The 119,063-nt window shown below is 45.1% G+C and overlaps 3 protein-coding genes across 3 annotated transcripts; 1 reads left to right on the forward strand and 2 right to left on the reverse strand.

The window, feature by feature from the left end:
- Nucleotides 1-5,326: 5,326 nt before the first annotated feature.
- ak2 (adenylate kinase 2) lies at nucleotides 5,327-22,664 on the reverse strand. The gene is made up of 7 exons (XM_083646556.1): nucleotides 22,479-22,664; nucleotides 19,913-20,038; nucleotides 18,812-18,922; nucleotides 17,218-17,312; nucleotides 15,434-15,506; nucleotides 13,123-13,336; nucleotides 5,327-5,835 (listed from the first exon to the last, which is right to left on the reverse strand). The coding sequence occupies exons 1-7, from the start codon at nucleotides 22,575-22,577 to the stop codon at nucleotides 5,828-5,830; spliced, it is 726 nt and encodes a 241-aa protein (XP_083502682.1). The 5' UTR covers nucleotides 22,578-22,664; the 3' UTR covers nucleotides 5,327-5,827.
- Nucleotides 22,665-30,889: 8,225 nt separating this feature from the next.
- Nucleotides 30,890-39,800, forward strand: illr4 (immune-related, lectin-like receptor 4; the record flags this gene model as incomplete). Its single annotated transcript, XM_083646051.1, has 8 exons — nucleotides 30,890-30,956; nucleotides 32,177-32,263; nucleotides 35,313-35,444; nucleotides 36,796-36,873; nucleotides 37,962-38,054; nucleotides 38,928-39,079; nucleotides 39,229-39,359; nucleotides 39,458-39,800. 8 exons carry the CDS (start codon nucleotides 30,890-30,892, stop codon nucleotides 39,678-39,680), a joined length of 963 nt encoding a protein of 320 aa, XP_083502177.1. The 3' UTR covers nucleotides 39,681-39,800.
- A 1,486-nt stretch (nucleotides 39,801-41,286) lies between these two features.
- Nucleotides 41,287-118,330, reverse strand: LOC310785572 (zinc finger MYM-type protein 4-like). The gene is made up of 26 exons (XM_083646692.1): nucleotides 118,070-118,330; nucleotides 111,767-112,928; nucleotides 109,841-109,966; nucleotides 108,709-108,782; nucleotides 108,195-108,365; nucleotides 106,904-107,157; nucleotides 105,481-105,661; nucleotides 104,441-104,644; nucleotides 96,964-97,114; nucleotides 96,499-96,614; nucleotides 95,688-95,864; nucleotides 95,078-95,228; nucleotides 94,657-94,829; nucleotides 53,913-54,060; nucleotides 53,103-53,222; nucleotides 52,453-52,490; nucleotides 50,635-50,758; nucleotides 49,322-49,401; nucleotides 48,980-49,193; nucleotides 47,539-47,651; nucleotides 47,168-47,342; nucleotides 45,949-46,100; nucleotides 45,084-45,198; nucleotides 44,339-44,602; nucleotides 43,389-43,518; nucleotides 41,287-42,468 (listed from the first exon to the last, which is right to left on the reverse strand). Exons 1-26 carry the CDS (start codon nucleotides 118,100-118,102, stop codon nucleotides 42,237-42,239), a joined length of 4,878 nt encoding a protein of 1,625 aa, XP_083502818.1. The 5' UTR covers nucleotides 118,103-118,330; the 3' UTR covers nucleotides 41,287-42,236.
- Nucleotides 118,331-119,063: the final 733 nt, after the last annotated feature.

Below are 119,063 nucleotides of genomic sequence, written 5' to 3' on the forward strand. Positions count from 1 at the left end.
GGGGTCTATGTTAGCATTATTAAAGCAGAAAGACATAGGAACTGTATAGCTAATATGCATACTTTAATATTTGTTTATTTATCACAAGTCGTATCGTCATCGCTATATTGAACAATGTTAGCGCACATCGCAGATTTTCCTCATATCGTGCAGGCCTAGTCTCCACTATGGTAAGCGAGTGCTCACTACTCAGACGCCCAGATATAGCATTTATTTTCTATCTCTCTATTTCCCACTGACTCTCATTAACACACTCTCGTGTACAGACACATGCGCACACGAACACACAGTCAAAGGTGGAGTTAAAGAGAATCAGGCTGAGAGCTGCCTTCTATAATTAGAGGTGCGTTCAGGACTGCTGAGTTGTTAAATGTTTAATGTGAGCCTGCAGTCTCAAAGAGCAAACCTCTAAGCCCCTTACACCTCGGGGTGGGCGATATGGCAAAAATATCATATGATTATTTTTTTTCAGGCAGGATCACGATCCATGATCTTATCACAAGACTTTTCCATGTTTTTTTTTTTAAATAAATAATCATCAGTAATGTGGATATAATAACTCGGTAAGGCAAATAAAGAGAACAACTAGAACAGTCTGGTCAGTTAAGAAAACTACATCACTTTACTATAATGCAGCCTTTAAAACGAGGAAAAGACAAGACTTATACCATATCACGATATCCAAACTCTAAGACAATATCTAGTCTCATATCACAATATCGATAATATATTGATATATTGCCCAGCCCTACCTACACCACCACCACACGACACACACACTGATCGGACAATACGATATATTAAAAAATGACTAACGTCGGCCGATAATACCGATATGACTGCGATATATCTACTACTACTACCACCGATATATCGTACATCCCTACATACACAGAGACCCACCCCTCCAACACACACACACACACACACACACACACACACACACACACACACACACACACACACACACACACACACACACACACACACACGAGCAGCAGTAACAGTAATCTGCATGTGTGGACTCAGGTTTCTGGAGAGGAAGGCGCAGCACAAAGCGCGCTCACAGCTGAGCGGGTCATGCTATTGTCTGCAAGCAGAGAACTTTAATGACCTGGGAAGCCAAGCTGCCTCTGGATGAGGTAATGCAGCGCACACATGAAGCAGGAAGCACTCTCTCACTCACACACAGAAACTCTGACACGCTGCCTGCCTGGCGTTCACCTGGAAAACATGTGTCACTCTTTTAACACATCTGTAATCCAGATTTGTTGCTGTGCAACTCTTACCGCTCAAGGCTATAACGGAAGATTCTCCAGAAAGTCTGAGAGCGATTTGAAACACGTTGTACTTTTAAAACCCATGTTTCTAAAACACTGCTTTTAAGTAGGATTTATTTTCTTTCTTTGTTCTGTGTTCATAGTTTAAAACTTTTTTTATCCATGATGTTATTTATTTTGTGTTATAATCTGCTGCAATTTCATTTTACTTATTTGAACTTATGTATCTATTTGGATCTTATTATGTTGGTTTTATTTTGTGTAGTAATGCACCTAATTTTTCTGTTTTTTTTTTTTGCCGACATGTGAAGCATCTGTGTATGAAATGGGTTACAACGTGATACAAATAAATGATCGACTGATTCAACAAAATGTGTGCTAATAACAACACGTGATGTATTAGTATGTTTTGCTGTCATCATATGAAGGATTTAGCTTCCAAAACACTGCATACAGTCAGTGTCAATTTGGAGAAAAGAAAATATCATGACTTGATGTTTATCAATCAATAACTCCAAAGCGCAGCCAGTGACCGTGTTATTTTGCCAACTGTGTGGATCATTATTTTGTGCTACGATTCATTTAGTAGAAGTAGACGTCGCTTTCTTTAAATAGTATTGTGATGATATCATATTTTGAAGCAAATCCCTCAGCTGCTCCCGCACTATGTTCATGTTACATTCCCTCAGATTATGGTTTTATTTATCTCTGGCAGGACAGGTTTGGCCACCCCGTCCCGCAGAGCTGCACCCCCCCTGTCCCGCAAAGCTGCACCCCGCCTGAAACAATCTCACTTTCACTGGAAAGAGACTGCGTCCTGCGGTGCCCACATGCTGTTTCACAGGCTGCCGTACCCAGTCAGCAAACATTTCATATGGAAACGCTGCCGTGCATTAAGCTATTCAGGACTCGGAAATATCCTCAAACCAGACCCGAGTCCAACGGTATTAACACATTTACTCCAATTAGCCCAGTTGGGGAGCGTCACATGGGTTTACTGCATCAGGATAATCCAGACAGTATCAGGTGAGGCGATCAGTATTTCAATTCATTTTCAAATAGTCAAAAAACTTCCTGGCACTCACTGTTTGGCTCAGTGTGATCGGTCCCACCCACTTGGTACACCAAGCACAACAAAACAAATGCCAACAATTATTCACAATTACTGTTTTGGCCCAGGTCTGCGATCTGAGGGGGGCCGGAGGAGGCCTGAATCCCCGTTGTTAGGAAAGATTATTATTGGCTGTGTCCCGTTTGTTAAGCCTAGAATTAAGTCAAAATGTGCAGACAAAAAACAACAACGTACTTGCACGCCTGCCATTATCTGCCCCCAGATCTGAACAAATCTCCCATCTCAGACTTTCTGAGGTCACGACTTCAGTAGCCAACATTCACTGAACCTTACATGGAAATGATGGAGACATTCAGTAATCCTTTACTTAAGCAAATATGTATACTGCAGTATGAGTGTAGTAGTAGTAACACAGTAGTAATGTCATATACAGTCATAAAGTCCTGTATAAATAACCAGATAAAATCACAACAACTGATGCAATGTCCAAATTACTTCACTGCAAGTCATGTTATTATGACCATTTAATGACTCAATAACATAATACTCTCTAATAGCTGATGGCTACAGCAGTAGCTCTGATTGTAGTGCCAGTTACTTATAGGCTACAGCAGTGGCTCCCCAATGGGGGGTCCGGTGACCCCCAGGGATCCTTGAGGGGGTTCCAAGGTGTCCCCAGCCAAAAGGAGGGTTCACAAGTAACACAATTACTATTTTGGTCATGGGTTTTATATACTTTCTGTAATAAAACATCTAACAGCATCAATCTTATTATGATAGGGGGGGACCGTGGGACAAAATCCTATCAAATGGGGGTCCGTGGTCTAATCTTTGTCAGTTTAGGGGTCCCTCACAGTAAGACAGGCCTACTTTCACTTGAACAGTCAAAGCTGTGCTTCCATTTTGTATGTGTTCAAGATTTTACACGATTTGGAGAATAATCGCATTATGATTCTTCTGACAATGTTCAAAAATGCTTTGTTGATATAAAGCAAATCCACTGGAATATACAGTGGCACAAAAGGGCCACTGCAGTTTTTTTTAATAGATTTTTTTAATCAAAGGCAGTTGGAAGGCCTTTTCCTCCTTTAAATATGGACATGATGATACTTTGACCTCAACCCACAAGATCGCTAGAATAGGCTAAATTCCTGTGAGACCTGTTAGTGTTTAGTCAATAGTAAGTGGTCACTCAGTGGTAGTCAATAGTGTGGCCTTATCGCAGTAATCGCACCCCCTCCTTGTAACCTTTTCAAATATTTATACTCTAGGCAGCTGTTCCTCATAAGGAAACACACAATGTCCTCCTCAGACCAAACTAAACAGCACCAGGAGCAGTCCCAGGGGAGTGGCAGCCTGGGCAGACAGGAGCGCAGAGCTTCAAGGCAAAAGGAAAGGGGATGAGGTAACTTCTTCTGCATCCTGCATGGCCACAGACAGGCCGTCCAGAGGCATGCAGACACGCTTGAGTTTATTATTATACCGACAATAGTCGAAGCATGTGTATATTTATGTCCACTCCAGAGAGGTCCAGACCATCGACATATATATCTCAATGGTCCAGACATGCAGCACTCTGACTGGAAATGACAGTTTAAGACATGTTGTATTGGACTCTTCCTCTGTGGGGATAATTCGGGTGTTTGCTCTGTTGAGCCTTCGGCATGAGGAGAAATTGAAAATCTCTCTAGTTGGAAACCTCAGCGAAGATGAACGACTGTTCTGGGTATGCAGAAGATATATGTGACTGTCATGCCATGCCAGTGATTCATCCTATAGAAAACAGTGCTATGTATGGGGTTCACAACTGTTACACCCCCTCTGAGACAGACGGCCCCCCTTTTTCCATGTAGCCCATTGACATGTCATGGCTTTAATGGTCTCGTCTCCATGACATGTCAATCTGGTGAAATGATCGAAACCTAACCGTACCAAGGCTTCATTGCAGCAGGTCTTACCTGCCTGTCGGTGGGTGTGAGACGGCTTTTCAGGAGCGGATTTCTTCGTTGATAGGAGCGGCTGTGGAGAGCGATGCGCAGCGGCCGCTTTGGGGGGGGGGTTGTGTCGGGTCTCTCTGTAGTCTTGCTCCGTGCCAAGAGGCTGTAAAACACGTTAAAACCCCTCCGGTGGTGGACACTCCTGTTGCCGCGTCGGCGTCTCGGCTCTCCTCTTTGCGGGCCTCCAGGTGGCTCACAGCGGCCTCAAATGTTCCCTGCGCTCGGGGAGCGCAGTCTGTAATCTCCGACCGCAGCTCGCTCTCTCTCTCCCCCCAGTTGTCAGATCTCGCGAGATAAACCCGTTTTTGCTTGCTTGTTTCTCGCGAGATCTGGCGATGTCGTGGAGGAAAGCCCCGCGTGGTGACGTCACGCCAGCGATAAACTCGGAAACTCCACCCCGTGACGTCACCGCCTCGGTTTTACTGTAAAAGCCAAGCCGTGTGTACATAATGAAAGCAAAGGGAACGTTGTAGTTTTTGCGGTAAGGAAACACATACCACTACCTATGCCCAGTTCCAAAGTTCAGCAGAGTGATAGCCTATCAGTTCAAACTAACACATGAAAGGCCTAAATAGTTGTAATCACATGTCTGATCCAAGATCTGTGTTGACAAATGTGCAAACAGTTCAAACCTTCAACTACCAAGAGCAATTGTGTGGAGTGTTTTCATCCATGAGCTTGATTACCTTGATACAAGGACTCCAAAATATAAGAATGATTACTGAAATAAAATGAAAATCCATAATAAATATATATGGACTGGATATAATTTTGAATGTGAGGTGGGAGACTGCTACTGTAAATGTATGTCAGAATTTCAAACAAAATCACTATATTGGAAACCAAGACATCAACAGGAACCAATTATGTGCTTACTTTTGAACCCAAATGATATATATTCATTTATTGTGTCAGTAATGGGTTTCATTTCGGGAATAAAACTTCAAGTGCAAAGTCAGAGAGCCTGGTGGAGAAAGAAAACATGCAATTTGTCTAATTTACAGTAAAGGGCATACTGCATCATCAGCAGTCGCCATTATTAGCCACATACTGTAAATCTCATAATCAGTTAAATTAACCAGTACCGCAGTAACCGCTAATGTTTAATAAACCCATCTAAAATTGTGGACATTAGGGAGTAAAGCTTCTCCTAGTGAGAGAGCCTGAAGAGCAAAACAAACACTGTACAAAATGTGGTGATTGTAGAAAAGCATCTAGAGTTTTTATTAGAAGGGGAAACATCATTAGAATAAGATGGCTTGGCTCGTTCCTATCAGAATGCAGCGGAGACAGTAATGCACCGACAACACAGTCCAGCAGCACCGCAGAATTAAACCTCAAGTTCTATGGTGTCGGGTCAGGACTCCCTCTAGTTTGTATTCCCTCCCTCCAAACATCCAAACATCCCCTCCCGTCTGTTCCCCCTCCCACTTTTTCCTAAAATCCTCCGCCGTGATGGGAATGGAGCGCCACAGCAGTCAACCAGCTGAAAAACAAAGGGAGAGAGAGGGGAAGACGTCTTGTGTGAATTAAAGACATCAGACAAACATTGAAATGTTGGAATTATGAAGAGGAATGAACATTAATTAATGAAGTGTTACAATGTCTTCTCAGACATGTAGGAACACATTGAGTGCAATTAGGGTTCCAGCATTCATACGTTTTAAAGTAGCACATTCAAAACTAACAGTCATCTACAGTTCATAAAAAAGGCTTCAACGTAAACTTTATACATTCACAGCTTTCAAAAATGAATAAAAAAAAGGGAACAAAGGCATCACTGAAGTAGAGCTGCAATGATTGGTCGATTAATCAATTGACAGAAAAATTAATCGCCAACAATTTTTTTTTAATAATCAACCAAATATTTAAGAAAATAAAAATCTCTCATTCCAGCTTGTTAAATGTGAATATTTTCTGGTGTCTTTAGTTTTCTATGTCAGTAAACTGGTTATCTTCGGGAGTGTTAACTGTTGGTCAGGACAAAAGATGATATTTGAGGATGTCAACTTGGGCATCGGGGGAAAAAGCGATTTTTACATTTTACATTTTCACCATTTTGTGACATTTTACAGACCCGACGCCTAATCGATTAGTCGAGAAAATAATCGACAGACTGATCGATAATGAAAATATTTTAGTTAGTTGCTGCACTACACTGAAGCACTGAACACTGTTTTGGGGGGGTAGTAAATTCAGCATTATGTTGTCTAGTTGAGCTAAATACATGACAGAAAACGGCCTTGTGGGACTGCTAAACATCTGCTATTGTTTTTCCTCACAACAACCCCCAGAGAACAGAGACGCGTCAGTGTTCGGGGGGTAACTGAAGGTGACAGTCTGTCTGCAAGATTGTGTTTCCACTAAACACAAACACCAGGTGAGTGAGCGCAGAGCTGCACCAAACCTACAGGTTCAGAGAGGAGAGCCACCCTGAGGCCAGCTGACACCCAGCCACCATCTTTAATAAGAGTACCGTAGCAAATCGCCACCATGTTGGTTCGTATGGGGAAAAGGGTATGGGATTTTAGAATGGCGATTTCAGTCAAATGCATGAAATAGTCCGGTAACAAAAGTGTATGGGAGTGGAATCTCAGTTCAAGTGAGATTCACCTTTGATTGACCTGGGTGCGGTTATTTCCTAAACAAGGATCTTCGCAACAAAACACGAGACTATTTTGATGTTAAATAAACACTTTTTGGCAAATAAGCCCTTTGTTCAACTTTCCTGTTTGTCTGGCAGCATGCAGCAGATCAAGACATCTGGTATTTATTTATATAGTTCGCTAACAGTGCATGATGGTCATTTAGCCAAGTGCCAAGTGTATGTTTAGTGAAGGTCAGTACAAAGTAGCTGAGGGTTTCAAAAGCACTAGCCTGCACTGTAGCGCACTCAACACTGGGGTCAGAGGTCACTCACTGCATATGGGGCCATGTTCACATTACAGGCAATCTGATTGGCTGATAAAAGTAATCAATCATCATTATCTTGATTGGTTTCCCAAATCTGATTTGGGAGTGTGTCCGCACTGCCACACAAATCTGATTCTCAAGTCGGATCTGTGTGTCCAGACCTAAACAGTCTATCTTCATGGGTTGCTATGGTAACGGCATGGGGGTCAGTAAATACGTACGTTGGTGACGTGGTTTTCCCGCGCAGAAGCATTTGATGACGAGTTGCGAGTGACGTTCAAATCAGATTTGGTGGATCTGCGCGGCCATCCGCACTGAAGTCACATCATTCGAAAGCAGATTGGAAACTACTTCCATATGTGGTTTGGGACAAGTGACACAAATCAGACTTGGAGCATCCACACTCATGAAACCAATCTGGGTAAAGTCATTAATAGGTCACTAAAGTTCACAAATCAGATTTGGCCTCCTAGTCTGAACATGGCCATTTGACCAGAAAGCACATTTGCCAAAACGCTGCTTCTATTTATATCTACTACTGTGTGAAACCTAGGCCATGTTCACATTACAGGCAAGTCTGATTTGCTGATAAAGTCATTAATCATCATTATCTTGATTGGTTTCCCAAATCTGATTTGGGAGTGTGTCCGCACTGCCACAAATCTGATTCTCAAGTCAGATCTGTGTGTCCAGACCTAAACAGCCTATCTGCATGGGTTGCTATGGTAACGACGTAGGCGTCAGTAAATACGTACGTTGGTGACGTGGTTTTCCCGCGCAGAAGCATTCGATGACGAGTTGCGAGTGACGTTCAAATCAGATTTGGTGGATCTGCGCGTCCGCACTGAAGTCGCATCAGTCGAAAGCAGATTGGAAACTACCTCCATATGTGGTTTGGGACAAGTGACACAAATCAGACTTGGAGCGTCCAGACTCATAAAACCAATCTGGATAACGTCATTAATAGGTCACTAAAGTTCACAAATCAGATTTGGCCTCTAGTCTGAACATGGCCCTAGCTGTGTTGTATTCCCTACAGTTTGGTCTCTGTCATCCGTATCCAGGGACAAGACACCAGAGCAAGCAGCAGGGATAACACTGTTATCCGTATCCAGGGACAAGACACCAGAGCAAGCAGCAGGGATAACACTGTTATCCATATCCAGGGACAGGACACCAGAGCAAGCAGCAGGGATAACACTGTTATCCATATCCAGGGACAGGACACCAGAGCAAGCCTGCAGGGATAACACTCTGGACACTTTCAACGCCTCATAAAACATCAATTAACATGAACAATTAAGGGCAGACTCGGGGGGGAACATGCAGCAGGTCCCGTAAGGATAAAAGCGTTGTGCCTGTCTGATGCAAATATTTCACAACAGTTTTCCTGTTGAGTCACAGTGGCGTTCACACGGTCATGTGACCCTGGATGAAATACTGTCTGCGAGCAATTAGTTTTGTGTTCGTTTTGACCCGCTTGACTGCAGTTTAATTTCCGCTGCCGGGATAATTCACTTCCCGACAGGCATCGATAGTGTTTCACTTTATTACATGACTGTGTTATGTCAGGTCATTTGTAGTCTAGACTCGATGGAAGCAGGCTACGGGTAGAACCTCTGCCATTGGTTCTGACCATTCCAGTCAGAGCGAAGGGAAATCCATTTCCGCTCGCTGTGTGTCGCTCTCAAAGGCCTCAGCCGCTGTGAAACAACAACACTAGCAAGCAAGCTAGCAAGCTACACGCTGAAAATGGCAAGTTCTGACGAAGATTTGGATTGTGCCATAAAGCAGGCCTGCTTGGTCCTTTTGGTGGATGGTTGTAATTGATATTTGATAACTGAGCATTTCTCTCTCTCTCGCTAGACCAGAGTGACAGTAAGAGGAGCCAGACTCTCTCCTGAAAGTGTGGAGAGTCTGGCAAGCGAGACTAGGTAATTTGTCAACGGCAGAAAGGTTTACTCAGCTGACTTCCAAATATATTCTTGGCTGAGTTTGTCCAAATTGAAGGCTTACATCTTTGAAGGCTTACCTCCAGGCACTCCTGCACAGAAAAGGAGGGTAAGGTAAAAAAACATCATGTAGGGCAATAAAAAACACGTGTGCAGGGTCTTCCACAGGGTGTGGCTGGTCCTCTCAGGGTCTTCCTCAGGGTGTGGCTGGTCCTCTCAGGGTCTTCCTCAGGGTGTGGCTGGTCCTCTCAGGGTCTTCCACAGGGTGTGGCTGGTCCTCTCAGGGTCTTCCTCAGGGTGTGGCTGGTCCTCTCAGGGTCTTCCTCAGGGTGTGGCTGGTCCTCTCAGGGTCTTCCTCAGGGTGTGGCTGGTCCTCTCAGGGTCTTCCACAGGGTGTGGCTGGTCCTCTCAGGGTCTTCCTCAGGGTGTGGCTGGTCCTCTCAGGGTCTTCCACAGGGTGCGGCTGGTTCTCTCCCAAACCACTCACATGTTTTATTGCCCTGGTGTGTTTTTTATTGCCCTACGTTTGCCCTCATTTGAAATAAAGGCTTTTTTAACGTCACCCTCCCCTCTCAGCACAACAGTATCTGAAACAAGTCTTGTACGGCTCTCTTCCAATTTCAACAATTTCAGAATTTTCTATGTGCACCTTTTAGTTGATCGAGTTTGTGAGTTTGTTTTGGAGCACTTCGGGAGCTTCCGTTTATATTCCTGTGATTGCTTAAAACTTTTTTTACCACACATATAACATTTAGCACATACCGTATTTGGACAAGGTCTGACCACAAATCAACACCTGCGATTGTCAGATTGTGACACAGATCAGACTGATGTCAGACGTCTGCTGTGGTGTAATTAGAGAAAGGGAAAGCGGCTGGAAAACACATGTATGGCCGGGAGGAAAGCGACAACATGCTGCTACCAAAGCTCAGTGTGTAAACGCGGTCCAGACGGGGACCGCTGTGCGCTGATGTCACCCCACACTGACTATCACTTTAAAGGCAGAGTTTGGATCTTTTGATGTGGGGTTGTGTATGAGGTACTTGCCGACAGTCAGTGGACTACATGCAGTAGAACGCAGCCGGCGCGGTCCCAGTTTGGAGAAATGCAGACCGGCCGCATCAGGCAAGTAGAGCTGTCTGCTGAGTGTGAACTCAGCAAAAAGCACAAGCAAAAACGTATATGGATAAAATGCTTCCATACTGCTCACCAGGCGTAATCCAAGTCTCCACAAGCCCTGAGATGCCAAGTTGACTTGAAAAGGCAATTTACACTAGGGGTGGGAATCACCAGATGCCCACGATACGATACTAAAACCATACTTGAGTCACGATACGATAGTATTGCGATATTTTATTGCGATATTTCGATATATTGTCCAACTCCTTTTCCTACCTTTTCCTTGACCTCACCGGAAGTAAAACATGGTGTTTTTTTGTTTTGTTTTTGCCCCACATGTAGGCTACATTATTAAGCTTCTCTGGACTCAATACGCCACTGCAGGCGCGGACTGCAACATCAGGCGCTTCGGGCAGATGCCCGGTGGCCTGGCATTAACTGCATTTTTTTTTTATATATATCAATACTTGGCGATATATATATATAATGTATCGGTGTATCGATTTTTCCCCCCACCGCTAATATACACCCTGTTTTTAGCTGAAATCTGCATTGCTCGAGCTAAGAAAAAGTGAGGTTCCAGCTGCACATGGCTATACTTCAGCTACAAACAGGGTGTACATGACGTCTTTTCATGTCAACTTGGCATCTCAGGGCTTGTGGATACTTGGATTACACCAGGTGAGCAGTATGCAAGCATTTTGCATTATGTCCCCCCCCCCGTTTTGGTATGCTTTTACTCCTACAGCTCTACTTGCCTGACGAAGCCGGTCTCCATTTCTCCAAACTGGGACCGCGCCGGCTGCATTCTACTGCATGTAGTGCACTGACTGTATGCAAGTACCTCATACAACCCCACATCTAAATTAATCTGAACTATCCCTTTAAGGGCTAGAATATATTTTCTACAGTACAAGTACGGTAAAGTCTATTTCACAGTAAAAAGGCACACTGCATTATCAATTGCCATCAATCACATTTTCTCTCTAATGTCCAAAAGTTAATCCACAGAGTCCAAGATACTGAGAGCAGCCAGGAGTCAAGTGGAGAGGAGGAGGAAGAGGAGGAGTACTTGGGCCAGGAGCCACGAAGAAGAGTAGACAGTAGATTACACTGATGAAGAAGAGTAGACAGTAGATTACACTGATGGACGAAGAGCGGGAAGGAGAAAATGGAAGAAAAAAAGGGGAGAACATGAGCGTGTCATTTCCTTTAGAGTGACAGCTAAGATGTTCTTTGTTCTACAGTCTGCTTCTGTTAGACCACACAGAGGCCATGGTTTTTTTTCATATTCTTCAATAAATGTATGTTGCTAGCAAAGTTAGCCACTTAGTTTGGGGGGTTTCCTCTTTGTTCTGGCTTCCTGGCTGTAGCTTACTTCCCAGCAATAACAGCCCGATTAGAAAGTTGCATCATGTCGTGTTGCCTCAAAACGGATCAATAGTTACAGCGACACCTCATGATCAATAGTTACAGCGACACCTCATGATCAATAGTTACAGCGGCACCTCGTGCAAAACGCCTGCTTTGGGGGTAGTGGCGTCCAACTGCATTTTTGAGAAACTACAATGTCTGCCGAGGTGCGTCTGATGTCTCCAATGCTTTTCTGCCTTCAGGGACGTATAGAAAGAGAAAGTTAAGCAGGTAGAACAGCTTGGAGCGCCAAGTGGACGAGAAGCAGAGAGACTGAGCAAGAGGAAAGGCAGAGGAACAGATTATACAAGAGCAAAGCAAACCTGTCCAGTGAAGGCAAACTATGCACACATTTCAGAGAAACCCCACCTTCACTGGAGACTTACGTTTCATTCTGCTATGTCATGCCAATTGTTAGGTCTTATTTCTACATTTGTGAAAGGCAGAGGTAACGGCAAGAACATCCTGTGTGTACGGCTTCATTTTGTGTTGCGATTGATTATTGATTAGTTGGATCTACACTCACCGAGCACTTGATTATTAGGAACACCACCATACTAATACTTGGTAGGCATCAGCTTTCAGCGCATGTGTTGCATTCTGACTTTTTTTTTTTTTCCCCCCCGATTTCTTATCCCATTTTTATCCCCCATTAGTGCTAATTTAATTTATTTATCCTGGTTGCTGCTCCACCCTCTGCCGATCTGGGGAGAGCCGAAACTGGCTCCATGCTTCCTCCGAGACATGGGCAGTTAGCCAGCCGCTTCTTTTCACCTGACAGGGAAGGCTTCACCGGTAGGACATAGCACGTGGGAGGATCACGCTATTCCAACCAGTTCCCCTCCCTCCGAATAGGCGCCCTTAACGACCAGAGGAAGAACCACATTAGCAACCAGGCTATTGCATGTTTTGGTGAAGGGGGTTCCTATATGAAGAAAACCCCCGGGAGGCACGGGGAGAACATGCAAACTCCACACAGAAAGGCCCTTTTGACGACCCCACCCGGGCGGTGGGCACTCGAGGACATGTGGACGGGCACGCATTCCTTCAGCGTTCACAACGTCCCAGGTGGGAATCGAACCCAGGACCTTCGAGCTGTGAGGCGACAGACATTCTGACATTCTGACTCAAAACTAGTCCCATGCTTTTTGGTTCTGGCCATGTTGAGGATGTCTCCATCGTCCATGTTTACATCTGGGTAACGGCGTGCACCGTCGCTACATTTTCTCGTCACTGTGACACATGCTTGACTCTTGCATAAGCTCCACCCCCAAAAGAAAGAAAGAGAGAGGCGTGTGCAGCTTGGAGAGAGTGGACACGAGGAGGAAGAGGAGAGTTTTTTGTTTGTTTTTAAAGGAAGAACACTTGGTCTTTACAGGCTCGGGCGGCGGTTTCCGTGGCGGCAGAGAAGGCGGCTACGATGGAGGCGAAGACGACGTTGGGCGCCTGGGCGGCGTCGACGGCCGTGTGCAGCCCCCGGGCGCTGTAGTAGTGCACCAGAGGGAGCGTCTGCCGGTGGTAGGCGTCCAGGCGGGAGCGCAGTGTGGACGCGTTGTCGTCGCTGCGCCGCATCAGGGGCTCGCCCGTCACCTGGGAGGGAGAAAACGGAGAGAGAGAGAAAGGCGAAAAGAGAGGGGAGTTGTGAATAGGGATGCACTGATATAATACTATACGAATATTTTGGCTGATACCGATATTTATCGATGTAAATATGATCTGTATAAAACGGCTTTCTATGATAATCAAATTTTGTACACATGTAAACACTGGATAAGAAAAAGTAATGTCTATTTTCAAAACATTTGAAAAAGCCCACCAATCATAGATTTACCACATTGTTTCCTCTCAATATGAAAATTTTAGCCGATAGGATAATCAATATAAAGACATGACTAACATCGGCCGATAGCGATATGACTGCTGTTATATTGTGGATCCCTAGTTCTGAAGGAGGTGAGAACGTTGATGAGGAAGAGGAGTCATGCAGGAGCGAGAAGGGGAAGAGAGGACACAGCAGGATGAAATAAAACATTTGAATGGAGGGAAAAGTGGAAAAACAAGATGAAGGAAATGGATGAGAGAGAAAGAAGAGATATGAAGATGGATAAAAGAGGAAATGAAGACAGATGAAAAGAGAAAAACAGCTGGTATGATTGAGATTGTAAAAGCCTGTATAATAGCATTATAGCACACACTGTTTCAATCCTCGTCTTAAAAAATAGGTCAGTGCTCTTTTAGTTTCTCCCAAGCGGCAACCTTCAGTCTGGATGAAGCCAACGCAGAACTGCCAAAAACTGTAGTTCCTCGAATGGCCACTCTAGGCGGGCTCCAAAAGGGAGTCATCATTCCCCCTCCACCCCCCACATGGGGCGGTCCATTCTGAGTTTATGGTTTCTCAATCGCTAGTCTCAAGTATTTTTCAATGCAGGAGGGTGTTCATCTCACTAAGGCGGAGGGGTTCCGCGCTGAGCAAGTGCTCAACTGCGCATGCTCAGCACGGCCTGCAAAGTGCGGCGCTAGAAATGAGCATGCAAAGCGCACAATATTTTATGTGCGCTTTTCTATTATGATTTAGAATAAAATAGATGATAAAGCAGACTATGTTTTGATGTGTGAGTGACAGGTTTCATTGGGTGATGTCACGGTGGGTATATGCAGGAATGAAGTTAAATTCAATTTTAACATCGTGAAGAGCGATTTTTCTGAAATGAGTGTTAAAATGAGCCAATGACACATCCTTTGCATAGGGCTGGGTACATTAAACTGAGACCACTGATGCTTTTAAAGCAACCGACAGTAGCAGGCTGGTAGCAGGGCACTGCTGCCAAGGTGGCTGTAGGGATTTCAGGGCATCACGGCCAGAGGGAGGGGCCTCCATGTAATTCCCACCAATGCCATCGAGACAAATTCCTGTATACTTACTGCACTTGAGACACACTGAACTCTCATTCTGTCTAGCATCAGGCAATGCAATGGCAATCAGATTTGAGTAGCGACTTGCACAGACTTATTTTACTGTCTCAAATCCCACTGTTTGAAAACCATAAATAACATCTTTGAGGCTAGACACCGTTTCCCACATAGCTTTAATGAAAAACAGAAAAGGTCATCTGTCAGCAGCACCTTGTAAAAGCTAGGGGCATTTTCCTGCTATGTGAAGTGCAGCAGCCAGCAACCTTTTGAAAAGTTACAAATCCTTACTGGTCTGCTTCTCTTTATCTCTGCATCTCCTTTCTGATTGGTATTCACCTTATGTAGCCCCGCCCACTTGACCCGTTTGTGTTATGACTTCCTGTTCAAAACGCCGTCTGTTTTATCTGCTCAAGCCAGAGATCGTCTCTCTGGTCAAAGCTAGAGACTCACTGGAAGCAGGCCGCGGGGATCAGCTCTGCCACAGGAAGTGTAAACACAAATCGGTTTACACTTCCTGCTAGTCTCTCAAGCCAGACTCTCTCTTCTACATAAGGTGAATAGATTTAATCAGCAAAGTAAACAAGGGACAATGGCTTTAACTTAACATTCACAGTGTACTTCCTGAAAAGAGTTGCGTTTGCGTTTGTACATTCAGAGCAAGTCACACAACGCTGATCTTTAAACGCTCTCCGCTCGGCCAGTTTGAAGTCTGGCTGTCATTTGTAGGTAGGAGGCAGTCTGGCCAGACGTGGGCAGATGGTGAAGAGGACTTACGTCATCCTTCATGTGCTCTTTGGGGGGGTTGAACTCCTCGTGGTAGGAGCGGCCACTTGGCTGATGAATGAGTCTGGGAGAGACGAGGTCGAGGAGGAGGAGGTGGAGGACGGGACGAGGTCGGGGGGGAGGAGGACAGGGAGCAGAAGGGGAGAAGAGAGAGAGAGAGAGAGAGAGAAAGAGAGGACAGATGAGGAGTCAGACATCCACACTGACTCACCGGTGGTTTAACAGTCCTGTTACACCCCACACACACTGCCCTTGTCCTACTTATAAGGTTTCAAAAGACTAGACACTTCCTCACAAATGACCCCCCGTGGACAGAGATGGCGCTCTGCAGACCCGACCATAAGTGCTCTCCATTCAGCTTGATGCACAGAACAGGGCGCTTATTGTGAATTAAAGGGGACAAAAAAGGTGTGGTAATGGAAAACACACGGCAACAAAAGCTGTTTGCGGTTTCTAAACCACTGGTGGCATGGTGGCAGACAGAGAGGTCTCTGAAAACACTGCCCGTCACCTGTTTTCTCAAAAGAGTCAGTTTTCAAGTAGGAATCCGCTTATAGTGATCACGGTTATAGTGATCAACCACTTATATTGATCACGGTTATAGTGATCAACCACTTATAAGCGATCACGGTTATAGTGATCAACCGGTTATAAGTGATCACGGTTATAGTGATCAACCACTTATATTGATCACGGTTATAGTGATCAACCGCTTCTAAGCGATCACGGTTATAGTGATCAACCGGTTATAAGTGATCACGGTTATAGTGATCAACCGCTTATATTGATCAAAAAGCTTGGTCCCGAATCATTCCTATACTATACACATTCTGTCTAAATAATTTGCTTATGGTGATCAGCCTTGTTCCACTTGACAACAATGGAAAAAAGGTTTAAAACTACAGTACTTTTTTTTTTTTTTACTTCCAAACTGCCAAAAATGAACCAATGAGAAACAACAGCGATACGCGGTGCATGTCTGTCTGTATATGGAGAGATCACAACATCTGTCTGTGGAGAGATGGCAGCGTCTCTGTCTATGCGAGACCGCTGTGTTTGAAACAGCTGGAGACCTAACTTATTGTATGAATTTCAATAGTCAGTCAATAACATTGCTTTACACGTACTGTATTCATGTAATACATATATACAAATGTCAATTAGATGGTAATCTGCATGAGAAATAAAGAAAAAGGAAAAATTTAAATTTGCCCCGTCGCAAGATGATCACTATAAGAGGAGTGCACTGTACAGTGAATTATGTTAAAGCGTTTTTAACCTCTTTTCTAACACAAACTTTAGACGTGGTTGTACAAAATCAGGTGACAGACAGCTGTTAAGAATTTGCAAAGCATTCAAAGGCCGTAGTAAACACTTTGACATTTGGATTTTCGCCCCTTCACTTATCCACAAAACACCAGCAGGCGTCTCACCGCAGGAGCGAAGAGAAAGGTGGGAGGACGCGCAGGCGACACGCTGACTTCTGGAAGGATCGAACGTGCGACCTTCCAGTGCCGGGACGCGCTCCCTCTCAAAAGCCCCAGGCAGCCTTAATCGCATGCGTTCACGCTTCACTTCCCTCAGACATTATCTCACTGTCCCAGACTCTTCTTCTTTTCACATGAGTCAATGGAGCTACTGGGCGGACGGACAGAATGGGGAAGCTTCTCGGCCCCCGAGGGGGAGCAGCGCCAAAGATGGCAAATAACCCGGGAAATCAATCAAATGGCGTTCTTGCTCTCGTCTTGAATAATTAATTTCCCGCTCGTACCTACCTGCCACAGATCCTGCGGACCAGCAGGGAGTCGTCGACTGCAAACTCGATCACAGAGTCCAGGCTCTCGTGTCTCTTGTCCAACAAGCCGTCCAGCTGGAAGACAGAAACAGAGGGAGGTCAACATAAAATATGGCCGATATTGACTCCGTTAATCGTGGTTGGCAAAAAACAAATAAAAAACCCCAAAAACAAAGAAGAAGACTGACTCGGGTCACTCTGGATAAGAGTTTCAGCTAAATGCTTATTGCCTAACATGTAAGAATGCATAAGAACATATTGCTGTCATCAAGTGAAAATCTTGTTTCCCCCTATCGAGAAGAAAGAAAAACTATCTTGTTTTCAGCTTGATCTAATAGACCCTTTTCACGGGGGGCATTTTGTGTCGAAAAGGCAGCGTAAATACAGGTGCAAGCAAAACACTAATGAGGGTTTCCAACTTCCATGGGGGGGCGGTCCGAGGGGGCAGTCAGTAGTGGACTTATTAACAATCACATAACTGCAATTGCTTCAACTTCAACCATTTACCCATTATTAAGACAAGCAAACCTGAATTTGATCTGTTTTTTATCAGTACATTTTTTGCATTTTTGCACGTAGCCTATTCCTAGATTATCATTCAAGAATTTTATTTGGGCGTTGCCAAACAGAAGTTTCTCATTCTTAATAGGCTAAAACAGCTGTATTTTAAGAAAAAACAATAAACAGTAGTGCAAACGGTATTTTGATATGGCCTACCGGTAACGCTACTTCACATCTACTCATTACATTTTCTTTTAACAGTGCAAACAGCAACCTACATATTCTTTTGAATAGAACAAACCTGGTATTATGAAAGTTTAAATCATTAGTGCAAAAACATTTTAGATTTCAGATTAAATCTTCTGAACACAACAAAATGGCATGTTACTATGTGAGTTTAGTTGAATCTAGCAACGCTGACAGCACTTCTCTCATTGGTCGTGACTCACAACAATCAGAGAAGCGCATTCTTGGGTAGTTGGACGTAACATGACACCACACAGGCTGAGGGGCAGAGCAGCTGCAGCGGCTACGGAGTTTCTCACTCAATACAAGTAGCCTGTCACTCTTTGCACTGCATTGTTTCTCCAATACGGGACAAAGCGCGTCCCGTATCAGTTCAATACGGAACACGTCTTTTTGTTTACAAATACGGGACAATTCCGTATTTTAAGGGACAGTTGGCAACCCTACTCATTAGTGTCTCCAATACCAGAATTGTTTTCGGGGGATGGGAGGGGGAGAGCACCGTTTTCAAACAGCGAGGGAGGAGACAAGCTAGCTTAAAAAGAAGCTAACGCTACTGAATGGGTCGGGAGAAGCTACGACTCGGCCCAAATGGTGAAAACAACAACACAGCTGTGTGTGGCTATTTGTCTCTACTGTACGTAGCACACAGGCTGAAATCGCTTGTGGCAGGTTTAAAGCGAATCGGACTGACAAGCTTGAATTCCCATTTTGACCTGTTTTTGTGCTGTTTAGGTCACTTTAGGTGGGGAAACTGCACTCTAGGAAGGTTTGTTTCACATTGTGAGACAGCAGTATGGAAAAGTGACGTAGAATCAAATCCTAACCATCTCTGCTTGTTTGACTGTGCGGGGGAATCCGTCCAATAGGAAGCCGTTGCTGCAGGGCGGCGTGTCCAGGTTCTTCTCTATGAGCTCCACCACCATCTCGTCGCTGACCTGCGGGTAAAAGAGGAAGACCGTCTCAGAACACTCACATCCATATTGGCTGCGTCCAGCATAGCAGCAGCTCTGTCCAAGAGCCACACGAGCTGAGACAGAGTCAACGTGTTGTGTTTTGTGTGTGTGTTTGATGAGCGCCATTTCCTGTCCTGGCGTTCCCTCACAACAATAAACTGACCCATATTGTATAAACACAGAAAAGAGACTTGCGGTGTGGATGTAGACACAGACAGGTTCTGAGAAATCACCATGTGCCAACAGTCACATGCCGAGACAGTGAAAAGGTCAGAGACAAAGAGTTCTGCAACAGGTGTATAGAAACAGATCATTACTGATCTGGGATGCTGTCAGGAACGCAAAGAGAATGGAAAGGACAAGCGGAGGGGGAAAAAGTCCCCGTTAGAAATTAATGAGGTAACGTTATAGGACGGAACAAAATCTGAGATCCTCACACGTGTCACGTGATAGATCTGAGGTTTCTAATCAAGCTTATCTTGAACGCTGACAACACTAAATGCATGTTGTTCTCAAGGTCTCCTGACTGATCGCTGTGTAGGTATTCATACTCTTAATGGTGAGCAAATTGAAATTGTTAATCCTTATAAATCTGTGGGCATTTGGCTAGTAGATACTAAGCTCTCGTTTCAGATCCATCCAGCCCTCCGTGAAAAATAACGATGAGAAGCCTGAATTGTGTTTAGACCGGACTGTGTGCCCTCTGAGTAAAAAGTGAGCAGACGTTGTTCTTGCTTTGTTCATCCCTGCAAATCAGCGCATTTCTCGTGTGTGTTTTTGTGACAAAACGTGGTTTTGGAGACCACACAGACTTGTCGGGGACTCCTCCTCCTGGTGAAATATCTTGTAATGTTGTGATCCCCTGTCACAGCTCAGTCATATAGTGTGAAAGACAGACAGATGTATGGTGTGAAAGGAACAGAGACTGACGACCCGACGAGGATCTTGTAGTCTGTACGAGGAGCCCATTACCAGTTTTCCAGCGTCCATGGTCTCCTTCAGCCTCTTGCCGAGCGGGGAGCCTGAGGCCACCATGGCCCTCAGCATGTCTCCGGTGGCCAGGTGGCAAACACAGTACTGCTCTGCTAGCCGAGGGGCCTGCAGGGACGGAGGCATCAAGTTACCACTGATTATTATTATTATTACAGTTGGAAAGTTGTTAGGTGAACAGTTGTTAGGTGAACTATTCTTATGGCTAAGCTGGGAAATAAGACCACCATGATTTGGCTTAAGTATTCTGAGATGGGCTGTGGCTGTGATGCACTGCAGTTTTCAGTAGTGGTTTATTTGGTTACAACTATAAGCAATCTCAAAAAGGTTGAGCTGGCCAAGTCACCCTACATTTCTACTAGCATAATTATCACAGGCATTATATAACTTATGTATTATATAATATATATTAGGGCTGCACAATATATCGTTTCAGCATCGTCATCGCAATGTGCGCATGCGCAATAGTCACATCGCAGAGTGTGCAATGTCAAGTAAGGCAAATTAACTCATAACATACAGTAATGCATGCCCTCTCTGTGACGTTCTAAGCTCTTTTCCTACTAACTATAGTACCTTTACTCACTTAGGATCCTGCAACTCACCCTGTCTTAGGGATGGGGCCGATCCGATCCAATATCGGTATCGGGTGCCGATATGGCACTAATTCACGGATCGGATCGGAAATTAAAAAAAAAAAAAAATTGCAATTCCAGCACACAGCTGGCCGTAATTTGTGTAATAATGTATAATAGTATCCTTCTTTGCCTTGTATATTTTCTTAATTTTGTCTGCTTTTTGCAAGGTATATTTAAAAAAAAAAACTTTAATTGGCCAAATCTTTGCCTATACTGTAGCCTATATTCAAGAAAAATATTGGTATCGGCATAATATCGGTATCGGCAGATATCCAAATTCAGGTATCGGAATCGGATCGGAAGTGAAAAAAGTGGATCGGTGCATCCCTACCCTGTCTGTGGCTAAAAACACACTCACTTCCTACTACGTCAACCGCGCACGTTACCCACTAGGCCACCTTCTTAAGTGAGCAAGGCTTGATAGACCTATTCAAGACTTTTGGTGAAAATTCCTGTTTTTTTCATATCGCAATATATATCGCAGAATAAAAAAATATTGCAATGTCAGTTTTTTCCAATATCGTGCAGCCCTATATAATATATTATATAACTTATAACTTTTGTATATAACTTATACAAAATATTAGGAACACCTACTCTTCTTCACATGAAGCGGACTGTCATTGATTTTGTCTTGTAAAGTCAATGCAGTCACATGAGGGAGACGAAGATAAAGAGTCTTTGAATGAGATAGAGGTTGTGCAAACGAACGAAGATGCAACTCCGCATCAAGTAAAGTAAGAAAGCTCTCCCTAATATTTTGGGAACAACGTGTCAGAGAGATGACTGAAAGTCGCGCTGAATATTAACCCTCAGACCACAGATTCACAGTCATCTACATACCAGAAATACAACATAACATACTACCTTGTTTACACAGAGCCCTTGTCACAAAGTGCTTACAAAGAATAAAAAACAGATGACAAGGATAACAGAATTGAACTGAAATTGACTGAAATGAAAATCAGGAGGACAGCGCGACATGATTATACACAATTAATTGTGCAGCTTTACTACAATGTGCAGATGAGGGCGCTAAGACTTTCGAATGCGAGGGAGTATTGTTCGGCGTCTTTGGGTCATTGTTGTTGAGTGTAACACAACACGACACTCTCTTCAGTCAGACGTACAGGTTTCAAGCGTTCATGTCATAGCGTCTTCTTGGCCACACACAAAAAAGTAGGTCAGAGGTCTATGTTTGAGTGAGGCAATTTATGATTTCAACCATGTCTAGCAGCTGGAAGTCCCAAAGGTTTGTACTATTATTTCGAGACTGGTTGAAATTCTTGAAACACTGGTTTGGCCAGAATGGGTAGTGACCTTGGCCTAGCTGATGGACAGCCACTTAAATTATGCTAGGTTGTCTGAAAGCCTCTGCCCTGCAACTCTGATGCCACATTGTATACACAGATGTACATTATCTTGTCATGACAGTACATGATGTAGCTTTTAGAAGTGGTGGTGGTGTGTGTGTGTGTGTGTGTGTGTGTGTGTGTGTGTGTGTGTGTGTGTTCAGTCTCAGTGATAAGCTGGCTTCAGTGGCGCAATTCTCGGCGGGGGTGCAAAACTCTGCATGACACCGGTATCTTATCAGCTGCTAGACAAGCCCGGGCTGTACCTCATCCTCTCATAGTTCACAATGAGTTTAACGCTAATTAACTTAATAGGAAGTTGATGCAACTTCACCTTGAAGCTAAGAAACACACGAGTGAATGAGTGACATTCATGGTGCAATTCAAGCTAGTTATGCTGACGTCAGAAATATGCAGTGAAGAAGGCTATTATTCAGAAAGCTGCAGGTAGACTGGAGCAGGTTGAAACGGGTAGCTTAGCATTAGCATTTACTACTGTCTGTCGGCCATGCGCCGCCGGGTCCGCAGCTAAGGCTAACGTTAGCTAGCTTAGCTCACCTGGGTTCCCTTCCCGGCCCCGGGCGGTCCGAGCAGGATGGCTCGGATCCCCTCCTGCACCTCGGCCACTGCCTCTTTGAGCTGCGCGGCGGGGGCCATGTCAGCAACGGGACACCGGGGGGCACAGACTTTACCAGCCTGTCCTGTACAAAGTCTGCTGCGAGTGCTGCCAACTCGGCCAGGAAAGGAAGCGCGCCCGCCTCCTTTTCACGAGCAGCGAATAACCCGCCACGTGGTGGAGAATACGACCGTTTTATTGGTTGCCAGACAGTTCGGTCAGCAGTTCTCTACGCTAATTGGCTAAAATGAGAGCAACGCCTCTCCCTTTGACCAGACATCCGAGAGAAAAGAGCCAGGAAATGTCTCTAAACTCCACTTGTTTCCAATGCTAATTTGTTTCAGGTGTTTTCTAGAAATGTGTAAGGATAAGGCAGATCACTGCTAACAGGATTATTATTATTATTATTATTATTATTATTATTATTATTATTATTATTATTATTATTATTATTATTACTAACAGCAAGCAAGTGCCATACAGAATTATATTTCCTTTGGCTCCAATCCCAGTGAAATGACATGTGTGACAAGTGTGCTCCCCCCCCCCCCCCCCTTTGTGTGTGTGTGCGTGTGGGGGGGGGGGGGGGGGGGCTTTCAATTAATCTGAAAGTCCCTTACCTCCATTTTATTTAGCACATAGCCTACCACTATACAGTTTGGACCAAATAGGCTACTTTGGTAGGCTACTGACCTTTTCAGTAGGCTACTGACCTTTATTGCTTTTTATGTAGGCTACAGGTCAGGATCTTTATTAGAACAAACTCCACTTCGGTAACACTTTATAATAATTTTAATCTATAACCAATTTACAGCAGCTAATTAATGATTAATGAAACATTATGTATAATCCTACTTTCTTATAGGTGTTAGGATCTGATTAACCCATCATTAGTAGGCTACTCATGTTCAATATTTATAATATCTGAATTATAAGCAAGGAATACAAATATACGTCATTTTTAGGGTTGCTAGCCCACCATTTGTTTTGGAGTTGACTTGTTAGTCCCCTCTCCCAGCCTATTGTCTTCCAGGTAATGGATTACAGTCTCATACCACATGAGACCAGACAGGCTAGGATCAGGTAAAGCTGTCTCGGCACGTCAAGCCCAGCCAACTCCTGCTACTGTGTATGAAAGCTGCACCCGGTACATGTAGTGTGTACCTAGTGCAAGCATTTCATACCAGCAGCGCGAGACAGTAAGTTTTTTTGTGTTTTTTATTTGTTTTTGTGGTAAAAAAAAAACATTTTATTGAAGGGAATATAGAAAGGAATAAGAAGGCATGGGTAAGAAAGGCATAAGATTGATACATTAGGCTACATGGTAGCCTATAACAATAATAATACATTGAATAATACATTATGTGACATAGCCTACATTTGAACTTCTAGGCTATGGGAAAGTAAAAAAACAACAACAATGTAACAACAACTATATACAGTCAATGGTAGTAATGTTTTTTTAAACAATGGCATAACGGTTTGGTCTGAGGTGGTGGAGCTCGTCTTCGGACGGTGACGTCTCCACACTGTCCTTCCTGCGCCTCTGCCTCTTCAGTCCATAGGGGGTGGAGGATGGCTCTCGAGCAGGTGGCTTTCTGCCACCATGGCTGTGGCTCCAGCATCCTCCACCAGGAGCGCGAGATCGTGACCTGGACCTGTAGGTTCCTCCTCCTCCTCCTCTTTCCCCTCCCTCCCAGCCTCCTCCTCGATATGGGGGAGGAGAATGCGGTGAGCGTGAGCGACGATACCTTGTTGTAGACCTTGTTGAAGAAGGAGACCGCCGTGCAGGCCTACGTGAGCATCCATTACTGCGGCCGTTGCGTCGAGAGAAGGGGGAGTGTGCCGGGTACCTGCCACCGGAGCGTGAACGGGATCGACTGCTGCGTCTGGATCGACTGGAGGACCTAGACCGTCTTCGTCTCTTTGGTGAGGGGGGCAGCGGGCCAAGAGGGGACTGGGCACCAGGGGGAACCCAGGGAGGGTTTACCCCTGGTGGTCCAGGGCTGAAGAAGACAGACTGGGGCTGGTAAGTAACTGGAGGTGGAGGGACATGAGAGAAGTAGGCAGCGAAGTAGGGAAGCGCATACTGTGGTGGAGGTAGTGGGTAGTAGACTGCAGGGGCAGGAGGACCTGGAGGTGCATATGTCTGGTGCATATGTCTGGAGGAGAGGGGGTCCGCAGGCTGCGTAAGCAGAACCTGTGCTGGAGGCATAGTGGTGGGGGTGGGTACGCTGGCAGCAGGTGGGTGCGCGATGTTGTCCATTATTAGCGGGTCCTGCTGTCTGGAGGGCCGAGTCCTGAGTGGGCGGGGTGGGGGTGGGGCCGCTTGGCACAGCTCCTTGCGCCCATGATGTTTGACCACATAACCTGTCTCTTTCTTAAAGCTGTCGACAGCGTGCCGAAGTGCATTGTTGGCAATAAGGTTATCGGGTGAAGAAACATGCTGTTTGCAGCTGAAGCAGGTGTGCTCCTCCGAGTTCAGCCAGGTGATCCTGATGCAGTCGTCGCAGTAACTTGTCCCACAGCAGGCTATGATCACTGCATCGGTCATCAGGTGGTCGCAGATTGGGCAGAGTAGCAGTTCATCGGGGAGTGGGTCATCCTCAGAGGAGGATTGGTTATCCTGAGCAATGAACGCCTCCGCATCAAGTGACTGCTGGTTGGACAGAGAGATGAGTTGGGCGGCTTCGGCCAGTGACAGTGGGCATGAATCAGTTGGCCTCGACGCTCTGACCAGAGCTGTGAGAGAACGACCAACGATAAATGTTTTCCCTGTAGCTGCAACGCCACCAACCGGTGTGCGGCGGACGATCACCGACGAGTATGCAGGGATCTGGGCTTCATCGATATACTCGAGTCTAGTCTGTGCATCCGTGATCTGCAAGTCACATCTTTTGGCATTGAGACGCTCCTTAACCATAATCTGCCGTTTGAGTGTGTTGGCTGTGATGTGGAGCCCGTCAAAATTAACTGTGTTATGGCACAGTTTGGAAGAAAATTTATAATGAACGCACGACATTTTAGCGCACACAGTACTCTCTAGCGGCGGCAGTTTGAAATGTGATGGCCGTGTCTTGAACTTGGACGATAACTGGCTCTGCAACGTCTCTCTCTGTAGCGTCTCTCTCTGTCGTGTCTCTCTCGGTGGAATTGTCGACTTATCACTAGCTTTCATTTCACCCAACTGCTAAAAATGTTTGGCGCTGCTAACTTTTATAGGCTTGATGTGTCTGGATCCACTCCTGTGATAGGCCCTTTTGGGTCATGTGACCATGCGTAGCAGGTGAAGATGACGTCACGATGACGTACGCTGTTCTTGAACGCAACCTGCTGCATCAATTTACAGTACAAGAAACAACACATGGTACCATGAGTACATGGACTCGCCAATTGTGAAACTTGGAGCGGCAGACATGTTAGCACCTGAAGCTAACGTTAGCTACCACCGCTAGCCACCGGTAGGTACGTTAGCAGCTGAGCCAGCCAGCTAGCTAGCTAGCCAGAAAGCTACAACATTGTATGGCTAACACTACTGTACATCAAAGCTCACTTGGTAGGCTAAGCTGCTGTGCATTGAGGACTGTAGTGTAGATCAAGTGTATTCACACTGCTGCTGAAAATGCATTAGATAATAGCAGATTTATTATTTTTAATATTATTATTATTAGTAGTAGTAGTGGTATTAGTATTATATTATTAGTATTGTTTTAATGATGTATTTCTGCCTAGAGAACAGAATGCGCTCTGGCCAGCAGCAGGGCTTAAAGCAAACAACTAGCCTATTTTGTGAACCACATTCTGTGTTTCTGTCTTTAATAACATACCTTATTGTGTGTTTTTATTTTGTGTGGGAAGGTCAGGCTCCATCTGCTGGATAAGATAAGTGCTGCTGCGTCTATGTGCCGACAGGCCGCAGTGCCGACAGGTCGCAATGCCGATAGCCCACAAGCAGAACCAGCTGAGCGAGGCGGCGTGCAGCGTGTCGGTGGAGCTAACCTCTTGCAGCCCCCACGCCAAACCTAACCTCCCCCCATGCCTAAACCTAACCTCCCCCAGACCCTAACCCAAAACCTAACCTCTCCCAGCCCCCACGCCACACCTAACCTCCCCCCATGCCATGCCTAAACCTAACCTCCCCCAGACCCTAACCCAAAACCTACTCCCACCCCCACGCCTAAACCTAAGGTCGGCATTGCGGGTGGTCGGCATAGCGGGTGGACCCCAGATAAGTAGCCAGGCTAGCCATTGTTAGCAATAACAGTTGATAACAACACACATTATTTTGTGCATATAAACACTGTAGCAACATGCCCACAGATAGTTAGAAGTTAGACAGTGTGTGAACTGATTTACTGAGACACAAATAAGGTAGGCTGTTGCCTCAAAAAGCACAAGTCACTGGTGTGGACTCCTGGTTTGGGACAGGGTTCAAATCCCTGTGGTGACATTGCTTATTTTTGTGGCAACTACCGATCAAAATCCCATATTCTTTTCTCTCAACAGTGCACCAACTTCCATAACACTGGCTGTGCTTTCGGCATTTTAAATATTTACTTTCATATAATAGCGCACACTGAATGTCGAATAAGACTTTTCTCTTTTTGCCAAATGCTTGCTCATGTGGAGAGAGACACCAGGAGAGAGACTGAGTCACACCGTGAGCGAGAGACACACACCAGGAGACAGAGACACACACCTGGAGAGAGAAAGACACACCAGGTGAGTGAGTGAGTGAGTGAGTGGGCAGTGCACTGCACTAGTTTATTTCATTCATTTGACAGGGACAATAGACAGTCAGAAACTGTCCCAGAATTAGCTAGGAAGCTAAATTTCATCTGCAAAAAAACACATTAAAACAGTTACAGTTAGTTATTACAGTGCAAATCTGGTTCATATACAATTCTTGTACATGAAGACAAAATACAACACACACAATTAAGATAAAAAGGTGTACTTCTTGGTATCGGGGGTTAATTGATTTCAGCATTGTTGGGATTTCAGCTACGGTTTCAATTGTAATTTAAAATGGGTTAAATGAGGGCTTTGTCTGATACTACTGGGAATAGAGTTCCAGATGTTAGATCTAATGGAAAAAGCTGATCAGCCAAATTCTCACATAAGTTGTACTACACAAAGCCTCTGGCGGAGTCTCTTGTTTGATGTTGTCCGAACACGATGATGTCATCAGTGATAATTGCGATGTCATCAGTGATATCACACCATAAAGTGTGATGACACGCGTGAACACAGTGAGATCATTACATGATATTACGTCATTTGGCAGACACTTTTATCCAAAGCGACTTACAATATCACATTTTCTAAACAGTAGAGAAACTATGCAAAACAATCTATGACAGCTACAACTTTTTGAAGGAATAGAGTCGCACTTGTAGAAAGTAGTTTGAGAAGGAATGATGATGATTTTTTAGAAAGAGAGAGATGTTAGTTCAAGATGGGCCAAGGTGGAGCCTGAAAAGGTGTGTTCTTAGTCTTCGCTGAAAGATGGGCAGTGATTCGGCCAACTTGACGGAAGGGAGGAGCTCCTTCTACCCAGGGTTCGAATTGGACCATGGGTCCTGGGGGAGCCCAATTTTTTGAGGGGTTGGACGGGGGGGGAAATTTTCACTTTGAAGCAAATTAATTGATGCAATTTGGCAACATAACGGGTCTCAATATAAATAAACAAATGTATCATTTGCTCCTCTTTTAGAACGGTGCTTGCTGGGTTAAAGACCCTGTGAAAAACATTCTACTAGCCCTTTGGATGATCGAACTCATTTATTAATCAGAGTAAAGAAAAGCAGCAAGGGGACACACAGGCAACGTTTTTTCTGCTCAAAACACCCCTTCAAGAATCCTGTATAACCTATACAATCAATATGCTGTAAAATTAAATATTAATTAACAAAAAATATTTCTAGAATAATGTTTCTAAAATAAATACCTGTCTGTGGTGGGGGCGGGGTCCGCGGGGCCGTCTGGTGCTGCAGCAGGAGCGGCTACTGAAGCTTCGCTCTCTTCATCCAAGCTGTCATTATTATTGTCAACCGACGGCTCAGCACCTGAACTCTCCTCCGAGCTGTCATTGTGAACGTCCCATAGAGCCTCGCTCTCTTCTCCTGAGTCCGAGCTGATGTTTACATCAACCACCAGCGGCTCTCGTACCGGCTGCCTGTTCGGCAAACTCGCTGTAGACGTCCCTGGTGCGTTGCTGTGTGCTGCGGTTGACACAGCTGATCTCTCCCCCTCTGAGCTGACGCGAAGCACGGGTGCAGAATGTTCAACATTAGTTGTCGTTTTAGGTTTCTTGGCAAACCCAAATTGTGCGAGGCTAGGTTGATTTCGTTTAGACATTTTCGCCAATCGCCCAGGATGCCATCACGGTTTGTTTTTATTTTTTAAAGTTTCAAATACAGCCGGCAAGTAAAGACAAGTCAAACGTGCAAACTAGGTGAGGGATTTGACTGCAGCGCCGCCACGCATGGATGGCCCCAGCAGGAATAGAAATAATAAACATCGAAGTGTGAACGTTAATAAGCGATTTAGAGCAAAATAAAGACACAACTTTGACGTATTTGTAGTATTATTTATTTCAGTACAGAAAATCGAACTCTATAACCTGTCTGAAAAAGAAACAGCCAATATTTTAGAGCTCCCCCTACATTTCACAAAGCAGTCTTTCAGGGGAGCCAATGTCCTTCTTAGGGGAGCTCAGCTCCCCTTAGCTCCCCCCCAATTCGACCACTGCTTCTACCACTGTGGTGCCAGCCAGGGACAAGAAGAGTTGCGATCGAGATGAGCGACTTTTGAGCCCACGTAGCGGAGCAAGGCGACCTGCACTGGTGGAGGAGCGGAGGGAACGGTGAGAGGTTTGGAGCCTGACCATAGATTGTAGATACAGAGGAGCTGTCTGGTGTACCGCCCTGTAGGCCAGTACCAGTGTCTTGAATTTGATGCGCGCCGAGATGGGAAGCCAGTGAAGGTCCCGGAAGAGGGGAGTGACGTGAGAGAATTTACGTTTGTTGGACACCAGACGGACTGCAGCGTTCTGAATGAGCTGGAGCGGCCGGATGTCAGAGGCAGCCAGGTAGGCCGGCCAGAAGAACGTTGCAGTAGTCCAGGCGGGAGATGACAAGTGTCTGGACCAGGAGTTGTGTCGCTTCTCTCGTGAGAAACGGACGGATTTTGCGGATGTCGTACAGGGAGAACCTACAGGAGTGGGCTGTCGCTGCGATGTAGGCCGAGCTGGACAGCTGGTTGTCTAGGATCACCCCAAGGTTCTTAGCTGTTTGAGAGGGTAACACAGTAGTGTTGTCAATGGAGATGGAGAGGGCAGTATTTCCCTGGGAGGAAGAGTAGCTCTGTCTTACAATTTAAACACGATTTCAGACGGCAGCCCGTCTTTATTGTCACATGAACACACTACAACACATGCATGCGGCCACTACACACACTCATGCTGACGGTGGCCGGTGAAATATGTCCTCTGCATTTGACCCATCCAGGCTTGTCCTTTCCTCCAGGGGGCAGGCCAGGAGTAAACTTGCTTGCAAGATGGATAACCTCGCGAGATCAAAAGAGATAGGCCAGGAGCAGGAGGGATGAAGGGACCTTCATTGGACCATCATTGGACCAACTTCAGATGTTGTCGTCACTGGTCGGATGACGATCTTCTGCATGTTTTTAGTGGGGGGTTATGTACGGAGGAACCCCCTGGGGGGTACGGGGAGAACATGCAAACTCCACACAGAAAGGCCCTTTCGACGAGATAGCCCACCTGGGCAGTAGGCACTGAAGATATGGGGGGGTCACAACTCCAGCGCCCACAGCGTCCCAGGTGGGAATCGAACCCAGACCCAGCTTGAGGTGGTGAGCAGACGCTCAATCTATCTAGTATAGAATTGCCATCAGTGATGTCATGAATCCTATCGCTGCTGATTATACATTACATGCTGATTAGAGTCTAGTGCAGTGCCTGTTCCCCTCCCTCCCCTTCTCCCCACCTGTATTGGTACACCACAGGGTTGTGCTGTCAACCTTACTATATATCTTATACACAGATTGTTGTCGTAGCAGATACTCTGGACATGACATAATTGCATTGTGGATGATAGCGCCGTGGTCAGCCTATTTTGGCACTTTTTCCACTAAAATTTACCTTTCTTCCTCCTTATGATGATAAATAATAACATTATTTCTGAGGTCACGCATGCAATTTAAACATCTAAAAAAAATGGGGAAGAAGACTTTCTTAAGCCGCCTCCTCTTCCTTGTGTTGAGCAAGGAAGTTGATTCTGGTGGACTGTCACTGTCTTAACATCTTTGATGCTCTCACAGCTGTGTGATCATGTCTGATGTGGTGTACTCTGATGTGAAGTTCAAGAGCCCCAAAAGGGCACAGGGCAAATCTGGGGGTGAGTCTCAACTCTGATACAGGACATTTTTGTTTACCATGTTTCTTAACAATTTATTCCTATAAGGCTGGTTGATTTTTAGTCTGTCTTTCTGTCTGTCTGTCTGTCTGTCTGTCTGTCTGTCTGTCTGTCTGTCTGACTGACTGACTGTCTGTCTGTCTGTCTGTCTGTCTGTCTGTCTGTCTGTCTGTCTGTCTGTCTGTCGGACACATTCAAAGACCTGTAAAACTGTAAAACTCTTCATATGTTTATGTATATCAAAACTGACCAGTTCACACTCCTAACATTATAAAATAACATTTTGAATCTATAGGTCTACTTCATGGGAATATTAACGTACTGTATTTACATGAATCCAATATTGACCTAGAATATTAGCCTAAGTAGGATATGAATAGGATAGCTACTAAAAATGATATGATCATGCTGCCATGCTAGTGTTACCTACATCAGCATGTATTTTCAGTTGAGCTAATCTCTGGTAGAATCCTCCTCACCACAAGGCATGTTCACAACTTCTGTGTGTGTGTGTGTGTGTGTGTGTGTGTGTGTGTGTGTGTGTGTGTGTGTGTGTGTGTGTGTGTGTGTGTGTGTGTGTGTGTGTGAAAAATGCATGAAGTGTGAACCCAACCCAGTAATGAGTAAATGAAATGCTGAGTGGAAAATAGGGGGGTATGTGTGAAAAACACGCAGAGGTCGTACGACGAGAGCGCTCAGGGCGATCCAACTTTTGGGGGATGCAGCCCTGGCCTACGTCACGCTCTGCTGGCCAATCTAGATGTCACACACACACACACACACACGCACGCACGCACGCACGCACGCACACACACACACACACACACACACACACACACACACACACACACACACACACACACACACACACACACACACACACAGCTCTGCTCTGTTTCACTCTTCTCTTATCTTCTCTTCTCTTCTCTTCTCTTCTCTTCTCTTCTCTTCTCTTCTCTCTCAAAAAATCATGGCTGTATATCTGTTCTCTTCTCAATAAAAACCCTCCGGTTAGTTTGTCAACGAAATCGGACTCGTCTTTTCCTGGTTCGTCTTTTCCTGGTTTCACCATTTTGTGATTTTTTTTTTTTTTTTTTTCTGGACTAATAGACCAGAAAATAATCAACAGGTTAATAGATAATGAAAATAATTGTTAGTTGCAGGCAGCCCTAGTCAGTATTGGTTTGGTGCTTTGTGTGCAGGGAACGTTTCCTCAGTGAACGAAGCCACGTATTCTGAAGTCCGGATCTGCAAAGCTCAGCGTGACGGCCCGTCCACCGCCCCGCTCGGTACGTACTGGCCTATACAATGTTGTGCTACCTAAATGAACAAGGTGGGTGAACTTTGACCTCCAACCAGTGATCACCAAGAGGAAAACAACCACCAATACATAAATTATACTTCCAGAAAACAATTAATTTCTGTGTCCCCCCCCTTACAACAACAAAAATCTTCATATAACCTTTAAGTCTGAATCTACATACATTTATGTATATTCTGAATTTCCATTCTAAATATATAAATCCGCCTTAAAAGGAAGGTGAACTTGTTTGGGTGGGTTTTCACCTCCACTACATCGTAACAACCAAGTATCGACCAAAACGCTCTGAGAAGGAAAGGATACAAAGTGTTTTAGTGCATTAGTGGGGTTGATGTTAGCGGTTAGGGAGTGTTCTTGTTGGATCTGAAAGTCCCCATAAGAATAGAAAACACCGAAGTTAGGCAACCATTTCCTGTAAGATTAGGCAACACAAATTAAGTTATTAACATGCATATTCTAGTGTATTATAGCACATTATTTGCACTATTGTACTCAAGTAAACAAGTCATAATCAAGTATACAGAAGTAAGGCCCATATACAGTATGGGCTTTCCCCTCAAGCCTCATTTATGGGGATGTGGTTCGGCATGTGGTTCGGTGTTTCAAGTGAGTTGCTTAGGCAGTGAATATTAGAGAGAAGTGGTCAGAAGGCAAGTCAAGCTGGGGTGGAAAGAATGAAGAAGTGTCCTTGAGTGTCCTTGTCGCACTTAAGTCTCACTCACAGTGTCTTGAGACTTGACTTGAGACTCGTCCTCAAAGACTTGAGACTTGACTTGGACTTGAGGTTTGGGACTTGTGAACAATCTTTATTTTTTTATTAATTTTTTTTGGTGCATTAACATTAAGGAACTCTATAGTGATGTCATCCAATCAATGCTGACACTGTATGCTAATAGATAAAGGAGTGAGGATAGTGCAGTACATGCTTTGAATTCCTTAGTTTTAGCTCTGTAGTGTTCTAAGCAGACTGGATGGCATGCAGCAGATGATAGCACGCTCATCCATAAGAGACTTGAGACTTGACTTGGACTTGTGACCAAAGACTTGAGACTTGACTTGGACTTGAGCTCAAAGACTTGAGACTTGACTTGGACTTGAGCTCAAAGACTTGAGACTTGACTTGGACTTGAGCTCAAAGACTTGAGACTTGACTTGGACTTGAGCTCAAAGACTTGAGACTTGACTTGGACTTGAGCTCAAAGACTTGAGACTTGACTTGGACTTGAGCTCAAAGACTTGAGACTTGACTTGGACTTGAGCTCAAAGACTTGAGACTTGTGGGAAAAAAAAGAAAAATTGACTTGTGAGCATCTCTGCCTTGAAGTCGACAAAAAAAAAAAAAAACTTTTTGCCTTTTTAGCTCATTCTTACTATTGTATCAGTACACCTACAGTATTTGACAATTTATGTCAAAATAAAAAGAACAAGAAAATATTTTCTTGTATTTTTCTATCAAAATCTCATACTTTGACTTTCCAGAAAACAGAAAATCGTGTACCAGGAGGTAAAATCCCAACCAACAAAACCGTGACTTGACCTGACTTTATTCATTCATGCTTGCAGGAGAGTATAGTGAATTGAACATCAGTTACATTAGGATAAAAACATGAGACATAAAAAGGACACTTTTGTAGCCCACACATGACTAGAGCAGACCTGGGCATGGCCTGGGACTTGAGGACAAAGACAAACCACACAATTTTACTTATGAAGTAAAAAAATATATATATATAATAATAATAATAATAACAACAACAACAATAATAACACTAATGATGATAATAATTGAAAATAAATAAATGATGAATGAGATTACCTAAATTGGCTGTTTGGAGTGATTTTCAATCTAATGTTGAAGAATAAGTGCACAGTATGTTTTCTATATAAATCTAGTGATAAAATTAGACTAATTTTATAACCTCTAATTATTAGAGGTTATGGCATGACAATATTTTTTGGGCCCCGCTAACAATCTGGGTATCTCATGTGGACCCCCAGGAAAAATAATTGCTCACCCACCCCTGCTCTGGAGAGCTATTCCAGATGATAAAGAGAACAAAAACATACTATTAAGTACAATTTTAAAGGTTACTTCCTGCACAGTTGATCAAAGAAGAGGCAAGGATACACATACAAACGTCTCATCACCTGCCTCAGCGAAAGAGTTGACAAGCTCTTTTAACATGCTTGATTAAATAGGCTAACGGCGACATGCACAGTTTAGTTTTTCAGTCGGTTTGTTTTGGCCTTAAACTCTGACAGTTTGCTTTGCTTGAATGTTCTGGCAGTGTAGCTGCCTTGCGTTGGTGGCAGCAGATCATGATCAGGAGATGTGGTTTTTCTGCATGTCCCTTATCAAGTTCACAGCAGCCTCCTCCCTCCTGTTTGGAAGTGAAGGTGTCTGTGAGGTGATGTCAGCTCTTCTTCGAATAACTTTACAGGCACATGTTTGAACTCGCTTAAACTCAGCTTGTTGTATCTTTGTGCCCCCCAACCAAGAGCACTGTACCTCAAGACATGGTTTTTATCATTGTTCTGAAGTTCCCGTCTTTCACCAGCAGGTGGTATCATTGAGTAAGGTACACTCTGGAACAAATTTTGTTCAGGCAGTGAGTAAGACGACTAATTAGTGGAGGGAGGCCATCTCTGGCCAAGACTGTGAGGAAATGTAGCCACTTGGATGCATTTGCGATATCTCTTTTGTAATATTCCTGTTCCTACTCCTGTAACATCCTGTTTCAACAGGAAATACATCACATTACCGACACAAGATGCTCCCCGAAATAGTTTCATTGTGACTTAAAACAGCGGTGGAAAAAGTGCAGTGTTTTGACTCCTGTCCAGTTTAGCCTACTAAAGAGGAAACACTGCTTCAAACTTCCTGTTTTCTGTTGACCAACAAAGAAGAAAAAACAAAAAAATACAAGATGCACAGTACCCACTCACTATAGAAAACGACAAAACAATTCCCACTTCCACTAACTCCAGTCACTTATCCTGTTCTAACTGTTCAACAGATTCTTCCCAGCAAGCAGCGGGTTCCACTCCAGGGTCAAAGGTGACGGCCAGCGGCTGTAAGGCAGAGCGAGTGGCCTTGGTGCTGCTCTGCGTCCTCTTGGCAGCGGCTGTCGTCACTCTTGGACTTCTCTGTGAGTCTACTTCCTGTGGAAAGTGCTTCTCATAATACATTCTGCTGAGATGGCGGTTTTGACATACGTCAGCGTGAAGAAATGTTTTGCGCTGAGAAAACAATGTTGAGACACTTTTTAGAGTCGGTCTATGGCACATCACGCAATCAAAAGAGAAAATAATGTTGAGACTCACTTCATTTGAGGTTCTTCTATTATGATTTCTTTAACACTGCCAAGGCAAAATATCTGTTATGGAATCTGTTATCAGAATTCACACATGTCACACATTTGTTCACATCTCTATTTGATTTATTTAGCATAGGCCAGTGATTCTCAACCTTTTTCATATCAAAGACCCCTAATTTAGTCCATCTAAGGGCCACGGACCCCCATTTGATGAGATTCTATCTCTCGGACCCAAATATGAGAATATTTTGTATTGTTATTACCTCTGCCAAGGAGGTTATGTTTTCGGTGCCATTTGTAAGTCTGTCTGTCTGTTTGTCTCAGGATTTTGGAAAAACTACTGGGCCGATTTTCATGAAACTTGCGGGAGGGTATAGCATGGGCCAAGAAAGAACCCATAAAATGTTGGTGCAGATCCGATCCGGGTCATGGAAGGGGCGGCAGCGATAGGGAAAAGGGACCATAGCTATAGCCTGGGTAAACCCATCCCCCACGTGACCTGCTCTCAGACCTGTTCTCAGTCACGTGGTGGCTGGGTTTACCTAGGCTACCATAGCTAGGGTTAGTAAGGTCGTAGAGAGCGGTGGATAGGGGGAGTCGCTGGGGAGATGTGGGTGGGTGGAGGGGGCGTGGTCAGGAAAGCAGGTGGCACTAGGGAAAAGGGTAGGTATACGTAGCTAGTAGGAATAGACAGGTTGTAGATGTGGGTGGGTCAGAGTTCCGATCGGACTCACACAATTTGCATATCATCGCAGACTGCAGTATTGGCCTTGGCGGAAGTCTGCGTTCTCTGAGTGCACTTCTACTTAGATATGATTTTGTCCAGAATTCCATTGCTATTGTAGTTAGAGAGAGAACAGAGGAACTACAATCAAAATAGTCTCTACATTCTTCTACATTCTCCAATTGTGTTACCTTCTTGTAAATTAAATAATGGTGACATTTAGCAATTCAACAATTTGCTGGGGACCCCCTGGAACCCCCTCAAAGACCACTGGTGGTCCCTGGACCCACGTTGTGAACCAGTGACAGGCTGTTAACACAAACGTAATCACTCTGATAATCTGGGAGGGAGGTTCTTTTGCCAGTCCCTCTCACAGTCACTGACTGACTTGCCAGATGAATGTAAAAACACCAGAGGAATTGAATTCTCCTGATTGACTGCTTTGTGTTTAAAAAACAGATAATGACAACATGGATACCAAGAAGAGCCTAAAAGCAGAACAAGCACTGACAGCTGATCAGAGAAAGAATCTCACTGGTAAGTTGTAAGAGCTTGAAACTCTATAAATCAGGGGTTCCCAACCTTTTTTGGCTCGTGACTCGATTTTGACATCACAAAAATCTATGGACCCGAGACATTCAAATTCCGGTACACCGTCGATAATATCATCAATGACATCGTCAGTGATGTCACATGTATGCTTCTTTTTCCCCTCAGAATTCTGACTTTAATCTCAAAATTCTGACTTTATTTTCAGAATTCCGCGGCTCCGCCTTTATTCTCAGAATCCTGATTTAAAGTTATAATCTCAAACATTTGCATAAAAAAAGTCATCATCTGATAGTGAGCCCAGTGACAGTTTGGATCTCACCTGCAATTGCCATTCATCACCATAGATGTCACCTAAGAGAACAAAACTGAAATCTTAGAGATAATCACTTTCACTTTAAACTCTGAACTAAAACAAAACGCAAGTGACCCTAATCATCTTCGCTAGATTTAAATTGTGTGTGTGTTTTTTTGTTTTTTTAAGTTTCAGGCGACCCTATTTGAATTTCAGGGACCCCACTTAGGGTCGCGACCGTAAGGTTGGGAACCACTGTAAAAGGTTCAGTCCACCACCACACACCGCTGTACGATCCATTTAAAAATCTGTCACGTTCTGGATAGAAAACACCCACTTTGTTTGCATCCCTCCTTAAATGAATATTAACAGAAAAATGATCTCTGATTGGTTGATGTATTTTGGAGTGATCTTGCTGCATTGTTTCTGCAAAACCTGCTGTTACTTTCTGACTAAACAGAATTAATAAAAGAGCCGTAAATGTTTGACAGTAATTGAGCGTTGATTTGAGTTAAGTTGTGGAGCAGTGATGTCATTTGTGCATGAATGAAATCACTGGTCCTCAACTCAACTCAACTCAACTCAACTCAACTCAACTCAACTCAACTCAACTCAACTCAACTCAACTCAACTCAACTCAAAATCACCTATGTTTTTTGGTGAAGTTCTCCTTTAAGAAGAATCTAAGATCACAGCCAGTTAGCACATCTGTGAAACGTGTTACTTTTCTGTATTAGTGATATGTAAGAAAAGACTGATAAACTGAGTAACTTTCTGTCAGATCGTGCAGCAAGGTGCAGGTCTTCTTGCAGCAAGGTACAGACCACACCGTCCACACCGTCCACACCGTCCTCCTGCAAAACACCTTTTAAAGGTAAAGGACACATTTTGCTCTTCACACATTTATATCTTTGTGCTTTTAACTTTTATTCTCATTCCATGTTCTATTGTTAGGCCTATTTGTTTTATTCCTGTAAAGGGCTTTGTGACTTGTGTTAGGAAAAGTGTTCTATAAGTAACAGTACTGGACTGACAGATAACACAGACAATAATGCATTCCTTTTGCAATGACTTACTATACCATAAAGTTGTTTTGTGTGTGTGTGTGTGTGTGTGTGTGTGTGTGTGTGTGTGTGTGTTTAGCTCATTTCATTTGAACTTATCTTGTTAGCTTATTTATGTTTAATGTTTTATTTATTGTAATCGACTTTTAGAGTGGTCGTCTTCTTCTTCTGTGGTGTTTTATGGCAGTTGGCATCCCTTATGTTGCATTACCACCTCCTTCTGGATTCATCCATCCACCATTTCCCTACATTCTGTCTTCTTCTTCTTCTCTTTGTTTTACAATGGTTGGCATCCAGCTTATTGGTGCATTACTGCCACTTTCTGCTCCCAGTGTGGATCAGACAATCGACTTAGTCTAAATCCCTTAAAACACAAACACACACACACACACACACACACACACACCTAAACTACTTCATACCCTACTAAAAAAAACTTGTATCCCTTACAAAAGCTAACAGAGCCCCCTTTAATGGGATTTCCTGCACCCTTCACTTCCTCCGATTCTCCTTCATCACCTCTCTCTGCGCCCCATACTCTCTACCTTATCGTACAATGCACTTTGCAATGTACTTTAAGTGACTTCTGTCTGTCTTGTTGCAGCCCACACTGGTGCGTATTAACCATGTGACATTCCAATGTGTTGTCATTGGCGAATAAAGTTTGATTCCGATTCTGAAAGGTGGGGCATGTTCAAAATGTGAAGACGGCTGGAAGTCTCATGGAGGAAAGTGTTACCTTTTCTGCAACAATACGTTAACCTGGAATGCGAGCAGGGCAAACTGCAAACGTCTCGGAGGAGACCTCGTCACGATAGACGGCAATGACGAACAGGTGGGACTGAAGTATTGTGTTATGTGATAGACTGGCTTTGTTGCCCTGCATTTCAATACATTGTTACAGCTTCAAATGTGTTTCATCTGCACTCAAACTTACTGTAATATTTAAACGTATCCTCATTTCCATCAACTCTTCTTGTCCAGGAATTCTTGGAGTTGACACTCAGAGAGAAAATGGAAGGTCCTGAAGACAAGTTCTGGATTGGACTGACGGATTCACAGCAAGAGGATCAATGGTTGTGGGTGGATGGCACAGCTTTGAACATGAACAAAAGGTTTGGTTGTTTTTATAAACAAACATTTCAGCAGAGACATTTTTTGGGCCTCTTCATTTATCAAGTTTACATTTTTATTTTATTTCTCTTGGTTCTAGTTTTTGGAGTGCAGCAGAGCCTGATAACTGGAAAGGCAAGAATCCTGAAGGAGAAGACTGTGTGAGGATGGGAGAGAAAGGAGGTGCTGAAAACCTGAAGTGTTGGTTTGATAAATCCTGCAAAGCGCCTCACAAAAGTATATGTGAGAAACCAGCACAAAATGGAACATCTTTGACTATATGTAATGTGACTGAATCCAGTTCATTTCGAGAGCCTATTTGAACAAATTGGAAATAATGCCCAAAACCTAGATACAAAACAAAGAATTGATAGTTTTCTGACAGAAGGAGCAGTAACGCTTTAACTGGTTACTAACACTTCAGGAAGAGATTAGAACTAAGTGTTACTTACAATGTAACACTTCATGTGCAGCAGGAACATGTGGAGGGGGGGGGCGGGGGGGATGCTTTTTGTTTTTTACAATGCCAGCAGAGAAATGAAATCTCATGCGCTGGATTTCTTGATGGGTTGAAGTGCTCAGCTTAGAAGGGGGGCGGAATGAATGAAAAGGGGCCTCGAGTTGGAAAAACACATGGCTAGATAGATAGAGGGAACCAACAGTTACTAGAGCATGTGTGTTTAAATGTGCACCTTCATTTTAAAACGGCATTCAAACGATCTCCCCACTGATCTCCTTTATTCTGAGCCATATCGGACGGACAACCTGAGGGAAAGAAAATAAATGGGTTAGGGTTAGGGTTAGGGTTACACAGAACTCAAGTGTCTTTACAATGGCATGATTGCTCAAGTGCAGACATTTATGAGGCATGCTTCTTAACCAGTAGGCTACCAAGGCACTCTGTACTGTATTACTTGCATTTGGTTTGGTTTATTTTGGATTTTTGGCATTGATCATCATTTGTGGTCGGCATGGCCTGACTTTTGTTTTTATTTGATATAAATATATATTTTCATTCTATGTTAATCACTTGTTTTCTGTTGTGTATTTTTGTTCTCAATAAGAATTTGGTCGCAGGAGGTCATTTTATAAACACCTGTTCACCTGCATGGTTGGTAGCCGCTGTGTTTTTGTTGTTGACCGGTGTGTTTTTTGTCTCTGATCGCTGTGATTATTCTCCTCTATTTTCTGCACATTGTACAATGTTAATTATTTTTTCTCTAATAAAAGTTTATAAAACATAATATTTTGATCCCAGCAAATCATTTTAGTAACGCGTCATCAAACAAGGGCCTACCTGAGCGACTTTTTAATTTGTCTGCAGTAGTTGCTACACCAACATACACATCTAAATCTTTGGGGATGGGATTTTGCCTTTATTTGATAGGACAGTATGTCCTGGACAGCGACAGGAAGGCAGGGAGGGAGTTGTCGCACTGATGTCATCAGTGATGTCATAAATCACTGAAGATGTCATAAGTGATGTCACTTGAGAAACTGTCACAGATACTGATTGACTTATGTCAAAAGTAGAAGGTTAAACCTAAAATGTGATGCTCAGCCATCACAGGGTAATGTGTGGAAAAAAAACTTCTTATTTTCAAAGTGTTTTGTCTCACCTTGGGTCATCAGCACTCTAAAATAAGTAGGCTACAAGCAGACTGACTCGGGATCAATTATCACCAGGCAAGAGGAAGCAAATCAAAAATGTCTTCCTCTGAAAATGACTTCAACCCTCTGAAAAGAATGATGTTAAATTGAATGTCACATTTATATTTAGTCATTATGCTGCTGAATTAAAATATACTTTTTTTATAGTCAGACGGCTACTGTTCTTCTCCTGATCTGAAACTTCGCTAAATGTTTCAGAGAGAAAAATTCTGTTTCACATTTCATCGCTATGAAGACATCCACAATAATGCCATAAAACGTTTTATTCAACAAGTAGAAAAATAATCTGAGAACATTTCCAGGGAGTCTCTGAAGACTCAAAGTAAAGGTATACAGCCAGTATGTACATTGATATAACAGTAGGGGGAGCATTTCGACTTATTTATTTATTTTATCTCGTTTTCAAATCAAGATTCAAGACTTGGGTTCAAATTGAGTAAATATCAATGAGGGGTCGATTTGTCAAATTAGTGTTTGAAGTGAAAGGTTCAGCTCACTCTCTACCGCAATGAGTCTTATACACCCCATTCAGAGGCATTACATTCTGGATTGAAATCAAACTAACCAATCATATTCATTCTCCCGTTAATATGCAACTGATCAACAATCTTGGTCTGTTTCTCATTTTGAATAATGAGGCAAAAGGGACATGAAGAGAAAAACAAAGTCAAATCTGCAGTCATTAAACATTCAAGTGAGAAGAACTTTCAACAGAAAAGGGAAAAAAAGACTTGATACATAATACAAATTAGTTTTGTGTGTAAACTAGTCCAACCCTCAGAATATTTTTTCTGTGGCAAAAGTGGAAAGGCCTCTGAAACAAGAGTGAAACATGACAAAAGCCTCCACTGAAACCTAGAAGTCAAATTATTTGTGAGGTAGCGTAACAGGGAGATCCACCCTGACAGGCTGGTACAGTCTTAACATGTCAGTCCTCAAGAACAACAACAAACACGTGTCTTCAAATCCTGCTAAACACGTAGGAAATTAGGTTGGATCAGAACTTCTTTGCATTTCAGCACATTGTAGGTGTCAATATGAGCGAGATTGAGTCTGAATTTTGTTCATTTTTAACGTGTTTAAATGTGCATTCATTAGTCAATTTCCATACATTTTTCACCAAAAGCTGATGCCTGAATTCAAATGCAATGTTTCCAAAAACAAGCATTCTTCTCATCAATGTGAATCCTCAGGTAATATAGCGTGGGTCATTTGGCGTCTGCTGCTTTGCCCCTCACCCTCTCTACTTCCCTCCCCCCTCTCCCGCCCTCTTTCCCCGTCCTGACATGCCTCTTTCGGACGGTGAGGATGCGGATGAGCATGGCCTCCATGGTGCTGTCGTCCAGTGGGGTGGAGGAGAACCACGTGGGGCTGTTTTGAACGCAGCAACGCTCTGGGTGAAGGTAGAACAGGTTGGTGCACTGCTTCACCGTCTCTGAGCTGGAGGGAGAGAGAGAGAGAAAAGAGGGAAGAGAAAGATGTTAGCATCAACGAGGAAGCCGAGTGACCAGCCTGTAATAGTGAGGTTCAATGAGGGAAATTTGGTTTAGCACACATGGTTTACAATAGAAACCAGAATAAACCAATCAGTCCATCATTAGTCTATTAAGTACTAGGCATCAATTCCTAGGCTCGCCCACTTCGCAGGCTCGGCCTCGCCCGTCTTGCAGCTCGCATTCGCAGCTGGGCCGCCGCACGGCCTTGTTCGCAGCTCGGCTGCTGTGTGGCCTTGCCTGCCCTATTGGTGCACGCACAATGTCTCCCTCTCTCTCTCCCCATCAGTCTCTCTCCCTCTCCCTCAGTCTCTCTTGTGAGCCTCAGACTGATGACACCATCACTGATGTCATCAGTCATCAGTGATGGTGTCATCAGTGATTATGACATCAGTTTCGTATCCCATGCTGGCCAAAATGCTGTCAGAAAATAAAAAAAAACAAGCTTCTTGGATATTTAGAGACCGATTTTAATTACGACAAAGTAAAGTACATGTCTACTGCAATAGTTAAAACAACAATGTACATCTTCAAGAATAGACCGGGGGACAAAACGCAACGCGTTTCAACCTCTGGTCTTCATCAGGCTGCCTAAATGCTGTTCCAGAGGCTTTTCCACCCCACGAGAAAAAATTAACACTGAATACTTTTGCGTCGTTAAAAAAGAAAGAAAAAGTATAAAAATGACACAATTTCAAGATATTGAATATCAACCAAATCTGATTTAATCTAACAACATCCATCCATCAATAATACAATTCTAATTTAAACTTCTAAAGGAGGAGTAAAAGCACAAAGCTGAAAACGTGGACAGGCCACACAGAGAGAGAGAAGGGGGGAGCTGAGCTGGGTTTCTGATGCACTCACCACTTGGAGAGGTAAAACTTGTAGAGTGTGACCGGACAGCGGAGAGGGTTCTCACTGTCCTCCATCATCTCCAGGACTTCCTCTTTACTCTTCTCCACCTTACGCTTCTTGGCCGGGACACCATCTGCATCTGAAGAGCATAATACAAGCACACAATTAGCACATACCGCTAAATATAAATATATATAATAACAATAATAATATAAAGTATAATAACACAAGCATGTGTGTGATGCAGATAGTAATGCATTTCTGCTTTATTGGGTAGCTATAGTGCAGTGATACTAAACTTGCGGCCCCTGGGCCCGTGTGGCCCGCGATGGAATTGCAAAAATAAATAAATGACAGTGCACCTGAAGGCAACATGCAAGATACCCTCTGAATAAGTGTCCAAATGTTCATGTCATTCTGGCCAATACTCCACTTCTGTTATAGCATTTCAGTCTGGAATATGGAATATCTTTCAATAATCTATGATGATTTAGCTGCTAAATTGTCAAATACCGCCGTCTGCTCGCTACCCAGGCACTTATGTATGTACTTAACCTAACTACCGTAACTATCCGGTGTGCACAACATTGTCAGACTAAACTCCGGCTGACAACCCAAAAACCTACAATCCGCTACAGAAAAATGTATATTGTTTGTTTATTAACTGGCCCCTGGCCTTCTATCATTTCATGAAAGTGGCCCCCGGGCAAAGCAAGTTGAGTATCCCTGCTATAGTGGAAAGAGCCAGGAGAGATTTTTTTTGTGGGGGGGGGGGTAAATGAAGAGAAACTCAAAGGGAAGATGACGAGAGAAAGTTCATCGGACAAAATCCCACGATCACAAGGATGTGTCTTAGCTTGCCCTGGTTGTCAAGTGAAGCAGTGAAAACTGATTTTTTTTTTAATCAAACATTTTAGGTTATGTTTCTTTGACACCCGCAGCCATAAGTCACACAGTACCTGTCTGCGGCTGCTCCTCCTGCTGCTGGCTCACGGCTAAGGGAGGGTAGAAGCGCAGGACGGTGGTCTTGGTGTTGCTGGCGGTGGTCTTGGTGCAGTGCATGATGTGGGCGAAGGACAGCTGGCGGTGCTGCTCCACCGTTCTGAAGCCAAAGTACTTGCAGCAGAAGAAGAGCAGGGTGTTGAGGAGGACGATGGGGGAGTAGGCCCCCAGCTGTTTGCAGTCCCACAGGTACTCTTCCTCCACACGGGAATGGACGTAACCTGCGGAGGGAGGGACAGGGGGGGGGGGACAGGGAGAGGGAAAAGAGAGGGGGGAGAGGTTGTGTTGAAAATACCTGTGGGTGCATTTGGGGTAGCGGGCCTCCCCAGGTGGGCTCCAAACAGTTTCAGGGAAGGCTTAGTGAATGGAAGTGTAGTTATCAAAAGGAGATCATATAGAATAGGCTAAATGTGTGTGACTCCCAGAGTCGCAAACAAATAAATGCCTTCAGACAGACCTTTTAGTGTAGACTGAAGTCAAACAACAATATCAGGCTATATTTGCTCAATTATTGAGTGTCTATGTGATCAAATAACATGATCCCGTAGGCATCTAGGAATTGAACAAAAGTAAGCAAGTAAACGGGGCGGGGGTCTAGGCTTTGCCCAAGGGCTGAGGGGGGGCCACAGTGTCAGACTTTGAAAACCCCTGAGTTAAAAGTATTGATGGAAAGACAAAAAACAGATGTGGACGCTCTCTTACCACCGGCTGTGATTTTAGGTTTGAAATGTTTCAGTATCTTGGTGAACTTCATTGAGAACTTGCTGTAGACCTGATCAGTGAATATGTTCTCCGCACGGCCGTTCTCAAACAGGTACTACGAAGAGGAGAAAGGTTACAGTCAGACAGATAGTAATAATAAATACAACCCCAGCATTCTGTCTATTGGGATGGCTACCAGAGAACACCAGAGTGACTAATCGTATGAGATTATGGCTACAACTGGCTGTAGAGTCACTCTGAGACACTGGAAGTCCTCAGCGCCCTCTACTTGTAAAGAATGGATGGAAACAATGTGTCAAAAGGCATCATATGAACGAGTCACATATAGAGTGGTGGGTAGAGAGGACATATTTGAAGAGGTTTGGGGCTTGTTCCTCACTTAACCCATTGATACCTGATGCAGCATTTGCGTGTATATCCCTCATTTGTGTGCGTTTCCCTTTAACGCGGTCCGCGGTCTTAAAGGGATACACACACAAATGCTGCATCAGGTATCAATGGGTTAAATCAAAGGATGTAATGCTGGACTCTATTGTATGTTTGAATGTGGACACATTGGCTAGAGATGCTTTGTCTTTTTGTATTCCATCTGTTAAACCAGAATGGGATTTGGTTTGGTTGTGTGCATGTCTGCATGTTGCTAATGTTGTGTATTTGTATTTGGGGAGGGGTGGGGGGGGGACAGTTCTATTGTGGAACCGATGTCATGTCGCCAGTGAAGCACATATAACTGGTTTTAGTACATAACTGTCAATATATATATATATGAAAGAAAACTCTGAAAAGCAAACAAACAAAATAGCATGCATCATATGGATGTTCATGCATGCGTGCACAGTCTTGCCTTTTGTATGCCGAGACAGAGGTAGAACAAGCTGTCAGGTGAGTACGGCTCTCCGTTGGGTCGTTTCACCTCGGTGATGAAGCGACAGAGGCCGTAGCTCAGCTCTGCTGTGGTGCAGCGGAGAACATCCTCCTTCAACTCCATGGTACAAGCTAAGACAAAAGATAAAAGGTTATGTGATGCCTGGTGTTTCGAATGATCTTGCTAATCCGCGTGCCAACTTCCATGAACACAGGTATGAGTAGAGAGCATAGTAGAGACTGGAGTCACAAACTGATCAGTGATCACCAATCAATCACCAAGCATTTAACTGGCAGGCAAGACATCGCCAAAGATAAATAAGTACAAGTAGACGATTTAAAATTGCACCTATAGCCCATAATGCATGAATGTGTTTTGTTTGTGATTTCCCCCCATTTTCTCCCCAAATGTACTCGGCCAATTTCCCCCTGCTGCCCCGGTCGCTGCTCCACCCTCTGCTGATCTGGGGAGAGCCGTAGACTAGCACCATTCTTCCTCTGACACATGCATAGTTGCCAGCCGCTTCTTTGCACCCGACAGCGGGGAGCTTCACCGGAGCTTCGAAGTAGCACGTGGGAGGATCACGCTACTCCCACCAGTTCCCTTCCGCCCCGAACTGGTGCCCCGACCGACCAGAGGAGGCGCTAGTGCAGCGACCAGGACACATACCCCCAATCCGGCTTCCCATCCGCAGACACCAGCCAATCGTGCCTGTATGGACACCCGACCAAGCCGGAGGTAACACGGGGGCGCGAACCTGCAACCCTCGTGTTGGTAGGCAGGGAATCTACCGCTACACTACCCGGACACCCATGCATCAAATGTGGTTACATGTTTAGGTATTTAACACTTTTCATACAGCTCAAATACTTTTTTCCCCAGTCTCAGAGCCAAGGAGAATCCAGGAGCAAGTCAAAGTTAAATATGAAACTATTCTTCAAACTGATAAAATGTAAATAATCCCTTTGACAAAACCTGTACCTTTCAAACATCAAAAGAGTTTGTCTAATTCTATTAGCGCCTTGATGTACTGTCATATCTCTCCGGAAAGGTGCTTAAAAAAGCCAGGCCATGATCCAGCTAACTCTAAACCTGCGTTTTTGCATGTTGTTCTGGCGACAAGTTAGACTAAATCTTAAGAACACAGGTCCCAGGCTCATGTCAAAGTGTCAAACAGCTAACTCAGTTATTCATGTACCACCAACGGGCTCCAGGTTGGGTTGGGTTTCCCTCCACCTGATCCAGCTCTTCCAGGCAACAATTCCGTACTGACGCTTCAGTGTGGCGCCCTCCCTCCACACAGCTTTGTTGCGACAGCCTCGTTGAGACGTCACCACTTCAGCTGTCTTAGCCGACAGTTTCGACTTATGACCCTAAGATAGAGAGGAGAGAGGGTAGGAGGAGGTTACACATTACACCACAGATAAGATCAGGCCAAGATGAACATTGAGATTGTGCAAATGCAATCTAATCTTACTTTGGGCACGTTAGGCCAACCGATGTAGAGTAACTAATGTGAGCACGTGAGGAGGAGCATCTCAACTCCTTCCCAACAAGGAGGATCGTTACCTTCTTCTCATCCCTCGTTTTCCTGTGAGCTTGTCTTTGATGTGAAGCAGCAGGCGGAGAGCTGTGGGAGCGCTGGGGCTGGTCTCTCAGCTGGGCCTTCACCTCCAGAGTTTCTGCCAATGACACCAGATCAAATATCACACACAGATTCAATAACTTGGAAAAAGAATAATAATCCAAGGTATCCAAGGTAGTAGAGGACAGCAAAAACAAGTGCTCTATGGTTAGGTTTTGCTACCTTTATTAATTTTCATTATGTGAAAGCCCCAATGTTTTTTTTTTACCTTAACACGTTCACTGCCACTGACGTATTAATACGTCAAAAAAAATCCAGCGGTTCACTGCCATTGACATCGATTTTTTTTTTTTGACGGTGGGATGTGCATCTAACCCTTTTACATCTCTTATATAAGTATTGGACGTGTACAACGTGTACAACCCATTCCACCGACCCACTAAGTGGCGACAAGGAAGGAGGAAGGCAAGCAAAAAGCAGTGTGACGAAGCCATTCTCATGAAAATGGATTGGCGAAAACGCTTTCGTTTTCGCGCTGATTGCTGGCAGTGCGGGATTGCAAATTTGCATAATAGATCACGGATGGAACACACTTTGAAACACGCAGCATAAATATGACCAGAATCGCAAAAGCTTGATCAAAGCTCTCAACCAAAACTCCAAGAAGCGAGCGAGTCCAACCAGACTTCCTCAAAGAGCGGCCGCTCAGACAGGCACAGCCGCACAGCAGCTGCAAAGCAGTGAGACTGGTGACAAGCTTGTGACACGGCCGCTGGCTGCAGCCAAGAGGAACGCCCACGGAGGGAGGAGTTGGAAGCAGAGGGGAGTTTCCTGCTGTTATGGAGGAAATTACTGTTCAAAACTATTGTTTAGGTCTTACTGATGCCAAAAATGAATGGTTAAAGTGACTGTTCTATCGAATTTCACAAAAAGCCGTTTATCTCGGAATAATTTTTCTCACGCTGAAACCATGCTGTATTCAACTGCTAATGCTTACATAACTACTACGGTAACTCTACAAACTAACTCTTTTAGACAGAGAAAGCACACATTCTATTAGTTGTTTTGAGATATTGTGTGTTCACAAAATCTTAGCAGAAAAGAATCCTCGGCTCTTGTAAAATGAGCCAGAATCCTCAAAAAAAAACCTGGCAGAACCTACCTACAGCATTGAAAAAAGGGCTGGCAGTCAATGTGTTAACATAACTAATATGGCTTTTAATTTATTTTGATGTTATACTAACTTCTAATATGGAGAATGGCGCCTCCATCATTCCCACTCTCCTCATCTACTGTATGCGTGTTTTTATATGCTTGCAGCTTTATATATGAAAAGGGTAGATTGGCCCTGACAGCCTGTTGTCATGTAGTCCACAGTCATGTAACAACATCATCAATTCAGCTGTTAAAATTTAAAGTTCTTACCATCCAGGGCGTGAGCTTCTGGCCTGCCTCTCTCTTTCTCCACCACTCCATCTTTCTTCTCATCCATCTCCTCCTGCTCAGCCACCAGCTCAGTCTTGAGGATGAGCTCTGCCTCGACGGGGTCAGCGGGGTCAGAGGGCATCTTCTCACTCATCTCCTGGACAGTTTCCATGATGCGCTCCAGCATCGCAGGAATGAACATGGGCACCGGCAGCTGGGAGAGACATTTGGGGGGGGGGATGTTTTTTCTTCAATATTCTAGTATCAGATCTCCCCCTAGTAACTCGCTTGGCTAAATCAAGGTCCAAAGAACATCAGGGGTGTCCGAGATGCTGCACGTACCGGTATGGGCAAGCCGAGGAGTCTGCTCATAGGCACCGGAACAAACACTGGCACAGGCAGGATGCTGGGGAAGAAGTCATCTTTAGAGGACAAACAGAAAGAGACACAATCAGAGCACTGAAACCAGGAGTGTGTGTTACAGTATATATATATATATATATATATATATATATATATGTATATATTCGGTCACAAGCTCGCTTCTCTAACCTTTAGGCCACCGCTGCCATATTTGCGAGTAAATTTGAAGTAAACATTTGACCGCAGGCAAAGATACTAAACTCAGTGAAGAAGATAGGAAAGCAAGTGTTTAATCTGCATGTATGTGTTCATGTTGAATGCACGTGTTCTTATCAAATGTAAAAGGTACGAGCACAGTTTGAGCCATCAGTGGTCATGGTGAGGGATGCAGGGCAGGCTCATATATGCGGGCACCAATGCAAGGCGCCACCCAGCTCGTCGAGAGCAGTTAGGGGTTCAGTCGTCTCTCCCCAGACTCAAATATTGCGTTGAATCGCTGCGCTCCGCATAATACATAAATGAGTCTGTGCCACTTCACAGACACTGCTGGTTTTTCGGCGGGTTGAAATTGAATGCGTGACAGGTCGTAGCACCGATGAGAGAGCGGTTTGAAAAATGGGCTGTAAAGCGTGCCCAGACTACGGGCACGGGCGAGGTTACGTTAGCTAGAGACGGATTTAAAAAAAAAGCTTCTGTATTGGCTTAAAATATGTGATATTGTGAATCCGCGATGTTTCTACAAGAACTTGTTCAAAAACTTTGGTCAGTACGTCCATCTTTTGTTTTGTTGTTTGATTTTCTTATTCTGTTTCCGCTGCTTGTTTCCTGTCTAGGGCGGGGTCTAGGCCAGAAACAGGCCCGAGTGACAAAATCCCTTGTAAACGGAGACCAGGCTCTTTTCTCCCCGAGAAGAGCCTGGTGACGCGAGGTTATGCCTCCCGTGCCGTCTGATCGCAAAGTCGTTACTGATTGGGGAGGACTGAATCCATCACTTGCATATGACTGGCCAAGTGAACGGTTCCCTCCCATAACCAGCCGGCTGAGGGAAAGTGTCTCAGACCCAGAGAGAGATCTGCAGCATGCAGTAACGTAGTGTATCAGCGTTAAGAACTCTCATGGGCATTGAGACTAGGGGTTCAGGTGTCTTTCTCAAGGACACTTCAATACGCTGCCAGGAGGAGCTAGCCTCGAACCGGGAACCTTCCGATTCCCCGACGACAGCTCTACCTCCTGAGAAGCGTCAAAGTAGTAAGAAGTGTGTGTGTGTGTGTGTGTGTGTGTGTGTGTGTTACCCGTCTGTACTTCAGTGTCGACTGTCTCTGTTGTACAGGAAACCGCCTTGTTCTCCACCAATGGCCTACAGAGCAGAGCCTTGTTCTTCAGGACTTTGTCAGGAGCATCTGTCTGAGTACTGGCCTGAGGGACACACAGATATTAACGGCAATAACCACAATAATGTAGAGGAAATCTGAGGAACGAGATAGTTGGTAGTTCAATAGATTATTCATGCTGCAGATTGGAAGCCAAGACAAACTAGTGTTTAATATTCAATGTTTTATGAAAATACATGTAATTCAGCATTGTTTCAAGGTTACTTCTTCATTATGCCAACCAGTAATACCGTAATTGTTGAACCTACTATTGCATTCAGACTCATTATTCTCCAAGGAAATAACCTGACCTCCAAGTTTCTAAAACCCCTTTCAGACTGGCCAAAAATCCCACTAATATCCACAAACTAGTGGCATTTTCTTCAGTCTAAAAGTTTCCAAGCCGCGCCGTTTACCCGGTAGAGCGACCCTGCAAGTGAGGTGGGTTTTTACGCGGCGGCTCTGCTCCGGCTGGCGATATAAATATTTGGCGGGGGTCCAACCCGTGATTTCCCCCCTGGTGTCGTTCTTCTACTCTCGATTGAATGTATTTGGCATCCCTTTTCCGGCACAACGCTATGACTCGCGGTGACGCATAAATACCCTGCCAGGAACTGTCATTCTAACCCTATTCTGAATTGTTCGCAACGTGAGACTGCACCGTGCAAGTCGACGCAAGTCGTGTTTTATCGTTTTATCCCTGCCACGGAGTTCTGAGTAAGTTCAATTCTACACTGTTCTTTTAACGCTATATTGTACAAATATAACATTTGTCTGTGAATTGTGTTTAGCGAAGTGAGCTAAAGGCAGAAACTATTTTAACAAAATTAGCTACCAAACAGTACACACCTTCACATTCTATAATTCTAGTGAAAATAAATGATTAAACTACCCTCCTCCTATAGGTTGAGGCCACGTCTCGTCATAGACGCTGGTTTAGCTGGCTCAGCCTGGCTGGGGGCGTGGTCAGGGTGGGGTAAAAATCTATCCATTCAGCAAAGTTAGAATTTAGCAGATAGCTCAGCCCAGGCAGACACGATTGGGGATTTAACCACCGCAGTAAACGCACATCTGAGCAGACGTCTTGTGTTCTGCTCTAGAACCCCCAAACCTGTAGTTTAGAGCCGCAGCACCGTCTTTTGGTGAGTCAGCCCATGAGATATATGGGCGGTTTTACCCCACTCGCGCGCCAGCCGTTTAACATTTTGTGGGCGTTCCCAGACATGCGGACTGTCTCTATGTTCTCTCTCTCTCTCCACCATGTAGCTGCTCCAAGTGTGAGCTGCCTGCATGTGTTTTTATCCCCGCTGCCAAAGTTCTGTGAGTACGTTCAACCAACGTGAGTCGGGAAGGGAAGGGAGGGGGAAGAGACAGCCTGCAGCAGAGTGAGACAAACGCGGGTCGAGAGTGTGATATAAAAGTTTAAAAGGCGATGCTGCTGCTGCCCCCTGCTGCTTTCCTGGGTAACAAAAACATGTGTACTAGTGGGACCTTTGATGTAAAAAAGGTATTAGAGATAGGGGCACCTGCACACTCTGCAGTCAGAGTGGCGGGTCAGCTATGGTAAGCTAACCATGGTAAGCTAACCATGGTAAGCTAGGCTAACAGTGGCCTTGAGTGGGATTCTAAAGAGGGAGTGCTTTAAGAGGGAGGCACTTTAAAAATCAGGTCAAAAGTCCTCCTTTGTGGGTTAAAGGGACTGAGCTTCAAAATAAACACATTTGCATTCCTTCAACTTACGTTTCCAACGATCTTTGTTTCAACTTTAATGACTTTGTCTGTGGAGACAATGACAGAGTATGAGTCAGCAAAAAAGAGCAAACCTGTACAACAAATTGGGAATTAGGACAGTGACTGATCTAGATTAGATGAGTCATCTCTCTCTCTTTTATATATATATATATATATATATATATATATATATATATATATATATATATATATATATATATATATATATATATATGTATATATATATATATATATATATATGCATATATATATATGCATATGTATGTATGTATGAAGAGTTCATTTGCAAAAACAGGTATCTCCGTTTGGATTTTTCATGATTTTATTTTATATATTGATGTACTACTGATACTGTAATTTATTTATTTTTGGGAAATTTTTATTATCAATCATAACTAAAACATATTAATCTGATAATTTTCACATAAATCACCTCAATAATGTTTTCTATGTGCACTCCAGGGAGTATCAAACAGATGTTTGTTCATTTTAAGAATGCCGTTTACCTGTTTTTGCAAATTGACTCTTCATATATATACAATATATATATATATATATATATATATATATATATATATATATATATTTATATATATATATAGTGTGTGTGTGTGTGTGTGTGTGTAATGTGTTCATACCCTGCTGGCCAGTGCTGGCAGAGACACTGGGCTGCCCTTTCAGGGCGTTCAGAGCACTAGCAAGCGAGACGACGTTAGCAATGACAGGAGTGGCCTCCAGAGTACCTGCAGATCCACGAGCTGAAGAGAGGAGGCAGCAGAGAGGGACAGAGAGACCAACAACATTTTAAAATTGGTGGTGGTGGTGGGGGGGTCAGACCCATCAGTGTTTCCCCTATATGCATGCAGCAGCGTTGCACCACCAAATATGATATAATAAGATATAGATTTTTTCTTTAGAAACTAACGTTATATTACAGACGCTTCATATCCAGTCAATTCACACACCTGTGAGTAAAGCATATACCGCTAAACAAGAGACTTTGTGCTTCATCGCTTACCTGATCATGTCAGCACAACGCACAGGTGTAGGAAGCATGGGGGACAGGGGGATATTAAACGGTGGTTAAAATGCCCCCCTCAAAAAAATAAAACACTAAATTCTGTTATTTACATCCACGTTGAAAAACCAACCACTGGACTGTTATTTTGAAAAGGTTGTTTTTTTTGGATGGGCCATTTCATACCATTATATCCCTATTGCCTAATACAATTCTATTGGCTGGCTGTCCTACTAGACAGGACGAGAATAAGCACTAGGCAGGGAGCGCTTTGCAAGCGAAATAAATAAAATTTGTGGGTCACCACCACTGCTACAACTCCATTGTAGGGGAAACACTGCCATGAAATATATATATATAAAAAAAAAGTCAGACAGGAATTCAAACAGGTTTAAAAGGAATAAAACGCGTACCTTTGTGCAAGACGTACCTTTGGTGACTACCTTGTTGTGTGTGAACGTCCCGCTGCTGCAGTAGTGCAGGAGACAATTCAGGTCACAGAAGAGTTTGACTTCCCCCAGCATGGGAAGAGTCTCCGTCAGTTTCCTCTTGCAACCGCAGGTGTCACACTGGGCAATCTGAGAGGAAGTGATCATAGTTCTATCAAACGATGAGAGAAATGTCACTGCATATACACGAGTTCTTCAGGTCCACTTTCAACTCCCCGGGCTGGTCACCGCCTCAGCCAGCATATCAGAACACTGGCAGCAGCCTTGGGGTGAGGAATTGGAAAGCCATCCCCGACACACAATCTGTACATCTAAGAGACGACTAAGAGATTGGTTACTTTCTAGTCTTTACACCTTTTTCACTCAGGCCACAGAAAAACCAATGCATCTTTTTTTTTCCCCTGATTTTTTATCCCATTTTTTTTTATCCCCCATTAGTGCTAATTTTAATTTATTTATCCTGGTTGCTGCTCCACCCTCTGCCGATCTGGGGAGAGCCGAAAACTGGCTCCATGCTTCCTCCGAGACATGGGCAGTTAGCCAGCCGCTTCTTTTCACCTGACAGGGGAAGCTTCACCGGTAGGACATAGCACGTGGGAGGTTCACGCTATTCCAACCAGTTCCCCTCCCTCTGAACAGGCGCCCTTAACGACCAGCGGAGGAACCACATTAGCAACCAGGATATTGCATGTTTTGGTGAAGGGGGGTTCCTATATGAAGAAAACCCCCGGGAGGCACGGGGAGAACATGCAAACTCCACACAGAAAGGCCCTTTTGACGACCCCACCCGGGCGGTGGGCACTCGAGGACATGCGGACAGGCACATTCCTTCAGCGTTCACAGCGTTGCAAACCATTGCATCTTAATGTCAGCTGGAGTAGGGCTCTCTCGAATTCATCTAATACAATCAATTGGGTTACAGTGTGGAACAATATAATTGTATCTTCCAGGAACCCCAATCACCAATTCATTCACTACAACTACGCCTATAGACTATATTGTACCCCCCCCCTTAAACTATTTCAGATGAAGATGTCTCCTACTCCTAACTGTACATCATGCCCCCTGTCAACCCCTGGTACCCTTGTACATAATGGTCTGGGAATGCTGGGCTGTTTTTCTTTATTTTGGGGAGAAGTTGCCAGGAAGATGTCATGCTGCTTACATGACAGAAGAGCATGGTGTATTTGGACCTGCAGTCTTCCGAGCAGAACTCCTCGGCCGTTCCTCCGTACTGTCCCGTCACCAGCACCTTGGAGATGGAGTAGCAGTAGGCACAGCAGCGGCAGTATTTGCCCCAGTTCTTGGCCAGGTCGTGTTCATACAGCAGCTTACAGCCTGGGAAGGGAGACAGGAGAGGCTCAGGGTTCCTACTTCCTACACACTTAAATACATGTTGGAAATGAAGTTATCCACGGATAGCCGCTGAGAAGCCTTCTATTTTCTAACATGTTTACTGTTATCATATAGATGACTCTGTATAGGTAACTGTTCATTAATGTGTACTGTCCTGACCAGATAAACAAATAAAGTAAAGTATTTGGCAACCCACGCCTTAAAAAAAGTGACATGTACTCCTCTATGGTATATTAATGTTCCTCACGGTACAACTTGAGTTGTTTATGGAAAAATAAGCAAAAGCGGATAACTGTGTTCACTTACCTACAGGTAAGAACGGAACGGAACAGAACAGAACTACCGTAAATTCCGGACTATAAGGCGCACCGGTGTATAAGCCGCACCTTCAAAGTTGACTATTTTTTTCTTATATAAGCCGCACCGGACTATAAGCCGCGGGTGTTTTGACGTTTAATTACCATATGTAAGGGTTCGTGCACAGAGGGGATTGTCGGAAAGAGATGGCTGTTTGGGGAAGCTCCCATTTATTAACATTTCAACAAAACAAGTTGCATATTTGCATAACGTATTCAAGTGTTACCATTTAGTGCAATAGTAGCTACAGAACAGGTACTGTGCTGTGTAGCTGGAAAAAGGTTGAAAACCACTGATCTACATTATAGCCTACAGTAGTACCATAACAAAAAACAAAGCCTACAGCGCTTGACGAGGCAATATCAATGGCTAAATTAAATGTGTTTTTTTTAAAGTGCAAAATAAAGTGCCTGTAACACGACAGTAAGCGCGTAAGCCTAAAGTTGCAGTAACACGGCTGCTTAAAATATACGGTAATCAGCCTACCAGAAAAGTCATTAATCCTCGTCTTCATCTTTTAGGCTAAGGTGCAGTACACGGCTGTAACCAGAAAAGTCAAGTCATTAATCCTCATCTTCGTCTTCTTCCTGCGTACTAAAACCACCAAAGTCCTCATCTTCAGTGTCGGAAACGAACAGGCTCAGGGTGGCTTCGTCAGCCACTCTCCTCTCTCCTTCGTTGTCGCTCTCAAAACCAACGAACTCCTCTTCGTCACTGTCGGAATCGAACAGCCTCTGAAGGCCCTCAGCTGTGGCGGCGTCCTCCTCTTCATCACGCAGCAGTCCAGCCTTTCGGAACCGTTGGTGATCGTGGATGTTTTGACACTCCTCCACGCTGTCAGGATCCACTGGCAAACTTGAGCCTTCAGTCGGATCTGAACGGCACCTCGGCCGTCTGCTCTCTGTGTCAACACCCTGATGCCAAGGTTACGTGCGGCTGCTCGATTTCCTTCTTTCCTTCTTCTTCTCGCCGCCATCGTCGTAACAGAGCCAGTTCTCCATCTTTTGAAGCATGATGTTAGATTACAACGAGCTAGTTGTGTGGCTTAGCCTTCCAAAATGTTGCCGTTAGTTTTTTAGAATGTAATACATAGAATTGGGAATGTTACATTCAATTTCATTCAGACTGTCTTTCAGGCTCAATCGCTGCCATATTCCCCCCGGAGCGAGGGAGGAGGGAGGGTGTTTTACCGTAGTGGCTGAGAGAGAGTAGTGGCACAGTGCTCCAATCAGGTCGCGAGGCACATTTTTTGCAACATCATCCAATCAGGGTCTCGCTCTCGTAATGTCTGTCTTGCTCTCGTTCTGCCTCATACCAACATCCATAGATTTTGGAGGTTCCCGAGTGACCGTTTGCTGAAAAAATCCATAGATAAGCCGCACCGTTATATAAGCCGCAGGGGCCAAAAAAGGCCAAAAAACGGGAAAAAAGCCGCGGCTTATAGTCCGGAATTTACGGTAAATGGAACATAACAGAACAGAACAGAACAGAAGGGAACAGAACAGAACAGAAGAGAGCGGGCAGACCGCAGACGGAGCAATAATGGCGCTGGTGGTGTAGCAGCTTAAACTGCTGTGCTGCAGCAAGAAGCTCCTGGTTCAGATAGGAAAATGGAAAGTGCAGCAGCCCTGCGTCTTCTCACCATGACTGCAGAAGTGACAGTCTTTGTTGTTGATCCTCTTGACTTCTTTGATGTCCTTTTCCGTCTTACAGTATTCACACCAGCCCGTCACACACTTGGCCTTCTTATACTCTCGACAACAGGCCAAGCTGCACAAGAAAACCAGCTTGTCCTGTGCACGCATGCATGCAGACACACACACACACACACACACACACACACACACACACACACACACAGACACACACGCACACGCACAAACACACAAACACACAAACAGAGTTTGCTTGAACTTAGTCAAGTGTAACACATTACCAACTGTCACAATTTCTCCACTCTCAAGACAGGAGGCTAATATGCCAAAAAACAATGATAATGCTACTATTATTACTAATAGGTCAATGTGGGAACGCAGAGCCTATTTCAAATCTTCCTCCCGGGCCTTCCACTTCTGCGCAGCGGTGCCTTTTAAAAACATGCTTTTATTTTGAAGGCTAAATGTACAACTAGCGTTCGGGACCGGAAGTCTTATATTCGCCAGTACAACAACAGAGCAGCACTGCGTGGAGGCGGAAGTCCCGGGTGGAAGATTCAGGTTGTACAGGAAGCCTAAAAAAAAGCCTAAAATAAACAGTCCGGCTGACCCAGAGTCTATTTCCGTGCTGAAATAGTCTCTGGGTTCCGAGATTGCTAATAGGTTACCTTGATCTGGATGAGTTGAGGTTTAGTGGTTATGAGTTGGGAGCACTGGGAGCACTGCAGATCTGCTGGAGCTTTGGGAACGTCAGGCTGGGCTTCGTTTGGGGTGTGGGCCGGGATCTGAGACACGGCTACTGACGTTTTTGACGACTTCTGTGGCACAGAAAAGCACAACATGAAGTGTAATGGTTGAGAACTTCAGCGAAAAAAGCTACAGTATCAAGCAGAGATGAAAAGTAAAGAAATGATTACTGTGAAGGGAACACAATGATAATCAAGATTATAGCTGCAAGCAAAACATTTTTATTTTTTTGTATTCATTCAGAATTCTTTGTAAGTCTATATAAAATCTAAAACGACGGCGAAACAGTTTAGTCAGGAAAAACAGTAAGAGAATGATTTAGTGCATATTAAAGATTTTTAAAAATTCCCATGCATACTTTATCATTTTGAAAATATTTCGACTTAATCGTTTTGAATGTGGTTCCTGTAAATGTTTTTTCAAGTATGCCGCCACCCGCATACACGGCCAATTGTGCCTGTATGGACGCCCAACCAAGCCGGAGGTAAAACGGGGCCTCGAACCTGCGACCCCTCATGTTGATAGGCAGGGGAAAATTATACATGCAAATTATACATGTCATTTCATTTAATTAGTTTGAAGTTGTGTGTGTGTGTGTGTGTGTGTGTGTGTGTGTGTGTGTGTGTGTGTGTGTGTGTGTGTATGGGGGAAGATCTGAATGACAAACTTCATAATGAAGCACTAGGTTGCAGCATATGGAAGGTTTTTCTCAATTGGCCCTACATTTTGGTCAAAGTTGCAAAGCCATAGCACATATAGCTGATTTTTAATAACTTTTCAAATTTCTGAACTTTAAACAGTTGCTCTAGCGCCACCATGAGGGGAATTGGCACCTCATTTGAGAATAGAGGGAATGCACGTGACGTCACGGACGCGACAGTCAGTGCGGGTACGCCCACTCAGCTGCAGTGAGTGTCAAAACGTCTAAACAAGCCAGGTGGCGCCGCCGGGTCACGGTGTTTAGCGTTCAGCTTCCGCGAGAAAACAACGAAAATGGTAAAGTGCTGTTGTGCCATTGACTGTAAAAATAGATTCAACAAGGCGTCGGAGGTATCTTTTTACAGGCTGCCGAAAGCTAATGAAACGGTCCCGGTCTTCTCTGCAGCTATCCAGGGTTTCAATGAGGGCTCATTCATTCTCTGGCTGTGTTCTAACTGCACAGATATAACGTTACATGAGTGATAGTGTTCACTCTGAACAAAGCTAGGGACAGCGTATGCTATATTTTTCTTAATAAAAGTTGTAATAAAATAAATATGTACCTCTCCACATACAACCAGAATATCCATTGCTGTCCTCGTTACTTTAATGTCGCCAACAAATCCAGCCTTGAAGTACGACCACGCTACGTCCAGGCTCTTGTATGCTTTCATGCTTTGGTTTGTGTATTTCCCCGGCGTCGATATTAAGTACATATAAATGTCAGGAAACCCTATTCCTGGCCACATGTCTACGTCCATGGACCACTGGTTCTTTGGCAAGCTGTAAGGGTCACATTCGAGTCCAACTGCCTTTATTTTAAGCAGATAATCGTTTATATTAGCCGTGGTTTCGCTACTACCCCTGGCAGAAGCCACGTTTGTTTTGGAAATTTGACACTCAGTGCTGCTCAGTCCGGCTGAGGGGGCGTGTTCGGGAGGGGGCGTGGCGTCGGTGCATTCCCTCTATACCACCAGGCCCTACGTTTCTGGTCTCCTAAAAAGATGTATTAGATACTGGCTCACAATGTAGTTCAATGGATAATTCTGATTGTTTTCAACTTGGACCTTATTTCCATAGTTTTTGCCATCATGACGTCGACTGCTCAAAATGTCATCCCTAGTGAGAAAAGACTACACAGAGTCGTATAGTCTGTCGGCTGCATTACCTGGAAAGCTGTGACACATGGTAGAGAGCAGAAGTTCTTGATGGAGGTATCTGACATGGCTACGTGGTAGGCTGGTACTGTGGTCTCACCACAGCTGTCACAAGACAACAGATCACCTATGGAGAAGGAAGGGGCGGGGCTTAATCCCAGACTGGACCAAGATGGCAGAAGAAGCATTGATTGCAGTACCGGATTCACGGAAAGTCAGGGTTTTGTAAAGCATATGACAAAGAGGGTGAGAGAAAGAGAGGTAGGTGGAGGGAGAAGGACAGAACACAAAGAAGAGAGACACTCTCTTGGCTAAATGAACATCCAGTACCTGATGTGCGGACATTCTGGATCTTATAGGCCATTACACAGCTGCTGGTACAGAAGAGATCCACCACATCCTCACTGTTTTTGTTTTCGACCATGGACACCATCAGCATGGCAGTATGGCACACGGTACATGGCTGGGGTGTCTTGATTTTCTGCCAAGTAATACAGAGGAGAGATTGATTGATTGAAAAGTTTATTTCTATAGGGACAGACACATAAACATAGAGCATTCACAGGAAACAGTCTTTGTTATATATCCTAACATTTATAGCCTAAGCTAGTTTGCAATGTTTGTCCCTAGATGTTATAAGGCAAATATAAAAACAGGGTACAGAATACAGACTATAGAATACAGCTGTTAGGTTACACAAAATATAAAACAAATATACATCTGTTATGTACAGTATACAAGATATGTAGTAAAAATACATTAGTGTGTTTAATGTAATACATTAATGACATCAAGGATAACAACATAAGATTAGCAACTTAAAATGGGGAGTTTTATCCACACTCACACCCATCCACTCTCACACTTACTAGAACATGGCACATGACATAATACAGAGGAGAGAACTGTCCAAGGACAGTAATTAATTGAATGAAGTGATTTTTGATTTCCGTACCTCTTTGAACTTGGCCAGACATTTTGCATTGCAGAGGTTTGTGTTGCCGTCCTCCATCTTCAGCATGAGTGGTTTATTGGGGCAACGGGAGCCACAGTTGCCACATATAGCCATGGACACCTTGTTGATGTCGTAGAAGCGGTCAAAGCAGACGCTGCTGCAAAGTGTGTGGACGCCATCTTTCAGGATCATCTCATGCTTGCTCTGCAGGCGGGATGACAAAGGAGCAGTGTGCATGTTCATTCATAATTAAATCATTTCAATTAATGTAAACAATTATATATAACAGAGATAATGTTTGAACAGGTGGCCGTTACTCCACAGTATGTTATTCTGAAACATATGATTTGAATTTATATATTATAAAACTTTAGCATCGAAAAAATACACTGGTATTTGTTTTATTGCCTCTGACAAACTTTTTTATTTTGAAAAGTGCTCTTCAAATAAATCTTGACTAAGTTGATCATTACTGTGGGTACTACTGATTAACCTGACGCTGCCAGATGGTTTGTTTTCATAACTGGGAACAAGTCGCTCGCGACAGCGTTTCAAAGGGCAGGCTCTTTCAAAGAATACCTGGCAGGTGATTGGATGAACCATCTGTCCATCACGTCTATCACGGGCTCGCTCTCGCTGGCGTCACACTAAAGCCCGCCCATAGCTGCCTCACAGGACGCTGATTGGTGCGAACCACTGCTGATTCAAACCAATAGATTGGAGCGTGACAAGATGGCTTTGTCATGTGATCGCGATCTCACGATCTTGCGCGAATCCAGCTGCCTCGCAAGGTCAGGTACGGATGTCATAAACAAAAATATATATAATTTTCACCCCCCCCGCCCCCTTTTTTTCCTTACAATGCAGTATCTGGAGCACATGCTGCAGAATGACTGTGGGCCTTTCGGCTGGAGGTGTATTTTGGTGGCGATGATTTTCTTGTAGTGGAAGGAAGATAGGCAGGTTTGGCTGCAGAACTCCTTCTTTGTGTCATGAACATCCACCGGAGCCAGGATGATGTTCTCAGGCTGCACTATCACCCTGAGAGAATGGGGAGGGAGGAGCAAAGATACATGGTCAGGAAAACTTGAGTTGGCTATATGAATTTTATACAGTGACAATGTTTACATGCACCAGAACCAGAGGGAAAAGCTGTCGGGCAAGATTCGGGCAGGCTGCCTTTTAAACATCTGGCCAGATGTAGCAGATGAAAACTAGCCTTCCAGTTTAACTCTGGCTCATTTACAGTTTGACTGTTGTCTGCTGTGCATTCATCTCTGTCTCTGAAAAAAAAAACGATAAAAGAAAAGGAAATGCAGGCTGATTATCTATTATTAATAGAACAAAACTTTGATCCAGCTGAAAGACCTGGGTTACTGTTTCAGTATCTGTGCAATAGGAGTCTTTTAGGATGAGCTCTGTAAAATGGACGATCACATAACTCAGGTTTGCCTTTTCTCTAACATAAAAATTTGGGATTTATCTAACCATCTAAATCTTTCTTTCTTACTAAAAACAGTATATTCCATTAAAGCTGTGGGGGGAAAATGCAGGCGATGTTTATTATTATTATTGTTTTAATCAGACTCACTCAAGGCAGTAGTGACAGGTGATCCGTGTCGCGGAGAGACAGGAAGTGGAGCAGAAGACCTCTCGGGAGTAATGCGTCTGTCCTGTCATCAGGTTCTCCTTGCAGTGGGAGCAGACCACGTTCTGGTCTGGGGAGACGAGCGGGGTCGCAATCTGCATCTCGGCAGCTGGAGATGATGGGTTTTCCGTCACAGCGAAGACCCAACCGTCCTGTCGATAAAAGAATGAAGAAACAGAGCCAAGGGTCAAATCCAGACCTTCTCATACTGTGTTGCAATTACTGAGCAGAGTGGACTGCCCACTCACCAAAGCAGGAAAGTAACACGAACAAGTTTGGACTTTGTTCATCTTGAGCCGCAATCCCATTCAAATCAACATTATTATTATTATTATTATTATTTTTAATCGAGCTTGAATGCTGCTCTGATGATATTATCATTATAATTAAAATATATGATGACAAAGGATATGACCAACATAGACAAGTAACTCAGATCTCTGCCTTGTTTGACATTATCCTTGGACACATATTTTATGCTTACTTGCAGAAGATTGCATTTTTCCACCTTGTGAAAAGAGATGTGGGCCGTACCTTTGCAGTACTAGGCTCAGCCTGGTCGTACTCCTCATCCTTTGCAGTACTAGGCTCAGCCTGGTCGTACTCCTCATCCTTTGCAGTACTAGGCTCAGCCTGGTCGTACTCCTCATCCTTTGCAGTACTAGGCTCAGCCTGGTCGTACTCTTCATCCTTGACTTCTTCCTTCACCTTCACCGGGGATGGAGAGGGGTATGCCTCCATTGTGCTACATGTAGATGAAGTCTCTGACGTCTGGGTTGGAGGCTGCAAACTCTCCTAGGACAGAGGAAGTCAGTCTGGTTAGAATATTGTGATGCTTGTCATTGACCATTGTCTTGTGGCAGTGGGGTGTGGCTGGCTGGAGCGTGGGCTGGGTGAGTCGGTAACCTGTTGATGCCCGCTTTTGCAGCGAGATAGGGCCTGACAGCCGATATCTTAAAAGACATATCCGAGACTTCTTCTGTTTATTGTGATTATATTAGGGGTGGGAGAATACATCAAAATTCAATATATCGCAATACCAATATGTGTCAATAAATAAGACAGAAAAATTATTGCAATAGGAACTACATTTTATTCTACTGTAGTAATGACAAATGAGGACCCCTCAGGGTTCCATACCTCTTTGAACTTGGCCGGACATTTTTCAGTGCAGAGGGTTTCGTTGCCATGCTCCGTCAGCAATGGGCTGTTGATGGTGCCGAAGCGGACAAAGCAGGCGCTGCTGCAGATCCTGTGGACGGCACCGTTCAGCGTCACCTCGCATTTGACCTGCAGGAGGGATGACAAAGGAGCAGTATGCTACTTCAGGATAACATCATTTTAATTCCTGTAAATATACTGTAGATAATAGGCGTAGTGAATGGATACCCTTTACATTTTTATCATCACAATATTTTTTCCAGCTTTAGATGTATATTATATGTTAGAATTAAAACTTAATTCCAATGTCATATCATATCAACAGATGGCCTTCACCCCAGAATAAGCCATAAAGTTCTATTGAAATTAATACATCATGACAATATTGACTATTGACTGTCAAACAAGCAAATTGGCTTTTGTTTGTGGTTTTTTCTGTATCACACTGTTTTGCAAAGTACTCAACAAATACCTTAATGATCAAATGTCATATTGTCGTGCAAAACAAAACAAAACAAATAAAGCGTCTGTTCCCTTTCCCCTTACAATGCAGTATTGGTTGCACATGCTGCAGAGTGACTTGGACTTGATGGTGGAAAGGCAGATCTGGCTGCACAACTCCTTCATAGTGCCGGTAGCATCCACCGGAGCCATGACGACGTCCTGAGGCCGCGCTATCACCCTGAGAGAACAAGGAGGGAGGAGATCAAGCAAACATCATGGAAAACTAGTCAGCTCTGTATAGGGGCATGAACTTTTATACAGCGACAATGTTTACACACCTCGAGTGTGATATTGCTTTTATACAACAGTTGTAAAAGCTATCCATCAAGTAATAATAGTATTTTTTTTTTAAGTAATTTGAGACAGACGAGCCAGATGCGGGGCAGTGGTGGCCTAAAGGTTAGAGAAGTGAGCATGTCACCGTAGGTTTGCCCTTTTATGCATTACATAAACAATTAAGCTAGATTACAATAACATGTATTTAATGGGCCAAATTTTTGATTGCTCTCTCTTTCTCACACATGCACTTAGAATGAAACGCATTTATTTAAAATGATAGATGAAATAAAGCATGGAAAGACAAAAAATGGACTCACTTCAAGCAGTTGTAGCAGTTCTTGGTGACTGGTTTGATCAGGGACAGCGTCGCGGAGAGACAGGAAGTGGAGCAGAAGACGTCTGAAGAGCCCTTCCTCTGGTAAGCCGTCTGTCCTTTCATCAGGCTCTTCTTGCAGTGGGAGCAGACCAGGATGGGGGCCGGGGCCGGGGCCGGGGCCGGGGCCGGGGGGAGGAGGGGGGGCGTGGTCTGTGTTTTGGTAGCTGGGGATGAGCAGGTTCCCGTCACAGAGGAGACAGAACCCATCTTTATGTCGTCCTGTAAACAACAGAACGGTGAGACGGTGCAAAAAAGAAACTAGGTAAAACCTAGAATTAGTGTTGCCAACTCTTTTCCAAGGAAAGTAGTCACCCTGCTTGCTCCGCCCCCTCCCCCCAGCCAGTTGTGCTGTACATCTGCCTCTGCTGAGTCTCTCTCTCTCTTGCTCCTCTGTGTGTGTGTGTGTGTGTGTGTGTGTGTGTGTGTGTGTGTGTCAAACGCAGTGGAGTAGTTTCCCCCTCCCCTCTGTGTGTGTGTGTGTGTGTGTGTGCCACCGAGGACCCCTCCTCCCCTGTGTGTGTGTGTGAGCATTTGGCAACTCGTTTGTATCACGGCGCTGTCCGTCTGCCAACAGACGATTTAAAAAAGTGTTTTTGACTGTTTTCAGTGTTTTGGGCATGACTGAGGGGTCGCCTGTCCTGTGATCGCGCAACTCCCCGATCACGTTCCAACAGCAGGCAGCGCTCTGGCTCTGTGGGAAACCCCTGGTCTCGCGTGAGCTGCGCGAGAAACAAGATGGCAGCGGCCAACTGGTCGCACTCCCCGGGCACTTCACTGCAGCTGCCCACCGCTCCTGGCCAGCCCATGGAGGACGAGGAGCCAGGATGGGGAAAAATGCAGAGGACAAATTCCATGGCGCCTCTGATCATGTGTACATATGAGTCTGTGTAATGCGTATGTGCATCATGCATTGGTGCATTGTGGCAAATAAAGATGGGGTTGTCCGTCCTGTAGCTTTACCTCCTCATGCACAGGTTGATCCTTCTCCTTGAGCGGGGGTGGAGAGATGGATGGACTGACTGTGCTACACAAAGACCAGGCCTGGGATGTCCGTTTTGCAGCCCGCCACTTCTCCTAGGACAGAAAGATCCATTCTGTTTTTAGTTTGTAACTGATGTTTAGCTTGACGACATTATTTAAGTGAAAACGGACAATAAAGTATTGTTTAAACGTCTCTAAACTTTAGATTCCCTGTCTATCAACACGAGGGTCGCAGGTCCGCGCCCCCGTGTTACCTCCGGTTTGGTACACGCATGCAGCCACATTGCTGCAAAATTACAGGTAGTCCAGCTAAGAATGCACAAGCACAAAGCACATAGCAGCTCGGCGACGTGGTTGCTAGTGGTGCGAATGCAGTTTAAATTCATACCTTAAAGCAGTTTTTACAATTATTATAGCTTTTGCACACCAAGTCCGTATTTTCGTTCGAAATTGACGCACGAAAAAAAAGAATACGACTTAATTTGTGTCAATCATCACTGACACACCGAGTCCGACAATTCCGTCATTTAAGTTTTCGGACGAGGTTCGATTTTCTGCGTTTTTCGCATCAGTCAATAGATTTTTGCGAGCTGGGACCCGTCTGTGTTTTCAGATGATGGATTAAAAAACACGCATACGAAAACAATCGGAATGTGTGTGCAAAGACCTTTACATGGAAGACAGCAAAAAATAGAATACTCACAATGTTCAATTTTGGTATCAATATCCTGACTTCTTTCATCCCGTTCACCACAGCTGACGATGCATCATCTCTCCCTATAGCAACATGTGCAACAACATGTCAATATGGGCACAAAAGAAAATAAATAAAATAAAAACAAGTAAACCCCTTCTCGACTCCTACGGACCAACTGCAGGACTGGCATTCCTTAACTATGTATTGTTACATACATGTGACATGTTTTTCAGTGGCAGTACACTATTTTATTGGAGGCACTAATCACAAGTTGTTTGGTTTGTGCAATGGAGTTGCCAGTTTTCCATGGAACATAAGAGGGATTTGAACTTTTGAAACACACTGGTGGCGACCATTCTCGGAAAGCTGGATGTCAGAAAACATGGGCTCATGAGGGGAAATATTGAACTCCGGATTTTGTTTTAAATATTGGTACATGATTTTTGATATTGGCTAATTATGGGAGCCGAGAGTGAGACAGCCAGTGTTCTTGTGTGTTGGGGTTAAGATGACCTTGGAGGAGGCTGGGAACAGGAAGGTGACCGCTAGTTGTTTTGGCTTGTCTGATAGCTATAAATGTCAACAGAATTTCTATGAAGACACACCAATACTATCCATCCTCTCATTCTCACTTCACACTCTGTCCTATCACCATGTAACGTCACGCAACTGAGAAATAAACCACCCGCTGAGAAAACTTGGACGATTATGACTTTTCATTTTTACTACGAGATCAATGCACTTGTACACCGATATTGGATTGCACCATATTTAAAGGGATAGTGCAGAAGGCTCCAGCCGGCGTTGCCTGCTCTTCAAGAGCATTTCTCCTCAAGGCCAAATACATTTTCCTTCTACAAACACCAACATTTGACCATAGGCCACACTTTATATATATATAAAAAAAAAAAAGACATTATACAGGGTTCCAAGACAAAGTTCCAAAACTATTCCATGACTTTTGAGGGACCCAGAGTATAATTTCCATGACGATTCGTGGCCATTAAGCATATGAAATGTACATTGAAGCCAGTGCAGGAAATTAAAATAATATTTGGGGGGCAACTTTTGCCCCCACTGTCTAAAAACTGGGGGCATTTACACAATTTTGGGGGCACTTAAAAAAGTAATGAGTGCATAATGTTGCTAAAGCCTAGTGCAGTGGTTCCCAACCTTGGAGTCGTGACTCGTGACCCCAGGTGGGGGTCGCCTGGATTTATTTTATTTTTTTAAATACCGCACACAATTTAAAACTACCGAAGAAGATTAGGGCCACATGTTAAAAATATATTTGAGTTCTGAGTTCAAGTCTATGGATTCTGAGAATAAAGTCAGAATTTTGGGTGGGGGTAGGAATAGAATTCTGAGTTTAAAAATTCTGAAAAATAAAAACAAAAAAGTCAGAATTCTTGCGAAAAAATTCTCAGATTAACGTCCGAATACTGTCAGCATACTGTTACATGTGACATCGTTGATGATGTCATTGATGAGGTCTATTCTATTCTTTCATATGTATCAATTCAAGCACTTTCAAGTTCACTTTCATGTCTATTTAGGTCCATTTTCAAAAAGATGTCAAGGACCCCATGGGAACCCTGCTGTCAGTGTTCTCACCAGTATCGGTGGGCTTGGCAGTGGCCACCCTGCCAGACTCGGTGGGGGTGGGAGGAGGGTTGGGGGCGTTCTTCCGGGGTCGTCCTCGTTTCCTTTTGACCGGTGGCGGGTCATCGGCGGCAGGTACCGGTACGGTGTGGGGGGGCAGGTCCAGCTCTATGCTCTCAGACAGCCCCATGCCCTCCTCTTCAATGTCAGCTTCAGCCTGATCCTCGTCTGAGACAATCAAACAAAAGATTATTGCGATGTTGCAATCAGCTGCGACCACATATGCAAATCCCCCCCCCACTGCCCCCCATTTATTCACACGAAATTTCAGCCTCCTAGGGCGAAAATTGCGGCCGCTAAAAGGTGGTGAACTTTGTGGACCAACCAAGCAACTGGAAAAGATAAAAGAATATTAATATTTTAAATTAAATTAAAAAAATACTTTAATTAAAAATAATATGTGCAACTCATTAGTTGGCAATATTTCCCTGCATCATCATCACCAAGACAAATCCCTGCATATTTACTGCACTTGGTGATCAAATCAATGTTGAGATCAATACTAAGATGCACTTAGGAAGCATAGCACAGAGCATACCTGTATTTAAGAAGAAGGGCCTGGGGGAACTGCTGCTATCCTTGTCCAGGAGATTCTTCTGTTTAACTTCAAGGTCATTGGTAGCGGTATCCAGCAATTTACATCCACCAGACTCCATGTTATGAGTGGTGTCTTTCTTGATATTATCATTGTCCTCCTGCTGTTTTGTTGTATCATTTAGACCGGTCAATCCTGCTGAGTTGCTTGAGTCACCATCTTCTTCATTTTCTTCCAGTGGGGCAAAGTCCTCATCTGTGTCAATGTCCATGTCCATGTCCATGTCCATCTCCAAGTCCATCCACGCCGTGTCCGTGTCTGTGTCCTCACTGTCACTGACAGAACTTTTCATAGGTGTTTCCTCTAAGCTGCTGTACTCTCCTTCCTCATCTTCCGTCAACTCATCGCCTTCATCTCTGTCATTCCTCAACTCGGGATCCTCTTTTTCACACTCAGTGGTCGTGCCTGGTTCACCTCCGCTCGCAGATAAAACTGTGCTGACCGACTCCACCGCAGAGAGACACTCCTTTGAGGGGGGCAGATCTAGAAGAGATACAGGTACGTGAGAACAGACCGCCTCTGCCCCAGTTTCTTTACTTTCCCTTACTTGTTCACTTTTTAGATCCCCACATGTGTCTGCTGCTGCCTGCTGGTGCAACCAAACTTTAGGAAGAAAGTTAGGGAGATTCTCTTTAGAATCTCTTTAGGGAGAATCTGGCATCCATCTTTTCCTGGGTGAGATGGCCACCAAGTATGCCTTGTGAGCTATACAGTGTTATTGCTGGGCAAAATCAATTTTGACAGTTAGAACTACATGGGTTTCTGACCAACACCAACCTGAACAGACTGGATAAAGTTAGGTCAAGCTACAGGCCTCCTGAAGTAATGTTTATTTATTTACTCATTTATTTGACAGGGACAATGCATAAGCATTGCTACATTTAAATAAAGTACAACCGATGCAGTGTATCTAGGACCATCCATCCATCCATCAATCCATAAAACACAATACCATACCACTACCAGTGAATTCACCTTTGGAGCTGGTGGCCTCATCCTGGCTTAACTTCTTTCTTTTCCTTTTTCCTATGAAAGAAATAAACATTTATAATCTCAATTGTAATCCTGCAATTTAAGTTACTTCTTCGTACCTTAAATGCAACAATCCTACTTGTCTAGCCTATCACACATTCCACATGAAAACTTTACGGACAGCAGCTACAGTGTGAACAGGGGAAACCACTAGTGCTGCCGTTAACGTTAATATGGCAATCTTGGGTTGTATGTGTGAAAAGGCTTTTACGTTACTCAACGATACAGTATGTAGGTTTTCTAAAGTGACATTTGGTTTGAACTTCAGCAAAAAAAAACAATAACATAAAATAACAGTTTAGAATTGTCAGAATATTACTGACCAATGGATTTTGAGAGAATTCGTGTTCATTACATACCTCCAAATCGGGTGGGATATGATTTTTCATTGCCCACCTCAGCAACACCATTTTCAGCATCGCAACCCTCCACATCTGGTTCCAATTTATCTTAAAAGAAAAGCAAGATACGTACACATATAAGTGTTTTGTCTGTCGCTTACTGCCGCACACGCACGCACACACAAAGATAACACATAATTTATATTCAATTGGGCACATACCCTCAATCTCAATTTCCTCAAGAGATTTCTCTTGGAACTTGGCAAGAGATCCTTTCTCCGCCGCCAGCAGTAGCTTTGCGATTTTTGCAATTTCTGTAATTGCCTCTGGGAGCTGATAAAAGTCTCTGTCAGTCCGAATATCATGGCCCAAAAATGTTGCTAGTCGCCCAAGCTCGTCATTCTTGAGGTGAAGGAACTGGAACAGTCTTGCAATGTGCTTACGAAGACATCTGGACCTGAGATGCTGTGGGTTCTGTGCCCGACACGCACCCGCTAGAAGCCTGATGCAGATGGGTCCTTGGTAGAAGCTAGTGGGAGGACAATTGGGCATTCCAAATAAGAAGGGATTGTCCAGATGTACATCACATGCATCTCTTTTGTTTACCAGCAATGTTATTGCTTCGACAACTTCCGGGGTTAACAGGATATTAGTTTTCCCGCCATCTCGGGTCCTAACTTCTACCTTGGACACGTTTTGCTCAATCTGCGAGAGGCAAACACCTCTGTCTTCATGGAGCTCAGTCTGGTCCCGTTCCTTGAAAGACTTGAGTGTCATTTTTGAGATGTCTTGTGCCCGCGTGTTGTTGAAGAGAATTATCTTTGCGAGTGTCACTTTGGCAAGTGCTCCATAAACCTGAAGGCCCTCATACGTCTTCAGGCTTTCAACCGCCTTAGCCGATTTTGTTTCTATGCACTGATAGAAAAGCTGCACATCTCGTGTGAACGGCAAGGTAGATGGTCTGTTGAATTTGGAATTGTTCCGAGTCGCATGGGGAAAGAGTTCGGTCCACCCTTTTGAGCAAAGTCTTGTAAATGTCTGTACTTCCTCTATCAGCTGCTTGTTCTCATCTATGAGAGCCCTGTAGAGGACAATGTCAGCCATTTTCCTGAGTGACTGTCCCAACTTCAGTGGAAGACTTGGTACGCGATAGGAGTTCATCTCTTCATCGAAACCAGAAAGCTCTCTGACAGCCTCAATGACTTTGGGGAAATTGTCAGGTTTGATAGCATCCTCAAAGCTACATATTGATGATTTTTCTCTCAAGGTTAACAAGAGCTTTCCCATTTCCCTGAGCTTATGCTTGATGTGTTTGTATTTTGTTGGATCTTTCCCATGCCTGCGGTCGAGAAACTGAGCCAGCTGCAATATGAGGAAATCATTTTGAACTACAGATGTGATGTCGTCATCTTGCTTCATTTTTTCGAGCATCTTCCGCACACCAGAAGGAATTTGTTGGGAGAATTTTGACACGCCAACAGTTACCATAGTTACCAGGTTAGTCCTAACCGTTTGTGCGCCCATGGCAATCTTGGTGGGGCATCTGCTCATATGGCGCCACAGCGTCCTACGACGAAACATGCCTTTGCAATACAGACAGTGCACAAAGTCTTTGGTGTTCAATGAGGTGTCTGATTTTCCCGGTCTTTTCCTCAGTTTCAGTTGTCCACTGTCGTTCTGCAACACCTCTTGATTATGTTGGAAATTACCTCTGTTTCGTAACTTCTCAAGTAAGACTTTTCGTTCTTTCGAGTTCTTACGTAATTTGAATGCTTCGGCAACATCAGGCTTATCTTTATGCTTCTGGAAAAGGTGACGAGAAATTTTAGCTAGAGGCTTCCCGCAAACATAACAATAATTTCTCAAGTTTTCTGGCATTGACACAACCCCCACAGCCTCGTCTGGTACGCCGTCTCCATCTGGGCCGGATTCACCGGAGCGGTCAGCAGCTTTGTTCTCCTGCTGGACGCAGGAGGTATCTCTGGGTTGTGGCACAGACACTGTCCTCTCCTCAGAACAATGTGACTCTGTGGCATGTTTCTTAAAATGTGGACGCTTGTGATTATTGATGGTGGTGGCGGGACACTCATCAGAGTCACTATTTGATGAACTGTCAGGATTGTAGTCTTCATCGGAGCCGGATGCTTCAGAACTGGAAGCTGACAAGTCCTCTGGCTGAAAATATGAACAACAAATGTTACACCCCCACACACACACAGACAAATGCTGAAACAATTGCTTGATAGTACTCCACAGTAGGCTGTGCCATTAAAAACGTTGTGTTAACTGTTGACATTTTTTAGATTACTTGATGTACTGTGGATTCATTCTTTCTCACTTTTTCAGTTTCCCTCCATTACACACATCCTCTTTCTCCCCCTTTGACTTTGAGTGCAGCATGTTCAGCTCTCTGAACAAATTCAAATATATCTGAGAAGAAAGGATGAAGAAATAGGCCTACCGGCCCTTTTCTCCCCAATTGTACTTGGCCAATTTACCCCTGCTGCCCCGGTCGCTGCTCCACCCCCTCTGCCGATCTGGGGAGAGCCGAGACTAGCACCATGCTTCCTCCGACACACGAGCAGTTGCCAGCCGCATCTTTTCACCTGACAGCGGGGAGATTCACCGGCAGGACGTAGCACGTGGGAGGATCACGCTATTCCCACCAGTTCCCTTCCGCCCCGACCAGGCGCCCCAACCGACCAGAGGAGGCGCTAGTGCAGCGGCCAGGACACGTAGCCTGAATCCGGCTTCCCACCCGCAGCACACAGCCAATCGTGCCTCTATGGACGTCACGCCATACAGGCACAGAGAGACAGAGAGAGAGAGAGAGAGAGAGAGAGAGAGAGAGAGAGAGAGAGAGAGAGAGAGAGAGAGAGAGGTCCCGACCTGCGCAAACCTGCACTGCTTAGTGCTTACTTCATTTTTTTTGGCAATAGGCAAATATACAATAGCTACTAGAATAGAATAGAAAAGAAAAACACATTAAACAAGAAAACAGACCAGAGCAATCATGTGTCAAAACTTACCTGATTGATGTCAATCAAAATGTATTTCAACAGCACAAGTCCTTCAACACAAATAGCAAAACAGCTGCCCTGTTAACACAAAAATCGAATTATAATAATATAGCATGAACTCACCTTCGAGCGCAATCTACAAGAGGAATCCCCATAGGTAGCAGTCCTCTCCTTATTGTCGTCCTGCTGTTTTGTCATATCTTCGAGACCCGTTACCATCGGCGTTCCTGCGGAGTCACCATCGCCCTCCTTTTCTCCCATTGTGACAACGTCCTTATCGGTCCTTGGCGTGTCCATGTTTGTGTCCTCACTGGCAGAACCTTTCATCTGCGTTTCCTCTAAGCTGTTCTCCTCGTCTTCCTCATCTGCCGTCAACTCATCGCCTTCTTTGTCATTCTTCAACTCGGCATCCTCTTTTTCACACTCGGTGGTCGTGCCTGGTTCACCTCCGCTCTCTTTTTCACACTCGGTGGTCGTGCCTGGTTCACCTCCGCTCTCTTTCTCACACTCAGTGGTCGTGCCTGGTTGTTCACCTCCGCTCGCAGATAACAAAGCTGACAACCCTGACAATAAAGCTTTCCGATTCTGAGATAAACCTGTGCTGATCGACTCCACCGCAGAGAGACACTCCTTCGAGGGGGGCGGATCTAGAAGAGATACAGGTACGTGAGAACAGACCGCCTCTGCCCCAGTTTCTTTACAATCCCTCACTTTTTAGATCCCCACATGTGTCTACTGCTGCCTGCCTGCTGGTGCAACCAAACTTTAGGAAGGGGCGGGGAGAATCTGTCATCAATCTTTCCCTCTCTGTTTGAGTTCAGTTTCTTCAACATTCATAGGTCAATACAGCAAAATGAGTTTGATATCACACTTTGGAACGAATGCGCTTGGGTGAGAATTTTGTTATGCAATCAAGTCTGCCCTGCAAGCTTTTACAGTGTTGGGTACTGGCCAACAATCCGCATTCACCCATCAGGCCCATCAAGTGTGAACACATTCCACATGAAAACTGTACGGACAGTAGCTGTAGTGTGAACAACAGGGGAAACTGCTGGTGCTGCCGGAAACGTTAATATGGCCATTTTATTGGTTCTATTTGTGAAAAGGGTTTTAAGTTACTCAAGCTAGCCGGCTAGCTAGTTTTTTATGTTGCCATTTGGTTTAGACTTTAGCAAAAATATAAATAATAATAATAACAACAATAACAATAACAATAATCATAATGTTAATTACTGTTACAACACTTTTCCGTCTGACTTTATTTTTACCGGTTAAAAAAACAGCAATAACCAGATAATGGAAACCCTGCTATTTACTAATGTTAAAGCCCCCTCCAGTCTGTATTTTCTACCTGTTTCACCGTTGGTGTTCTATGAAAAAGTACATGTGCTGTAACAACGCACGTCACCATTTGTGCCAAAGAGCTAACAATGATAAGAACCGCAGCCTAATCGTTTGTTTCACTCATGTTCCACTGTAACATAATGACTGCAGGCGCTGTTGTAAAAGAAGCAGAATATATTGTCATATTGTCCTCAGTTTGCTCTTTGTCCGCGATAAAACAGAAGTGGAGGCAATACTGTTTCCGGTCATAGCTCCGTGAAAAATGTTATTTTAGAAGCCAAAATATCACTTATTGTCAACAAGCCAGCCAACAGATATCAAAGCTGATGGACTTTATGGAAAGAGCGTGACTCGAACTGGTTAAAAGTGACTATCGCGGCGTTTTGAGCCTGGTGAACACTTAGTTAACAAACGTAGCGGCTAACAGCTAGCTAACAGGAGAGGGTATTTATTGTAAATATTGTATTTACTGTCTATCATACGTCACTCCTCAGACATTATAATGTCTGACGTCATCACCCGTTTTTACCAAAAGCTTATTTTTTAGGACTTTGAGCCAAAAATAAGGTTATTTGTCAACCAAATACACTGGTGAACACTGGCTAATCAACAGAGCAGGGCAAAACATAGCAACACATGAAAAAAATCTTAAAAATGGCAAAATACACTGGAGGGGGCTTTAAGTTAAAAAAAAATGCAGCAAAACAACTTAAATTTAGATTATTGCACAACATACTGTATATATATATATTCAAGCACTTTCAATTGCCCATGTCTATTTATGTCTATTTTCAAACACTTTCAAGGACTTGATTTTTTTTTCTCACAAATTACCAAACTTTCAAGGATTTCAAGGAACCCTGATGTCAGTGTTCTCACCAGTATCGCTGGGCTTGGCGGTGGCCACCTTGCCAGACTTGGAGGTGGTGGGAGGAGGTTTGGGGGCGTTATTCGGGGGTCGTCTTCGTTTCCTTGTGACCGTTGGCGAGTCTTCGGCGGCAGGTACCGGCACGGTGTGGGGGGCCTGGTCCAGCTCTATGCTCTCAAACAGCCCCATGACCTCCTCCTCCATGTCAGCTTCAGCCTGATCCTCGTCTGAGACAGAGAGAATCAAACCAAAAAGATTCCATCAGACTCAGTGAGAATCAGTGAGAATATAGGTATGCAATCAAGTCTGCCCTGCAAGCTTTGACAGTATTGCTGTTATTGCTGGACAAAATCTATCTTGACAATTACTGTAGAACTACAGTATATGAATTTCTGATCATCACCAACGTGAACAGACTGGAGAAAGTTAGGTCCAGTGAATTAGCAACAACAAAACAATCCACCCATAGAGACACTGCATGAAATAGGCCACGCCCATCACGGGGGAAATCGCTCCGTTCACTCTCATACACCGGCGTCATTTTCCTTGAATTAAACATGGCTAAAAGCTGTTGTGTGGTGGGCTGCGCAGACAACAAATGTAAAAAATCGCCAGTTAAAGTTTTTTTGTAGTCCTGAGCAAAACAAGGAAGCCATTGAGAATTGGAGAGATTTTGTTTTTGGATCTAGCTGTCAAGGAAGTAAGTTGGAGTGTTCAACATCCGTATATACGATCTTTGTGTGCAACACGCGACCATGCACGCGACATAGGAGAACGCCAGGATTGGAGAAGGGTTTCTGTTTCCCCCCATTTTGGGCGTGGTTTCTGAATGATGAGGCGCTCCGCAGTGTCTCTATGGTGTCTATACTTCACCTTTGGAGCTGGTGACCTCTTCCTGGGTTAACTTCTTGCTTTTCCATTTTCCTATGAAAGAAATAAACAGTTGTAATCTAAGTTGTAACGCTGTAATCTAAGTTACTTCTCCCTTGCGTACTGTTAAGAACACCTGTTGGCATCCATTTTGGCTTCACCCCCCCCTCCTTTCTATTCTTCTCTGTGGAGCTGATTTGTAAAAAAGGTATATCTGACCAATGGATAGTGAGGGAGCTGGTGTTCATGACATACCTCTAAATCGACGGGAGGGATATGACTTTTCATTGTCCTCCTCATCAGCACTTGTTTCAGCATCGCTCCCCTCCACATGTGGTTCTAATTCATCTTGAAAGAAAAGCAAAATATGCAATGTACAAGTGCTGTGTCTCTGACACACACACACACACACACACACACACACACACACAAACAACACGTCATTTATATTAAATTGGGCACATACCCTCAATCTCAATTTCCTCAAGAGATTTTCCTCGGAACTTCGCAAGAGATCGGTTCTCCATTGCCAGCAGTAGCATTGAGATTTTTGCAATTTCTCCAATTGCCTCTGGGAGCTGATAAAAGTCTCTGTCAGTCCGAATATCGTCGCCCAAAATGTTTGCCAGTCGAGCAAGCTCGTCATTCTTCAGGTGAAGGAACTGGAACAGTCTTGTAATGTGCTCACGGAGACGTGTAGACCTGAGGTGCTGCGGGTTCTGTGCACTACACTCATTTGCCAGAATCCTGATGCAGGTGTGTCCTTCGTAGACGCTAGTGGGAGGACAATTGGGCTTTGCAAATAAGAAGGGATTGTCCAGATGTACACCACATGCATCTCTTTTGTCTACAAGCAATGTTATTGCTTCCACAACTTCTTTGGTTAACAAAACGGTAGTTTTACTGCCATCTTGGCTCATAACTTGTACCTTGGACGCGTTTTGCTCAATCTGTGACAGCTCAGTCTGGTCCATTTCCTTGAAAGACTTGAGTGTCATTTTTGAGATGTCTAGTGCCCGCGTGTTGTTGAAGAGAATGACTTTTGCGAGTGTCACTTTGGCAAGTGCTCCGTAGAGCGGAAGGCCCTCGTCCGTCTTCAGGCTTTGAACCGCGTTCGCCGATTTTCTTTCTATGCACTGATAGAAGCGCTGCACATCTCGCGTGAACGGCAAGGTAGACGGTTTGTTCAATTTCAACTTTTTCCGTTGCGATTTTTTCAGAGTAGCACACGCAGGATTGGAAATTAGTTCAGTCCATTTCTCTGAGCAGCAAAGTCTTGCAAATGTCTGCGCTTCATCGATCATCTGCTTGTCGTCGTCTTTGCGCGCCCTGCAGAGGGCAATGTCACCAATTTTCCTCAGTATATGTCTCAACTTCAGTGGGACACTTGGCTTGTGAAAGGAGTTTGTATCTTCATCGTAACCGGACAGCTCTCTGACAGCCTCGATGACTTTGGAGAAATTGCTCGGTTTTATGGCATCCTCCAGGCTACATATTGATGACTTTTTTCTCAAGGTTATCAACAGCTTTCCCATTTCCCTGAGGTTCTGCCTGATGTATTCGCACTTTGTTGGATCTTGCTCGTACCTGCTGCAGAGAGACTGAGCCAGCTCCAGTATGAGCAAATCATTTTGAACTACAGCTGCGATGTCATCTTGATTCATCGTCACGAGCAGCTTCCGCACACCAGGAGGAATTTTTGGGGAGAACATCGACTCTGCAACGGCCGAACCGACCACTCTAGTCTTCCCAGTTGTTTTGTAAGTATCGGGGTGCGATGCGCGCATATGTTGCCACAGCACCTTACGACGAAACATGCCTTTACAATGCATACAGTGCACAAAGTCTTTTCTGTCCAATGAGGTGTCACGATTTGCGGGTGTTCTCTTGAGTTTCAGTTGTCCCCTGTCACTCTGCAACACCTTTTGATTATGTTGGTAATTACCTTGGTTTCGTAACTTCTCGAGTAAAACTTTTCGTTCTTTAGACTGTACAGGTAAGGCGGATGCTTCGGCGACATCGGGCTCTTCGATATGCTGCCTTACAAGGTGACGGGAAATTTTCGCTTGAGACTTCCCGCAAACGTAACAGTAGTTTTTACTGCGGTAAGTACGAGCGCGTTTGGGCTTCGGCGTGACCTCGTCCGGTACGCCGTCTCCATCTGAGCCGGATTCGTCGGAGCTGTGAGCAGCTTTGTCCTCCTGCTGGACGCAGGACGTATCTCTGGGTTGTGGCACAGACACTGTCCTCTCCTCAGAAAAATGGGACTCTTTGACATGTTTCTTATGATTATGGATGGCGGCGGTGAAAGAATCATCAAAGTCACAACTTGCGGTAATGTCAGGTATGTCGTCTTCATAGGAGCAGGTTGCAATGTCAGGTATGTTGTCTTCATAGGAGCAGGATTCTTCAGAACTGGAAGGTGACAGGTCCTCTCGCTGGAAATATGAACAAATGTTACACAGAATACACACACACACACACACACAAGCCAGAAAAATGCCTTAAGGGGTATCTACCGCCTCATTCATAACAATTATGAGCTTATAGCCAGTATGAATCATCTAATTTCAGGAGGTAAGGTAAGCTGACACAGACATTTTTCACAATAGGCAAATATAGTTTAGAGTGTAGATAAGAGCAAGCACCTTGGCACCACTTTTCCCTTATAAATCATGCCCCCCCTCCGCACGCACGCACGCACGCACGCACGCACGCACACACACACACACACACACACACACACACACACACACACACACACACACACACACACACACACACACACACACACACACACACACACACACACACACACACACACACACACACACACACACACCTCCTACCCATCCCTCGAATCCTGACTCTCTACCACCATCCTATCCCAAGCTATGGCCCTTTAACCACTAAACTCACTAAACTTCCATGACTGACTGACCTGAACTTTATGACCCCGGCAGGACCTCTGGTCGAGCGCCGTGGTAAAAACACAGCAAGCAAACAGACCAAATCATGTTAAAAACTGATTATAATATATTGTGTCTATCAACTTTTATCTCAGCAGCACAAGTACTACAACACAACACGCAAAAGTGCTAAAAACACTAACAGAAATACATAAACTCACCCTTGAGCGCCACCGACAAGAGGGATCCACATAGTTAGAAGTCATCTCCTTGCCCCTGGATATTTTTTTCATTGCTAATAATCCCAGGCATGGATTTCCTTCATAAATGATTTGATTTATTTTGTAGTTGGGATTTCTGTCATCATTCCTGGAAGCAAAATATAATTAATGAAACAACCATTTATAATTTGAGCAAAATGTAACATAAAGGAGCAGTGATGGACGATAGATGTGTCCTGATTCTGTCATTCAAGATTTTATTTTTCAACTTTATTTTCAAACCAGATGATTTTCTGATTTTCTTGGCCAAATCAACCATTGGTTTACCACATCATGTTTACTGTATACCTTTCACACTCAAACTGTAATGCTAAACTTTTTTTTAAATAATAAAATCATTACTAAGAAAATAAAAATGTACTTAAAATAAATAAAGGCTCTAAAGTACAGAGGGGAAATTTAGCTAAATATTTCATATTAGTGATGCTCAGTCAGGCTTCATCTTGAAGCTTTTGTAACTATGTGGTGCATTTTCTTCTAAAGTCTTGATGACTGGTCATCCATTGTATTTGCTTGAAAAAGGTTAAACTTGTTTTTTTTGTCTGCATGCGGTGACTCTCCTTCAACTAAACATCTACAAGTATTTTGATGGTGTATGTACTGTCAATTAAGCTTTTTGCTGTCTATTGTTTGTTTTGGGGGGTTTTGCGAACTATTTAACTACAGCCATTTCCAGTGAGCACCAGTGCCATGTTCCACTTCAGTCAACTTTGACTGGACTACAGATCATCGACCTATGCTACAGATGTAAACTAGCCTTCTGGCTAATTCTGGCATATTTACAGCCATGTTTATTAATATGCACTATCCCTGTCAAATAAACCAATAAATAAAAACATTTAATTTGTTATAACAGAAAAATAAATGGCATCATGGTGTTCAGATCTCTTTGGTTTTTAAATGCAACCATTATCCAGACAACTTATCTGGATACAGGTCGCATATAAAAACCATGTGTAAATGGGGTGAAAGTGTCTGTCGCCCAAAGTGGGATTATTTAATTAGGGTTTCAACCATAGACTGTAAATATAACAATATTTCAACCTCCAGCTCATTTAGCATTAGATGTTACAGTGCTGGGGCCTAATTAATGAGTTGGTTGCAACTGTCTTTACCCTGCCATTTAAGCACAGGATGGCTGCTGTGAAAAAAGCCCATGTTGACCATATTTATCATTTGATACAGTCTCATGACAGCAGAAACACTTTTTGTGATACATATCCCCTACCAGAAAACGACTGTTAGCTAGTAGCATGCACGCGCTAACAATCCAAACAGTTGCTAACATGACTATGCAATGGGATTTTAGTGAATATATATGAACTTAGGAAGATATTTTGTCAATACACAGACAACCCACCTTTATTACATTATCCCAAAACAGCGGCAAGCATTGTTAGAAGTGTTACCAGAGTTCGGTAGTATTATCCCACTCTGGTGTGCCACCATGTTTTCTGTCCTCCACTTCCGTGTCCGCCCCCCCGCCGCCGGCCTGCTGAATGACTGGTTTAGCAGCCAATCACTGATTGTAACTCTCTGAGTGACTTCAAAAACACCAAATCAGTCAATGAATAGCGCTCAATCAGTGGCGGGGGCGTACACCCATGCCCCCCCCCTCCCCAACACACACACACACACACACACACACACACACACACACACACACACACACACACACACACACACACACACACACGGGGGCAGCACTGACTCTCTCAAAGCAGCTTTGGGTGGGATTAATAAATGTACTGTACAGTATATGGTGGGATGTCATCTGGTGTTAACTTTGAAAACTTAAATCTAATTTGTTAGAACAGAAAAATAAAGAGAATGTATCCAGCTAAAGCAGAACAATCATCTTTGGTTTTGCCAGTTAAAACACATCCACACACATCACATCTATAAAACAAACATAATCACATCAATAAATTGTAGTGTTTAAATATTTAACACTAATATTAAATCATTTCTGCAGTGTAATATTGTTGAATGAAAACAATACCAACTCATTGTAAGACTGCTCCACAAAGAGCTCCCGTTTTCCAAATTGTATTATCTGAATGTTACACCTTTTTCAAAGACAACATTTGCAGTGTTTTTTATATAACTGCATAGCCAACAGCAACACCACTTTGTTTTGAACTCTTTTTTTTAATTATCATTCAAAAAGAATGTACGATACAAAAAATAGTGAGAACTTTGCCAGCCAGGCAGACTCTGAATGACTAAAGAAAGAAAGGCCAAGATATACATTAATGGAACTGTAGGGGGCAGCATTTCAGTTTTATCACATTTTCAAATGCTTAACACAGGGGTCTTGGATATGCAAAAAAAATAAGTCAGAAGTACAATAATCAGTGTTTCAAAAGCATTTAAAATGAATGAGCTAGCATGTCGACCATAACATTTCAAAGAAGGGATGTATGTTCATATGTTGTGAATGTCAATAAAAAAAAAGGGTAAATATGTCAAGTTGGTGTTTGAAACTGCATGAAAGTTTTGTCAACCATCTCAGGTGTCTTAATCATGTTCAACAGCATCAAATTCTGGACTGAAAACATAAATCATCACATTTTTCCTCCCACGAACTGCAACAGGTAACTGATCACCATTTTGAATAGCCAGGAAAAAATATACAAGGAATCTTTTTTAATTCTTAAATTTCACAAAAACCAAGAGACCAACAAATCCTGAGTCACATCTGCCCTCAAACATTCACGTGACTAAACCTTTCAAATGGGAAGAGTGACAGTGGAAACGGATCTCTGCTTTAATTCCAGTATGAGCAAGACTAGTTCACACAAACTTCTCATATTTAGAAGGGTCCAATTCGGCCCACAGGATGACTTTGCAAAGTGCCAAAATTTCACTGACAAGTCCTTCAGTCCTTTTCTTTATTCATCACTCAATAGAGACACTGCATGAAATAGGCCACGGCCATCACGGGGGAAAAGCTCCATTCATTTCCACACCAGCATCATTTTCCTTGAATTAAACATAGCTAAAAGCTGTTGTGTGTGTGGGGGGGGGGGGGGGGGCTGCGCAGACAACAAATGTAAAAAACAAGGAAGCCATTGAGAATTGGCAAGAAAAAAAATGTGGATCTAGCTGTCAAGGAAATCAGTTGGAGTGTTCATCTTCCGTATATACGATCTTTTTGTGCAACACGCAACCATGCACGTGACATAGGAGAACGCCAGGATTGGGGGGGGGGTTCTGTTTTCCCCCGTCTTGGGCGTGGCTTCTGAATGATGATGCGTTACGCAGTGTCTCTATGGTAAACTCTTTTCATTACCATTGAATATAGAGAATTGCAGTTGCCGTCAGACAGTAGATTTGATGATAGGCCTATGGTAGTTGAGATATCCCAAATGTGAAAACGTGTTCCTAAAATGTACCTGTAGGCCCGAAATCTTTACACTTAAAGAAACGGGAACATTTTGAGGTTTTGTATTGATCTTCTTTGTCTGGCCCATTTGAGACTAAATTGGGTCGCATGCGGCCTGTGAACTAAAATAAGTTTGACACCCGTTCTAAATGGTTCGTATGTAAACTAGTCTGTTGCTCACACGGACGAAAGACAGCTGAAACCGCAATTAAAGCGAAGGAAAAATCCACCCTCAAGATACTCTTACACGGTTACGCATTATCAATCCCATGTTCATGTACACATCGGTGGTGGATGAGTTAAGCCCCCTCCCTCCCCCTCTCACACAACACATTGGGTGCCTTGAAAAATGCTATATAAATCCAATCAATTTGTGCTTTTCCTACATTTCCCAGAATGCCGTTCGTCAACCTCCAGAGAACGTAACCTTGTATAACCTTGTTATTTCATTCTGAGGAACTGACACCAAAAGCTAACATTTACCTAAATGTTACGCTGTTGACTTCCATTTTAGCTGCATTACAAGTACCTCGACGTGACGGCTTATCCACATCTGGCCAGTTGACCACAGGAATAAGAATGTGTTACAAGTGTTTCACGGTGGATTTTTCCTTTAAAAATCCCTACTGAATCCAACAGATATCTTGTTTAATTTTTTTTTAATTTTGGTGGTAGCTCCTCCAAACAGTTGTATCCTGCCTTGGGAAAAGGCTGGAATAAACCTTGTAATAAAACAAATAATAATCTGTGACCAGGTTGCACTGGCGTTGGAGGAATCCTAACAAATGGAAGTGAATATATTTGAAAGACATTCCATCAGAGTAGTATTCCTCATCAGAAGCTACTACACTTAGCAGACACGACGCAGTGGAGCAGCGGGGTCCTGCTGAGCAGCAGTAAAAGAGCAGTCTGAATGCTGAGCCCAGTCTTGCATGTCAACCCTCGCGTCTCAGCTGTACAACAAGCAATAAACGGTGCGTTAGCGGATCCTCATCCAATCCTGCTAGACGGGATAATGGTTTGACTTGAATTTCATTTTGGAACGTGTTTAAATGTGCATTTGAGTCCATTTCCATATATTTTCCCACCACAAGCTGATTCTCAAAGCACGAAAAGATCAATTCTCTTTTCATCACTCAGTCTGAATCCTCCTCTGCGTACTCGGGTACATAGGACGGGTCGATTTGCTTCTGCGGCTGCCGAGCCCCTCCCCCTGCCCCGCCCTCTTTCCCCGTCTTGAGGTGCATCTCTCGGACGGTGAGGATGCGTATGAGCATGGCCTCCATGGTGCTGTCGTCCAGCGGGGTGGAGGAGAACCACATGGGGCTGTTGGGAACGCAGCAGCGCTCTGGGTGAAGGTAGAACAGGTTGGTGCGCTGCTTCACCGTCTCTGAGCTGGAGGGAGAGAGAGAGAGAAAAGAGGGAAGAGAAAGATTCAAGATGAATTGAACAGCCATAGTGAGTCAACATGTTACAAACGAGGAATTTGTCTTTGTGCAGGATGCAGCGCAGCGCTCACAGCAACAGTTGATGCAAAGTTGAGCAATTGTGCGCTGCACAGGCCAATAGAGCAGGCGAGGCCGATACCCTAGTACAAGGGTTCTCAAATGTTTTTCAGCCAAGGACCCCTTACAAGATAGAAAATATAACGGGGACCCCCTCATTCTGATTCGTGATTTTGGGCTAAGCTTAATTGTTTCCACGGTAACGTGCTTGACTCTTAAATTGATAGGTTTCTTAGATTAGAATGTAATGCATGAACCATTTTAGATTTAAAGCATACAATATTTTCGTTCAACTATGAAGCTTTTGCACACAAAAAAGTTTTGATTTTCCTTTTCGCGGACCCCCTGGCAAAGTGCCACGGACCCCCATTTGAGAACCACTGCCCTAGTAAACCTTAAACTAGCCGTAAAAAGAGAAGGGGGTCGATGCACTCACCATTTGGAGAGATAGAACTCGTAGAGTCTGACCGGACAGCGGAGAGGGTTCTCACTGTTCTCTACCATCTCCAGGATGACCTCTTTATTCTCCTCCTTCTCCTCCTCCTGCCCTTCCTCCCCATCCTCCTTCCTACGCTTCTTGGCCGGGGCACCATCTTCATCTGAAGAGCATATAGAATACACAGTCAAAGTCAACATCCATTTACTAGAACAGACTGTCACTGTAGGCATCAATTGTAAGAATCCACAATCAAATGTATTTTTTTTAGAAGATGTTGATGATGTATTTTCTCACACAGTGAAATGGATTTTGACATCAAGCATTGGTACAGCAGCGCTAACGGGTTAACGGGTCATGTTTTCTGACACTCGGCTGTAAGTCATACCTGTCTGCGGCGGCGGCTGCTCCTCTTGCTGCTGGCTCACGGCTAAGGGAGGGTAGAAGCGCAGGAAGGTGGTCTTGGTGTTGCTGGCGGTGGTCTTGGTGCAGCGCATGACGTGGGCGAAGGACAGCTGGCGGTGCTGCTCCACCGTTCTGAAGCCAAAGTACTTGCAGCAGAAGAAGAGCAGGGTGTTGAGGAGGACGATGGGGGAGTAGGCCCCCAGCTGTTTGCAGTCCCACAGGTACTCCTCCTCCACACGGGAATGGACGTAGCCTGCGGAGGGAGGGACAGGGGGGAGGGACAGGGAGAGGGAAAAGAGAGAGAGGGGTGAAAAGAAAACCTAGCAAAGTTCCCAACCTTTTTTGTGCCGCGGACCGGTAGATAGATGGAGAAAAAAAGTCACGGACCGGTTGTCAATTTTAATTAAAAAAATAAAAAATAATAATAATTTGGACCGGGCTCGTGGCCCGGTACCAAATGCGTTGCGGCCCGGTGGTTGGGAACCACTGGCTTAGACCAGAGGTTCTCAAACTTTTTCTTGTCAAGTACCCCTAAACTCGCACAAATTAGACCACAGACCCCCATTTGATAAGATTTTGCCCCAGGGTCCCCCATCTGATCAGATTTTTGCTTTTAGATGTTTTACTACATAAAGTGTATGAAACCTGTGCTGGATGTGGGAATTCAGCCGTTTAGACGAGAACACTCAGGAAACTCAAAACTCAAAAGTAACACAATGTGTAATTGTTGCAACAAGTGAGAAACTCATGACAGAGGTACAGCCTGTCTGAGCTGGAAAAAGCTCTGCTAGAAGTCTGCAAAGATTCCAGCTGCAGAGACGCATGTCCTTGGACAAGAGTCCACAGTTTGTGAGAAATAGCTTTTTCAGATACATGTTGTCTCTCACTAAAACCTTGAAAACAAAGGAGAAACTGTTACTGAGGGAGGGATCTGTGGTATAATGCAGGTATGTCTACTTTAGAGAGAAACCTAACACTTACTAGTTTAAGCTATAGTGGTTATAATAGTTTACATAAAGATTGTGATTAATAATAACAAATAATCAGTGAATAACTAATTAATGGATAATCAGTAAAGATGGTAAAATGCTATAAATTCCTATCACAAAACAAAACCCATGACCAAAATAGTCAAACATTCTGCCATTGTGCTACTTAACCCATTGATACGTGATGCAGCATTTGCATGTATATCCCTCATTTGTGTGTGTATCCCTTTAAGACCGTGAACCGCGTCTTAAAGGGATACACACACAAATGCTGCATCAGGTATCAATGGGTTAAGGATGGGATTGTGAAAATATATTGTCCCCCCTTTTGCTGGGGACCCCCTGAAATCCCCTCAAGGACCCCTGGGGCTCCCCGTGTGTGTGTGTGTGTGTGTGTGTTAATTTGTGTGGGAGGTGGTGCTGGAAAGACAAAAACAGATGTAGATGATCTCTTACCACTGGCTGTGATTTGGGGTTCGAAATCTTTTAGCATCTTGGTGATCTCCATGGAGAACTTGCTGTAGAATATATCGGTGAATATGTTCTCCACACGGCCTTTATCAAACAGGTACTACAGAGTGACAAAATGTTACAGTCAGAAAAAGCAATAAGAATGCTTGTGTATACCGATGAGTGTATACCGATGTCCCATTGTGATTCTGGATGGTATTCGCTGTAGATTGCATTAGCCATAAAGTAAGATTCGGTTTCTGAACTGCCGAATGACGAGTTTTCAGATCAGCAATGTCAGCTGTCTTATTTGCTTATTGTTGATTAAATCAATAGCTACTTAAAATCAATGCAGGGGGCAATCAGTGGTCTAGTAGTGACTCAACCCATGTGTGTGATTTTGGGCTGAGTGCTTTTTCCTCTCCAAATATACGTATGCTAGAACTGTGTGTGTGTGTGTGTGTGTGTGTGTGTGTGTGTGTGTGTGTGTGTGTGTGAATAGCAGAATAACTCTTGATACGAAACGGTCACTGTTTTAATAAAACATATTGATATTTGCCACTAGTCTAGTGTATCATCACGATATGTATCGCAAGAGGAAGTATCACGATATATCGATATTCTGTCCCACCCCTAGTGTGCACACAGTGTTTGCCGTCTTGCCTTTTGAATGCAGAGACAGAGGTAGAACAAGCTGTCGGGTGAGTACGGCTCTCCGTTGGGTCGTTTCACCTCGGTGATGAAGCGACAGAGGCCGTAGCTCAGCTCTGCTGTGGTGCAGCGGAGAACATCCTCCTTCAACTCCATGAGGCGAGCTAAGACAAAAGATAAAACAAGGACACATTTTTTATCAGACATTAACATTCCTTTGGGGTGGTCACTTTTATCCCAAGTGAGTACAGTTAAGGGTTATGGAAGTTGCAAAAAGCTTGTTTTTGATGTACAAAGTCAAACTTTTCAATCATCTTTGTGAAGAAATATAAAAACTGATACAGCCCAATAATTTCCAGGGGTTTTAAATCTATCCCCAGCTGTGACAACATTTGGTGGACATTTTTATCCTAACCAGCTTACAGTACCATACATACATTTTTGAGCATGGGTGCGAAGGGGTTTCATCCCTTGTCTAACTTAATGGTAGGGTACAGTTACAGTATGGCACTAACACCACCAGGATGAGCACTTTCATTCCCATGATTTAATTTCAATTGAGGCAGATTCAAATTAAAGCATCCATGCCACTTGCTGGTTGGTTTGCTTTGGACAAAGGTGCAGGGCAAATGCAAAGTTCTAAGTTCTGTGCCAAGGGGTCTACAGCAGAAGGTGTTCGTGTCAACCAAGTAGGGCTGGGCGATATATTGAATATACTCGATGTATCGCGGCTTGTGCCACGTGAGATGTAGAAATGACTATATCGCGAACATTCAAGTATAATTGTCACGCATTGTTTATAACTTAAGCCGCCGGCATGACGCGCTTCACGTTTCCTCTTGTCAGCTCTCCCTCACTCAGCAAGGGAGGGGGAATCACATGGGAAGACACAAACCATCCCCACAACAGCCTGTTCTCCCTGCTACCCTCAGGGAGAAGATACAGGGTCCCAAAAGCACGCACAAATCGCTTGAGGAACAGTTTCTTCCCGCAGGCCACGAGACTCCTTAACATACACAAATAGTGTAGTAGCCGTACTGTACTGTACTGTAGCTGCTACCACTATGTATGTCTAATGTTTAATTGTATATTTAATAAGGAATATGCTATTTGCACCTGTATGTCAAATACGCCAAATTTAAAACGCAGAGTTTAATTTTGTTTAATAAGGAACATGTATTGCAATTTGCAATACATGTCCCGCAAGGTTTCTGAGATTAGGGTTAAGTCTGAGCTGGCGTTACGCTAAACCTACTACGCTAAACCAAACGTGGGGAGGAGGCAGCGGATTTGTTTGGCGTTAACGTTAGCTGTTGTGGTGGGGGCTAACGTTAGCTAGCTGGTTGTGGCTACCCAGTTGCAGGCAGCGCTCCACAAGCTTGTTGTGACCAAAATCCCCGCATTTAAAGCACTTCATACTCCCAGAGCTGGCGTAAACCATAGAGAACCTCATGCATTACTCAAATTGAAACATCCAGGGTTTGTGTCTCCAAAAGCAACTAACGCTAACGTTACATGCAAGGTAACGTGAAGCTAACGTAGCTAGCTGCGGGGCAGTCATGATCTATAAGGAAAACGAATGCGCACATTTAGCCTACATAAAAGTCAACATCACATAGTGTCTTTTCTTTAATCTAGAGGCATAATTTTTCAGTCAAAAGTGAAACGACACAGATATGATGGCGTATAGTGAGGCTTTCCATGCCTCACTATAGAACTAGTGATGTCAGATTTGCTTAGGTCAGAGCTATGGAATATTAAATCATCCATCTTTGCTCACTACATCTGCCCTTTCTTTCTTCTTCTTTTTTACCCCAGGTGTGCATAAAATACAGGTTAAGAACTTATGGAAAAGTCATGGAAATCCATTGGTCAAAATGTGTATGAACCCTGAAGGCTTAAATTGAGCATTTATGAGAGATTTCAAAAATATCGAGATATACTGTATATCGTGTATCGCGATATAGCCGAAAAACATTGCGATATTCTTTAGAGGCCATATCACCCAGCCCTACAACCAAGTGGTATTTGCCATTTGTTCAGACTCACAGCCGAAGCGTGGCTTCTCAATGTTGGGCTGGGTATCCCTCCACTGGATCCAGCTCTTCCAGGCATCGATTCCGTACTGACTCTTCAGTGTGGGCGGCTCCCTCGACATGGCGATCACTGACTCCGATGCCTTAGCCGGCTGTTTCGACTTACGACCCTGGGAGAGAGAAGAAGACAAAAAATGTATCCCACTGCAGGTTACCTAGGCGACCAGCAACATATTTGAGCTAAGAATGCCTACGAGAGGGTACAACATAGGGTTGGGCGATATGTCAACATTTTCCAGCCGGCCACTGTCAGCCCATCAACCGGCGATTGCCAATATGTTTGCGCATATATAATGTAATGTATTATGTGTGTGCAACACCTGCAGGGGGCGCCACCCCCTGCAGGGGGGGGGGGCGAACAAGGTCCGGTTTAACGTGACTTATTGTTGCAGCTTGCCATTTCCTTTGTTATACTCTGCTGCAGACCAGAATTATAAACTGGAAACTGGAGGACGTTATAAAAGTTATAAATATAGTCACGTTATAAACAACTAACCAACGCTGGGGGTCGGGGTCCGTATGGAAACAGTGTTACTCGAAATGGTTAAAAGTTAAATCAATTTGGTCATTCAGTGGCGTTTTACTGCCATGTAAAGTAACTACTACGCTAGCCGCTAGCATTAGCCACAGTAGCCGACTACCCACAATGCATTACGTTATCCCAGCACCCGAACGACACGGCTGTAGAGCAGAATGGCTCTGCTGTAAAATCCTCATAGACGTTTTTTTTTTGTCAAGTTAAAACCATAGACTGTAAAACAGTCTATTACACCAGAAGAGGAAGAAGCACCCATCAGGCATCATGGCAGCTAGAAATAAGGTGGATAGACAGACATGAGCAACATTCAAACTCCTTCCCCAGGAGGTTTGTTACCTTGTTCTTGTCCCTGACTTTCCTGTGAACATGTCGTCGTCGTGAAGGGGCAGGCGGAGGGCTGGGGGCGGGCTCGGGTTGCTCTCTCAGCTGAGCCATCATCTCCAGAGTTTCTGCCAAGGACACCAGATAAAACATCAGAAAACATCTTGGAACAGATGCACATAAATGAAGTCAGGAAACACTGAAATCTGTACAACTTGGCCGCTCACCAACAGTGAAGTCGGCCTCGATGTCCATGGGAGGCGGGACTGAAGGCTGGGGCTCAGAATAAGGCTCACTGGCCGTGCCCGCAGGAACGTCTATGAGCGGGTGGAGCTTCTCGTGGGCGTACGGTCGACTGGGGGCGTCAGAGGAGGGCTCCTCCCAGTTGTTGAGGAAGCTGGCCAGGTCGTCAGCTGTGTCCAAGTCATCACTGTAGTTACTGGCACGGTCTGGAAAAGGGAGACATCAGAGCAACTCTTGATCCAGGATTCATACACAAGTTCCATTTAAATAATAATAATAATAATAATATATATGTATTTACATACAATATTTTTCAGAGATTATAATCTCGGTATTATAAGATTTTATCAGTTTAAAAAAATGTAGTACCGATATTTATCGATACCATCAATACTTTTGACAACCTTACCATCCGGGGCGTGAGGTTCCGGCCTCTCTCTCTCTTTCGCTTTCTCCACCAAACGATCCTTCTGCGGCTCCTTCTTCTTATCAGCGCCAGCCTCCTGGTCGGCCACCATCTCAGCCATGAGGATGAGCTCCGCCTCGAAGGGGTCGGATGGGATCTTCTCTTTGATCTCCTGGATGGTTTCCACGATGCGCTCAGCGCTGTCCAGCGTCACGGGAAGGAACATGGGGACAGGCAGCTGTGACAGACAGATTGGGGGGAAAAAATATTTTTTCATGTGCTGCAGAGTTCCCGAACATAAAATGTGGGATATGCCTGTGGATCAATTGAAACCATTCATTGCACTTCTGCACTCCCCTGGAACAGCGAACTTAGAATATATATATATATATATATATAATATATATATATATATACACTGTATATATGTTTTTTCCAGACCAACCACATGAAGCAAGACGAATGCACGTGTAAAAGGACAAAAACTAGTGAGACAAGGCATTAATTTGAAATTAAATAGAATTAGCCTAATGTGGCTAGAGGGTGCTGGGGGTATTTGACATACCGGTATGGGCAGGCCCATGGGCGTGGGAGTGTACTGGCTGTACATGCCCATCGGCATTGGAATAAACACTGGCACCGGGACAGGCAAGATTATCACCTTTGGGAAGTTGTCATCTGCAGAGAACAGAAGAGAGAGAGAGAGACAATATCAGAGATCTGAGACCAAAAGAGTGTGTGTGTGTGAGTATGTTTGTGTGCGAGTATGTTTGTGTGTGAGTATGTTTGTGTGAGTATGTTTGTGTGTGTAAATGAGTACTTGCGATGGAGGAAATAACCAAGCAGCCAAAGACGCATTACATTATCAAAGAGTGTTCAGCAGCTAGTGTCGCTCGGGTGCCGTCAGTAACCAACCACACTTACAAAATGGCTTCCCTGGACCAGGTCATTCAGCTTTCAACAACTGTCCCTTTTGTAATGAAATTAGGTAATATAACATCACTTTTGATCGTGCACATATCGCAACTTAACACTAACAGCAGCCTACAGTGTGTGCCGCTCGCATATCAGTCAGGTTGGCCAAAAATTATTTTTAATATAAGCTCTTTGGGTTGGTTAGTAATTATGCCAACTAGATAGTAGTGGCACTTTGCTACCCAGCTCAGGTTGGCTAACATTAGGTTCTAGCAGAGCATTTGGTATTGTGTAACCCCACTCACGGTCCAGATGGAAGAATTACTGGGGGAAAAGTCCTGGATTCCAGCTTTAAGATGATAACAAAGCAAGTATTTAATCTGCATATGCAAATAGTTGTTAATCAGTATTTAAAAAACAATGTAATCGAAGTATAATGTATGAAGAAGAAAAAGGGGGGGAATCATTTTGGATCCTATGTTTCTTAAGTTGTATGTTTACTAATGTACTCGCGGGTGTGTGTGTGTGTGTGTGTGTGTGTGTTACCTTACCTGTCTGTACTTCAGTGTCGACTGTGTGTGCTTTACAGGTGATTCCCTTGTTCTGGACCAACGGTCTACAGAGAAGGGCCTTGTTCTTCAGCACCTTGGGAGGAGGAAGAGCAGGAGCCTTCACAGCATCTGTCTGAGTGCAGGCCTGAAGGACAGAAAAACAATATCAACAATAATGACAACACCACAAACAGTAATAAAGGGATAATAATGACCCCCGTGGCTGCCTCATTTAACTCATTTCAGGAAAGTTAATTCTGTCCAGAGAACGGTGTTTAAAGAAACTTGATCATTTCTAATGAGACCTCCTTTGCAAAATAGAATATGAATAAGCTACAAAATAAGCCTGTTTTCACTCCTTCAACTTACATTTCCAATGCTCTTCCTAAGGATAGTGCCTGTGGAGACAATGACAGAGCATGAGTCAAAGGCAACAAAGAGCAAACATGCACAACAAACACAACGGGTGAAATTGGGAGTTAGGACAATGACTGAGGACAATGACTGATCTACAGAGTACCGTAAATTCCGCACTATAAGCCGCACCTGCAAAGTTGACTGTTTTTTACATATATAAGCCGCACCGGACTATAAGCCGCGGGTGTTTTAATGGTATTTTTTTTTTTTTTTTTTTATTGTGTTTTAATGTTTAATTACCATATGTAAGGGTTCATGCACAGAGGGGATTGTCGGGAAAGAGATGGCTGTTTGAGGAAGCTCCCATTTATTAACATTTCAACAAAACAACATAACACAACACCACCTGTGTTTTTTTTTACAGTGCACACAGTGTCATACAGTGTCATACAGTGTGGTGAAAAGAGGGCAAGAGAGGAAATTAAAACAGAAGTGGATTTATAGTTAGAAAGAGTGCTAAAGAAGAGAGAATTCAGTTTTTTTTTTTTTTTTTCCTGAAAAAATCCATAGATAAGCCGCACCGTTATATAAGCCGCAGGGGCCAAAAAAGGCCAAAAAACGGGGAAAAAGCCGTGGCTTATAGTCCGGAATTTACAGTATATGCGCCATCTCTCAATCACGTATATCTCAAAATATATAATAGGTAAGTGTGTGTGTGTGTGTGTGTGTGTGTGTGTGTGTACACACCTTGCTGGGCAGAGCCACTGGCGAGCGAGACGACGTTACCGATGACAGGAGTGGCCTCGGTACCTGCAGATCCACGGGACGAGGTGATGGAAGCAGCAAACAGAAAGGGAGAGAACAAACACATAACAGAGACAATAGAGACACTGCATGAAATAGGCCACGCCCATCATGGGGGAAAAGCTCCGTTAATTTCCACACACCAGCGTCATTTTCCTTGAATTAAACATAGCTAAAAGCTGTTGTGTGCTGGGCTGCGCAGACAACAATGTAAAACATCGCCAGTTAAAGTTTTTTTGTACTCCTGAGCAAAACAAGGAAGCCATTGAGAATTGGTGAGAAGAAAAATGTGGATCTAGCTGTCAAGGAAGTAAGTTGGAGTGTTCATCATCCGTACATACAATCTTTTTGTGCAACACGCAACCATGCACGCGACATAGGAGAACGCCAGGATTGGAGGGGGGGTTTCTGTTTTCCCCCGTTTTGGACGTGGTTTCTGAATGATGACGCGTTACGCAGTGTCTCTATGCAAATCTAATTTGAATAATAATCAAGATTTGGCTCAGTGGTCATTCATTTAGGAACTTCCTGACGTGATTCTGAGAGTAATGGTTTCAATTCATACCCCACTGACTCGCACTAAAATAAAAAAAACAATCATAACTGGAGGCTCAAACCAATGTGCAAAAAAATTAAAACTGGTGAGAAATGTGCTCATTGTATTCATCATCTCCTACGGAAGAGGATTAGAGTCACGTGAAAAATGTATTGAGTTTTGACTTTATTTTTATATTTGAGTCTCGAGATTAAAGTCAGAATTCTGAGAGAGAAAAAGTCAGAATTCTGGGATTCTCTGAAGAAAATCAGAACCTTCAGGGAGTTTAAACTCGGAATTCGGAGATTAATCTCAAAAGGAATAAAACGGGCAAAACGAATCTAAAAGATCAAGAAGAAGACGTACCTTTGGTGAGTACCTGGCCCTGACTGAATATCTTGTTGCTACAGAATTGCAGCAGACAACTCAGGTCACAGAAGTGCTTGACTTCCCCCAGCATGGGCAGAGTCTGCATCAGCTTCCTCTTGCGACCGCAGGTGTCACACTGGGCAACCTGAGAGAAAGAAAATAATGCGTGCATTAAAGCTATGCACACAGACACACAGACAAGCACACACACGACTTCAACTTTATTATATAGATTATGATTATGACCAGCTCTAGTATTCAGGCTTGCTTACATGACAGAAGAGCATGGTGTATTTGGACCTGCAGTCGTCCGAGCAGAACTCCTCGGCCGTTCCTCCGTACTGTCCCGTCACCAGCACCTTGGAGACGGAGTAGCAGTAGGCACAGCAGCGACAGTATTTGCCCCAGTTCTTGGCCAGGTCGTGGTTATACAGCAGCTTACAGCCTGGGAAGGGAGACAGGAGAGGCTCAGGGTTCCTGCGTACCGTTTTTAGATGTCAATTAGGCTTGGGAATGTGACGTTGTGAAGTTTCTGAGACCCACCCACTGTCGCCATTTTACTTGCTGTCACGCTCGCACAGTGTCTGCACCGCGGTTTTCTGTGCGTTCGCTTCCTTTTATTGGGGATTGATTCCCAAGCCTAATATGAAACCCTGCATTAACCCCCGTGGACATTTTTGTCCGTCTTCTTACCGTCGCTGCAGAAGTGGCAGTCTTTGTTGTTGATCTTCTTGACGTCTCGGACGACCTTTTCCACGTTACAGTATTCACACACCCCCGTCACACAGTTGATCTTCTTATACTCCTGAGAACAGGCCACGCTACACACAAAAACCAGGTTGTCCTGCGCGCACACACACACACACACAAACACAGAGTTTGTGTTAGCCAACTCAGAGTTCTACATCCACAAAAGCTCTCAATAATAATAATAATAATAATAATAATAATAATGATTGGATTTATATAGCGCCTTTCCAAGGCTCAAAGCGCTTCACAGAATCATTATTCGTTCACACCATTCGTACCGGTGGTTCAGAAGCGTGGCAGCCACACATTGGCGCTCAACGGCCCCTCCGACCACCATCATTCATGTCTACATTCATACCAATCATATGGGAGCAAGCAGGGTTAAGTGTCTTGCCCAAGGACACAACGACAGCAGCTGGGAGGGAGCAGGGATCGAACCGCCAACCCTTGCGTCATTGGCCGACCCGCTCTACCTCCTGAGCTAAAGCCGCCCTCAAGTCATGTTTGTATGTCTTTCTTAAAAGAAGCCCCCCCCCCCCCGCCCACAGGTTACCTTAGTCTGGACGAGTTCAGGTTTAGTGGTTATGAGGCGGTAGCACTGGAAGCATGGCAGTTTGGCCGGGCCGTTGAGCAGGGTCTGGCTGGGGGTGGCGGGGGCGGTGGCCTGGATGGGGGTCACTGGCACCTTCGTGAAGACGTTCACCTGTTTCTGGGTGCTCTTGAACTTCTCCTGTAGCACAGAAAAGCAAAGAGCAATGACTGAAAAAACCTATGACAAAAAGATACTCTATGTTGTATCAGAGCAGTGGTTCTAAAATGGGGGTCCGGGGACCCCCAGGAGTCCGTGGCACTTTGCAGGAAGTTTGCAAGGTTTCAGGAAAATAAAAAATACTTTTTCTGTGTGCAAAAGCTTCATAGTCCAACGAAAACATTTTATGCTTTAAATCTAAAATGGTTCATGGATTACATTCTAATCTAACAAACCTATCAATTTAAATGTCAAGCACGTTACCGTGGAAACAATTAAGCTTAGCCCAAAATCACAAATCAGAATGAGGGGGTCCCCGGTATATTTTCTATCTTGTATGGGGTCCTTGGCTGAAAAACATTTGAGAACCTCTGGTATAGAGTAAACAAAGACTGCAATGCAAATCCAGGCTGCAGTAAACTTGTCTTCCCCCTCAAATAATGTAGTCCCCAAACAAGCCAATCAGTAAGAAATATGTGTGACCCCCCTCTCCAAATAATTTGTATGTTTGTGTGGCCATAACAACAGAGAAACTAAGAATCTGCAAGCGTTCAGCGTGAAGTACTTTGTTTTCAGTCTGCGGGGTTTTCAAGTTGTAGTCTGAAGGCCACATTACCTGAAAAGCCATGACACAGGGTAGAGTGCAGAAGTTCCTGATGGAGGTATCGGACATGGCTAGGTGGTAGGCTGGCACTGTGGTCTTACCACAGCTGTCACAAGTCAATGGAGCACCTGTGAGGAGGGATGGGGGGGGGGGGGTGGTTTAATAAGAGACTTGACCAAGACAGCAGAAGCAGAAGGATTTACTTTTTTTTCTTCAATTCCCAAAAGATCTGTATATCATGATTAATATGAGAGCGGGCGATGGAGAGATGTAGAGTAAGCAAGAGAGAGACAGAGGAGAAAAAGTAGCACAGGCTGAACGCTCTCCATCCTCAAGTGTGTTTAGCATTTTTTGGTATCAAGAATTATAGACCGAGTTCCAGTGGCCACACGTTTAGAGTGAGGTGTTTCATTTGTCTACATGTGTAGGACCGAGCAAGTGTGAGACACTTTTCTGGACAAAATAAATGTCCAGTACCTGATGCACTGACAGACTGGACCTTGTATGCCATCACACAGCTGCTGGTACAGAAGAGCTCCACCACGTCCTCGTTGTTCTTGTTTTCCGTCATGTCTGACACCAGCTGGGAAGTGTGGCACATGCTACATGGCTGCGGTGTCTTGATTTTCTGCGACGCCACAAAATCAATACAAGATTAAATTTTAGGCCGGAGAAACAGTCCTTTAACCCAGTGATTCCCAACCAGGGGTAGGTGTACCCCTAGGGGTACTTCAGCAGCTTACAGGGGGTACTTGGAAAGATTGGGGATTACAATGTATTTCCAAAATGATAATAACTGATTACTTTTTCCAATTGAAAACTAAGGGGTTGTCCTACAACCCAGGTTTTATGAGTGAAGCGAGGCTCCCACCTATTGCCATCTCTGCGTGGTACACGCTATCGAATGCTCTTACCTTTTATTACTTTAAAAGTGTCCTTTCCAACCATCCATTAGACCGTTGACAGGATGCAGACTGGACCCTTGGAAAATCCGGGGCGATCCTGACGGTCTCATGGTCTCCCATCCAATAGCAGGAGTAGAGGCGGGCACAAGCCCTCACGCCTGGAATTGGACCGGGAAAACACCACTCACCCGGCATTCGGCCAGAACCAGACAGACTGGCAGCAAGGCACCTGAGGTGGGAGCCTCGCTTCACTCATAAAACCTGGGTTGTAGGACAACCCCTTAGTTTTATTTCGTTGAAGCTCGGCTCCCACCTATTGCCACCTTACAACCGACCTTGCTGCAAAGGAGCACCTAAGTGCCCGACCTTGCGACTCTCGATCGAAAAATGGGCCGTCACGGCTTATAGCGCATGGGAACCCGATAAGGATTGGGGAGCAGTCAGCGAGGCAACTAGTCCGCGGAGGCAGACAGAACCGCATGAGCGAATGTCGCGCCTCCCACATCCAGACTATAAAACCTCACAAAGGTATGGTGAGTCGACCATGACGCAGCTGCGCACATATCTTCCACCGTCACACCGCGCAACAGCGCCCAGGAAGAAGCCACGCCCCGAGTAGAGTGGGCCTTAATTCCTTCCGGTGGAACCTTCCCAGCGGCAGAATAGGCCAAGTTAATGGCCTCCACTATCCAGTGCGATAGACGCTGTTTGGACAACGGCTTGCCCAGAGCCTTAGCCCCATGGCACACCAGAAGCTGGTTAGACGTACGCAAAGTACGCGTCTTGGCCACATAGGCACGGAGCGCCTGCACGGGGCAGAGCGACCTAAGTCTCCTCTCTTCCGCCGAAGAAGAGGCAGAAGGCTCAAACGCGACCAGGTCTATGGTCATGGACCTGAAGCCAGCCCCAATACACTTAGGCTGATAAGCAGGGTTCGGGCGGAGCGTGGCCCTGCGCCCATCGTTAGAGAACACCATGCACGATTGTTGCACTGACAGGGCAATCAAGTCTCCCACTCTCTTGCCGGAAGACAAAGCGAGAAGCAATGCCGTCTTCAGCGAGAGGTGTTTCAGGTCGGCAGCGTCGAGTGGTTCAAACGGGGGCCTCGAGAGGCCATCCAAGACCGTGACCAAGTCCCACTTGGGAAAGATGTTCCTTGTCTGGGGGCGAAGCTTGCGCACACCCGTCATGAAACGAGAGACCAAAGACAGGCCTCCCACTGTCTTGCCCTCGATGTCCATGTGGCAGGCCGAGATGGCGGCCACATAAACCTTAAGGGACTGCGGCGACTGGCCCGCTTCGTACAGACCCTGGAGGAAGCAGAGAATGGGCCGAACGTCGCAGGTCACCGGGTCCAGGTTCCTTTCTGCGCACCAGCGTGAGAAGGACCGCCACTTGTAGGTGTACTGAGTGCGAGTCGAGGTGGCTCTAGCACTCTGTATGGTTTGCACGACGTTCGCAGGCAGGCCCTGGGCTAGCAACCGTTCCCGTTCAGGGACCAAGCGGCCAGCTTCCACTTGTGTGGGGATGGGTGGAGTATCTCTCCGCCCGCCTGCGACAGCAGGTCCTTCCGACGCGGCAGCAGCCACGGAGGACCTCTCGTCAGAGTGATCAGATCCGCAAACCAGACCTGCGACGGCCAGTGCGGGGCTACCAGAATGAGCTGTAGCCCTTGCTGTCTCACCCTGGCTAGCACCTGGGGAATCAGTGCGATTGGGGGGAAGGCATAGAGGGCCGCCCTCGGCCAGACGTGCGCCAGCGCGTCGTGGCCCAACGGTGGATCGTCCGCGAGGATGGAAAACCACTGGGGGCAATGGTGTGCGAGCCGCGAGGCGAAGAGATCGACGCTGGCTTGCCCGAACCTGGCCCAGATCTGCTCCACCACCTGTGGGTGGAGAACCCATTCTGAATTGCGCGGGTTGCCCCGCGATAGCAGGTCCGCTCCCAGGTTGAGGTGGCCCCGAATGTGTGCCGCCGACAGGGACAGCAGGTGGAGACGGGCCCACTCGTGGATGACCGTAGCCAGCTGGTTCAGAGCCAGCGACCGGACACCGCCCTGGCGGTTGATGTACGCCACTGTCGCGGTGTTGTCCGACCGTATCAGTACATGGTGGCCCATGATCTGATGTTGGAAGTGCCAAAGAGCGAGGCGAACTGCCTCCAGCTCTAGTATGTTTATGTGGCGAAGCTGTTGGGCTTGCCATCGCCCGTTTGCAGCCTGGCCTTCGAAGACCGCGCCCCAGCCCCAAAGGGAGGCGTCGGTCCGAATCACTCGCCTGAGTGGGACCGGACCCAGTCTGGCGCCCTCTAAGAGCCAACAGCGGTCCGTCCACACTTCCAAGGCTTGGCGAGCGCGGTCCGACAGCGCAAGGACGCGGGACCGATGTATCGCTGGGTCCAAGCGATGACCGAGGAACCACCTTTGGAAGGGGCGCATGTGCAGCAGCCCCAGAGGAATTGCCGCGGTCGCCGCGGCCATAAGGCCCAGTAGCACGGAGCACTGGTGAACGGAGATCGTGCGTGCGTGACGCCGAGTCTCCGCTGTCCTCCGAAGGTTGTCCAGCCTCTCCGGAGAGAGGCGGGCGCGCATTGAAAGGGAGTCTAGCTCCAGACCCAGGAAGGTTGTGACCTGTTGAGGCACAAGGGCGCTCTTGCGCCAGTTTATAAGGAACCCCAAGGCCTGGAGGTGGGAAGTCAGCACCTCGGTGTGTGCGGACACCATCTCGCTCGAGCTCGCCGCTATCAGGGCGTCGTCGAGGTAGACGTAAACGCGGATCCCCATCTCTCGGAGGGGAGCCAGCGCTGTGTTGACGCAGACTGTGAAAGTCCTGGGACTTAGAGACAGGCCGAAGGGGAGTACGCAGTACTCGTAGGAGACTCCCTGAAAGGAGAACCGGAGGTACCTCCTGTGCCTTTCCACGATGGAAACGTGGAAGAAGGCGTCCTTTAGGTCGACTGACGTGAAGAAGTCCCCGGGTCTGATCGCTCTGAACAGTGTGGGGAGCGTCAACATGCGGAAGGGAAGCTTCCTGAGCAGGGGGTTTAGCCGCCTGAGGTCGAGGATGGGCCGTAAGGACCCGTCCTTCTTGGGCACCAGGAAGTACCTGTGGTAGAACCCGGACTGCCTGTCCTTGTCCGGCACGGGCCGTATCGCGCCCTTTGCCAGAAGCGAGGAGACTTCCTCGCCGAGGACAGCCATGGAGTCCGCATTCGCCAGGTCTGAGACAGGGATGCCCGTGAAAGCCGGCGGGGGGGCCGCGAACTGCAGCGCGTAGCCCTTCTCCAGCGTTCGCAGCACCCACGGTGTGGGTCTGCACAGCCTCTTCCACAGGGGGAGGCTGTTTGCCAGGGCAGGTCTGGTGCCCTGTGTCGGGGTTACCCTTGGCACATGATCCTGAGGCGCCACGGCACACGGCCCCAGCAGGACGTCCCCAGGGGGGGTGCGTCCCGGAGGCCGTGGCAGCATGGCGTGCAGCCCCGGCAGGACCAGCCCATAGGGGCTGCGTCCCGGAGGCCGCGGCGAGTCGTCGCCCGTGGTGTGCGGCCCCAGCAGGACCAGCCCGGGGGGGCTGCATCCCGGAGGCCGCAGGAGGTCGTTGCCCGGCTGGTGCGACGACAGCTGTGGGGGGGGAATAGCAGGGGGGCCTGCAGATGGTGAGGTGCCCTCCGAGCACCTCGCAGCTTTCGCTGCCAAGGGACACGTACTGAGCAAGGCTCTCTTCGGCGCTCGACAACACTGTGGGACGCCAGGTCCTGGCAGCGTGGAGGCTGCCCCTCCCCCCCCCGGGGGACCGCTAGGTACGCGCCGGGCCTCGGGGCCCGGTCGCGGTGGCCGACTTGTCAGGGTTACGGCGGGAGCCCCTGCTGCGGCGGGCACGGCTTCCTCGACCCGCGCCAGTCCAGGCTGGCTGGGGAGGTGTTGGCCCCGCGTTCCTTGGGGCATTCGAGCTGTTCCTGTCTGCGTTGGCTGGGGGACCGGACCACCCCTGGGGTTGCCTGTCCCGTGGACGGCGTGCAGGGCTGCCGCGGGTCGTCGTCGAACGACCTCGGGCAGGGGGTGGCCTCGCTGTGTGATGGGTCGCCCCGGTCTTGCGCGGCAGGACTCTGCCGACCGCCTCCGTGTCCTCACGCCGCCTCTGGGCCCTGCTGGCGAGGTCCGCCATTGAACCGAAGAGCCCGGTAGGGCAAACGGGCGCGTTGAGGAGGTCCGTCCTCTCATGGCCACGCAGGCTGGTGAGCTGCAGCCAGAGGTGACGCAAGGCGGCCACCGAAGATCCCATGACCCTCCCTGAGTCCTCCGACACACACTCCAGCATCTTGAAGACGTAGTCGGAGACCCGGCGTAGCTCAGTGAACATTTCAGGCTCGGGGGCTGCTTGGACCTGGTCTACCAGGAAGCAATGATACTTAAGCAGGAAGGCCATGGTGTTGGCCATGGAGGCCGCCTGGCCTGCCGCCAGATAGGACTTTTCCAGGAGCGAAGCAGTCTCCCTGCAGGCTGGGGAGGGGAGCAAGGGCTTCCCTTCCTTCTTCTGGCCTGGGAGCAGGTGGTCCGCCACCGCCTTCTCCAGTGGGGGGGGATGTTCATAGCCTGATTGGGCCCCTTCCACGACGCTAGACCAGCACTTAAAGCGTCGGATGGGGGCCTCAGAGGAGTAGGGTTTGGTCCAGGATCGCTGAACCCTACGCTGCACGTCGGGGCAGAAGGGCAGGCTGCCCCGTAGCGGCGTCTCAACGGCGCGGAAGTGGGAGGCGGTGAACATGTCCTTCTCGACGGTAGGGGGCGTAGGCCAGTCCCAGTCGAGGGCGGAAACAGCCCTGGCCACGACCTCCCTGAACTCCCTCTGGTAGATCTCAGAGGAGATGTCGTCAGGAGGGGGGAGCCCCCCGGGGTGAGCCCTTTCTGGGTTACCCGGGCCGGCCAGCAGGGAGGCCTCATCATCCCGTTTTGGGTGGATCTCGAGGAAGTCATCCCAGGGTCCCCCGCCTCCGGCCATCTTGGCGGAAAGGCGAGCCCATTCCGAGACACGGGAGTTAGCCGCACCTTCACCCGACCTGGGGGAGGGGGGCAGGGAACAGCGGGAACCATGTGGGGAACGCAGGTGGGGACCGCGCTGGGAACCCGTCTTGTGCTGTGAACCCGCTGGGAAACTGTGCCGGGTATACTGCTCGCACTGCCGTGATCCCGGCGGGAAGTCACGCTGGGAACCTACCTGGCAGCTGTGCTGTGAACCCGACCGAGAACCGCGTTGGGAAATTCGCGCGTCATGCCGCGGGCGCTTCGGCGGGGAGCACTGTTGGGAACCTACCTTTTTTCTTTGGTAGCTGTGCTGCGAACCCGACCGGGAACCCCGCGCATCTTGCCGTGGGCGCTTCAGCGGGCAGCGCTGCTGGGAACCCTCCTTGTGGCCATGCTGTGAACCCCAACGAGACACACGTGGGGAGCTCACCTGGGAGCACTGCTGGGAACCCTCCTTGTGGCCGTGCTGTGAACCCAAACGAGAAGCACGTGGGGAGCTCTCCTGGGAGCTGTGCTGGGAGCCCTCCCGAGAGTTGTCAACGTGCTGCTGTCCGAGAGGCAGCGGGGTGTCGGAGGTAGCAGGCCCAGAGGTAGTCTGACTCTGGCTGGGCTCAGCTGCAGCAGCAACGCCGCCAGCGTGGCCTCTGAAGAAGTCTGCCCTGTATTTTTGAGTGCTACGAGGCATCTCAGTACAGGCGAGGCAAAACTCCGGATCTCCGAGGCAGCTATCTGCGTGGGCCTGTCCCAGGCATTCAACACACAGCGTGTGCGAGTCCTTGGCTGATAGCCACGCGCCACACTTGTCCGCACAGCGCTTCGCCTTGTTAACACTAGCCATCCTTTTAGAACACGCGGTAGTGACAGGCGAACAACGTTAACGTTAATGTATCCTCTTCTTTATCGCCTTGTGGGTAACACTGAAGCAAGCGAGTTACACAAACCACTGAACGTGGCAGACCGAGCGCGCGTAGGCGGCAGGCTATTTTAGCGGGTCTTAACTCTAGCAAGCCAGTCGGCAGTGGTGCCGACTAATACCTGTAACCCAATACAAGAACGAGACTAAGCTACGAAACACGTGACGCTAGTAGCGGAGAGTTATCTCTACGTGAGGTTAGCTTAGACAGAGCAATTCAATTAGCAAGCATACAACGACACTCGGACCGGCTTGTTCTTAAAAGCCGCCGACACGTGAAAAAAACACTTAGCTTTGTCGCTCGCCTCCAACTTTCACCGCCCAGGCGAAGGTAACCTTCCAGACCGGAAAATCAACGACCGAGGTTCCCGTCCGCTACGCCGATGTACGGGGAGCAGTTGAAGTGAAGTGGTCGGGCAAGCTAACGCTAATCTGGAGCAATAATTCACACGTCTGTCCTTGGCCGAATGCAGGTAAGAGTGTTTTCCCGGTCCAATTCCAGGCGTGAGGGCTTGTGCCCGCCTCTACTCCTGCTATTGGATGGGAGACCATGAGACCGTCAGGATCGCCCCGGATTTTCCAAGGGTCCAGTCTGCATCCTGTCAACGGTCTAATGGATGGTTGGAAAGGACACTTTTAAAGTAATAAAAGGTAAGAGCATTCGATAGCGTGTACCACGCAGAGATGGCAATAGGTGGGAGCCGAGCTTCAACGAAATAAAACTGTCAGAATTGTATTAAAGATGAGTAATTAAAATTATTTTAATAATGAGATGTGTTAGAGAGGTCATCTAAAAGTTTAATATAAGTTTAATATAACACATTTAGGAGAATTATCGACACGCATGAGTGAGGGGTACTATTGGCATGGTAAAACAGCTCAAGGGGTACATAACACAAAAAAGGTTGGGAACCACTGCTTTAACCCATCGATACCTGATGCAGCATTTGCGTGTATATCCCTCATTTGTGTGTGTATCCCTTTAAGACCGCGAACCGTCTTAAAGGGATACACACACAAATGCTGCATCAGCTATCAATGGGTTAAAGCTGCATCTTATCTTGATTTATTTATTTTTTGCCCAAGATGTCAAATTGTGATTTGGGAATGGCGTACCTCTTTGAACTTGACCAGACATTCCGACGTGCACAGGGTTTTGTTGCCCCCCTCCAGCTTCAGTACGAGGGGCTTGTTCTGGCAGTAGGCGCCGCAGTTCTCACAGCTAGCCATGGACAGGTTGTTGACCATGCGGAAACGGCTAAAACAGGCGTCGCTGCAAATCTTGTGGACAGCATCGTTCAGGATCACCTCGTGTTTGCTCTGCGGGAGGGAAGAGCAGTGGGGATGATGGTACTTTTAGGAAAACATTTCATTTGATGTAAATATATATTTAGGCGAGTTAAAAGGTTTATTTGTATGTACAACCTCTATATTTAGATCTTGAGATAAATATTTTCCTCTTAACCATTGATAAAGAGATGCGGTATATGCGATATGCCCAATCATAAGATTGTAACTGAAACTTTATTTAACAAGGCAGGACAAATCTAAGTGTCATCTCTTCTCAACTGATGGTCTTCGCCCCAGAATACATTCATTCTAACTTAAGTTATAAGTTAAGTAAGTTATCCTTTTATTTATGCCGATGGGGAAATTCATCCTCTGCATTTGACCCATCCTCTACTAGGAACCTTCCTACAACTAGGAGCAGTGGGCAGCCGCAGTGCAGCGCCCAGGGACCAACTCCAGTTCTTTTGCCAGTGCCTTGTTCAGGGGCACTGACAGGAGTATTAACCCTAACATACATGTCTTTTGGTGGTGGGAGGAAACCGGAGCACCGAGAGAAAACCCACACGAACACGGGGAGAACATGCAAACTCCACACAGAAAGGACCTGGGATGGACCAGGGTTTGAACCCGGGACCTTCTTGCTGTGAGGCAACAGTGCTAACCACTGAGCCACCATGCCGAAATGTATGCTTTTGAATTCATACCATCATATGAACAATAAATAAACATATAGAGGCCTTTATTTATCTTTTTCAAAAACAGCTCTACTAATAAAGTTTATGACTAACTTTATTAATGCTCATTCTTAAAATTAAAATAAATGAATGAATGAATGACTGAATAAGAGGCTGTTCCATTTTCCTTACAATGCAGTATCTGGTGCAAATGCTGCAGATTGACTTGGATGCGATCTGCTGGACAGGTATTTTGGTGGAGATGTTTCTCTTGTAGTTGAAGGAGGACAGGCAGGTTTGGCTGCAGAAGTCCTTCATAGTGCCATTGGAATCCACCGGAGACAGGATGACATCCTGAGGACGCAGTATCATCCTGAGGGGGAGAGAGGAGATGGAGCAAAGACCCCAAATCAGTGACAATCATGTTTACAGGCAGGCTGATATTCAGTGAGTGGGACTTACTAAACACCAGCTCAACAACCTCATTCAGATGACAGTCATCTGATCAATCAGGATACCATTTTGATCCATCTCAAAGACCTGGCTTACCGTTTTAATGTCTGTGGAAAGGGAGACCTTTAAGCCAGATAGCTCTATCTCAGGGGTGTCCAAACTTTCTTGAATGGGGGCCAGATAAGATAATGTGAAAATGCCAGGGGCCCAGCTGCTTCTCACATCATATGGATTATATATACATGTATATTTTTTAAATCACATACAATACAATTGTAGGCTACTCTAAGGATTTTGTTTACCATATTAGTTCCGCCTGCGTTGTTCCTATCCACCTTATTTCTAGCTGCCATGATGCCTGATGGGTGCTTCTTCCGCTTCCGGTGTAATAGACTGTTTTACAGTCTATGGTTTTAACTTGACAAAAAAAACTTCTATGATGATTTTACAGCAGAGCCATTCTGCTCTACAGCCGTGTTGTGCAGCCAAAGAGTATAACAAAGGAAATGGCAAGCTGCAACAATAAGTCACGTTAAACCGGACCTTGTACCCACAATTATTTTTTACAGTGGGGCATTAAAAAATAAGGTGGATAGGTGCTTGTCTACAAACTGTATGATAGTGCTGTCATCGTTAGGTGAAGGGGGAAAAAATGCAAAGTGAACTTGCTTGATTAACCAATACTCTGTGGAGGGCCACATATAGGATATTTTGAGAGACAAGCCGCTTAAAATCGGTCCGCGGGCCGCAATTGGCCCCCCGGGCCGGACTGTGGGCATGCCTGCAAATAGTGGATCACTTCAAACAACTCCAAGGCACCAACAACCACCATGGCACGGTCAAAGTCATTGAGATCACACCCCCCCCCCCCCCCGCCCGCCCCCCATTCTGATGTTTGATGTGAACATTAACTGAAGCTGTAGATCTGCACCTGCATGATCTTATGGATTGCACCTCTGCCACATGATTGGCTGAATGGATAATTGAATAATTAAGCAGGTGTACAGGGAGGCGTCGTGCCTAATAAAGTGCTCTCTTTTCCTTCTTTCTCTCTCACACACTAAATAAAGTGTGTTTCTTTCAAATCACCATAAGAAAAAGGTGGGAAAGATGAGACACAGGAAACAAAGGGGGAAAAAATACTGTTTTCTACCAAACTCACTTAAAGCAGTAGTGGCAGTTCTTGGTGAGTTGTTTGAGCGGGGTCAGTGATCCGGACAGGCAGGAAGTGGAGCAGAAGAGGGCCGGGGAGCCCTTCCTCTGGTAAGCCGTCTGTCCTTTGATCAGGTTCTTCTTGCAGTGGGAGCAGACCATGGTCTGGGCCGGGGGGTGGAGGGCGGGCGCGCTCGGGAGTTCGGTCGCTGGAGATGTGGAGTTTCCCGTCACAGAGAAGACCGAACCGATCTTCAAGTCGTCCTGTCAACAGAAGAATAGTGACACGGTGATACAGAGTGATAGCGTGGTAGAGAGGTTAAGACCCTGTCTCTGGGCCCACATGTAACACTGCTGGACTATAGGAACCTCTGCTACTGTGTCTCCTCTACCCAGTCTAAAACCAAAACACACCACATCAATTGTTTAGACATTCATGTTGATCTGCGATTCAGAGTGAAACCAAACATTCATTTTCAAGGGGAGATGGGAAATAACATCTGTCAAGTCACAACAAGCACTCAATCATGTGGCCATTTGGCTTGGACCAGTGCTGGGGTCACAGGTCATAGGGTCCAAGTCACAACCCTATCCCAGCTATTTTACTTTTAACCTCCAAACATTTGCTTTTAGAATGTATAGCGCATTGCTGAACAATATATTGAATTCAAACTGAATGTTATATGAAAAAACACCATTTTTATCACAAAAGGTTGTCGCATGAGCATTTTTGTAATACACAAAATCAATGAATGAAGTAGAGAATGGGAGTTTTGCCTTGCAGTTGGTCCTTCAAGCCTAAAACTAACAGACTGGTCATCAGTGGAAAGTCCAATGAGAAACACTCCCACAATCTGCTATCCACCAATAGGGGTGGAAATCGATACAGCATAGTATTGCGATATTTTGTATGGCAATATATCGCATGAATGCCAAGTATCGCAATTTTATCATATAAATTGTCAAGTGCATGCAACATTTATGACAGGTTTTTATGACAGTGTTGGTCAGTCTGTCTGCTTGACAATCCCATTTTACTGCAATAAAATGATTGAAGTGAGATGAACAGACTGCAAACTTTATCTCATCATTAGGTGACTCAGACTTTAGACTTGAACACTGGGGACTCGAGACTCGACCCGAGATATTGTGACTTGACTAAAACACTGGTTTCAAGTCACAACAAGTCATCACATTTCTAACTCGGGTCCGACTGTACCCCATGACTTTGAGTCCACATGTCTAGATCGAACACTGGAAAGTAGTCACTCCACTACCTCCACATTTGCATAATACTCTACCTTTGCAGTGTTGGGCTCATCTTTAATGCTCGCTGTAGCTGTAGAGGAGTTGAGAGCCTGGTCGTACTCCTCGTCCAGGGGCTCGTCCTTCACCTTCACCAGGGCTGGAGAGATGGATGGGTTGACCGTGTCACGTGAAGGCGATGTCCGGGATGGAGCCTGCGAACTCTCCTAAGACACAGAAAGCAAGTCTGAATTAATACTGCTGGGCAGGAGTCTTCAAAGTCTGAGACTATGGGCCTCCCCGCAGACAAAGCTTGGAAAAAGGTGCCTCCCCTTAGTTTACTTGCTCAGCTTCGCTAAATTCGTGGATGCCTATTTCAATCATTTGTTTTAAGACTTAACATCCCACGGGCACCCCATTCTTTTTCTGCAATCACAGAAACATTTCCCAAATGTAACCAGTCTGCTTGCTTGCCGAGTGGAACACTTGGCCACGGCTTTAGTGTTTATATGATATCACCCATCAGCAGATACTAATAAAGTAACTTTGCAAAAGAAAAAGAAAACTTACATTGTCCAATTTTGGCATCGATAGCTTCACTACTTTCATCCCATTCACCACAGCTGATGAAGCACCATCTCTTCCTATGGGAACATGTGCAACGTGATGAGGTTAACTGTGAATCTCGATGCCCAAAACACACAAGACTTGCAGCCAGAAATGAATTAGGAAAACACTGACAATGGTTATCGTTACATACACACACATTGTTTGAGCTCAACCTCATCAAGGCAACACTACCTTAGCCCCGTTTCATTCAGTTTCGTAACCGTGTACATGCAACGGTGACTGGAGAAAGTTGACCCGAATGCAGTCAAAAGGTCTGTCTGAAGACATCTAACCTAAGGTCTGTCTGAAGACATCTAACCTAAGGTCTGTCTGAAGACATCTAACCTAAGGTCTGTCTGCAGACATCTAACCTAAGGTCTTTCTGCAGACATCTACCTACCCTAAGGATAGAAATGAATTCTCCTCTTTCTGGGAAGAAGTAAAAGGATGTGTATTTCTGGACCCAGCGCTGTGTACTGTTGATCTACCTGGCTAACCTCACTGCAAAGTAAACTGTGTATATTAAACATTATACAACAGGTAGTTCCGGCCGAGCAATTTGATTGGACAAGAGGGATCCTACCAGTAATGATATTTCACAATAACGCACTGGCGCTTCACTGTGTGTAGATCACTCCGCTTCAAAGCTGCTCTAATCAACAAAACGCTTCACAGCTGTAGAGTAGACAGTAGTAAAGTAGACAGCCTGCAGTTAATTAGGCTGATTAGGCTACATTTTCGGCAAAGCAGAAAGCTGAGGGGACTACGGTATTTTTGTTGGCGGAGGAATAGAGAAATCATATATTTTCTCAGCTTTTTGTCATTTTTTTTAATCAGCTTTGTTTAATAGAACTGTTGTATAAAAACAATATCACACTCGAGGTCGTGCTGTTGTTGTCTAATATCGGCACTTCTGCGATTTGGTCGTAGGCACGAGGCCGCACTTTATTAGGATCTGCCAGCCAAACCTTGGCTGGCAAAATCCTAAAAGCTTGTGTTGAATGTTGAGATTTAACACAGCTTGTAGTAGTCAACAAGACAAATAACTACCGTACTTCCCCTTCTTCACCCTGGAGACGGCCGTCACCTGTACCTGTGGCGTCACAAGATGGAGATGAGCCGAGCTGCACTTTCTTCTCCTCCGATTGGCCGTCGTCGTCCTGTGGAAATACGCTGGGCTTCTCTTCAGTGTCGCTCACAGCAGGCGACCTCACATCGCCTGTCGCCGTGACGATGAGAGGGAGACATACAATACAAGCATTAGTGTGATCATTTAGACCCAGGTTCAAGTCTCCTACAGCAGTTCACAAGTTGAAATACATTCGACATCATAAAGGTTTGAAGATCATAGAGTGCTGCGGGGATGACGTATTTTTGTAGGCTTACCCAGAAGTCTCTGCACTGCTGGTTCATGAAATAAAGTCTGTGGTTAATGATTGATTTGATTGATTTATTGATTTATTAAAGTGTCACGCACTCATCGTGCTCAACCCAAACGGGTTTCCAAGACACAAAGGTTCATGAAAGAGCAAAGTTTGTGTTCTGCAAGATAATCTTCACAAATGAGGAGCAGTTTTATGACTTTTGAAGCGTAGATGTGTTTGTATTTTACACAGTGTGATTTTCAGAAGACGCTTCAAAAGCCATAAAAGTGGTCCTCATTTGTGAGGATTATCTTGCCGAGCGTTTAACCGAAATTCCCATACAAAAATCCCATTCACTTTTATACGTATGAGCCAGAAGTGCTAGCGTCCATGTTTTCCCGACTCATTCCGGCGGTACTCTATAGAGAGCCCCAGGAACGAGTCCGGAAAACATCGATGCTAACACTTCTAGCCTGGGTAAACCCATCCCCCACGTGACCTGCTCTCAGACCTGTTCTCAGTCACTATGACTAGTGACTGGGAACTGAGAGAGCAGGTCACGTGGGGGCTGGGTTTACCTAGGCTAACACTTCCTGGTTCTTCACTGTTTTCGCCTATGGGATTTTTGAATGGGTTTTTGGCGCGGTGCTTCTAATAAGGTCTCTGGGCAATGCAAGCTTAATCAAACGCGAACCAGTGTTTAGTAGGATAATCTTCACACATGAGGACCACTTTTATGAGTTTTTAAGCTTTTACGTGCCAAGGGTGGCTAGCTAGCAAACGGCTAAATGAGACTACACTGTTGAGTCGACGGGGATATTATACGTCAATAACGTCATCACTTCAAAGGACGAACACGGAAATTCTCTTTCCCTCACCTGGTTCAGCCCGGGGTAATCAGCGCACAGCAGCGCACACATCAACAACACTCCAGGTTGAGTGGTGACGTGACAGGGAAGCCTATGCGACACTGTGTGTAGTTCTGATTAGCTTAGCACAAGCTTTTTACTTCTAGGGCTCGCATTTACGCTTCAAAACTCATGAAAGTGATCCTCATGTGTGAAGATTATCCCGCTGAACACTGGTTCACGTTTGATTAAGCTTGCGTTGCCCAGAGACCTTATTTGAAGCATCGCGGCAAAAACCCATTCAAAAATCCCATAGGCAGAAACAGTGAAGAACCAGGAAGTCCGGGAATTCCGCGTTCCGACTACAAAAATACGTCATCCCTGGGCTATAGGTGGAAGGGACGGACTGCAGGCATGTCGGACTGTAATGTGCTCTCTGTTTTCTCTAGCTTTCATCAGCTATCTAATGATCTCAAACTCGCATTGACATGGGTGATAGTTTGTCGGACTCGAGAGTGCCCTAAATGATGATGTCATGTAAGCTCCTCCCCCTATCCTATCTGCGGTTTGATCAACAATTTATTACACCATTACAAACGTATGAATGTGTCTATTCTGTTCATCCGTGCTCCGCAAATTTTCCAAAACCATTTTAGCAGTACCAATAACATCCAGTGGATCATGTGTATGTTAGCTAGTTAACATTTCTCTGCATCACTGTATCAAAACCCTGTATATTTACGGTGCCTGGTGATTAAATCAGTGACAAGATGTGAAGGCCAAGACTCCCATGTGAAGCATACATACTTGTATCCATCTTCTCTTCCTCTTCTTTCATCTGAGCTTCTTGTTCCACCTCATCCACCGTACCCATGTCCATCATCTCATCAAGGTCAGTGGCGGTGGTAGCTATCAATTTACAGCCAAGAGACTCCACATCAGGAGAGCCGTCTTCCTTAGCGTCACTTTTGTCCTCTGTCGCATCGTTGACAACTGTTACCACAGGCATTCCTGCCGAGTCGCTCGAGTCCCCATCTCCCTCATTTGCCTCCTTTGTGTCCATGTCCCTCTGCTCATCTGTAAGACAGGTGTTTGTTGTCCCCTCGTTACTGCAAGACGTTGTCTCCATGTTTGTGTCCTCTCTGAGGGAACTTTTCACCGGTGTCTCCTCTAAGCTGTTGTCCTTCTCTCCTTCCTCCTCTGCCTTCAACTCATCGCCTTCTTTATCATTCTTCACCTCAGCATCGTCTTTTTCACACTCAGTGGTCCTTTCTGGCTCACCTCCGCTCACAGATAAAACCGTGCTGACCGACTCAATCGCAGGGAGAGGATCTTCTGAGAGGGGTGGCTCAATTGGAGATCCAGGTACATGAGAAGTGACCTCCTCTGCCCCATCACCTTCTTCTTCCTCGGTCTTCACCTCGGCATCCTCTTTTTCACACACAGTGGTCCTTTCTGGCTCACCTCCGCTCACAGATAAAACTGTGCTGACCGACTCCATCGCAGAGAGAGCATCCTCTGAGGGGGGCGGCTCAAGAGGAGATCCAGGTACATGAGAAGTGACCTCCTCTGCCCCATCACCTTCTTCTTCCTCGGTCTTCACCTCGGCATCCTCTGAGGGGGGAGGAGATCCAGGTACATGAGAACTGACCTCCTCTGCCCCGGTTTCGCCCATTTCCCTTTCTTGTTCACCTTCCCCATCCCCAAGTTCGTCTGCTGCTGGTGCAATCAAACTTTGAGTTGGGTTGAAAGAATGTGTGCTTGGTGCGTCCCTCTCCATTTGTTCCTGTTCAGGTTCTTTTACGTTGGAAGGGATTACAGGTGAAACAGCAGCCGCACCAAAGTCCCCCTCGTCTCCATGTTCAGAAAGTCCCGGGGTATCTGTGAGACGCTCCGGGGTTCCTGCATGTACTGATGTACCTGGTTCCCACAGAGTGTCACCACTCTTTCCGTCTGTATCTTCTTTTATCTGCATGGGACAAGAAACAATTATGATACATTCCCAAAACTCTGATCATCGGCTGTAGTTTGTTACAAACACGTGTTTGTTTACCAAGATGGCGTGTGGTGATGTCATGGACTCCTCATCATAGGAACAAAAACCAGGAGCACGTGCGTCATGTAGCAACCAGGCGACCTCATGCAACTCAAGCCCATTCGAGGAAACTACATGATAGAACATCTTTCAACATCATCACCGTTTCAACAGCACAAATTTGGCACGGATGACATCATCACCGTTATCCATTCCTGACTGACTGAATGAATGACTCACCCCACTCCTTGGGGTATAAAGGGATAGTTCGGTTTGTTTGAAGTGGGGTCCTGAGCTACTCCCATACAGTCAGTGTACTATGCAAAGCCGCCGAGCACACCGTGTAGGACATTGGTTCCCAAACTGTGGTCTGCGGACTACCGGTGGACCGTGGGGCTCCTCCGCCTGGTGGTCCGCCAGAGAATTGCAAATATATATATATATATATATCTTTACAGAAGTTTTTACATACACATTAATAACCCTGAGGAGTAGCCTGATTGGGCCGATTTTCAGAAATATTGCAATATTTGGGAAATATCACAATTTTGAACATTTTCTTTCAGAGGCTGCATGCAGCAGGCTCAGTTGAAGTTTCTGGTATCATATGAAACTAGAAGACCTAAGGAATCTGTACCAACCATGTCATGCTAGTTTGTCAGGAAGGTAGCTAAATAACACTCCAAAACTTAGGCTAAATTTTGGCGATGGAAAAAACATTTTCAAAGGGGGCCCTCTTTTTCACAGCCTAGCCAGTTCGCACACTGCAAAGGGCTCCAGTTAGGTTTTTTATTGCAACACCGTGTACTAACGTTTCGGGCAGCACCCTGCCCTTCTTCAGACTGTATTTTATTGGAGGGGGGGGGGGGGGGGGGTACGCAGTGGAAGTGGTCCCTGGTACGTAGTGGTATTTGGACGGAAAGGTTTGGGAACCCCTAGTGTAGGAGATCCGGCACTCTAAAGCAGCAGCCTCCGAGATCTGTCTCTGCAGCTTTGGGGGCCATGAACTAAAACATAATTTAGCCACCTAAAAAAACGCCCACGTAAACAAATAAATATCAGTCACTCAGTGTACATGTACGCTCTATTTTGACCATTTTCAGCACTTTACTTTGCCGTCAAAACAGCCCTTTTCATTACGCACTACATTTCCTCCCAACCGTAGAACTACCGTATTCCTCTGCAAAATGCCAGCACAGCGCCACGGCGCTGGATTACTCCACAGATCAGCTGTTATTTGGGTCGTTTCTCCTGGTTTGTTATTGAAGAAACAACAAATAGAATACACAAATGAAAATATTAATGATTTTGATAGCGACGACGATATGCCGTTCACCCTGGAGAGACGGGGAACTGCTATGGAAAGAGCTGGCCAAGATGGAGTAGACGAAGAAAGAAAGAGCGCAATCTACCTGGTGGTGCAAATGTGTAAACTGTCTGCAAGCTGTATAGGCGTGGTTTCATTCATAATAAATATCTCACCTGTGGTCTGGGTACAGCATTGCACTTCAGCAAGTGTTTATCCTTCTGATTTGCTTTTGGCTTTCGATAATCCTCTTCAGTGAAATGTTCACTGCAAACGCGAAGTTGTCCCAATGTTTTCAGTGGAGTGTTGATGTCTATATTCAGTGCAACAAGCCACAACTGTGTAATACTTCTATCTTTCAAATGAATACGGTGAAACCGATAACCAGACCAGTTTCTTTGTCTGTTTGAACAGCGAGGAAAAACACAAACACGCACCATCATTGAATTATTTATGAAAAAATTATTCGTTTTTTGCTGTCGCGATCTATCTGCACTTTGTGACCTGAGATAATCTGTGATCAGCGGAGTAATCCAGTGCTGCGGTGCTCTGCTGGCATTTTGCGGAGGAATACGGTAGTTCTACACTTCTGAGAAAATGTAGTGCTGTTTGACTGGAAAGTAAAGTGCTGAAATTGTCAAAATAGAGTGTACATGTACACTCATATTGATTTGTTTAGGTGGGCATTCTTTTTTTTTTTTTTTTACCTTTTAGTTCATGGCCCCCAAAGCTGCAGAGACAGATCTCTGAGGCTGCTGCTTTAGAGTGCTGGATCTGATCAGATGGCTTTGCATAGTACACTGACTGTATGGGAGTACCGTAATTTTCGGACTATAAGGCGCACCTGAATATAAGCCGCAGCAGCTAAATTGAATGATGTGTACATATATGACAACGCTGAGGAAGGTCTTTGACTGAAACGTTCGTTGCTGCTGCCCAGGTGTATGAGGTGAATAAATCAACAAGAAAGACATTTGGAGTGCTGGCTTTTTCTCTTTTTCATATCTCGTGCTTGCCCTGCACCCAGTGAGTTTTTAAATATTTTCGAGTGTGCTTGCAACCTGACTTTCTACATATATAAGCCGCACTGGACTATAAGCCGCAGGTGTTTTAATGTTTAATTACCATATGTAAGGGTTCGTGCACAGAGGGGATTGTCGGGAAAGAGATGGCTGTTTGAGGAAGCTCCCATTTATTAACATTTCAACAAACAAGTTGCATATTTGCATAACGTATTCAAGTGTTACCATTTAGTGCAATAGTAGCTACAGAACATGTACTGTGCTGTGTAAACTGTACTGTATCACATAGCGTTTCAGACACACAAACTTTTCAACTTTCAAACTTAAACGGTGCGCTCCCAGCGCACGTACCTGGTAGTCGGGAGGGAGTTGCTGACACACAGTCGTCCGCGCCCTGATGGACAGTCCCTTTCGTCTCATAAATCTTAAACACCAGGATGGTCCACCTCTAAAATTTTCAATTTTCATTTCGGTGGCGACTGTTTTGGCCTTCAGTTGGATCTGCACGGTGGAAACACCTCGGCCGTCTGCTCTCTGTGTGTTCACCCAATCTTCAAGAAAGTCTTCAAGTTCGGGCCATCTGCTTTTATGACCTCTGAAAGCTTTTTTTGACTTTTTGCATTGAGACAGTTCTTCCCGCTGGCGTCTCCAACGTCTCACCATTGACTCAATGATGCCAAGGGTACGTGCAGCAGCTCTATTTCCTTCTTTAACTGCCAGATTGACTGCCTTTAACTTAAAAGCTGCATCATATGCATTTCTACGTTTGTTTTCCATAATGAGGGTTTGTGCATGAAAACTTCCTTTGCACAAACTGTCTCGCTCTCGTAATGTCTGTCTGTCTTGCTCTCGTTCTGTCTCTCGTACCACTCTCTGTTCCACTTTTACTTTTGCGCGCTACCTGTCTCACTCTTTTCCGGCCTCCAGCTTTTCCTGCTGGAGCCCGCCGCTTAAAGGTGGGGGGCGCGGACCGGCCATAGAGCCCATAGAGTTAAAGGTGGTGGACTGTAACCTGTAACAAAGCGAAAAATGAGCTGCTTAGAGTTTAAAGGTAAATAAATTTAATAAGAAGTAATTTGTACCTGCGTACTTCACAGTTAACAAACAGTGTACATCTTCATATAGGTGATACGGGCAAGACACAAAACACAACGCGTTTCAACCGTTGGTTTTCATCAGGCTGTATGGGAGGGCGTCGGCCACCGCACCAGGTTAAATAGAGAACATAGCCTACGTGGCACAGGTAGTGTGGAGTGACGTGAAGGGGGCAGAGCCCTGACGTCAGAGGAAATGGTCTGCTCTACTAGGATAGACAGAACTAGCAGAGATCCATACATGATGATATATTACAAAAATAATAATGCAAAAATAGGCTACATGTCACATCAATAATGCTGTAGGAAAATACAGGTCCTATCATGTTGATGTTAATGCAAAACATATCAGCAAAATCACGCAAGGATATGATGTAAGAATCACACAGAGCAATGCATATAATTAATGAATAATATAAATATAAATATAACATAACAGTAGGCATTCCAGTACGACTGTAACCTGTAAAATCCATAGATTTAGGAGGTCCCCTAGTGGCCGTTAGCTGTAAAAATCCATAGATTAGCCGCACCGTTATATAAGCCGCAGGGTCCAAAAATGGGAAAAAAGGCACGGCTTATAGTCCGAAAATTACGGTAGCTCATAGGACCCCACTTCAAACAAACCGAACTATCCCTTTTAAAAGCCTGCAGACCATCTTGTCTCTCTCCATTCCTCACCTGTGTGCAGCTTTTTGCTCTGTTTGTTTCTAATAGTTGTGTTGTTTAGTCCTTACTTTTAGGTAATAAATTATTGTTATAACTTAAGAGTACTTTGGCATGCGACTCCCTCTGTTTGTTACTTCCTTGAGATGGGTTGTACACAACACTTTTGTTTTTGCTCACATTTTTCGTGAGTGTGTGCACGATTGTGATGTCATCAGTGAGGTCACCAGTGATGATGTCATCAGTGTATAAGTGGAGAAGAGGACAAGTCCAGAGTCTCCACACCAGAATCGAGCACGTGAGATTCAAGTAGTTTTTCTCAACTTTTTTTTCTTTAAATCCTTATTTGTGAGCACTTCTACTTTGCCAAGATAATCCAACCAGCTTGTGGTTATGATGAACTATCCCTTTAAACATTTCTGATTAGTGCAGATGCATATTTGCAGTGACCACTTCTTATAATGCCTGTCTGAATTTTGTTGATGCAGTAATAATAATAATCCACAGCCCGCAACCTTCCATCACTTCCTGTATGGAGACCACTGGGCCCATTGGTCATATTGAAATAAGTTGTATGCTATATACATTTATCCTGAAAATGTTAACTGTATCTCTAAACTATTGAAATTGCTTCCTGAATGACAATAGCCTATGCTGGCAGATGAATATCCTGGGGGGAAAGGGGTTTAGTTACCTTATCACGTGTGCATGCATTGTTTGTTACATTGTTACATGTGCATTCTGAAGAAATTACCAAACTAACGCTGGTGTAGTCTTGAGTCAGTTCAGTATTTCTGAGATGTAACAAATGCTAACGAAACAACCACAACTAGCTAGCGTTAGCTTGTAGCTGAACTAGCGGCAATAGACCTGCAATGTAAACACAATGAGGTGTTGCACAGCTGCACGCAGCTCAGTCCAGCTAACAACAGTTAACGCATGAGTGGCTGCAAGCTAGCTAATGAACAATACTTTGGTTTTGTTTACCTCTGATAGAGTCGTTTCCTTAGTTTCAGCCATGGCTTGTTGACATCAGTTGACTACTCGACCTCTTAAACAAGAACCTAGTAAACAACAGGGCAACTGCCGTTAGCTCTCGCTAAGCTAACGTGCTCACATTTAGCAGACTTCTACACGCCTCTCTCTAGTATTTAGACAGCCTGCTGCTGCTGCTGGTAGCTAGCTTCTGCTGTGCTTACATGCACACACGATGTAATAACTACTGTAATCGTAACGATCAAATATAGCTTTTCTTGTTAATGCTAAAATAGTCGAGGTTTTCTAGCACTAAAGAGCGGAGTGGCTGTATGCACTATGCAGAAATTTACCGCGCAAGCGAGTTTTTAGGCAAGCAAGCGTGATTGGTGCCTGCTCAGAGGTTATTGTCCATTGCCAGTTCCCGTAGCCGCCATGTTTGCTCCAGAGATGCTCCTTTGCTTTGCATTGCTTTTCAGTGCAAGCTGATTTGTTAACATAATGAGCCGAGATCCGTGGCAGTGTAATGTGGTTATTGCAACAGATTTGCAAGTAACATCTGTTGTTAGGTTTAGTCTAGTCTCATGTGGTCAGACCTAGTGTTTACTTTTCTTTTGTTACTATTGTCTCAGGGCTCATTGGTGTTGGCTGCAACATGGCCACTAGCTGCTGTCGAGTAACCATCTAACCATCTTTGTCAGGCTGTCATCCAGACAGTCACTGGTCATCCATAAAGCCATAGGCATATAAAACAAGGAAAAAATAGCCGCCCTGTCAAGATGATCTCTCATTCTTCAAGATTATAAAATAATTTGGCAGAGGAAGTGCCCCACCCCCGCAGCACATTACATACCCACAGGGACCAATAAGAAATTGGCTATAAAGGCATACATCTAGGCTACACCATTGACATCTACATAGCCACGACACACAACTCTAAATGGATTCTCCTTTAAAGGAGAATCCATTTAGAGTTGCAGCTTTATTTTACCATCTTGCCCAAACT

Source organism: Poromitra crassiceps, assembly GCF_964638095.1.
Source record: "Poromitra crassiceps genome assembly, chromosome: 11".
In the NCBI taxonomy this organism is placed as follows: Eukaryota; Metazoa; Chordata; class Actinopteri; order Beryciformes; family Melamphaidae; genus Poromitra; species Poromitra crassiceps.

Excerpts from the sequence above, each read along its gene's own strand:
- ak2 (XM_083646556.1), bottom strand. The coding sequence starts at position 22,577 with ATGGCCCCCGCCGCGCAGCTCAAAGAGGCAGTGGCCGAGGTGCAGGAG. Across the intron at positions 17,313-18,811 it reads CAGTCAAACAAGCAGAGATG|CTGGACGGCTTGTTGGACAA; the intron begins GTTAGGATTTGA and ends TCTGTCTTCCAG. Across the intron at positions 15,507-17,217 it reads GTCCGCAGGATCTGTGGCAG|ACTCATTCATCAGCCAAGTG; the intron begins GTAGGTACGAGC and ends CGTCTCTCCCAG.
- LOC310785572 (XM_083646692.1), bottom strand. The coding sequence starts at position 118,102 with ATGGCTGAAACTAAGGAAACGACTCTATCAGAG. Across the intron at positions 52,491-53,102 it reads TGCCAGCACTGGCCAGCAGG|ACAAAGTCATTAAAGTTGAA; the intron begins GTATGAACACAT and ends TTGTCTCCACAG. Across the intron at positions 44,603-45,083 it reads ACCTAAAATCACAGCCGGTG|GTTACGTCCATTCCCGTGTG; the intron begins GTAAGAGAGCGT and ends CTCCCTCCGCAG.